Here is a 115469-nt window from a genome sequence, read left to right on the forward strand (position 1 = left end):
TACCTGTAAAGTGCTGGACTAGAAATCAGGAGATCTTGAATTCTAATCTCCTGTCAGGGAGGAAAGGAGGCTTTGGGTGGCACACACTCTTAGCCCAACCTACCTTATAGTGTGGTTCTTGTGAAAGAAACGGGAAGTGAGAGCATTATCTATGCTTCCTTGAGTTGCACAAGATAGGCAGGGTATAAATACGTTCAGGTTTTGGAATGGTTCTGGGGAGCCTGGTGCCTTAGGCTAAGCACTCCTGGCCAACATAATGTAACATGGCTGGGCAAAAAGAAATATTTCTTTCATTAGAAGTTTTGCCTGGAATATGGCTGGGCCAACTAGACTCCAATGAACTTGGGTATGGTTGTTTTTGGCAAACCTTACCTCATCTCAGCCCAGTTCAAGGACTGCCACAGAGAAGAGGGAATCAAGCTATTCTCCAAAGCACCTGAGGGCAGGACAAGAAGCAATGGGTGGAAATTAATCAAGGAGAGAAGCAACCTAGAACTAAGGAGAAACTTCCTGACAGATTAATCAGCGGAACAAGTTGCCTCCAGAAATTGTGAATGCTCCAATACTGGAAGTCTTTAAGAAGAGATTGGATAACCATTTGTCTGAAATGCTATAGGGTTTCCTGCCTAAGCAGGGGGTTGGACTAGAAGACCTCCAAGGTCCCTTCCAACTCTGTTATTCTAATCTAGTCTAGTCGTCCAGCCCAGCCCAGCCCAGCCCAGCCCAGCCCAGCCCAGTCTATATTCTATATTCCATCCACTCTGTCATTGTGGCCTAAACATTTTTTCCTGAGAGATGCCAGATTCCAGCTGCATCGTTCCCTCTCCACTTTGGGCACAGCACTTGGGAATTTCTGGGACCTGGAGCAGACCACGATGGGGTAAATGAGTATGTCTGGCAGGGCTCCTGTTTCAGCAGAAATTATTATGAATTTCTCCTCCAAATCATGCAATGAAAAGGAAGTCCAAGTCTGAAGACAGTTTTGATCTCATTTCACTTTTATTATAGTTTGGACAATCATAAGGTGGGGGATGGCAGAGAACAACAACAAGCAGTTCAGCAAAAAAGCCACGTCCACTACTTGATTACAGCAAGGAGGAGAGATGCAAAACCTGATCCCACACCTGATCTCCAATACTGACCAAATCTAAAGACACAGATTGTTCCCTCAACAAAAGGGACTCCAGTGACAGATGAGACCCCTTTACTGCGCAAAGGGCTACATCAGGGGCTCCCGGTCTTGCAGAAGAAGCACATTGCTCTCCCCAGTCCCTCCCTTTGGACCAACACCATTAATGTGATAACAACCCTACCCAAATCCAGAACAACCTTCCAGGTATAATCAGGGAATCATGTCCCATCAGCCCAAAATTCAAGGTTCCCCAAGTTCTTGTTCCCTAGAAAGTCAGTCTCTTCCGTGCACAAGGAACCCAAAGGAGGACTCTAACCATTGGCCGTCCTCTCCCAATGGGGCAAGGATGAGGTTCAGTTCTGTGTAACCCCCCTGCCCCCTCAACATCCCTCACCCCTCCTGTTTCACAGGGGCTAGAGGACGTCTTTCTGGAAGAGAGGATCTTCCACAGCCGAGGACGGGGCCTCCTCTCCTTCTGTGTTCATCAAGGCCACCTGAATGGCCTTTGGGACATTTTCAAAGAGGGCAGCCCGGTTTTGTTGCTCGCCCTTCTTGACCCAGTGGCCGTAGATTCGGAAGGCACAAGCGTCAATCAGCTTGCGCACCCCCTTGAGGGCATAGGGGTCACACAGCAGCTGCTCCTTCGTGACTGGGCGCACCCGACGGTAGCTGGAGTAGATGCGGATAGAAGCCCGCACTGCCCACACGATGACCTGCCATGGAGCAAAAGAGGAAGAAGTCACAACAGGCCACAAGGCAGCAAGGAGGTTCATAAGCAAGCATTATCTTGGAAAAGGCATCTCCTCCCATAAGATCACAAAAGATCACAGACAGAGAGGCCAAGGATCCACCAAGGGCAGCAGTGTCAGTGCTGACTTGCAGTACAGAAAGTCCTCAGCTTAAAACAGTTCATTTAGCGCCCCTCTGAAATTACATCATCACTGGGAAAAAAGTGACTTAGGATAGTTTTTCACACTTAATGACCATTGCAACTTCCCCAAGGTCATGTGATCAAAATTCGGACTCTTGGCAACTGGTTCATATTTATGACCGTTGCAGTGTCCTGGGATCACGTGATCCGCTTTTGTGACCTTCTGGCAAGCAAAGTCTACACGGAAGCCCGATTCACTTAACAACCGGGTTACTGATTGAACAACTGCAGTGATTTGCTGAACAAGACACCTGGCTTTTAAAAGGTTTTAAAATGGGGCAAAATTCACTTAACAACTATGTCAGCAACAGATGTTTTGGGCTCAATTGTGGTCGTAGGATTACTTGTAGTGCTTCAGGGTATTCGTAGAGGCTTCGCTCTTCTGTAGAGATTCTCAGCAAGCTGGAGACGTGTGGACTTCAAGTCCCATAATTCCCCAGCCAGCATACATACACCTTCAACTTTGCTGAGGTTGAGAAACATTGCTTTAGAGAGTTGCCAAGCACTGGATCTGGAACTTTCTGCATCCAAAGCATGTACTTTTAACATTTTTTAAAAAAGGGAGGGGGGTCTAGATTGAACATAGTTCCCCAACCTTTCCAGGTTGGCAGGCTGGAGCAGGGGATGCTGATTTTGTGGGAGGGACTGGCGCATGTGCGCAGGCATGTGACCTTTTAAGAGGTGTGGACTTCCAACTCCCAGAATTCCCCCAGCCACCCAACTTTAAAAAAAAATCCTCATGAAGTAAGCCATTTTGAAATGTCTCCTACACCCAGAAGTGTTAAAAGCAGGCATCCTCAAAAGAAGTCATGTTTGGCTTTAACTTTGACCCAAAACCATTTTATTGTGCTTTTGGAACGCTCAAAAATATCTGTTTTGTAATCAATACAAAATACCCTTTTAGGAATGAAGAATGACTTAAATGAATACATATTTTATTTTTATTTTATTTGTAATTAAATGAAATAATAATATGCCACTTACCCTGAATTTATGGAAGGGACTGAAATGTCGCTGCTCCCTTCCGTAGCGCTGGAAAAAAGGGTGCTGCAGTGCCTCCTCAGCGCTCAACCTTTCGATGGGATCTACTTTCAACAGTCGGCAAATCTGCCAAAGGAAAAAAAAGGGGAGGGGGTTCCTAAGAAGCATTCTGGGAAGAGAAGCCTGCTGATGCATAATGACATGGAAAGGGAGGAACTGAGAAGCAACGTGATGATTTAAACAAGTATTGATATGATTTTCCCACCCCCCCAACCCCGCCCCCATTCTGTCTATCAGGCTAGGCAGGCCAGCATGAGCTACAAAAAATATATAGTCCTCAATTTATGACCAAAATAAAGCCAGCCCATTACAGTCATTAGTCGTGACAGTCATAAAGTGGGTCACTGCATGACTAAGCTCCTTTTTATGACATTTTTGCAGTTCTACAGCAACCACGATAGTTGTAAAGCAAACCCATGTCCATTTTTGACAAAAACTAGAAGTAAATGCTGGGTTTTGGCAAAAACGTCATAAAAGTGTGGTCAGGTGACCTTGGGCCAATGCAAATGGCCATTAATGCAGCTGGTTGCCAAGTGCCTTGGTACTTCTGAATCGGAATCTAAATACCTTTGGGGGTCCATCGTAACTTCAAAACGTCACTAAGTGACCAGTTACAAGTCGAGGATTACCCTATAAAGAAGAGTTCTCCAACCTTTCTGGGTTGGTGGCCCAGGGGCAAGGCAGCGCAAGACCATATGAATGGGGCTGCAAGATCACGCAAACAGAAGCATGAATGTGTGCATGCATGTGCGAGGCTCACCACGACACTATCGCCAGTGTGACGCTCACTGCAGCGCGAGTGGGAGGGGTTTGGTTAACTGGTTATCCACTCACGCAGCCCAGTCGCCAACAGGCCACGGCCTGGTAGTGGGCCACGGCCCACAGATTGGGGATCCCTCCTGTAGAGTTTGGGATGGTAAAGTCTCCTCAAGTTTAACAAGCACCCACTTGGAAGAACTGCAGCCTTTTCATTTCTCTCCGTTACCGCATGAGACCAGGACGCTGCTGCCTTCTTACCAAATCCTTGACTGTGTCCGATCGGTCGTCCCACTCTGGAGAACCAAAGTGATATCTGCCTTCCATGATCATCCGAAGCATCAACATCTGCTTGCGGTGCCAGAAAGGGGGAGAGCCAGCCAGGAGGGTGAAAAAGATGACGCCACAGGCCCAGCTGCAAGGAAGGAGATTAATAGTAGAGAATATTTGTATCTCAGGGTTGAACTGTGGAGTCCTTGGTGCTCTCTGAGCTTGGTTGTTTCCTTGCAGATGTTTCTATTATCCAACTAATCACCAGTACAATCGAACAGTAAACAACAGCCTAATCAAGGAACCATCAAAAACATTCCCAACAACCCTGACAGGGCAAGTCACTGGTAAACAAACATAGAGCAAATTCCACTCCCTTCTAGCACTGATGATGTCACTTTGTTGGGTAATAAGATGTCTGCAAGAAAATAACCAAGCTCAGAGAGCACCAAGGACCTCAAAGGTAGGAGATTATTTTCGAATGCCTCACTCCACTTTGGCTGGCAGGTGAGAACAATCATAATCCAGGATGTCTGAGGAAGGTTCCCTGACCCCATCCCATTCCCTAAGTATAACTTACAGGTCCACCTCCTTCCCATAACCAGGGTGAGTCTCGTCCATGGAACATTTCAATATTTCAGGTGCCAGATAGCCCGGGGTACCACATAACTCTGTAGGGAAACAGTCACAGATTCAGAGAACTTCAGAGAAATGCCAAATGGGAGATCTTTTCAGAACAAGAAAGGTGGATTGAATAGCCTATGAAAAGACGCCCACAGAAGCTGAGCTTTCCTGCCTGCCCTGTGGCTTAACAGAAAACTGCTCCATGGGGCAGTTGGAAAGGCCTCCTTCCACTGTCTCCACCTCCCCAAAAATACGCCACTGGATGGGACCCCCCCCCCGCCTCACCTCGCAGTTTCTCTCCTGGCTCCAAATGGCAGGAGAAGCCGAAATCAGACAGTTTGATGCTGAGATCATCGTTCATGAGGATGTTCTCCGGTTTGAGGTCTCGATGGACGATGTGGTTCTCATGAAGGTAGCTCACGGCCTCCAGGAGGGCTCGCATGATGCATCTGAAAGAAGGCAACATGGAGGTCAGGACCTTGTTGTTAAGGACCAGGTCTTGGAGCCCTCCACAAAATAGCAAGGAGGAGGGCTCATTAAGTTATGTGTTAAGAACTTTCCACTTATCCTAGGCCCAAAAGTAGACCTTCAGTTTACCTGGTCTCCTTTTCACTGATGGTTACTTTCTCTGTAAGGTAGTCAAAAAGCTCGCCACGTCTCATTCTGCAAGGAAAATTAGAGCCTGAAAGCAGAATGCTCCCTTTCTTGTATTTATTTGTTTATTTTATTTAGTGTATGGCTCTCTCTCTCATAATTCGGGGGCCGAAAGCCCTACTAAGCAGGTATATACAAAAGTGTGAAGGCTATTGCTTAACACATTGTAAGCCGCCCTGAGTCTCCGGAGAAGGGCGGCATATAAATCGAACCAATAAATGAATGAATGAATGAATGAATGAATGAATGAATGAATGAATGAATGAATAAATAAATAAATAAATAAATAAAATTTAATGTAGGGTTATACTGGCAGCTTTAAGATGTGTGGACTTCAACTCCCAGAATTCCTCAGCCAGCATATCATTTTATTTCCCACCCATTTTCAAACGTTTGTTACTTACAAATCAAAGACTAGGAACATGAAGGTGGATGTCTCATAGGAATCTATAAGAGTTACTGAAGAAAAAGAAGAATTGTCACTTACGTCATAATTGCTTCAGTGTTTATAAAATGGCACTTGTATCTAATGGCAGAATATAAAGACAGCTCATGCAATTGAGCCCAGAATTTTGGTTGCAAGCCATTGCGGTCATTAAGCAGGTAACCATGTGACCTGATTTGATTTTATGACTGCTTACATGATCTCTTTACAAGCCTGTTGGGTTATTTTGGGCCAATCACCAGAAGACTGAGCTCTAGTCCTCTCTTCGGCACGAATGCTGGTTGGGTGACTTTGGGCCAGCCATTCTCTCTCAGCCCTACCCACCTCACAGGATTGTTGTTGGGAAAATAGAAGGTGTAAGGAGTACAGACAGTCCTCGACTTACAACTGCTACCGAGTCCAAAATCTATTTTTATAAGTGAGATATTTCTTAAGTGAATTTTGCCCCATTTTACCACCTTTCTTGTCACGGTTGTTAAGCGAATCATTGCAGTTGTTAAGTCAGTAACCCGGTTGTTAAGTGAACCTGGCTTTCTCATTGACCCTTGCTTGTCGGAAGATTGCAAAAGGTGATTACGTGACCCCAGGACACTGCAACCGTCATAAATATGAATCAGTTGTCAAACATCTGAATTTTGATCACATGACCGTGGGGAGGTTACAGCAGTCATAAATGCGAAAAATTGTCATAAGTCACTTGTTTCAGGGCCCTTTGTAACTTTGAACAGTCACTAAATGAACTGTTGTAAGTCGAGGACTACCTGTATTATGCACCTTATCACTTTTCATTACCTATAAAGTAATAAAAGGCAGGATTAAAAAGCAAATAAATCAAATAAATTTGCAATAGAGAGAGAGGTGCTGAGAGAATGCAGATGGGACAGCCATACTCACTAATAAAAGGGTGACCGGAGACCTGGTGCAGGATGGCAATCTCTTTGCTGGTCGACAAACGGACTTCTTCCAGCTGCTGGGGAGTCATGCGCTCCGGGGTTACCTCAATAATCTTCACTGCAAACTCCTGTCCCGTCTGCTTGTGTATACATCGCCGGACCACACTGCTTACTCCTCTGTGAGTGGAATGAGCAAATGATGTGCAGAAAAATCAATTTTTCAGAAACGCTAATGTCTCCCAGCGAGGAAAAATAAACTGAGGTATTTCGACCCCTCCAAGCCGTTCTGTTGCATCAGGTCCTTTTTCCCTTCTAGCCTCACCTGCCAATAACATCCTTGGGGTCGTATTTCTGGTAGAATTCCTTGGCTCCAGCCCAGTCTGGAAGCTCATCATCCAAGCCCACGTCTCGTGTCATTTTATCGCAGGGCTGTGAAACTGCACGTACCAATTCAGCTTCTGAAATGCACAAAGAGGCAAAGGGAAATCTGTCAAAAGCACTTTCTGGACTCAGCTGCTCCCTGATCTGCATGCACAAGTCTAAGTGGGGAAATCAACCTACGTGATGGCAGCCTCAGGCCCAGACATTCCAATGCACACATGGCTTTCGTGGTGGACATCATGGAAGAGACAAAGGAAAAGGACTTAATTGGACCAAGGGACTAATCCCCTTTCTAAAAATTTCATTCAGTGGCAGGGTGGATTTTAAGACATACGGTAACCCCCAAGGTGCGAGAGCAGTCAAATGGAGCTGCGATTCCTGCTTTGGGTTTATGAACAAATAAACAATCAATCAATCATTCAATCAACATTTTGCATCCTTGTGCTGCAATGGGATAGATTCCTCGTTCCTGTGAGCAAATCAGGGCAAAATAAAAAGCCTCGTCCATTTTTTTCCCTCCTAGGGAGCAAAAATGGCACAAAGATTTGACACACACGCCATATACAATATAGGAAATAATGGGATTAGAGGCATGACCAAGCAAAGATATCCCTTTGGAATACCCCATATATGTATCAACCTCTACAATTCCACATTGTGCCCACAGAGTCACACCTTCTTCCTAATGTCTACTTTTCCATCCCCCTGGAATTCTTTACTTCTAAACCTCTAAAAAATCATTTCAGAGCCTCGTTTAAGCCTCATCACAATCTTAGAACTGGAATCTAGATCTCCCTTCCATAAGGATGTAAATCTTGCAGATGTTTCCTTGGGAGTATAAATGTCATTGAACCGAAATGGGATGGTTTTTTTTTCCCCAAGAAAAGATGCATAAACCTGACAATATTGTCCAATGAGAGATCCTTGGTGCTATCTGAACTTGATTGTTTTGTTGCAGACATTAAATTACCCAAACTAGATAACACTACAGTAGCACTGATGATATTATGTAGTTTCAGTAATGAAACAGCTGCGAGAAAACAAGCAAGTTCAGAGACCACCAAGGACCTCTCATTTCAACCCTTACAAATATTCTCCTTTATTAGTTACTTCTAATAGTATAGTAAATCAAATTGGCTCCGAGAGCATTCTACTTACTAGGATAGATTTCTCAATTTCACGCCCTCTGGAACTGTTAGACAATAACTGTCGAATATAAATATCCGTTTGTCACATTGGCTAAGAAATCTGTGAGTTGTAATCCAAGATTTCCAAATAATACCAGGAAAAAGGGGAAGACATCCCAAGGCATTCGTTGGTTGTGTTGCTGAATCTACAGGCTGAAATTCTCCACAATTTAGTATTAAAGGGTATTAGAAGGGCATCTCCCATCTCTAAGCACTACTGATGTGTTTGATTTAAAAAATAAATGATAGCAAGAAACCTGCTTTATGCATCTGGATTCGGTACATGAAAGTATATAAAATCTACAGGATTTTATCTAGACTATGGCATCATTTCTATTTTATCTATGCTTTATCACAGAGAGAGAGGGAGGGAGGGAGAGAGACATCCAAAGGCATTCGTTGGTTGTGTTGCTGAATCTACAGGCTGGAATTCTCCACAGTTTAGTATTAAAGGGTATTAGAAGGGCATCTCCCATCTCTAAGCACTATTGATGTGTTTGATTTAAAAATAAATGATAGCAAGAAACCTGCTTTATGGATCTGGATTCGGTACATGAAAGTATATAAAATCTACAGGATTTTATCTAGACTATGGCATCATTTCTATTTTATCTATGCTTTATCACAGAGGGAGGAAGGGAGGGAGGGAGAGAGAGAGAGGGGGGAAGGGAGGGAGAGAGAGAAAGTGGGAGGGAGGGAGAGGGAGGGAGGGAGAGAAAGTGGGAGGGAGAGTGTGGGAAAGGGAGGGGGAGGGAGAGAGAGGGAGGGAGGGAGGGAGAGAGAGAGAGAGAGGGAGGGAAGGAGGGAGAGAGAAAGTGGGAGGGAGAGACTGTGGGAGAGGGAGGGACAGAGTGGGGGTAAGGGAGGAGGGAAGGAGGGAAGGAAAAAGGGGGAGAGAAGGAGGGGGAGGGAGAGATGGATATCTGCCGCTTTTCCCTGCACTTGGTCCTTGCTTTCTAAGCATACGGCCTACCTTCCAAGGTTGCTGGCAAAACTTACTCAGAAATCAAGGAATCACTCGCGAAGCCATCGGCCGGAGCACCTAAAGACATAACAGCACAGAAGGCGAGGGGGTTTACGTTACAAAACGGGCAGAGGCTGCTCTGCGGCGAAAGCTCCATCCCTTCCCCCCACTCCCCAACCCAAGATTCGCTAAGCCACGATTAGAAATGCACTCTGCGCGTTCTCAGAAAACCCTCGTTTTGCCTTTCAGCTCCGTGGCCTATCAGCGACAGACAAGGGATCCCGGGGTTTCTCCTGGGTCCCATTATGCCACCGACCATTATCCGCCTCTCTTGGCCCGTAAACCCGGTCCGCTCACCTCTCCTCTTTGCCTTCTCCTTCTGCAGGTGGGGGGTGGTGGTTGGGGGGGGTGGTGTCTCGCGTTATGCAATGGATTCCCGCACGAAGAGACGCCCCCGGACGCTCACCTGGCGGCCCTCCGCTTTAATTGAGTTAATGCCCCCCCTCCCCCCACGACGGCACCCGGCGACTCCCGGGCCCCGCCCCTTCGACCGGATTGGTCCGCGCTCCTTCAATGCCGCGGGGTGGCGACCAAAGGGATCCCGTCGGGACTGGCGTGAGCGGCGCCCAATGGCCAGACGAACAGAGAGCGAAGGGAGGGGAGGGGCTTTTCTACAAGCAGAAGCCAATCTGAGGAAGAAGAAATGGAAGGATTGAAAGGGAGGAAGCGCTGTTTCCCTACCCGCACGCAGCCACCGACGGGAGAAAGCTCAGCCAATCAAAAAGGAAGGTTGTTTTTAAAGTGTCAGGAGGGTGAACCAATCGACTGCTCGATTTGGATAAAGGAGCGAGAGGCGGTGCGGCTCGATAAACAAACTTCGGGTGAAAGCTTAGCCAATGGGAAAAGGGAAGGGGCGGGTGCTGGGCGAAAGGGTTATTCTAGGTTTCACGGTCGCCAAAGGAAAGGTCAAGAGGCGGGGGGGGGGCGGCGGCGATATGCATTCTCCCACGCCTTTCTTCAAGGCTTGGTCATGTGATCACCCAGGACAGTGTTATTACACACACACACATAGGCACACAACCAGTAGTGGGATTCAAATAATTTAACCGGTTTTCTGCCCTAATGACAGACTGAGTGGGCATGGCCAACTTGATTTGTCTCACCTTTAGGAAATTTCTCCGTAGTCCAACTCACAATAAACTAGCACTGTTCCAATATTGAGAATAGAATAGAATAACAGAGTTGGAAGGGACCTTGGAGGTCTTCTAGTCCAACCCCCTGCTTAGGCAGGAAACCCTCTATCATTTCAGACAAATGGTTATCCAATCTCTTCTTTAAAAACTTCCAGTGTTGGAGCATTCGCAACTTCTGGAGGCAAGTGGTTCCATTGATTAATTGTTCTAACTTTCAGGAAATTTGAGCGGCTCCTACAAAAATGAAGGAGTCAAATCTATTTTCCAAAGCACCAAAAGGCACAGCAAGAAACAATGGATGGAAACTAACCAAAGAGAGAAGCAACCTAGGACTAAGGAGAAATTTTCTAAGGGTGAGACCAATCAACCAATGGAATAGCTTACCTTCAGAAGTTGTGGGTGCTCCATCACTAGAGGCTTTCGAAAAGAGTAAGGGAAGTACACCCCAAAAGAACAGGGCCAGGAACCACTAAACCAATGTAGAAAACTTAAAACAGCCATTCCCCCTTTAAAAAACAAAGTCAAAACCCCAAAGCAAACTCACCAGCTGAGAGGGAAACTAAGACCAGCTGCTCATGCTAATTGAAAGCCTAGGCATGCTGCCAATAGCCATTAACTTTTCCAACTCTATTATTCTATGTTCTCAATGTTCTAAATTGGGTGCTTTACAGTAGAAGCAATACAGCTGGCTGGACCACAGGTGCATTAAATTCACGGCCTGTATCATCAAGCTGCATCATTGTCCCCTCTTGTATCTTTTTCTCCAGGAAGAAACAAGAAGTAGCCAACACTACAGCAGCTATAAAAGGTCTTGGGGAACTCCAGGGAGTATCAGCTGATCACAGAAGTGTTACTTAATACCTTTTATAATGAAAATGTTTATAATCTTGTCCTTCCTGAAGGGAAAAGGTTATCCCATCCCTAGATGGGTGATTGATAGGTTTCCTCTTCTCTGCCCTAATCCTGTCAGTTTCGGTTATTTATTGACTTTATTCAAGGTGTGTGTCAGCTGCATTCCAGCTACAACTGTTAAATGGTTCTTGGCTGTCTGCCTGGAGCTATTAACTGAAGGGAGAGAAGAAGAAAAACCTCTCTTGCACTTTATTTTCAGCTGGTTCTCCGAACTGCACAAGCAATTAACAGTTCGGACGAACTGGTACAAACCGGCTGAATCCCACCACTGCACACAACCCACCCTAGCTGGACCCTCCGCCCACAATGCACGAACCTCATGACTTTCTGAAGTAGATTAAGATGGGCAGCTCAAGGTCACCCACGTTCACCTCGGATCTGCAGCAATCTAAATCTGGCCTTCCTATTGATTGGGCCAATTTTCCTCCACCTTATGCTATGCAAATGTGTGGGAGCGGTTCTGCATGGGAATTATGGGAATTGGAATCCTGAGAGGGCATCAGGGTGAGAAGAGTGCTCTAACCACTACGCCATGATGCAGCCTGACTCCCTAAGAAAGCTATGTTGCTATTTTTAATTGCTTTTCATCCAAAAGGGACTTCCGCTTTCCGGTTTTATCTGTACAACAACCCTCCAAGGTGGACCAGGACTAAGATTGAAGGACTGGTCTGAGGTCACCCGAGGGATCTTTAGATGGGGCAGGATTTCAATCCAACTCTCCCCCCCACCCATTCTGTGCTTTAATTCCACCTTGATGTTCATACTGCTTTCTGTGCCCATCCATGTTATCTGCATTTCCTGCGTCGGATGAGGAGAGTACATCTTTCTCCTGGTCTTGGCTACTTTTTACAGAGGCACAATTGAGAGCGTTTTAACAAACTGCATCACTGTTTGGTTTGCTGGCAGCAGTGCCTTAGATAGAAAGTCCATAGAGAGAGTAGTAAGGACAACCAAGATGATTATAGGAAGCTCGCTTCAGGATACTGCTTATAAGCACTATGTATTTAGAGCTCAAAGCATTGTTAGAGACCCCACACACCCACTTCATGGTCTGTTTTTGTTGTTCCCCTCCCCTCTGGGAGGAGGTTTTGAAGTATTTCTAGCAGGACTAGAACAGCTTCGTTCCCTATGCCATGCGTCTGGTAAACTCGCAAGATTCGTTTTTCTCGCCTTGTACATGTATATATCCAAACTAGACTGTGTTGTTTCGCCGTGTCATATAATACATGTAGGTATATGCATACTTTTGTACTTATTTATTTTGTCGTGTTTATGTAGTGTATATTGGAGGTGGTGACCCTTTGAGAGCTGTATGCAATGAAATTTCATTTGAATGTATACCGATTAGTGTATATTCAAAGTGACAATAAAGTTATTCTAAGTTATTTGTGCCACCCACAAGAATTCAAAAGGAGATTGCTGAAATAACCCCTCACTGGGTTATTTCAGCAATAAAATAGGCGTCTTACATCAAGCAGAACAGATTCTTCTACATTGTCTGCAGGAGGAAAAAAAAAAAGATGTCCGCCGTTTTTCCCGTCCATGGAGCCAACTCAACGAAGAAAGTGCCACCACAAGAAATACTTCAGTGCTCGCTTAGCTTAATCCAACTGAAGAAACCGCAATAGTCAACATGGATTCTGGAAGCCCAAAATCACCAAATGATGTGGCTCATCATTCTGCTTTAGATATGAGGTAAGACAGGAGGACCAGTAACATGGGGATCAGAATAAGAAGGGAAACCCAAACAATGATACTCAGGCAAGACATAAGCCGAGATTTCCGAGCCCAATGAAGTGCTGCTTTCTGGCAATGGGTCTTTTGCTTTTCATTAGCCTAAAGGAGCAAAAAACAGCTTTGTTATTCACTCTGGATGTAGATTAAAGACACCAGAAATCATTCATTTTAAGGAAAAAATTCTTAGCCTGATTTTTCATATATTATATACATTACCTGCTGAAATGCTTGATATAGGTCTCAGAATTCTTGTCTCTTCCCTAGGGAATTGTTAGTACAATACACTGAATCACAAATAATTCATTCACATGTCAACTGAGCATGCTGGGTTAGAGCCTATGCTTAGTTTAAGACTCATTGTATCATTAAAATCAAAACACTGGATTCGGTCAGGGAATTTTAACTCAGCTAACCATAGGTAACATGTTATGCAAATGTCCTTGGCCTGTATTTCTGCATATTGATCCTAAATCTAGAGTCCAGATGGGCAGACAAACCTAGATAGGGCAAGGAAGGAGTTGGGCCTCCTTTTTTCCTCAGGTAAGACATCGAAATATGTTCCTATCTTGTTAGTAGCTTGGAAATGTTTACAAGACCAGTTCTAAAGATTTGCATTCTACCCACACCGTATCTTTAAAGTCAATGCCTCCAATGCTTTCCACCTGGCAAAGAGGCTGGTGGGGAGTTTCCAACCACCTGAGCTCAACCAGAACAGTCCTTTCCTGCAGGTGTTGCAGAAGAGCAGTGTTGGTCTAAGGTGGGGGAAAAAACCAGAAAGATCCAGGTAGCACCTTCTTACATTCACAAAGTTGATTAAAAGACCTAAGTTTTTGCAAGCTGCTCAAATAAAATGTGTAGGTCATACATTTTAAGTCAAGTTGAATTTTGATTGGGTAGTGTGTTCCAATGAAAATTCAAAAAATTCAGTTTTACCCAGTTTGGGGTCATTTATTCAGCTTGAGGCTAAAGTAATGCAGGATTTAAATAGGGTTGGGCAAAGTGGGGCAAATAGGTTGGTTACCCAGATGCAAGTTAAATGTGAGATAGATTTCATGCAAAAAAACAAACAACCTTTTAATTAAAAGTTAAAATTATTTTTAAATAAAATAACACTATAGAGCAAATAGAAACATAGAATCATAGAGCTGGAAGGGACTAGAGGTCTTCTAGTCCAATCCCCTGCCAAAAGCAGAAGACCTTATGCCATCCTGGATAAATGCATGCCCACTTTTTTCAACTGATTAATGGTTCTCACTGTCAGAAAAATTCTCCTTACTTCTAGATTGGATCTCTCTTTGATAAATTTCACTTTGAGAAACACTGGTTTATAACTTCCCACATTCTGAATTAATAAATAAATCAACTTGACCATCCAACAAAACATAATTTTCTCTCTTATCATGGATGAGCATAAAAATTAGCAAAATTGGAACTCCAGGGAGGTGTTAACAGATTGAACGGCCACTGAATATTTGCAGAGAGGGTGGGGGGGGGAACAATATTAAAAACCCAAAGATGCTGGGAAAGGAAGGATGAGTCTTATTTGGGCGGACCAAATTCTGATTGACTGTTGAAGAACATAATGGGCAACTGGGTGGAAAGAGAATTGCTTTGAAGGAAATACCCAGAGTCACTTAGGCCAGATGGGTGGTATAGGAATTTAATAAATACTTAAATAAACTTCAAAGAGGAAGCAGCCAGACTAAGTAACATTTTGTCATGGGTTCCACTACAAGGTTGGTTTTTGCTTTCCTCCTGCCCTGGAGGAATATTTTGGCCATTGTCTTCCAGCCATAAAAAAAAATAAAAATGAAGCTGTTTGGTTCCATTGTCAATTCTTGTGAAACTACAATCTGATTGAACGTTCTCCCTTAAAAACATTCCTGAGGCTGCACATTGTTGGGGTAGAATCAGTGGTGGCCCAAATCTTTTACCAAGATTATAAACTTCCCTCTAGTTTTATAGGAAATCTTGTCCCCCTCAATTAGTTCTGCTTGTCCATTGATTAATCCTGGATAAGCCTTTAAGCGATCTTAAGATAAAAACAAGAGCCTTAAAAATTAATTTGTTTCTTCTAGCTTTAGCTTTTTATAGCCCACTTCATGAGAGGCCTCAAGTACCTTCTTTAAAGGAATGTGGATCCATGCTTTTTAAAACCTTACAGCCCATGGAATGCAACAGCTTTCCTCAGTTCTGGAATTTGACACTTTTGCAAAATATTGATCAGGCTTTGCCGCCTGAAGGTAGCCTGGGAATTTTAATGAACATCAGCTCCGGGATAGTTATTTTCCACATCTGCTTGAGGAATACCTTCTCCCACCATTCAAATCCCACTCTATTATCCTCAGTTGTCGAGAATTCTATAAGTCATACTACCATATTTTTTGGACTATAAGACATAGGGGTGAAATGCTCCCGGTTCAGACCGGGTCGCCCGATCCGGTAGCAATGGAGGCAGGTGGTTCGGAGAACCGGTAGCAAAAATCTATGCCCCCCCCACAAGCCAGCTGAGCCGCACGATAATCAGAGCCTTTTTTTTTTACTTTTAAAAGCATTTTTTCTACAACCTCTTTGGGCAAAAAATGCTTTTAAAAGTTAAAAAAAAAAGCCTCTGATGATTGCACGGTTCAGCTGGGATCGTTAAAGGCTTTTAAAGGAAAAAAGCTGATCAGGGGTGGATGACCTCCTGGAATACCCCCAATCAGCTGTTCCCAGAGGTGAACTTTGGCAACAGGTTTGTTGGTTGTGAGCCCTGAGCCTTGCTTTTTTTTCAGCCTCTAAAAGGGAGGTTTCGAAGGCTTTTTTCAGGATTCAAGATTTTATTGGCGTGGGTTCTAAATACTGTATTTTTCAGAGTATAAGATGCACTGGAGTATAAGACACAGCTTAGTTTTTGGGGAGGAAAATAGGAAAAAAAAATCTGTCTACCAGGTATTCATCTGGCTAGCGTCCTTAGTCTGGTCAGCTTCAGCACATTAGTTTGCTAGTTTTGAGCACATGCATGCTCTTTTTATCCACTGCTAGGGAATAAAAAAATAACTTCTAAAGAACAGATGAGAGTCAAGAGGGAGCAGGCAAAGCGCAGAAGATCGCTTCACTCGCTAGTACCTCTTTAGGGCTGAAAAGAAGCTTCGAAAAAGCTACATTCAGAGTATTAGACGCACCCAAATTTTCAGCCTCTTTTGGGTGGGGGGAAGTGTGTCTTATACTCTGAAAAATACAGTACATCTTTTTTGGATCAGTACATATATTTGGGAAGGAAAAAAGATCATACCCTTATTAAATAAGAGAGGTATATATTACTTTTCTTAAATCTCCAGGAATTATTTTCCCAAAGAAAACTGGACTTGATATTGTTCTCTTTCTCGTTCAGGGAACACCGAACAGAGATATTAATTTTATCACCACCTTCCCAGCCAGCTTTTCCCATATGGGAAATCACTCACCTTGACTGCATAGATCAGAGCCAGGACCCCAATGCACGAACAGCCACAGATGATGCTAGCTATGGCCAGGTTACGCAATCTGTGCACATTCAAAGCAGGGGGCTTGCCAGGATTGCCACTCTCCAAGGTGTCCGGTCCTACCATCCCTCTACTCTCCCCTTCATTGAGGACCCCCATTTCTTCATCCATGACTAAAGGACACCAGCAAGTTGCTGAAATAAAAACAAAAAGGCTAGACAGAAGTTCTCTGAAGATGGGCTCCAGCACAAGTCCAAAAGCTCAGAAGACTAAATCTCTGGTCCCGGTGACTGATCCAGATTGGATTCTGCAACATTATCCTGGGATGCGTATATTCGCCTTCATTAATAAAAAGTCAAAAAGCTAGACTCTTTTGCTGCTTCAGTGATTCACATTAATTCTCCGAGGCATCAAGGTATTACGGTAGTCCGAGGTTGTGAGTCTAATTACAGAGGCCAGAAGTGTGAATGTCTTCATTTCATTTGGGAGACCCGATTTCCAACTCTGGGACTTGGTGTGGCGTGGAGACGAATCACATCATCTTGGCGTCAGTCTTCTTTGATCCAAGCTCTTGTGTCTTGAGTTGAGCCTGGCCAAATTGTCACAAAACCAGACAAAGCAGAACACCGCCAGACAGACAACTTTTCCACAAACAGAATGTACGAGATCAAGATTAAGAGAGTTTTTTGACTGGATCCTTCATTCTGCTCTTTTGGTGAAGATAGGGAGGAGAGGAACAGAAGAAAGCAAGCCTTAAGAAAAGACTCACATCCGGCAGGGCTCGCACCTCTCTTGATGTTTACTGTTCTTCTGAACACCTTTTTCCTGGTTTTCTCTGACTGTTATGTACTCACACACCCACCAGTTTCGCCTATCTTGGGTTGGGTTCCCGCTGCTTTCTCCATGAAGTCATGTTTGAATCATTCCAGGTGAGCTTGTGGCCCCCGTCTTCTGGGTGCTGCCGTTTTGATAGGAAATGGTCCAACTGGAAATCTCTGCTAAGGTAGGCAGAAAGCTGCGTGAGAAAGACTTCTAGGCTGCCTCCAACTGATGAAGATGATTGATGGAGCCTGGCAGATAAGATAGGGAATATTCTGAGAAATACCTCCTAGGCAGGGTGGGTCAATGAAGAGGAAATCAGGTGACTTAAGGAACAGCAGCTGGCTTGCCTAGCCAAGTAAGGTTAGCAAGAGCAATAGGGCTTATATACTGCTTCATTGTACTTTACGGCCCTCTTTAAGTGGTTTAGTCAGCATCAGGGGTGAAATGCTCTGAAGTCTGCTACCTGTTTGTGTGCGCATGCATGGTGCGCACCATTTTGCAAAGGTAAGTCTGCAAAGGTAAATAGAACAGCGAGGGGGGAACAGCTATGCCACGCAATTTAGATTTGCTAGAAAGCAGGATTTCCTGCTTTCTAGCAAATATAAATTGCGCGGCACAGCTGATCGTCGGAAATACCGGTTTGCCCAAACCGGTAGCATTTTTTTTACTACCGGTTCCCCTGAACTGGTTGCATTTTTTACTACCAGTTCAGGCGAACTGGTCCGAACAGACCGGTTTCTCATCTTTCAGTGTTTATCAATGGAGTGTTCAATTTGCTTCATGAAGTACTTACCCTACTGCAGATATGCTCAAATTCAAGTTCAGGTTGAAGAACAGAGAAAACTGAGGCAGGATACTTTTTTTTCCTGGCTCTTTTCTTCTTAGCCTGGGACTTCCTCCTCTTTGGACAGTGCCACAAACATACTCAATTCCGTTCAACAATCCCTCGTTAGACCCTTCTTTTCAGACTAGTAGCAAGGTCAATGAGATGAAGAGGAAAACTAAACTGCAGCTTAGAAAGAGCTCCATCAAGGACACTCCTCAACTGCAACCCTGAAGAATCACACCAGGTTCTGTCAAGTAATGCCTGCAGACTGAGGAACAAGTTTGCCTACATTCCTAAACTAGCTACTACAAAGCTTGCAACAAAGCTATGTGCCGAATAATTTATTGCTTCCTTTTAGAGGATATTACAAGTTTGGTAGTTTGATTTTATTTGTTCGTGGCAGACTTGGTTGCTAACATAACACAAAGTATTCCCCCCACCCATTCCTTCCAATGTAGTCCAGCTTTTTCCAATGTGCTGCCCTCATGTGGGCTGGAACTATCAGCCCCTACAATCACTATTTTCTTGACCGATACCTAAATATTTCCTGTTTTGGTTTATAGTAATGGGAACCTGCAGTGTTCAAATAATGGACAACTCCTATGATCACCACACATGATCCTGCTAGCATCACAGAATCACAAGGATGAAGGCAGGCTCCTGCTCTCAGGTTAAGACTCACCAGAGCATCTCTGAGAAACAACCATCCAGGCTGTTTAAAGACCTCATTAAAGAATTCACTTTTCATTGCAGCTTGTTCCACTGGGTCACAATTGTGAGGTCAGGAAATTCTTCCCAACATCTTATCTTGAAAGGACTTCACATGATTTTAACTCAACTGAGTTCTGGTCTCGACTTGTGGGACATGAGAGGAAATCTGTTCTTTCTCTTACATGCCAAACCTTGGGAGGTCAAGACTGCAACCATCTCCCCCCCACGGTTGTCTCTTCTGCAGGTGAGACATAGGCTTCCTGCCCGATTTAGAATTGATACCCTTTTACCTAAAAGACGAATGTGCCCCATTTGTGTCATGCTTGCCAGCAGAGGGAAGTCAGCTATAGTGTAGAGGGGTAATGTAGTCAGTTAAGGGCAGATGGTCAGAATTTTTCTTCTCTGAAGTTTCCTGCCTCCCTACATAAACTAATCCAGTGCAAGGAAGAATGTTTTACTAAAAAAAAAACAGTTTCCCCCAAAATAAGACATCCCCTGATAATAATAATCAGGATTTTGAGCACATGGCAATAAGGCTTATTTCAGGGTTCAAAAAAATGTAAGACAGGGTAGCATCTTCCTGAGGAGAAGATTTCTAAATGAATTGTGTGGACAAAGGATGTGAATGTAAAATTACAACAGGCAGATCGGTTGGTCTTGCATCTGGCTTTTCTGTCTCCCAATTATTTATTTAGTACATTTATATTCCATTATGATCTTTTACATAATCTTGGTAGCAGGATATAAAGGCAGTAAATAAATCAGATTACAAGGAAAGTACTGTCATACAAAATGTTGTATCTGAATGTGACACATCGTCCACTTCTATTCTCAAATGATATCGGTAGTCCTCAACAACTGAGCCCAAAATTTATGTTGCTATGTGAGAAATTAGTTAAGTGAGTTTTGCCCTATTTTACGACATTTCTTGCCACATCTTAACTTACTAACACAATTCTTAAGTGAATGTGGCTTCCCCGTTGACTTTGCTTGTCAGGTCGTAAAAGGGGAATCACACTGCAACTGTCATAAATATGAACCTCTTGGCAAGCATCTGAGTATAAATCATGTGGCCACAGGGATGCTGCAACTTCATAAGTGTGAAAAATGGTCACAAGTCTCTTTTTTCAGTGCTGTTGTAACTTCTTGTAACTTTAATGGTCACTAAAACAAACTATTGTTAAGTTGAGGATTACCTGTTTGGCTGTTTCCTAATAAACTCCTGATATAATTTGCTACCATTCTAAGCACAACCTTTACTTTTAAACTGCAGGTATGCTAAAATAATAGGCTTGGCCACCAAAGCAAACTGCCTATTTTGCTTAAGCTAGTTCAAAACATTCAGATCCATCTCATCCTGGGCACCCTTTTTTGAACTATTACCATCTGGTAGATGGCACAGAACAATAAAAACAAGGACAAATAGGCTGAAAAACAGCTTCTATCCCAGAGCAGTAACTATATTGAATTCTACTGTATAGTGTAATACTAATGCAGTATCAGGGATTTTCAATTCAATTGTATAGAATGTGAAGGATGTGTTTTTGTTTTATTTTTATTGTTTTCTTATGTATGATGTACACTGAAGATGGCATTTAATTTCATTGTACAAGGTGCAAGGACAATAAAGTAAACTAAATTAGGTCTTTGGTTTGAAATGGGCAAATGGGAACAAGGGCAAATATAGATTCCAGTTTGTCCAACTGAGTATGACAGCAAATGACACCTTGTGCTACAGACCAAGTAAATTTGCTGAATTTGAGCGCAATGTGTGGAGAAACACCAACACCCAGCTCCCTTATACAACCTACCCACTGTGCCTAAGCAACCTGTTTTCCAAAGAGATGGAGACATAGAAAGTAAAACCACCTTTAAAAAAAATCCACAAATCCATGTGGTGTGCGTTTTTCCCCCTTTTAACACTTTATTCATAGCATTATTCTGAAGAAAGATTACATCGGTCTTCTGTACAAGTTCTGAACATGCTTCAGTAGGAAAGACAGCTCCATGGGAACACTTCCCCCTCCACCCCAACTGCAGCCCATCCCCAAATCCAGAGAACCGCTGCCGACCCCTAAAACCCACTGCAGTGAGGGAGGGGAGGGAAAATTGTGCTCCCCTATACAAAATAACCTTTGCATAGTTTATGTTCAAAAGAACCTATTTTACAATGAGAGCTGTACACAAGAGGAGTGGAGGGGGGGGGAGGAGTTGACCCAACTCATGAACCCACAAAAAAAGTCCTTGGAGCAGTGAGGCTGTGATTGACATCATTAAAAGAAGACATTTTTCTCTTGGTTGTGATGCAGAAAAGGAGCACATAATCTTACTGGGTTGGGTGGTGTGTCTCCTCTCCCTTGCCCTCCAGGTTGGTTGGGGAAATAACTGTCCCACCTCTTCATGCCTCAAAAGGGCCCGACATGGTGAACGGAATAAGCAGGGAGACAATCAAAAGGGATAGCCAAGAAAGGGAACCTAGCATTTGGTCTCTTGTCATTTAAAAACCAACCCAAAGCCAGTAAAAAAGTAAGAGCTAATCATGTTTATAAATCAGGAGGGCATCCTCTGCAGGATTCAGGGGCGGGTGAGAGGGAAGAGGTTAGAGGAACACCTGGGCCCAAAACGTGACACGTGCCTATCAAAAGCCTGGGCTGGACTTCCCAAAGCGCTGGGGGGCATTTAAGGATAGCAGGTGCCCTGTAGTGTTATTCTAGGGGCAACAACTCTGAAGCTACTCCCCCCACCACCACTCTCTGATCACGGTTAGGAAGTAGCAGAATTCATTTCAAAGTGCTGGCCCTGCCACTATAATCTGCAGCGGGGCAACTGAGCTCCCAAGGCCCAGCGAGCGACTTCAGCGGGAATGCCCCTTGCCTTCTCCCAGAAAAAGCACCTGGGAATCAAGAGCCACGCTCACCGTCCTCCTCCTCCTTCTCCTTTCAAGTAGTACTCCAACAGTCAAGACTGGAATGCAGGGAGCTCCAGTAGCCACCCCCCACATTAACGGGAGGAATAAGAGCAAAGGGAGGGGAGGGACTAGATCACCTTACTGTTATGTGCGGGAAAAGGTGGCGGTCGAGCCATCCCCGCAGAGAAAGACCGTCGGGACCTCTCGCGCTGTGGTCACGTCTTGGGCTTGCGGCCTCTGTTACTTTGCGAAGAGGTAACCGGGGCAGTGGAGGAAGGGGTTATTGGGGAAGAGAGGGCTCCAGTGACCCCCACAGCCGGAGAAGCAAAAACAGGGCCCGTTTTCTTGGGAGGAATCGGGGAGGACCCTGATCTGGTACTGTCGACAGGCTTCGCTGCGCTACGGAGGATGCGGTCAGCCGTCCCACTCTGGTGACCCTGGCCCCTTTTTCGACTGCGCCGCCTGGCTGAGTCATAACACTTGCGCTTCGGCTGCTGGATACACTTATAGCTGTTGGATTCCGAGGAGGATTTCAGAGAAGACTCCGACTCTCCGCCCTCCTGTTCAGAGATGCCTTGGGAAGCAGGTGACTTACTGCTGTTCCTCACCCGCTTGCCCTCCATGGAGCAGCGCCGTTTCCTTCGCTGGGTTTCCCGCTCCAGGGGTGGAACAAGGTAGCCAGGCCGCAGGCGAGTTGAGCGGGCAGGGGTGTCACCAGAAGGCTGTTCCCAAGTACTACTCTCTGCAGATGAAGCCCTCTCAGTGCCTGTGTGCTTTGGAGAGGGTGGAACTAATGCCCCACTGCAAGATTCTGGCTTTTCTTCCCTCTTCAGCAGGGCGAGTCTGGTGAGCGGTCGGGTCTCCTCACCATCCGAAGAGCTCTGGTTGGCGCTGGGCAACGATGGACCAAGGTTATATTTTCTCCTACGCCTTCGTCGTTTGCGGCCAGGAGGAGCTGGGGTGTGCTTCTCCAAAGATGTCTCCTGGTCAGAGTTGGAGGCGGGAGGTTGTGCCATCTCCACCCGAGGCGAAGATGGGTTCTTTGGGGGACGACCCCTTTTCCGCTTAGGTGGAGAATTTGCTGCTGGGGAGCTGGGGGCACCTTTGGGTAGTGAGTGTGACACAGGGGATAGATAAGGCGGATCTTGCATCTCTGGTGAAGTTTCTGTGGCAGAGGCCCCTCGAGGGGAAGATGCTTGGGGTTCACACACTTCAGTGGATGGTTTGGAAAGCGCTTTAGGGAAAGCAGTCAACAATTCTCGTGCCTTCAAGGTGGATTTAGAATCCGACCCGGGTTGAGAATGCAGTGAGGTTCGATTCCGTGCTTTAGCTGAGGTTTTTGAGATGGCCGTTTTGGGATGTAAGTCTAGAGGCTCAGAAAGCTTTGAGGTTGCCTCTGTTACAGAGACTGCCTCAGATTTCGGCAGCTTCTTTTGCACAGTCTGAGGTTTTGTGGATGGGGATAGCAGCGCTTCCGAAGCAGACTTGTTAGGCATGATGGGGGATTGCCGAGTCTTAGGGGGCCGGCCACGCCTTCGCTTTTCCACAGGGGAGTCACCATTCTCACTGCTGTCTGTCTTGCTCTTGGGAGAGGAGCTCTCAGGCCCCTTCTGCTCTGGGGACTGAGTCTGTGGATGGCCCTCGGGTGTTTTCCTCACTGGTGCTTTTCTTTGGGGGCTGATCTCCAGAGCTGGCTCAGGGAAGGGCTGGAGCAACCCTGGACTCTGCTGATCCGGTGACTTGTTCTTGGGGGGACGTCCTCTTTTGCGCTTGACGGGCTCAGAGGACATATTACCTAGCAGCTCCCCTTTCAAACCATCGTCCTTTTCTTTGGCTGCTGCCCGGCTCTCCAATTCGATTCTTCGCCGGGCAGGCAAATCCCGCAGCAGAGGCAAGGCTTTCATAGAAGGCAGAATTTCTGGCTCCGACAGGCTTTGCGTCACGCTGCTGCCCAGATTCATCACAGCCCTGGGGGCCGAATCCAGCTTGCATAGGCGATTGCGACGTCGACGAACGAGCTCTTTTTCCTCCACCACCGTGACCAGGCGCCCTGGCAACTTGCGTAACACTTTGGCGGCAGGGCCATCTGGCGTTTGACAGCTTTGCTGGATTTGCACATCAGCGCTGGTTCGGCGACGGGGAGGTTTGTTCGGTGAAAGGCTGTCATCTGAAGACAAATTTCCTGGAAGCGATGAACTTTCCTGCGAAGAGGCAGAGCTAGGGCAGACTGCTGTAAGCTTAGCCTCCTGGGGCCCCTCCCCGTGATTGTTTTTCCCTACAGTTCCTTGATTTTGAGCTGTTGCTTCACCAAGACTACTGACTTTGTTGTCAGCTGTCTCTGATTTTGGCGATGTACCCTCCAAGGGCACGATTTCAAGCTGGGGCCCAGTTAGCAAACTTGAAAGAGGAGAAGGGAGGTCTCCACTTCTCAGAGATTCCTTCAAGCCATTTTGTTCCTTGATACAGGCCAAAGTTTCCAGTTGAAGGAGAGAGCTTGTAGCTGGAGAGTGATCCAAGGAAGGAAACACAGGAGGGTCCATCTTGGGGGCTTCACTGTCCAACACAAACGATACTGCACTGTCTGCGGCTTCCCAAGTGGCGTCTTTTGTGCTTTTAGAAGAAAGAGACTCGGTTACTACCTTATCAGTGTCATCAAGAGGTGCTGTAGTCTCTTGAGTAGAGATCTGCTTGGTTGCCTCATCCGCAGAATTGACTGGTTCTCCTTCTGCAGCATTGCAGCTGGTGCTCACATCTGCTCCTTCCGTTGGCTTCTCTACACTCATTTTTTGCTCAATCACAGGTAAATTTATTTCACCTGTAACCTCAGGTTTGCTCTCAGAAGTTAGTTCCACAGTGCCAAGTGGCACTGGAGTCATTGCTTCTATTTTACTACCTGGGATATTCAGCTTCCCGGCATCAGGTAATGCCTGTGTACCCGATACTTTCCCAGTGAGCAAAGTGTCTTGTTCTTGGAATGCTGGAACTTCCTTATCTGTAGCAGACTCAGCAGGGTGGAAATCCAGGGTTGGTGGACTGAACTGGGAAATTTCTGTTTCTGTTTTCTGCTCTTCTACATCCGCTTTCAATTTAAATGCCTCTCCATCAAGTTCTTGCAAGTGAAATTCGGGAGCCTTTACCTCCGGCTTAGGTGACACCTCAGGCTTAGGTGGGCTACATGTAACTTTATCCGGGCTGGAAGGTTTTTCAGGCTTCTGCCTCAGCCCTTTATCCAAGTTGGTATCTGATGCCTGTGGGGCACTTTCATCAACAAGCAGGGTCTCAGTCTTTGATGTGGTACCTCTTAGAATTCTGTCCCCAGCAGCTCCAGGATCTGATTTCTGTGAAATAGCTTGTAGCAGCTTATCCCCAGCAGATGGGGTGTCTGTTCTATGGAGATTAGTTCTCAAAACCCTGTCACCAGAAGCTTCACTTCTGTGGAGGGGCATTTTCTGCATCTTCTCCCCACTAGTTGGGCCTTTATTCCATAGCTCTTCCCGACGGGTCAAAGTTCTTCGAGTATTCGGGACTATGTGAGCCTGCTTTTCTTCCCGCACCACCACCACTCTACGTATTGAAGCACTTCTGGTGTGCAGGGCTACTCGGGGCACGTTGTCATCTTCCTCATCTGTCACCATTCGGGAATGCCGGAGATTGGGCAACCTCGTCTGGATGGATTCCACGTGTCCGCTATCCCCATCCTTTGGTGGAAGACGAGTGCTACGGAGCCGTTCACTCATGCGGGTGCCAGTCCTTTCTGACAGTGTCCGGCTAGACATTTTGGCCTTCTTGCTTTTCTTGCTGGAACCTTCCTCATGGAGATAGTTCTCATCTTCATCCTCTGGCAGTTTAAAGACCACCTCATCCTTAGCCTGGTCAATATCTTTGCGGGCAGCTTCCACCTGTTCCTGGAACAACAGAGAAATCAGATAAGGAGAAATCACTACTAGGTTGGCAAGGATTTTAGCTACTCAAAGGCATCAGGAAAAGTAAGACCATAGAGACATAGCCCTTTTCCCCCTTCTCCATAGGACAAAATGCTAAACATCCTCATCATATTTCAAAATGGCAGAAGGTCCTTAATATACAGGATGTGCCAACTGTCCTCTCCATGAAAGGTTGAGAGACCAGAGAAATGGGATTCTCAACAGCCTGGAAGAGGTTTGCTTTGCGGCTATTTTAAAGAAGTTGAATCAGACTGAGGAGCTGACCAACATTTAACGTAAGATTTAGCCGGCTTTTTTTTTTTTTTTTTTTTAAAGAAAAGCTACATGATCCTTGATTCCCATTTTTCTGACCAGGTATTATCTAAAAGAATTTCACCAACCAGGGAGTGGAAATTTACCTCTGCTTGCTTCAACTCCTCCCGACTGATGTCCTCCAGGGATGCCTCCAAAAAGTTCATGGCATAGCGTTCAATAGGAGTGAGCTAGAAAATGGGGGAGGAAAAAATTCACAAGGGATCTTTGAAAAGAATTGATTACATGTTTTAAAATTATTTTGGACATGGGGGTTAGAATGCAGGGCAGTGCTTGTGAGATGTTTCTATTTGTGTTGAATTTTGAATGTTTGTTTACATTTTATTCCTACTGCCTCTTATGGATTTACTTGTTATGCTGCTGTTCGGTTGTATTTTTTTAGTTTTGGTTGGCCTCCCAGAGTCATGATGAGATGGGGAGCCATATACACTTAAACAAACAAGCTGATGAAAAAAATCCTCTGCCTGAATCTAAAGCAGGGGTGTCTGACCTTGGCAGCTATTAAGACCTGTGGACTTCAACTCCCAGAATTTTGGGACTTGAAGTCCGCAAATCCTGAGGTTGTCAAGATTGAATAATCCTGATCTAAAGGAAACAGTATTTTTGTATGACTGCAGCAGGTCTACATCATGGAACAAAGGGGCAGCCTTCCACTTCCATCTCAGGTTAAAAGGAAGGATTTTATATACCTGTTCTACAAGCGAAGCAATTTCCTGCTCTGCTTTAGAAAATTCTTCCTCTTCCTCTTTGGTGGACCGGTCTTCTGCATCCAAAGGAATGTTCTCATTGAATTCTGCCAGCTCAGCCACTTGCTCTGCCTTGGCCTGAGTAGCTGCCCGGATATCTTCAGGGTCCTCGGCCTTGCACAGTGCCTGTGAGGGAAGACATTTCCAGACAGAAATCACAACAGTCCTGGTCCAAGGGGGGGCAGCTCTCTTATGTTCAGCGTAATGAACAAAATAACGTACTTGTTCCAGAATCTGTGTCTGCTTGGTGGCCATGGGATCCTCTTCCTCCTCCTGCACTGGGACTGGGGTCTCTCCTTCCTTCTTAGTGGGTTCATCTAGTGGCATTTCAAACAGCTCACGGATCGTTTGCTGAGGGCAGAGAAATTAAGTTACAAAATAACCTCAAGATAGGAACTGCTGGCCTACACATCTGATTATTCTTTTGTTGCCTTTTTTGTAGCAGATTAACATAACTAAGGATATCTTAGAGTAACAGGGCAGAATTAAGAAGCTTCTTTACGATTGAAACTGTGGGTCCCATACGCTGTTACACCAACCACATCACAATTCAGCACCAAGATTCAGAATCAATTACAGATGTTTATAGTAACCTGCTTGAAGTAGGCTGTAGTGAAGTTGCCCCCCTCAATAGCCATATCTCCTAGCATCCTTTTTTGATTAGCTTTCTTCAGAATATTTTCCTCCACAGTCCTTTCGCTGATCAACCTAAAGAAGGCATCAGAGAGTTAATCTGTAAATTTCTGCTAGGAATTGTGTCTACATCAGGAAAAGCCTATGAAACTAATGAACAGGTTTTTTTTTAAAAAAAGGTTTGTGCTATAATACAATTATTAACCATCTAGATCAGTGGTCCCCAACCTTTTTATCGCCGCGGCCCGCTGAGCGCGCGCAGGGGTGGGGCCACGGCCCAGGAGCCTTTGCGCAGGCCCATTGCGCACGGCCCAGGAGCCTTTGCGCAGGCCCATTGCGCACGGCCCAGGAGCCTTTGCGCAGGCCCATTGCGCACGGCCCAGGAGCCTTTGCGCAGGCCCATTGCGCACGGCCCAGGAGCCTTTGCGCAGGCCCATTGCGCACGGCCCAGGAGCTTTTGCGCAGGCCCATTGTGCACGGCCCAGGAGCCTTTGCGCTGAAGCGTTCCTGTCCCCCGGCCGCTGCGCGGCCCGGTGCCAGGTACTCCACGGCCCGGCACCGGTCCGCGGACCGGGGGTTGGGGACCACTGATCTAGATAATTTTCTGCAGCTACCAGAGCTTCTTCTAATTGCTGGTGCTGAAAAATGGGAGTGTGGCTATCTGTTAAAATGACCCTATAGGAGATCAGGCTGAGCCCAAAGGAGGGGGTCAAATGCATTATAAATCATGAGTCCTTATGCAGCAAGAAATCTTAAGTCCATCCAACCCACCTTGAATACCTCTCTTATCTCCCGCTCATTTCCCTTAGCTGGCAGATGGTCAGATTCTTGTAAAGAGTTTAAGCTTGCAATAAAGCTTTATACAAGTAGTCCTTGACTTACAACCACAACTGAGCCCAAAATTTCTGTTGCTAAGCGAAACATTTGTTAAGTGACTTTTGCCCCGTTTTACGACCTTTCTTGCCACACTTGTTAAGTGAATCACTGCAGTTAAGTTAGAAACATGGCTGTTAAGTGAATCTGGTTTCCCCACTGACTTTGCTTGTCAGAAAATTGCAGAAGTGATACATGACCCCAAGGCACTGCAAAAGTCATAATTATGTGTCAGTTGCCAAGCATCTGAATTTTGATCACCTGGCCACGGAGATGCTGCAATGATTCCAAGTGTGAAAAATGGTCAGTCGCTTTTTTCAAGGCGGTGGTAACTTCAAACGGTCACCAAATGAATTGCTGTAAGTTGAGGGCTACTTGTTCTCATTTGAACTGCCTGAATCTTCTGATTTCCCCGCTGTTTGACAAGACACATAACCAATTAGATCCCATGCTTTGTACCTCTTCTCCAATCTCATTTGCCAAGTGTGCAGACTGAAATCCTGGAGAGTAACTGCCAGTCAGTGTAAACATGGCTAAATGAGATTAACCGATGCTCTGAAATAATAGAAAATACTTGTAGCTTGGGTTTTAGATTTTGGACGTGGTTTGCTCTTCAAGCTTGTTTCAATTTAGTTTCTGAGCGTTTCATTACCAGATTAGGTAACATCATCATCATAACCAATGTTTTGTTATACATGGAGTAGAAAGCTTATTTAACCTGTAGATGTGGACATCCCGTGTCTGCCCGATACGGTGGCAGCGATCTTGGGCCTGGGCATCCATGGTGGGGTTCCAGTCACTGTCATAGAACACTACAGTGTCAGCACCAGTCAGGTTTACTCCCACCCCACCGCTGCGCGTTGACAAGATGAAGCAGAAGATGCGCTTGTCTGCATTGAAACGCTCCATCAGTGCCTGCCAAAATCAAAGAAAGAAAGAAAATCCTGGACTGGGATTCTGCCTTTACCTCACCAGATATCAATTCTGAAGAGAACCTCACTAAAGTCATCTTTGAGGCTTCAGAGTTGCCACAAGGCAGAAAGGACAGGGAGGGAGGAAAATAGATAGCTGGGGTTTGTAGTCAAAACAAAAAGTTTTCCTGTGGGAGCAAGGACATTCCAACAGGTGCTGGGGAGAGGAATGGAGTAACCAAGCAACGAGCCAGCACCTCTATTAGGCAACGTGACTGATGACTTGAGGAAAAGGGGGAACTTTCACTTTTTAATTAGGTGAAAACCGAGGGAACTTTCAGAGTTGTTTTTCACCAGTCGTGCCAATATGATGTATCCAATAAATTGTTCTTTGAGGAATCTACCTGCCTCGTAGTTCTGCTTTCTATGGGTGCATTACTTGGAATGCTGACAACAGAGAGGACAGCTCCTGGTCCCTTCAATTAAACAACGTCACATTGTTAGATTCCAGAGTAATTCACTCTCTATGGCAATGTCTGCCCTATGAATCTGATCACTCCAGAGATTAGGATGGCCTCAATCCTTTGAGCCTCTCACTGTTCTCCCAGGTGTTTGGGCTGTGTGGTTAATCAAGCTGGGCTGGTTAATGTTACTCACTATGAATTGGACTCTGTTTATGGTTTTGGACATTTGTTTTTTGTTAAACTGTGCTTGTTCTTAATTTTTGCATGCAAGTCAGAAACACTTCTGTGAGACGGGTGGGGTTTATACATTGTTTATATGAATACATGAGGTAGGAAGAAAGCAGCATGAATCACTTCTGGGAAAAGGGCAGGGATTTGCTTAGCATTTCAAGAAGGGCACAAGCTGACTTCCGGTTTGCTCTCCGTTGAAGCCAGACGGTCCCTCGGGACCGCCAGCCCCATCGCCTGTAAAGAGCCGCCTTTACAACGGAAAGGCGGCTCGAAAAACTCCATTTCCATAAGGAAATATGAGATAGAGCAGGTGAGGGCAGGTAGAGCTCTCCGCGAAGCCCACAGAGGTTTTTTTTTACTCTTGGGAGTGAAGCAGATGAGGCTCCCTATTTCCCTCGCCGCTGCTCCGGGCTTTGGGAGACCTCTGCTTTTTTGCAGAGCCAGGCGACGACAACAAGCCTTTTAAAGAAAATTAACAGACTAAGTAAAGAGGATGAGATCTGGACCTGTGACCCTAAATCGCAAGTATTTTTATTTACTTTGTAAAAGATATTGAAGAAAGCAAAAAAGAATTTTTAAAATGGCGACTGCCGAGGCTTGAGCAGGGAAAGCTGAAAAGGGAAAGTCCTTCCGTTTCTTATTAAGCTACAAAGTAGCGGAATAAATACTCCTGGCTACAATTGAAGAAAAAGCTCCACTTTTGTGTTTTCTCTTTCCTGGAGATTTGATATTGATCTTGTTTGGAAAGAAGCTTTTTTTTTTCTTTGCTTTTCTTTTCTTTTCTAAAAGAGTTTGTCTGTGTGGAAATATGGCGTTTAGACTAACAAAGCCAGACAAACAAGCAGTGAGGGGGGATTCCCCCATCTACAAACTATATGAACAAGTTCTAAACCTACAGACTCAGAAAACTGATTTTAATATAATTGAATTTCTCTTGGAGGAGATTGTTAAGAAGGGATGAGATTATGAACCAGAACTTTGAAAAATTTAAACAGGAAATTAAAGAATTGGTGCAATTAAAGTTTGATACTTTGCAACGAAAGATTGCAAAAGTGACTAATGGTTTTTCAGAAATTGCTATGAAGTTGGATACAAATATTAATTTATTAGAGTCTAAAATGGAGGAAATTGAGGATAATTTGGACAATAAAATACAAAGAATTGAAAATGATTTGATAAACATTCAAGACAATAGCTTAGAAGAAAAACCTAAAATGGAAGCTGATCATGAGACTTGTAATGCTGAAAATATAAAACAACGGATTGAAAAAGAAGTTTTAATGATGCAACATAATCTCACAGAATATGCGATTAGACTGAGAGGATTACAGGAAAATAACAGAGATGACTTAAGGAAAATATCTTCTGAAATTTTGGCTGGGATTTTAAAGGTTCATCCTGAGGAAGTATTTTGTAGGATTGACAGAGTCTATAGAATAAATTCCTGGATTGCAAAGCAAAGGCAACTGCCTAGAGATGTGGTGATTTATTTTACAGATAAAGAAATAAGAAATAATATTGTGCAAAAATCTTTTAATTCTACTTTGCAATTGTTTGTAAGAAAGATTTGGATATATAAAGAATTACCGCCTAAGATGTTATTGGAAAGAAAGAAATTTGGATTTCTGGTGACTGAGCTTAAAAAACAAAATATTTTATTTAGATGGGATGTTCCAGTTGGTATAATATTGAGATATCAAGGAGAAAGATACCAATTAAATACTGTTGAAAAAGCGGAAGAATTTCACCAAATTTTTTTGAAAATGAGCTCAACATTTTTATGCACAACACAAGATAAGCAGAAGGAGTTGGAAATAAAGGAAAAATATCGAGCTACAGAGGCTTCTGTAGATGAATCGCCTTTGGATTCTTTAGATGCCTCAGTTGGATTATCTATAAATAAGAGAGACGTGGCATCGGATTCTAACGTGATGACTCATCAAGTCACAGACAAGCATGGAAATCAATTAGTTGATACACAACTTCTAGAAAAGAAATATGAGCCACAAAAGCAAAACCAACAAGATCAAGTCATAAATCAGAACGAAAACCGATCAGTTGATATACAACTCGTAGAAAGAAAATTAGGATGGAGATCAAACCCACAAAAATTCAAGAAAAAAAGAAACAGATCTCACAAAAACAAAAATTTCTAAATTAGGCAACAGTGAAGCCAGTTACTTAAAAGATGACTGAATACATGAAAAGATAGTTGAGGCGAAGTATTGGTTAATATTATCCTGAGGAGTGATAGACCTCTGCAACGCCGTAATTTTGGGATGTGAAAAGGGCCTTAAATTGTTGGATTGGAATTATCTATTTTGGATTTTTTTGATAAATGTATTATGTTTATGCTGAGCTATATGGCAAGAGAGCTATGCTGGGGCATGCAGAAGATCTGGCTGTTACCCCATTATGACAGTGGGAATTAATAATCCTGAAGAAAGCCACTACTACAGATATTATATGGAATACAATTACAATGTCACTCGGGTGGTTGTTTTCTTTTTTTATATACATGAAGATATTCATTACTGATGGGGGCAGATGATAACTGAGGATTTTGAACATTCTGTTGCAATCAGGATGTTATGTTACCCTAATATGGGTGATGGAGTTAACAATCCAGTGGAAAGACATCAAAGAAGACATTATATGGACTATAAGTTTAAAGTCATTGATTTTATCTATATAAGGGAATATGTTTTTTAGCAGGGTGGGCAGAAGAATAAAGATATTAAGAATTGTTATGTATGGTAATTTTGTAGGAAAGTGGGTGGAGACAGACTAGTTTATTGATTGTTTAGTTTAAGAAAAGGGATGTTTAAGAGATATATTGGAGTGGAGGAAATGGATAGAGTTGAATAAATGTTAAATTAGGATTTATTATATAGTTTTATAGGGGAAGGCTGCTTTGAAATGTTATATTAATATACACAAAAGATTAAATGTTAAATTAGGATTTATTATATAGTCTTAAAGTGGAAGGTTGTTTTGAAATGTTATATTAATATACAGATATATGTATGGAGGAGGAGAAAAAGGGCAGATTATTGCTAAATTGGGAGTCATAATAATATTACTATGCTAAATCAGAAGTTATTATACAATGTTATAGTAGAATGTTATTTTGAAATGTATGGTAAAAGGGGGATGTAATAATATTATTAGAAAGAAAGGGTCAGTATTTGGGGGATGGAGTAAGGGGATGGTAAAATATTATATAATCTGTTATGAATTTGGATCTTACTTTGAAGAAGTCACAGGGGGACGGGTGGTGAGGGGGGGTTAGGGAGGAGGGGGGGAGAAAAAAGGGGGAAAAATCTGTATTTGAAAAACTTTTTCAATAAAAAAAAAAAAAAAGAAGGGCACAAGCTGCTATCACTTACCTGCCGCTGCTCTACCCGAGTGCTACCATCCAATCGCAGATAGATGTGCCCGTGATAATTGAGGAATTGTTCCAACACATCCAACATGCGGGTCATCTGGGTGAAAATCAGGACCCGGTGGGCTCCAGCCTTGAGTTGCCGTAGTAGAACATCCAAAGTCTGCAATTTCCCTGAAGACAAACAAAAAAAGAGAGTAATTGGACAATGGGTAATTTATATATCTGCCAACCCAGAAATAATTTGCTTGACCTTACAAGCAGACCGATGCATGGCCCTTATTTTCTGACTGGCATCAAATGGACCCTAAACTCTTCATCACCTACCACAGTCGTACTGGATGAGGCGAAGGTCTGGGAACTGAGTCCTCATGTTGCAAATGATACGATGCAGGCAACTTGCATGGGGCGAGAGCTCTTGCCGCAAGGTCTCCTTGAAGACCGACTGCTGGAGCAGGAGTGTTGGGGGAGGATGAGAGGTGTGCATGGTGATAGCCGGAGCCTCCACAGGAGGCATAACGAAAATGAACCTGCAAAGATGAACAGACAGTAAAGGAGACGTAAGAACACATATTCAATAGCCAGTTCGGTGTAGTGGTTAAAGTGCTGGCCTAGAAAGCAGGAGACCATGAGTTCTACTCCCACTTTAGGCATGAAAACTGGCTGGGTGACCTTGAGCCACTTCCTCTCTCTCAGCCCAACTCACTTCACAGAGTTGCTGTTGTAGGGAAAATAGGAAGAGGAAGGAGACTCTAGGTATGCCACCTTGAATTACTTATAAAGTACTCAATGTGGGTTAAAACTCTAATAGACACATAAATACTTCAAGAAAATAGAGAGGAAGATTTGACTAAACCTGGAACTCACAGGAATACTTTGAAAAAACTCAAGGATTTCTTCATGCTTCTCCCCTTTAGGACCATCATTTCAAAACAGCCAAATGTCTGCAGGAAAATGTTACCTCTCTATAATGTCCATCAGCTCCTCAATCCGTTGCTGGGGTGTCAGGACTGCTTGGGCCAAATTTTCTGACCGCTGCCAATAGGCCTCAAGATGCTGAGCGCCCCTTTGGACTTGTGCTGCGTAGCAATGGGTGTATCCAGATCCTCTCGAGCCCTTCGGTTCCACTTCCTGGGTTACCATGGCTCGTTCTTCACTCGCCTCCACAACCACCTCCTCTTCCTTTTCCTGCACAGGTGGCGGAGCAGGGGGAAAGAGGGTGCAAAAGCGGAGCACTTCGGTACCGTAGATTGGTGCAAGGTTGCAATGCTGTTCATTGAGACGGAAAAGCCGGTCAAGGCGCTCCTCCTTCTGCTTCTTCCTCTTCTCCTCAAGTACTTCCTGGAGGCCAGAGCAAGCAGATAGAATTGTATTCAACTTACCACCTCCCTGCCGCAACCTGTCAACTATCCTGTTCCAGCCCTACCCCTCCCCGCCACCAAAAACCATGCCCCTGTGCCAAGGAACTCACCAGAAAGAAAGGGGAGCGGGGTGGGGGAGGAGGTTGCCGTCTCGGCCTTGGGGCCAGGATGGAAAGGGGTGGTGGTGGTGTAGGTGTAGTAGAACGCAGAGTTAACATCTCCGGTTCCTCCTTGGGCATGGGGCTTGAGGCAATTTGGGACACCATTGTAGGAGAAGTGTTGGCAGAAACAGTAACAGTGGCAGCTGGGCTGATAGCAAATGAAGCAACTGTGGGAGGCGGGGAAGGAGGAACTGTGAAGGAAACAGAAGAGCAATCATGAGGATTGCCAATAAATCTACAATCTCTTTCATGTTTTCTAGAGTATGGCAACGTGTCACTTGGCTCCCTCTTTGGACTGGAGTTACTGTACATGTTAAATTTTGTTTAGAAGATTCGTTGGCTTCTGTAGGTGCTTGTTTTCTTTGGAAATACATTTTAAAAGGATGAGAACAAAAATGAATACCACACACCTTTAATGACTTCAAAACATGTTGTATCACAGCTGGAAAGTTACCAGTTCTCCATCAACTGCAAAATGTTGTAAAGAATGCATGTTTTTGCTATGTTTGAACTATCAGTGGTATCATTTACCACTGTTTAGAGGGGTATGAGGGCTCTAAACAGGGCTAGAGGGCTGAATCTATGTCAGCATTTGGAGAATATATTTTTGGTCAATTCACAACAGAATTTAGCAATTATTATTCTGGATGCTGAGAATGCTTTTGATAAGATTTCCTGGAAGTTTCTGAAACATGCACAGATTTATTCTAGATTCCCTACAGCTTATAGCCTACACTGATGTTTAGAGTTAAGAGTTTAAATTAATTAATTTGGGGTATTTTCAGAGGGTAGTATTATGTTATGCAACTCATCAAGGATGCCCTCTTTCATTATTTCTGATAAAAGTGTATGTTTTGGCTATATTATCTGGTTATTTTTTTTTAATTACATGAGCTACTATCAGCCATTTACCTGCATAAAATTAGAAGAATATTTTAGCAGATAAATATGTTCCTTAATTTTTATTTTTGATATAACATCATTTTAAAAAAAAATCAATTTGAAGCTGGCACCAGGATCCAACTCCCAAATTTTCTTAGATACCTGCAATCCCACCTGGTGATTTTAAGACATGCTTACCCAGTTGTTGTTCCAGGTTGGGGTTTGAGGTTTGTATCATTCGCAGCATGGGTCTCACCAGGGTCTGGAGGGGAGCTGGTGCAGGTGGCCTCACTGGGCCCAGTGGCTGGTTAGGCAGCCTAACTGATGAGGCTGGGTTCATAGGAAGTGGGGCTCGCTGGGCCAAGAGGGCTGTTGGAAGGCCAGGTAAAGTACTGGCAGTTGTTGGTGTCACAGGACGCATGGGTGGATGCTGTGGCCCAGGTGATGGGGACACCAAGCCATCTCGAGGAGCCTGTCGTACGACAATCTTCACTACACCAGAACTATTCACTGCTGAGGATGGCACTGTAAGAAACAAAGGCAGAGGAGAGAGGGTGGATTGTGGCTCGATTGTGAAACACAATTATTTCTGGTTATTACTGTTTACTACAGGTAGTCCTTGATTTACAACAGTTCGTTTAGTGACCGTTCAAAGTTACGACACTGAAAAGAAGTGACTGACGACCATTGCAGCATCCCCATGGTCACATGATCAAAATTCAGATGCTTGGCAACTGATTCACATTTACAACGTGTGCAGTGTCCCAGGGTCATGTGATCCCCTTTTACGACCTTCTGACAAGCAAAGTCAATGGGGAAGCCTTGATTCACTTAACCACTATGTTACTAACTTAACAACTGTAGGGATTCACTTAACAAACATGACAAGAAAAGTCGTGAAATGGGGCAAAACTCAATATGTTTCTCACTTAGTAACATAAATTATAAGCTCAATTGTGGTCGCAAGTCGAGGACTATTTTATTCATTGGAATAGGGAGAAAACTGGAACATAAAGAAGATATAGAAAGAAAAAGGCTGCCAAATGACAAAGAAGACAACTGGTGATGTAATTCAAGACAAAGCATGCCTCAAACACAGTCACAGGAAAGGAAAGCTGGTGGAGGACAACCAGTTGCAGAAAGAGGCTTAAAGTCCCCAAATCCATTTCCTAAATGACTTTTCCCTCACAAGCCAGAAAGAAAACTCTAGGATGCAGAGCTGTACTGACCTTGAGTAACAGCAATAGGGACGCTGATTGTTGCTGTGGAAGCAACAGGTGGAACAGTTGTGCTGGTAGCTGGAACCGGCAGGATGGTGGGAGGCTGCTGGCCCGGAACAGTCTGCATACCAACTGGGTTCTGCCCTGCCTGCTGGGCCATAGCCTGGATCAAAGCCACTTGAGCTGGCTGGCTGATTATGTGGTGCTGCCCCCCAGCGGACACCAAGTGAACCACATTCCCTGGAGAGAAAGAAGGGAAGGAGAATTCTTGCCCGTTTTGTTGTCTTTTCTATCTGCAATGCGTAGTAGTAGTAATGTTTTAAATAAATCTGTAAGCCCTCCTCGAGAGAGCGAGCCCTCTTGAGTCAAGGCTCTAGTTTTGTTCTATCCCTCTGGTCACCGGATGACTCACAAAGAGACACCAGGAGCTAAGAGGGACTGCTCCAATAAAAAAAGCTATCTACCCCTTCATTTCCCTTTCAACATTTTCTTCACGACTGCCTGCCGCTATTATTTTCCCTTAACAGGAGGTATTTCATCTTGTAAGCATTTTATCTTGTCTGTGGATCTATTAATTCAGATGATTCCATTCTCTTCCACAAATGACGTTAAATAATAGGAAGAAAGTACAGGTAGTCCTCAACCTACGACCACAATTGAGCCCAAAATTTATATTGCTAAATGAGAAATTTGTTAAATGAGTTTTGCCTCATTTTACGACTTTTCTTGCCACATTTGTTAAGTGAACCACCACAGTTGTTAATTTGGTAACACGGTTGTTAAATTAACCTGGCTTCCCCATTGATTTCGCTTGTCAGAAGGTTGCAAAAGGGGATTGCATGATGCCGGGACACTGCAACGGTCATAAATATGAACCAATTGTCAAGCTTCCAAATGTAAATCACATGATCATGATATTGCAACAGTAATAAGCATGAAAAACAGTCATAAGTACTATTTTCAGTGCTGTTTTAACTTTGGTCACTAAATGAACTTTTGTAAGTCAAGGACTACCTGTATTCCTATGTAGAGCAATTCATTTTAAATGGCAAGTGCAAAGTTTAATGCTGCTCATGGGATGTATAAGACACACATTATGCAGGACTGTTTCTAACGCTGAAAAGATCCTAAGCCGAGAATGACTAGGAAGTACATGAAGACCCAATATCTTCTTCCTAATTTTGAACAAAATAAGCCTTCGGTTTCCAAGGGACAACAAATAACCCTCCTCCCCCTAGCAAAAATTCTGATATGTATGGCAGATGTATTAAAGCACAAACAAATCCCTGAACTCAATGCTCAGAAGTACCTGGTTCCCAAGCCACTATTTTGTATTAGGGCTCAGGTTGCTGGATCTGTCTAATAAAAAATTATGTTTAGCTTAATAAGAAAATATTGGAAAGAGGATAGTATTACTACTATCCTTCTCATGTTAATAATATTTAGCTTAATAAGATGAGGATAGTATTACTATTATCCTTCTCATCTTTCCTATTACTCATTTCCCTAGCTCAGGGGTCTGCAACCTTAAACACTCGAAGAGCCATTTGGACCTGTTTCCCACAGAAAAGAAAACACCGGGAGCCACAAAACCCTTCCTATGCCTGACTATTTCTTGAGCGGCCACAAAACTAGAATATGTAGTTGAACTAAACATTCTGTTTTCTTCTAAAACTTTTCTTTTCTTGGATTTATCTATGGTTGGCCTACCGGGGGTTGAAAAACTTAATAAATCGTGTGTTGGCGGGTATCACACATTGGCAGTTACGATGCATATTTTGAGGGACAAGGAGCCACAGCAGAGGGGTGAAAGAGCCACATATGACTCCAGAGCCGCAGGTTGCTGACCCCTGACCTAGCTTATAATTTTGTTGTTTGTATCCTATGGTTTATGTTGATTGTTTTTATTCAGTATCCCATGAGTTATGTTGATTGCATGTTTAGTATTCTATGACTATCACTGAGTGTTGTATCTTATAATTTATGATGACTGTATTTTATGATTATCATTATGGTTAATCACTTATTGCTTGTATGTACACTGAGAACTTCTGCACCTGAGACAAATTCCTTCTGTGTTCAATAAAACTTGGCCAATAAAGAATTCTATTCCCATTCCCTATTACTGTACTCTATCCTGCTCTGCTCCACCATAAACAAAAGTTACCCAAATCTGTCTTATTCAAGACAGAGGACAAGGGAGTCATTGGCGTTGCTAAGGACTGGGGTTTACCTACTTGGCAGCTGTCGGGCTGGCTGAGGCATAGTGACCTGGCGAACCTGGGTACCCGTCAAGGTAAGCTTGTTGCCTTGGATCTGGAATGTGAGAGGTTTACTGCCTGGGGCACCTTGAAGAGGCCGATTAGCCAACGAGGCAAGCTGCCCAATGCTGACTACTTCACCTGCTGCAGTGGGGGAAAAAATGAGGGTTAGATTTTCAAACCATCATGGTATGGTGGCTGCCTGTGTTTTGCTGGTTCCTTAATACTTACAAGGCAATCGTGCCTGCATATCCGGGGACAACAAAAGCCTTTGCTGCACACCTCCGGCTGCTGCTGCAAAGTTGTATCCAGGCAAGGTAGGTACAGTAGAATGGATGTTCATGGGCTTCACCATGCCCCCAATGGAGCTGGTGGATTGTTGAGCGGTAGCTCCTGCAGTTCCTGGGCCCAAAGTGTTAGTTGCTGGAGGCTGCTGCCCCCCTACAGGAGACATCCCCAGAGTGTTAATGGGGGATATGCTAACTGTATTAATGGATTGGGTGTTGGTGGGTGGTTGCTGAGCCATAGGACTAATGCCCAGGGTGCTGATGGGGGGCTGCTGTTGGACAGAAGCGATACTCAATGTATTAATGGGTGGCTGCTGTCGCACTGGGGTGGCACTCAAGCTGCTAACTGGGGGCTGATGTCCCATTGGAACCGGGGCTGGTGCAGCCTTAAGGGAGGAGGCAGTGGTGATTGTAGAAGAAACAGGAGGTGGTGGGAGGAGAGGCCGGGGAGTATTTGGGACCAGCTGAGCTGCAGTCATTGCCATGGGCAGCACTGTGGGGGGGAAAAAGAGAACAAGATTAGAGACCTGTAGCAGTTCTATCCTTTTAAAATATTAAGATACTACCTTAAGCGATCAAAATAGTTTTGCAACCAAAAGGACTACTTGCTGTTTAAAAGTCAAACAAGAAATCTATTATTTCTACTTTAAAATAAGCTCAAGAGGTGAAGATACATTTCATGCAAACAACTTTAAAAGTAAATGTGAAGGTAAGAAGCAGCAGAGCTCAACCTCCCACCCCATCCCTATTCCTCATTACCCCAAAAATTCCAAACCTCACCCTGAGGAACAGAGGCCTGGCTCTGCAGCAGAGCAGCAGCTGGGTTATTCTGGCTCAAAGTAGGCACTAGAGTTGGGGTCTGTGGTCTGGCAGGAGGAGGCACTGGTACTGACATGGTCACAGGTGAAGGAGGCATCGGGATAGGCACAGGGAGAGACACTGAGGCAGGGAGCGTGGTGGGCTGCAAAGGCCCTGGCAATACTGGGCCTGTGTGTGGTACAGAAGCTAGAGCAGGTGTCAGTGGTTCCGGAAGCACAGGAGTTATCGGTCTCTGTAGAGGGGTTGTAGGTCGAGGGCTGTTCACCAGAACTACTGTTCTGTTTTCTGGCTTGGGCATTGGCTGCAACATCCTGAAAGAGATGACACAGAACCATGGATATTCCCTTGCTTCTGCTATGCAATTAAAAAAAAAAATCTTGGCTAAGAACTGTCTGATGGAGACAGTTCCAGAGATGGAGAGATGTAATAGTCCCCACCAGACAGTTCTCAGCCAAGATTATTGCATAACATTTATTCTAGCCAAGGTAATACTCAGAATTCAAAGTCAGGCTAATGAATGCACAGCACCTTAACTAATAGCACATATTCTGCTGCATAATTCCCATTAGAATAATCCCAATATTAACATTTCCTTTAGATCAGAAAACCCAAATCCTTCAGAGCTGGCAAGTTTATGTCTGAAGGGAAAAGTCTGGCTCTGATGCAATGAAGCCTCTTGAGAAGAGAGAATTACAAGTACCTGTTCACTTTCATTTTGACTGGCTTGGGTCTGGGAGGAGGGTCTGGGGACTCAGCAATCTCTTCAATCATTTTCCTTGTCACCTTCCACTTGGGCAGGAATGTGTCTGTTTCATAACGGGACACAGAACCCTCCAAGTTGATCAGATCAAAAATGCCCAAGTCCACATTCTGTAAGAGGTTAAGATTCATATGCAACAAAATCAGGATGCTTTATTCTAGTTTTGCATCCCTCCTTGTCTCAAAAGCAGCTGTCACCTGTCCACCCAGATTCCCCACCCCACCCCCAAGTGGAGCAATTCCGCCCTTCCAAAAGATCAGAAGAGGAGACACCTGCCTTGAAAGGGTCATAATCAAGTGTATGCAATACAAGGGAGGCGGTGTTGAAGCAGATGCCCTCCGTGATAAATGGTGAATGGATCGGCCGTGGGTCGAAAAGATTGGGGTGATTGCAGACCTTCCGGAGTTGCATCAGGATGTTGATGACACTCATGAAGTGCCCTGTGGCCAACGTCTCCTTGGTGCTGAAAGGGTGACAGCCGCATATAATCAGCTATACCCGCAGAGCCCAAGGAACAAAATAATCAATTTCAAAAGTCATAAACACTGCTGTGGCTTGGAATTGGAAAAACAAAAGCTAGAGAAACCATCATGGTCTATAGTCCTTCAACGACCAGCTATTGCTTTGTGAGGACCACACTTCCTCACAAAATCCAAGAAGCCAGTATAAAAAAGTATTTTCTCTATCATTTCTCAACTAGCTTTCTATACTTACGTAGCCTGGGCCATGAAGTCATCATAAAGATAACGCTGGCGCTTGGAAAGACGGCACTTGATAACATGCTCATATTTCTTTGGCATTTGCTTCTCTACATCCACTTTTACCCTTCGCAAGAGGAAGGGACGCAGCACCTGTTGGGACGATGACAAAGAACATGTCTGTTCTGGATCTTTTCCTATCCGGTTAAGTCAATCTCTGTCCACTTTCAACTGTCCCTTGCAAAGGGCCCTCCTCTCCTTCCACGATGCTCACCTTGTGCAGTCTTTTGACTAAATTCTCATTGTACTCCTGGCTGCCTTCGATCATGCCCGTCAGGGGGTTGGAAAACCACTCCTTGAACTCACGGTGTGACTGGAAAACGTGTGGCATCAGAAAGTGCATGAGAGACCACAACTCCATTAAGCTGTTCTGGAGAGGCGTCCCAGTCAGCAGTAGCCGCCTCTGGCTAGAACACAAGCAAGACACAAACTTGAAAACTTCTGAAACAAAAGGTGTTTCTATTTAATGCTGAGGAAAACACTGTATATCTCTTCACCTGTTGAAGTTGAGCAAAGACTGCCAGCGTTGGGATTTGAAGTTCTTGATGTTCTGAGCTTCATCCAAGATCAGGTATTTCCAATTCTTGCGTCGAAAGGCCTGATGATCCTGCAACACCAACTTGTAGGAGGTGATGCAGATATGGAAGGCATTGGGCTTGGTCCAACCCTAAATGGAGACAGTGAAGGAATTACAACAGGGCTAGTAAGAGAGATCCCTTATTAACTGCCTGCTACCCTTTTTCTAGTAGAAACATTTAAGCAAAATTGCTTCTCAAGTCAATGATCTATAAAGCAGGATCTGTGTTCCTAAATCTACCATCGTAATTCAACTTTCTCTGCATGCCTTACCCACAAGGTCAAGCCTGCTTGCTGTTTCTAGAACTGTGATACACAGTTCTGAGATGGCACAGAAGTCAATGTCCAATCCTTTGCAAGTAATTTTTTTTAGCTTTAACTACTAGGAAACAACTTTAATGTGAACATTTCCTATTTACCTTACATTTAGCATACCTACGAATACCAGATACAAGGCACACAAGATGACAAAGCAAAAGGTAATCTTCTTATGCATAACTGAAGAATAGGAAAGTCCAAAACCAGCTGCAAGTGCTTGAAAACTCTCACCTGTCGCTTCAGTTTACGCTCCTTCTGTGCCCCGTAATATGTTAAAATCTTGAAACTGGGGCACCAGCGCTTGATTTCCATCTCCCAGTTGAGCATCACACTGGTAGGAACGATGATCAAGTGAGGACCCCAACTGCCTGCAGGAGCAAACAAATATTACACCCAGCAATGTTTAGATCTCTAAAGACAAAGGTCACTTCTTCACCTTATTCCCCAGCCATACATGTCCCCTGGATACATTCAGTTCTACACAAAGATGGCAATACCATCACAAGCAGATCATATTGAGGGGAGGGGGATCAAATCTTCTTCCCAGCTGTATTTATCAAGGGTTGTCCAAGTGGGCTCTTTCAGGCTGCCGGATGAATAATCCTGCAGCTGATCAGTGCCAGGTTCCATTTCAGAACCTTATGAGCAATTTTATGGCATTTTAAGGTCACTTTGACTCCTGCTGTGCTCTGAATCAATTCAAAGCATACTATATAATACATGGGATGACCATAACACTACCTAGCAATGATCTTTGAAATTCATCCCATATATTGTCTCCTAAAAAAGCCAGTAAGGTTTTGGGAACTATTTCAACACAGGCTCATTTCCCACCCTGATTTTTAAGGACCACTAAAGACTCTGGCATGCTAAGTTATCACTGGGGTCATTAGTCCTTTTTTACAGAGGGAATTCCCCATCCACTAAAAAAGAGCCAGTGAGGAAGACCTACCTAAGAAAACACATTTGGGCTAGATCAATTGAACAATTTATTAATTAAAGTTATATGGCCATTCATCTCACAAGAAATGATCCTAGGTGGTATACAAAACACATACACAGAGTCCTCGACTTAACACCATTATTGAGCTTAAAATTTCTGTTGCTCAGTGAGATAATTGCATTTTGCCAGTTGTGAAGTTAGAATCACAGCAGATGTAAATTTAGTAACACAGCTGTTAAGTGAATCTGGCTTCCCAATTGACTTTGTTGTCAGGTCACAAAAGGTTATTAAATGATCCTGGGACACTGCAACCATCATAAATAAGAGTCAGTTGCCAAGTGTCTGAATTTTGATCATGGGAACATGATGCTGTAGCGGACATGTGAGAAATGGTCGTAAGTCACATTTTCAGTGCCATTGTAACTTTGAACAGTCATTAAACGAACTGTTGTAAAGTTGGGGACTATCTGTATACCATAAATATATCAAAACAAGTCATTTTTAAAAAGAATACCACACTCAAGAGATCAGCAAGAGCCATCTTAAGAGCTCACTGGACTACTGAGACCTGCAGGCCTCCCGATTACACATGCCTGGTTGCTCCAAGAGTTATTGGATTAAATTAAATGTCTTGACCTTTTCAATTTGGATTTGGCATGGAGAACCACTCACTCTGATCACCCTGATGGATGGATGGATGTATACTGAGAAAGATGGAGAGGGGGGCTATGGGCAACTGTTAGTATCCGGTATGTCAGGCCTGGAAGCTTAAAGTATTAGGTCTTCAGATCTGCCACGTTTACTACTGTGGGAAACTAAGAGGGGGGATTGTATGGAGCCAGGGTGATATATAGTCATAACAACATTCCTTTCTCAAGATGTCAAGGCCGACTAGCTCTGCACCTGGAAGGCTGGAACTGAGAGGCATCTCTAGTGAGTACGATGCTTGATTGAGCCATGTGATGGACTTGTGGGTGTTGGGCAGGGACTTGAACTTTGTGGGTGTTGGGCAGGGTGGGGAAATCCTGGAAACTCTCAGATTCAGGTTTTCCCAGATGTGCCAATATGACATCTCTAATAAAATGTAACTTTGAGGAAACTCAAGCCTCAGAGTTTTCTTTCGTTGTGGGTGTTACTTGGAACTCGTATCTCTTGGCAGTTTTTGGTACCATCAACCATAGTATTTTGTTATAGTAGCTGAGGGAGCTGTAGTCTGATTTCCTTTAGTGCTTTGCAGTAGTTTGCTTATATTTCACCAAGTACTACCACCAAGTGATACTGGGATTCTTTGACCTACAGGGATTGTCCCACTAGATTCTACATATCTGTCCTTGTAATGGTGTTATTTAATATATTATGAGCCACTGGAAAGGATCAATTGCAGGTACAGAGCAACTAGTTTAGCTATTCTACCGAGGGTGCCAGTAGACATTAGTATCCAATATGACTTAGCATAACAATAGTTGTGGCTTTTTTCTTATGTGGAATCCATCTCCACTCCCTGATCTCCTTCCTGCCCAAATAATCAGGGCTCTCTCTGAGCTATTTGCCTACCTTTTTCACAGGCCAGATGCGCCAGCAAGGAAATTGTCTGGATGGTTTTACCAAGACCCATCTCATCAGCCAGGATACCGTTGAGCTTCTTCTCATACATGGTAACCAGCCAATCGAGGCCAATGTGCTGGTATTCTCGCAGCGTTCCACGCAACAAATAGGGGATTGGTGTCTTAACCTGCAAGGGAGAATGGTAATATAATTTGTCTGCTTTATTTCGCTCCCTCCCTAATTGGCTGACCCCAGAAATGACTCACCTGCGTGGTTGCCAAGGTATAGCCTTTTGGCTGCAAGCTCTCGGCTGCTGCTGCGATGTCTGTGATCTCTTTTTTTGGCCCTGGGGCTGGAGCTGAATCATTATCTCCCTCGCCAACCTTATCATCATCCTGCTTCAACAGGTACTCAACGCCAAAATCTTCCTCCTGGGTTACTGAAGCTTCTCTCCTTTCCTCCTCAATGGCATCCTCTACTTCACTTTCCTCTTGCTCACTTTCTTCGTCCTCTTCTGTGGAATCTGGAGGCAAAATCAGTAACATCAGGACAAAGTTGTACTGCATAATCCTGTTAACTATTGGACCAAACGTGCTTTAGACCCCGGGCCAAGCAACTGGCTGCTTTCATTCAATTATTTACAATGGCTTAGAATTATATATTGCTTTTCTACGTAATAAATCACTCATTGCTGTCCCCGGTTCTCATTAAGACAAATCCAACACATTGTTTTTAGACAAGCAGTTTTGCAAGGTATCAATTTGGAGAGCTAGATGGAAATGTCCAAACAGTTCAAAAATCCATTCAGCTTTGATATCATGCAAAAACATTCATTTACAGCAGGATGGCAAAATATTCCCTCCCCCCAAAAACGTGGAACTTCAACTTTCAACAGTTTTAAGCAGCATTGATTATGTTTTTTACTTTGGCTGTACACCACCCTGAGTCCTTCGGGAGAAGGGCGGTATATAAATTTGATAATAAATAAAATAAATAAAATAGTAAGGTGCAATCCACATTTTCAATGGTTCAACCCCAAAATACAGGAATAACTATAGCCATGTATTTATAGGGGCCGCTCCCTCTTCCTTCCATACCTGAGTGACTAGTGCTGTTCTCCTCCTCTGATTCCTCCTCGTACTCTGAAGTAGTAGGCTCCAATGCCTCCGATGAAGTGTCTGAGGCTTCCACGTCAAAGTCTGAGGTATAAGCACCAGTGTATTTCTGCAGCAACTCTTCCATGGGCAGTTCACCTATGAAGTCCGAAAGAAAACTTGTGTTAGGGCCAATGGAATCTAAAAGAGTTTGATTTCTTCGACCTCGTCTGCTGCTTTACTTATGTTGAAGTCATCTTCCCTTTCTGAAGTGGGAAAGCTCTGAAATGACTTATCAACTGCAACTAGAGGCTATGTCTTAACCCTACCAAACTCTAACTCAGTAGATTCAGATGCTTCCTGTCCCTTTTGATACTCCACCATGTGTTAAAGTTAGCCAATTTCTAAACTTTAGTCAATGAAGTCATTTTCCCCTTGCTTCCTAAGAGATTAAAGCGCGGGGGGGGGGGGGGGGGAGAGCCAGCTCAATAAAGTTAATAAAAAGGTTTGTGACAACTCTTTTTTTGCGGAAAGAGTAGTACTCCAAGACATACAGTCAGTGGTGGGATTCAAGTAATTTAACAACCGGTTCTCTGCTCTAATGATTTCTTCCGACAACCAGTTTGCCAAACTGCTCAGAAAGTTAACAATCGGTTCTCCCGAAGTGGTGCGAACTGGCTGAATCCCACCACTGTACACAGTACTATATTTGTGTGTAATCTGGCCCTCGTTGCTTCAACAAATCTAGGAATTATGATTCATAGGTCCAGCAAACATTCAGAAATACAATTCAATAATTATTGTTCTGAAGGATCGTGGAATCCAACTCCTAATCCTCATTTGCTATCTCAAGCTACAATCTCAGTTCGAACCTTCCTTGGCCAGGTCATCCAGTTCTTTGCTGTGATCCACATTTCCTTCCAGCTTTTCTTCAGCATCTATCGTTTCCTCTTCATCTTCGGCTGGGAGAGAAAGGATTACCTATGTTACTGGATTACAACCCTAACCTCATCCCAATTCTCATTACATTCAGTCAAACCCATGACCTCAAATAGCATGCTTACCTTCTTCTTCATTGGCTGTAAACTCCTCATCTTCTTCATCAGGTTTCTTATTCCTCTGAGTGGCAGGTTTGGGTTTCTCCTGCTGAGTAGAGAGGGCGGGGGGGGGAAAGGCTTCAAGAGACAGACAGCAACAGCAGCTCTCCGTTTCACATAGGCATATGACAGTAGGACAGAATATTTAAATTTAAAAAGAGATCCCCTTGATTTTTTTAAAAAAAAACTTTTATTTTAAGTTGCATATGTAATTGAGGGAAGTTTCTTGGCAAATATCAACTGTGGATACCAGTTAAATAGCAGTAACACTTACTTACTGCTTTGCAACCCTCTCTAAAGGGCTTACAGAATCAGTATATTGCCCCCAACAATCTGGATCCTTATTTTACCAACCTCAGAAGGTAGAAGGCTGAGTCAACCTTGAGCTGGTAAGAATTGAACTGCTGGCAGTCAGCAGAATTAGCCGGCAATACTGCATTCTAACTACTGTGCGCCATGGTGCAGTATGATTTTAAAAACTGAGAGGTTGGATTCTTTTAATCCCAGTTTATAAATACAAAGTGCCCTACCTTCCCAGCTTCAATATTTGACTTGAAGGATACCTTTAATGTCTCAGAGATCTGACTTTCCACATGTTCAGCTTCCTCTTCACTCTCACCCTCTTCTTCATCATCGTCAGAGCTGGAGGCACAAGGAGATACACTGAAGGAATTTTCTAAGATTTGGGGTGGCAATGTCTGGAGTAGCTCCTCTAAGGGCAGCTCACTTTCCTGCTTTAGCAGCTCAATCTCCCGCAGCTGTGTTTCTGAATCATTCCCTTCCTGTTGTTCCTCAACTTCAATTGTCTCCTCATCATCTGACTCTTCATGGGGTTGGAAATCTCCGTCTGCCAGAGAAAAAGGATCAGCTGCAACGCCTTTCAAATCACAAAACCAACGCTAGATTTGGGGGTCGGGAATGGACATTGAAATCCCACATCCCAACCCTGGGAAGCGAATACCATTTCTAACAAAGCAAATGTCTTTAAGTGGGAAGGTGTGATTTGAGATAGAAGCCATATTAAATGGGTCAGGAATTGGCAAGCTCAAAGAACAGAGTTGAGGAAACTGACCATCTTCCATGAGCTGAGGAGGGGGAGGTGGACTAGAAGCAGTAGAGCCAGCATGGGAGCCACTGGTCTTGCTGGGAACTGGAAGAGTCTCATTGAGGCTTTGGGTTAGCAAGTCGGAATATTTCTCTGTCTGGCCCACTATGAAATCCAGCTGCAGATCCAGTGCTTTTTTCCGTTTTTCCTCCAGACGTGACTGCTGCTTGAATTGCACAACCTGAAGAAGTTTATTTATTAAGTTTATATGCTCCCCATCTCGTGGTTTGAAACCTCATGGCTTGAGTTAAGAAATATCAAACTGCATCTTCAGCAGAATATTATTAGGCATAATTGCATCCATCCTTTCCTCTGCAACCATGAGAATACAAAAACAGGTTTGATTTCTCACAGTTCAAAACATTTTGCTAATAAGAGATAGCCATTTGTCTGGAATGTTATAAGGTCCTGCTTGAGCAGGGGGTTGGACTAGAAGACCTCCAAGGTCCCTTTCAATTCTGTTATTCTGTTAATCAGATTTTAAAAAATAAAAATGAATCCAATTTCCTTAGGACAATAGCTCCAGTGCAAATTTTAAAAGCTACATCAGTTTGGATTTGAACTTGGACTGAGACTATAAACCTATTGGACAATGGGAACTTACTGAGTAGCTGTCCCCCAATTCAGCCTGTCTCATATGGAGTTGGTCAGGGGATAAAAATGAGGAGAAATTCCTACATGCACTGCATTGAGTTTTTGGAGGAATATAGCTATAGTAATAGGCAAAAAGAACACAATGGCATAAAGGACCAGGTATTTCATGCATATATTTTTAACACTTTTGATTAGACACATAAAATAAGAATAAATTTAATATGACACGGAAAATGGGCTGACATGTATTTGCCTATGTATTTAGGCTATCAAGATGTACACACACTTTTCCTGACTCTGGACAAGGGTTTCACACACCTTCTCAACGTTGCTCCAGAATTGCTTGACCTCTTTGGCAATGGAAGAAGCAATGCGGCGCAACTTGGCTTGCTCCTCGCGTTTGGCTCGTTCTTCTTTCTGCTTCTGTTCCTCGTGATGCCTGATCACCATGCGCACAACCTGTATGCCACAGAGGAGAAAGACGGCAGGCCCAAGTGACCAAAATCTACCACGTGGCCATGTTTTCCATCTTATCCTGGACCATATTTTAGGAAAGATTAGTTCGCTGGAGGTTTTGTGGAGGGAAATCTTATAGCCATACTGTGCACTAGGTGGTTGAAGTAGCACCAACTACGTCACTTAGCTGCTAGGTTATACAAATGCCAGAAATCCCACAGCAGCCATGAAACAGTTAAGAAGCATTCCATTACATGGTATTTGCTTCTAAAAAGTATAAAGATAGGGATGGATGGATGCAAACTGAAAAAGTCTGGAGAAGGGACAGTTTAAAGATGCCAGAACCCACCTTCCTGGCAACACCCCTCTTCCAGCGACGTTCTTGAGCGAAGTCAGCAGAGAGCCATTGCATTTCCTCACAAAGATAATCCCAGTGCACTTTGGGCCGAATTGGCTCAGGCACCTTTGAAAGCCTTTTCAAAGACCAGAATCCTTCCTTTTTCATTTCTGCAATGCGATTCTCAATTTCTGCTTCCTATAACAGAGTATCCAAGTCAGATAGTTCATTCACATGCTCAGGGCTACCCTACTATCTTAGATTTCAGGTGTTTATGCCCAACAGAAAGGTGGCTAAAATAGCCCAATGATTTAGACAAGAGCTTACATGCTTTGCCTGCTCAGCAATCTCTGCGTGTGTCTTGTCCCACATGCTCGCAGGATCAGGGGAGATGTACATCCCAGATGATACCAGGGCTCTGTTCTGCAACTTGGGACCATCAAAACTTAGGTGACTGTCCAAAGAGGAGTCGTGGGTGAGATGTGATGGTGAGATGCTCCTACTTGAGGCAGGTGAGCCTGAAGAGGCTGGTGACACTGGATTGCTGCCCGTCATTTTGTCTGATGTAGTCTGAAGCACACAATTTAATATGGAAGGAAGGAGAAATCAACAGCAAGGATTATCAGAGTGCCCTCAATCATTAAAATATAGTTAACTCCAGAAATAAGTCTAGGTGAAGTCCCAGAGAAGAACTTCCTTTGGTTTGCCACAAAGCTGCTCCCTACAATGTGTCTCACATTATTTTAACCATCACTGAAAATCCAGATAGACTTTGCTAATCCAGAGGGATTTGCACATGGGTGCTTCTCACCTCCAACTCTACCTGTGCGTGCAGCATGTGGTGTTGTCGGGGAGGACTGGTCTGCATTTTAATTCGCTCTTGGTCTTTGCCTCTCGCCCCAATAATTTCAGTTGCAGTTGTAGTGCTGGTATCCTGTTCCAGTGCATGCTGCAAACCGGCCTCATTCTGGTCAGCCAGCCACTGGGACGAGCCGTCCAGCTCCTGGGTTCCTTGGCAGCCCAGCCTGCGCTCGGGACTGCCTGACTCAGAATTAGCTGAAGAAATTCATGAACAGAAATCAGCAATTAACGACTGCAGCCAAACTGAAAATCTTTCAAAACTGATGCCCATACCAAAAAGCTTTTTTTGAAAAAAGTACAATTAACCAGTCAAGACAAAACAATTTGACTTCTGCCAATAGCATTTAATGTAATTGGAAAAAAGTGTAGGAAAAGGTCTTGAAAAGGGAATGCACTCTCTCTGTAAGGCCAACTTCATTGTTTGGGGATTATTCTAAAATTTGAGAAAGTTTCTCTTCCAAAATACATTGTTACTTCTCTTTTCAGTTTTTATAGATGCACCTTTAAGAAATCTGTATGTTTCTTTAATTAATTTGGATGTCTGCATAGCTCTCTGAACACATGACTGCTTTAAAAATCAATGCTTATTATTACTGTGCTGTTACATACCATGAAAATTGTAATAACAGTTTTGTTTCATAGCTCACCACTTTCTCATCTTTGTATCTTTGCAAAAAATAGCTAAATATATGTAGTCCTCGACTTGTGACAATTGGGACCAGAACTCCTGTTGCTAAGCAATATAATCATTAAGTGAACTTTTTTGATTTTACAACCTTTTTGGCCACAGTTGTTAAGCAAATCATCTAATTGTTAAGCAAATCCAGTTTTCCTCATTGACTTTGCTTGTTGGAAGCCCCCTGGGAAGATGGTTGTAAATGACAATCACATGACCTGGTTGTAAGTATGAGGACTGGTCATAAATCACTTTTTTCACCACTGCCATAACTTCGAATACTTGTTAAATGAATGGTCATCGGAACTACCTATATGTTATGATTTGAAATATAACTACAATGTAATGAAACACAAAAAGAATTTTCCCATCCTTTTCCAATAAATTTCCCAAGAAAATGTCTGTTTCCCCATTATGAGGAAATGTGAAGCTCCAAACTTGAGGGTGCTAACAATATGTCAATGTGTATGTTAGTTAAGATTTATCAAATATATTTCCTATCTTTTGACTGCAATAGTTCCTAGTATACTCTCCTGCATATCACAGCAAGCAAAATCTAATACACGTAGCCCTCAATTTACAACTGTAATGGAGTTCTGAATTTCTGTCGTATGTTGTACGACGGGCTTTCACGACAAACTATTTTGTATCAAATTTATATTTGCTGATAAAGAAATAAAGGGAGATTTTTATTTCTTTATCAGCAAATATAAATTTGATACTACACACACAAACATTCAGCTGTACCTGTTTCAGCCGAGAATTCCGCTTGCTTTTCAGACTGTACTTCCAGGGTTTCGCTTTCCAGGGGAAGACTACTCCTGAAAAGAAAAGGTCAATCCAGGGCAGAGAATGGCATGTTTTACAAACATTTATTCATTTTGCTTGAGCTTTGCTCTATTTTTTTTTTAAATTCTCTTCGAAGCACTAGTAAAAGGCTATCCTGTTTCTCCATGATTGTAATGCAGACAGCACAGGAAGAGCTTGACTACAGGTTACAATGGAGACTTTAATGTAAGCACCAGCTACCAAATCCAAGCCTATGAGAAAAGGCAAGAACCTGTTTGAGATGCTACTAAACGTTCCAGAGACAATTTTCTTCCTTTCTGAAAGATTTTAGCTACCTTCCACTCACAGTCACAAATCCCAGATGATCAAAATCACCAATTTTCTCAAGATCAATTCCTCATTTCATCCCCTTTGTTCCTGAAGTATCAATACTCTGTTACTTGTATCATTGTCTTGGCCTTTCACCTTTCTCTATTGCTTTGACAAATATATAAATCCTCTCAACCTGAAGCTTTGCTCTTAAACTGCACTATTCTCTATACATTCTCTGCTTTTCCACTAATTCTTAAACAACCCAATATCCCTAAACAAATGGCATAATTTCTTTCACCAATTACCTTGAAAATTTCTCACCTTTCTTTGACCTTGCTAACTCCATTTCCTGCTTCAGTATCTCAGCCAGACTTTGTCCACCCACTTCCAAACCTGGTACTCTCTCATTTCTTACCTGCTGTGCCATTGTTAACACTCTCCTCTCAACATGTCCCAAAATGGAACTCACCTTATGGGAGCGACTTGCAGGACCATATGAATCCTCAGCCAACTTCCTCCCCTTTATGTGCAAACCAATTGGGCCTTCGCCCCACATAGCAAGTCGCATTGCATTGTATCTCCTGATTGCTATTCCCATCACCCCATCCCTCCAATCTTTTAGTTCTTTTTTCCTTGTAAACAAACCAGGACTTTGCCTTTCAGTCATCAGGCTAGGACTTCCTTCCTCATGAATCTTCTGATCTGCAACACCAAGTCGAAAACCTGGTGGTCTTGGCCTCAATATCTCATTTAACCAATGCACATTAGCAGACTTGCTTGTAAGCTCAAACATCCTTCTTCTCATTCCAAAATTTAATGGCTCAAGCTTCTGTACTGCTGATTTTGTTACACTTTCACCCATGACCATCAAGTTAATTCTCTCTTTTATTCCTGCCCGAAGTGACCTTGAAATACGCCCATGTCCTGGCCCTATGCGTGCAGTCCACCCAGAACTTTCTTGTGCTGCCCTATAATCTCGCGTCAATGGTCTACCAAGCCATGCTGTTGGCAGTTCTTCTAACTGATGCCATTCTACTTCACTGGCATTAATTTCTTGTATCTTTTCCTTACTCACTTCCTGTTCTTGCCTGGGTACCTCTACCTGTTCTATTGCAGGCTTTTTCCCAGTCTCCTCAGGCAGCTGAATTTTCACCATCCTCTTCTCTGCCTCTGACAAACAAGACATTCTTTCCCGCCCAATTCGGTAACCCATGAAGACCATTGCTTCATTTGACCTCATGCTTACTCCAAAACGCCCCCGTTCAGCTGATCGCGTCTCCCTTTGTTCTAATGTCCTCTTGTCCAACTGCATATGATCTTGTTTTTTTAGTCTCTTTCCCTCAGGCTTCCTTAAACCAGTTACAATTAATCCTGGAGCTACATGTGCCAACACTCCATCATAGCCTCCTGCTGACCGAACGGTCCTATGCGGTGTTACTTGAATTGGTCCTTGTCTTAGCCCTGCCAAACCCACAATTATTTTACCTTTCACTCTGTGTTCTTCACTACCCAATTTATCTAATTCTTCAGTAAGCTTTATGCTTGTTTCTAATAATTCTATTTGACTTAAGCCCAAATCTCTTCTTTCCTGGCCAATTCTTATCAATTCTGCAATAAGTTCTCGGCTTAGTTTATCCTCTTGCTTATATGATCTGGATATCCCTGGATATTGTCTGGAGCCCACCCCTGCTATCTCTTGAGTTGGTCTTTCCAATTCTGGACTCCAGACTAAAATCTTTTCTTGGAATGGTAATTTTTCTCCCACAGCATCTATGACAGGAATCTCCACCTTTTCCTGAGATGGCCTTGGGCTTTTCATTATTTCATTCTGATTAATTGATAATGCCATCTCTAATTCCCCAGTTTCCACTTTATCAATCATGCCAGCTGGAGACAATTGTTCGCCTTCCCTCTCTTGTACTTGTTCTTCTGGCTTTTGTTCAGGTTGTGTCAAATCTTCAATTTTCTCTTCAATCATCTCTGATTCAGTCTTTTCTTTGCTTCCCTTAACCTGAATTTGCACAGGTATTTCTTCCATTACTGTCAGAGGGATTTCTTCTTGTATTATACTTATAGTTTCTGGTACTTCTGGTACTTCTCCTACATCTTTCTCTGCAATCAACTCTTCCATTGTCTCTCCCTTTGATTCTACATTTAGTGCCACATCCTCCTCTCCCATCTGTGTTTCACTAGTGTCCATCAAATTTTCAACTTTAACTTCAACTGCTGGTATAATCACAACTTCTTCTGTAGTCACTTTCCCAATTCTTGCCTCCTTTGCCTCTACAACTAGTGGGATATCCTCCCCTCCCATTACCATCTCACTTGATTCTTGCAAATATTCTGCTTCAGCTTCAACCACTGTTAATGTCACAGCACTTACTTTTTGCTCTCCCACTGGTTGCCCGCTTTCTCCCTGACTTCCCTCAAGTAACTTCTCTGCCTCTGATGCTTTCCCAGCCTCTTCAACATGTACTTGATTTGTTTCTAACAGCCTGGCTTTCTCGTCAGCTATTGTTGCATCTCTCTTTCCAGTTATCTCTCCAGATTCCCTGAGATTTTCCAATGCTTCCTTAGGTTTTTCCTGGGTTTCTACTGATGTCTCTGTTTCACGTGCAATTAAACTCTGCTCTACTCCAGCTGTTTCCTCATCCTCAGCTTTGATGTATACCTTATTTTGCTCCATTCCTAATTCTACAGATTTTTCAGTCTGTCTCTGATGTACTGATGTTGCATCTGCTACTACATCCTTTCCCTCTTCAGTTACCTCTAAATTGCCTTCCTGACCCAATCCTGACAAATCATTATCCTCTTTTTGAATCTCTGTGGTTTCAACAATCTCTTTTTCAGCCTTCTCCAATGCCCTGCCTTCCCTATCAGCTGTCTCTTTAATGCTCTTCGCATCCAAGTTGTGTGGATAATCAGCCTTTCCTTCAGTATCTGCATTAACTTCTTTCTCCCTCTGATCCTGATTTGCCAAATCAACTTTTTCATCCATTTCTAAAATTCTACTTTCTTCAACAATCCCTATCTTCCTCTCATCTATGTCCTTTGGAGTTTCTTCTTCTGCTTCTCCTGCAGACACATTAACTCCTCCTTGATTTAATTCACCCTCGTCCCCCAAAATTTCCCGATCCTGCCCCTCTAACACAGCTGCCTCTGGAAGTAATGGTTCTCCCCCCTTGTTCACTTCGTTATTTTTTTCCACCGTGGACTCTTGATTCAGCCCCTCATTTCCAGCACTATCAGCTTGATCTTCTTTAGGTCCCTTCTCGGGCTCCATGTTCATACGACTCTTCCCCCCCTTTAGTTACTCAGCTTCTCGCAAGCCTTTCCAACTCAAGTTGATGAGATGTAGTAAATGAGAGTGTCTCCACTCCAGCCCAAGCTTCATTCAACTGTTATCCCAGGCTACCTCACACTTCAGTGCCTTTTAACGCACACACCCAACGCCTTGAGACCTTTGCAATCACTCTGGCCTGGGAAAAAAACCCTAAAGCTCTCCAAACTTGCACCCACTTTCCTCTCTGACCAGATTCCCCGAACACCCAAGACCGTAATCGCGTTTTCTGAACATGCCCCGAGGATACTTTTCCCTTTCTTTTTCTTTTCTTTCTCTTTCTTTCTTTCTTCAGCCTAAGTTCGCCGCCGTTCGCTCCCTCCCCCTCCCTTTAACCCTTTGTTCCCCCTTATCCCCGCCCTCTTCCCCCCCCGCCCCCTCCCGACGCCTCAAACCCCTCCCTCCCACGCGCCCCCGACCCTCCCGAGCCCCTTCCCCACAAGATTCCCCACCTGCCCCTCCCCCCTACCACGCACAGAGGAAGCTGCAGCCGTTGGTTGGTTGGTTGGTCGGCCGTCCGGATCCGCGGCGCGCGCAAAGACGACGAGCTGCCGGGGGAGGGAGGGGAGGGGCGGGGGGAGCGACAGAGAGAACGGCGACGGCTTAAGTAATAATAGGCCGGCATCGGCATCGGCCGCGGCCGTTGGCTGAAGCGCGTGCGCTCTCTAATTGGTCTCACGCTCCTTCCGCTAGCACGCCCTCTAGAGGTAGGGGGGAAATAGCCATCGAGGAATGCGGAGGGGGAAAAGGGGGCACGCGGACGTTCTTGTTAATTTCCTCACTTTTCCCTCCCGACTCAACGCAGAGTCTCGCACCGCTCCACAGAGGTGGGTGTGAGCAAGAGGAGTAGAGACCCGGCCGGTCCGCCATCTTACCTGGGTGGGAGGGGGGAGGAGTGAGGAGGGAGGGGAGGTGCCTCCTGCCCCGCCTCCTCCTGCCGCCACCTCAGCCCCAGCGCCGCCGCCTCGGTCGGATAGAATCTGCCGCCATCCGTGGCTCCTAAGCAGCTGCCGGTCGGCTTTTTCCTGTGCGTGGCCCCCGCCGGTATTCCTCGGCAGGTCTCTGACCCCTCCCACTCGGCTGTGAATCCCTAACCAGGCCCCGCCGATGCAGACCCGACCCGCCGTGGCAAAATGGCGGCCGCCACCACCAAGCGCCAGGGCCAACCCCCTCCCTCCTCCCACTGCTCCCTCCGCCCGCCGGCCTCGGCATGGAAGTCTCGCGAGAATTCGAGCTACGCGAGGGGGAGACGGAGCGTGAGGGGGTGAGAAAGGATTCAACCGGAAGGTGATTTTGTACAAAGCGTATGGATGACTAACGAAGACTCCGCCAAAGCCTGAGAAGCTTTCTGTAGCGATCATATACCAAGAACAGGGAGCGGGTCGCTCATCCCACGGGGAAAGGGCAAGGCCGTTGTGAGCGAAGGGCATGTTGGGAAATGAAGTCCCCAGGAATGCTGGGAATTGCAGTCGCTCCTTTCCGTCCGCCCCCCCCTCCCCTGGGAAGAATGAAAACAGGAACCAGGGCGCCTCTGTTGAGCGGGCTGGCGCGACCATTCAAATTTTTGTGTATATGAGGTTGTAGGTCCAAACGCCCCCGCACCCGTCCTTTACTGTACGATTGTCAATGGGAAATAAAATTCGATTTACTTTAAAATATATTTGACGGGCAACTGGCAAACATTTTCCAAGTAGCAAAAGTTTTAGAGTGCATCTGTTTTGACAGGAACTGTTGATTTAGGTTGTGAAAACGGTACAAAATGTTACAACCCCTCAATCTCCTATCAACAAGGAACATGTTTGATTAGAACAAAAAAAAATTCAGCAATAAAAAGTGGGGCTGGCTATCAGCATGAAGTCCTATAAAACTGCCAATAACTTGAAATATTTCCTGACAACAAATTCTCAGTGTTGACTTTATATACAGGTTGTCCTTGACTTATAACGGTTCATTCAGTAACTGGTTCAAAGTTACACCACCACTGAAAAAAGTGACATGACCATTTTTCAGAGTTACCTTTGTAGTAGCCTCATGATCATGTGATAAAAATTCAGATGCTTAGCAACTGATTAATACTTATTATCATTGCTATATCTCAAGGTCATGTGATCCCTTTTTGCCACCTAATGAGCAAAGTCTCGGTGATGCAGCGGACTAAAGGGCTGTTAAGTGCTAGCACTTAGCTGCCAGCTGCCTGCAATTAGTGCAAGTTCTAATCTCACCAGGCACAAGGTTGACTCAGCCTTCCATCCTTTCGAGGTAGGTAAATTGAGGACCCGGATTGTGGGGGCAATAAGCCGACTTTGTATACAACACCACCACTTAGGGCCCCCCGAAAGCCCTAATAAGCAGGTATATACAAAAAAGTATGCAGGCTATTGCTATAATGCATTGTAAGCCGCCCTGAGTCTATGGAGAAGGGCGGCATATAAATTGGACTAATAAATAAATAAATAAATAAAGTCAATGGGAAGCCACATTCACTTAATAACTGGGTTACTAACTTATCAACTGCAATGATTCATTTAACAACTGTGGCAAGAACGGTTATAAAATGGGGGCAAAACTCACTTAACAAATGTCTCACTTAACAAAAGGAATTGTTTGCTTAATGGTGGTCGTAAGTCAAGGACTACCTGTATTCTGCAAAAACAGATGTATGTTTTATCAAGAAAATGTTATTTCCACATTATAGATAGAGCATCATTTTAATATTTTAAGTTGCAACCAAAGGTACATGGTTCAAAAGGGCTTATGTCTAGGTAAAAAATAGTATCATGCAGTTAAGCTGTTTCTTTCCATGGTGTTATGTAGTTATAATAAAAAAATTATACTATGCATTGTTATACTGTATTTTGCTGATTTTGAAAGACATTTCCAATTTATTAGAATATTATTTTATAAAATAGGTTATACATGGGAAATATGATAGTTTTAGTCATTCAGTTTTGGGTAGATAATTTCTTGTACATGTCCAACTCACAATGACTATTTTTGCTCCATTTTTCAAGCCTGTATCTGTGGCTGTTTTCTGAATTAGAAAGGTGGCATTGTATCTAGCACTGCCTCATAGGTTTCTTGGGGATGACTGCATATGATTCCATTCTTTGGTAACCTAACTTTTTATCCAAAGGATATTTAAGTTACTTAATTCAGCTCCCCTAAATACATTCCAAGAAGAAAAAATATTTAATGCAATGTTATTCCAACAGAATGTGTGAGTTTGTGTAAGGTCCTGACTCTCCAATCTTCTCAAGAAAGCAGATGTCTTGAAATTAAACTTTTATTGGAAGATTATGATAGCAATAGATCTACGCAGGAATTAACTTTTCCTGCTCGAAATGTTAGATTATTTAAACCATTGCAGACAGAGCCCCTTCTAAAGTCCAAATACATTATTGAGCCAATCCCAATTTGTGAAGATGTTATGGGAAACTCAGGCCGAGAAGGTGATAAATGCCGGTCTCCAAGGCAACGCTGCTGCCCTTCTCCAGAGACGAGATAAGGCAGCTGGCTCGAACACATTCCTTTTCCCTCCCAAAGCCCCGAAAGTTACAGCAAAGAAAAGCAAGGAATAGAAACACAAACTCCATACAGAAACCCCCCCAAGCCTCCCCTCTCCCATCAGAATGACAGTATCCCTATAGGAATCTATGGGACCTGACCTTTTGGTAGTCCTCAACCTACAACCATTCATTTAGCAACCGTTCAGAGTTATAGTGGCGCTGAAAAAAAGTGACTCACGACCAGTTCTCACACTTATAGCCATTGCAGCATTCCCCGGGGTTATATGATTAAAAGTCAGGTGCTTGGCAATAGGCATGTATTTACAACAGTTGCAGGGTCCCAAGATCATGCGATCTTCCCACTCAGCTTCCCACATGCAAAGAAAACTGGGAGGGGGGGAAGGTGGTAAAATCAGGCGTGACTCACTTAACAACAGAAATTCTGGTCCCAGTTATGGTCATAAATCAAGGGCTACTGAATTTTTGTTGTGAACTTAATGCTTGTGAAAACTTTTTCTACAGATATACAATAACTATAGCAGCTAAATCCGCTTTGAGTTTCTTCAAAGTTCCAGGTTTTCCCCCACCCAAAGGAAAGTTCAAGTCCCTGCCCAACTCCCAACTGGAGATGCCTCCCAGTTCCAGCCTTGCAGGGCAAGATGTCCTTGACTTTCTGAGAAAGGTATGTTATTATGACTATATATCACCTGTGCTCCATACAATCCCCCCTCCCAGTTTTCCACTGTAGTAAATGTGGCAGGCCTGAAGATCCAATGAAAAAGATGGCTTCCAGCCCTGACAAAATATTGATGTGACAGAAAAGGACAGCCTAACTGTTTTGCTTTGTACTTAACAGATTAACAGAGTTGGAAGGGACCTTATAGGTCATCTAGTCCAACCCCCCGCTCAAGCAGAAGACCCTACACCATTTCTGACAAGTGGCAGTCCAGTCTTTTCTTGAAAGTCTCAAGTGATGAAGCTCCCACGACTTCCGAAGGCAATTTCTGTTCCATTGGTGCAAAAACAAATTCCTTCGATTTTGAAGTACCTAATTTTCTTTGATAAATATTTTAGCATGATTCTGAATATTATCTAAAAAGTCTGTTAGTTTGAATGAGTCAGTTTGAAACCACTGGATGTAATTGTGGCTCCTAATGGGACTACCTTATCCATGTACATATTTATTTGAAAATGGATAGCCATCTATCAAATAAAGCTACATTTTCTCTTGCTGAAGCATGTTTTTCTCTACTAAACCCTACTGTTCGATTCACTTTCTGAATATACTCTTGACAATGTAGTGGTTAAATCACCAGGCTGGAAAGTGGGGGACTGTGAGTTCTGGTCCTGCCTCAGCCATGAAAGATGGCTGGGTGACCTCACACTTAGTCCAAGTGAATTGTGGGGGAAAAGAGGAAGAAAGTGTATTGGATATTTTCGCTACCTTGAGTCATTTGTAAAAATAATACAGGCGGCATATAAGTAAATGAAATAAATCCTTAATCCTATGTTTACTATTTAAATTCAAAGTGACTGGGTTTTTTAAGGACATTTTAATGTATTTTTATTCTGATCTCAAAAAAGTACAACTATTTTTTGTGTAGTATTTTGGACCTGTAAGAAGCTACACCAAATGGATCATTTTTTTATTTAATGAGAATTCTGTGTAGAGGTTCTTTGTATTAAGTATTTCTGCTTTTTTAAAAAAATATAGTTAAATCCACTGATCCCAATGGCACTTTTAAATCGAAATGCATAGGGCTATCCTTGATATTTTGGATGTTTTGATTCAGAAAGATGCAAAATATAGTATTGATACTTTTGATGATTGTGATCCGATCTTCTAGAAGCTTTTCAATACGAAATTTATTAGAGCTTTCATTTTTATTACCCACTTCAGATTGATTACATTTGGTAAAGATGCATAAGAATTATGAAGATTATAGGAAAATAAGAATTAATTTGTATGTTAAGAGAGTACTTTTTATGTCTACTACTGGAAGTTGGCACAGAATATTAAATGTTGCAGTTTATTTTAATGTGTTAATCCAAGTAATTTTGTACCATAGTAGAAGTGCTTGCATTTGTTTTCCATTTCATTATTTAAAATAAATTTATAAATTGCATGTGTGTATTCTTAAAAATTGAGATTTAGAAAAATAGCAAAAATGGATGCTGATGTCCCAGACATTTCAGGATTTAAAGATGTGTAGAAGCTTTTGCCACCATTAGTTAGGCCTATTCTAAATATTTAAGACCTTTTAATTTCTGGATTGGCAGAGGTAGAAAGGGAAAATTAGTGCTTTTATTTCCCCTTGTGCTTTATACCTCTATTTTTTCCTGCTCTTGTGAGTTAGATTAGATTGCATCTAATACATGGGATATTGTACAAAAAGATGCTTTGAATTAATTCCAGTGAGGCTGATTTCTGGATTGTTGCTGTGCTGATCTGAGATGAGACTATACTATTAAATTGACAACAGAGGATTTGGAGGGATATGGCATATATCACCGTGCACATAGATACCAAATGTATTTGGGGCTAAAGGAGGTTGAAAGATATGCCTGATTAATAGTTCCACACTGTCTGCTTTGCTTTGGGGAGTGATTCGCCTTTATCAACGTTAGGAGTGTTTGTGCTAAGTTTGAAAGCTCAGGCGCAGCATCTAATTGACCTTGGCTCACCACAGAAAAACTAAGGAGGGTTGGAGAGCCTTAGAACATCAGGAAGCTGAAGCTAAACTGAAAAGATTAAAAAATATGGAAGGCAGCAGTAAGGGAAAAAAAGACAATATTATTACTGATGAAATTACAGAGGTGTGCTGACTGAGTGTGAACTGAACTGAAAAATTGTTTAACTACCAGCAAGGTTCCCTGTGGATAAGCGAACTGGATCAAAAGGCATTCTGGGCATAGCTCTGTCCGATTCATAATTCAAACAAAATGACAAATGATTTAATAAAAGTGTTAAGTGCTGGAACCCTGGAATACTGCACTCCATAATATTCAAGGAAGGCTCACAGATACCCACGGTACTTCTTGTATTCCAATAAAGACCCCAAATTTTGGCAAAGTATCTAAACATTTTTATCTAACTCACTTAGGGTCTCGCCTAGCAAATATTTATTCTGGATGATAATATTTCACTCCAAGGCATTTGCCTTTTTGAATTTAGTGATGTGTTATGGCAGGAAACACTCCACTTTGCAGCCAAGATTTTATTAGGTGAAACTTGTGGGCTTATTCTATGGTTTAGTACAAAAAAAGATGAGGGTGGAGGAAACAAAATGCAAACCCCCATTTTTAACTGCAATTATATGCAGGACCATATGCAGAACTTGATTTATTCTTCAAGATGTCAGAAAAGTTTATAGATTAAGGGCCAAATCTGTGCAGATGGGGAGCACTCTTCAAACTGGGCTAAGCAAGCCAAAACAAAGTACCGTATTTTCCGGCGTATAAGACGACTTTTTAACACATGAAAATCTTCTCAAAAGTCGGGGGTCGTCTTATACGCCGGGTGTAGTTCTCCTGTAACCAGGCAGACCAGCCCGAAAGGCTCTGACGAGCCTTAAATGGCTCTGGCGATCCCAGCTCTGGCGATCCCAGCTCTGACAATCCCAGCTGAGTTCCCTGCAACTCAGCTGGGATCGCCAGAAACCACGTAAAAGGGAAAAAGTTTTTTCCCTTTTACTCTGAGGATCCCAGCTCTGATGATCCCAGCTGAGTTCCCTGCAACTCAGCTGGGATGGCCAGAAACCACGTAAAAGGGAAAAAGTTTTTCCCCTTTTACTCTGAGGATCCCAGCTCTGATGATCCCAGCTGAGTTCCCTGCAACTCAGCTGGGATGGCCAGAGCCATGTAAAAGGGAAAAAGTTTTCCCCCTCCACTTGCTTACCTCAGCTGCTAATCGCAACGCTTGCCTTGCTTTGCTTGCTTGAATCTATTCAGGCAAACAAGCAACTCCCTGCCTGCAATCAAGCAAGGAGTTAGTTGTGGACTTCAACTCCCAGAATTCCTCAGCCAGCAAAGCAAAGCTGGCTGAGGAATTCTGGGAGTTGAAGTCTACAAGTCTTAAAGTTGCCAAGGTTGGAGACCCCTGTTCTATTGGGTAAGATTTTTCCCCTTTGGGAGCTTTAAAAAAAATAGTCAATGGGGGTTTTTTTAGTTGTTCTTTTTTAGACCTAGCCATTTAGGAAGCCGTTTAGGAAGTTTTAAATTTAGCTTTCATATAAAAATTAAAATAAAATAATATTTGTGCAGCTTTCTGAGATTTAGTGTGTTTCTGTAGTGTTTCACTCCAGCTACACAAACACACAAAATCTCACAAAGCTGTATGTGGAATTTTGTGTGTGTAAAGTGTGAAAGTTAGTTTTTTGGACTTTTTGTGGCTGTGTGAGGTTCCTGCTTGTTGCAGGGGCCATTTTGGGTCTAGCACAGCTGCTTTTACATTGTGGGTGAGCCAGTTGTGTTGTGTTGTGTGTGTTTAGAGTGTGAAAGTTTTTTGGGGGGGCTTTTTGTGGCTGTGTGAGGTTCCTGCTTGTTACAGGGGCCATTTTGGGTCTAGCATAGCTGCTTTTACATTGTAGGTGAGCCAGTTGATGTTTTTTAATTTTTATTTGGTGTGCATTGGAAGAGGGGCAGTCTTATATGGCAAGTATAGCCCAAACCCTATATTTTAACAGGAAAAGTTGGGGGTCGTCTTATATGCCCAGTCGTCTTATACGCCGGAAAATACGGTAGGTATTGCAAGAAAAACTATTTTTTGAAAAACAAACAAATGAGCAGTGTATACGATTATTTCCCATGTATTTAATAATTCTGCCCCTTTTCCATATTAACAAGTATAATCCAGGGCATCTTTTAGTGATACTTGGGGACTGCAGACAGTACCTGAAGGAACTGCTTGTTGAGCAGCTCTACTTTAAAACAGTGGAAAGGAAAGCAGGCTCCAATTCTTTCACCAAAGCACTGCTGATTCTGCCGAGTTTCTGCCTCCCACAAACAGCAGCTCTAAATTTACATGATAGCTGTGCTCTGTGAATATGTTCAGGGCCACAAGGGCGTTTCCATTAAAGCACTATATAGATTCTGTATTCAGCGCCATTTATGCTTTTCAGAGACTTCAAAAATTGAAACTATCCAAGAGAGCAGTTTCCCATCCAAGAATTTCACCTTGTACCACTCCGCACTCTCTCATTTGCTCTCTACTGTCCTGGAAGAAGGTGAGAACCTGTATCTCCCCCCCTCCCTTTTCCTCAACTAACACACACACAGCAAGGAATCGAGAAGCACCAGTTTGGAGTTTAATTAACCAGCCTGGGGAAGAAAAGGGCACCGGACACGTGTGTTGCACCATCCCATTAATTACAGGAAAAGGAAAGGGATCAGGAGTGAATGAATACAGGTATAGAAAAGAGCAGTACAGTAAAAACAAGGGGGAACAAAAGAGGGCAGGAGGGGGGAGGAAGAAGAGAAGTCACTTTTTAAATCACAATCTCAAACCTTTTATAAATGTACAAAAACCTTTTCCCCATCTGCCTAGGGAAGAATATATAAATATTTACACTGCCTCATGAGGGAGGTGCCCCGAGATTCAAGCCCTCCCCCTTCTCCTGAAAGCAGCCTTCCCTTCAGTCCACAGAGGATAAAGAACACACCGAGCCTGTTTTTAGCCCAGCAGGAATGCTGGAAGGAGTACAGAAATCCCGACATCTTCAAAGGCTGGAAGAGGAGGCCTTTGCAGAAATCAGGAACAAGAACAGGCACCTGCCTTCCTGACCTCTTCCCCCAAATGCACCCCGTTATTCAACTCCAATGTCAAAGTCCTTCCGGGTGAGGAGCAGCATATCCCTAACTCAGGCTCTGGTGACCAGAAAGCCACCTTCCTCTCCCCACTAATTTGGACGGGCCTCCTAGACTCCCCTGATCCTGTCCCATCAGTTCCTGGAGATCAGGGAGGCTGCTTGATAGAGGTGTTCACATTCCAGAGCGCCACCAGAGCACCATTATCTGGAGTCCCGGTCCTTGTAGGAGGCTGCCAGTTCTCGTATATCGGGGGCTCGTCGAGGGGAGCAGGGCCGAGTGTTGGAAGCTGGGATGAGAGGTGGTGGGGCGCTCAGCAGTCCCACAGCTGCCGAGGGTGTGGCTTTGGCCAGCAGTCCGTTTTGATGGCGGGGATAAGCCATGAGGCTGGGGTGCGGTGGGGGAGCCAAACCATACAACCGGGCTCTTTCGTAGTCCTCGGCAGCGGCGGCAGCAGCAGCAGGCGATGGGGTCTCCAGGTAGCGGGGCAGGCGCTGTAGCGGGTGCAACTCCAGTCCCCGGTGGTAGGGCTCTCGCCATGCCTCGAGCGCAGCATAGGAGGCAGCTGAGGGCGGAGTGGCCACCAAGTAGGGAGAGACGCTTCCTCCAGTCCCAGCTTGGGGTCTCTCAAACACGGCCAGGGTCCCGAGGGGGTGGGAGACATGCAGGGTACTGTGATAGGAAGCACCTGTGCGTAGAGCTCCCTCAAAGCCAGGCAACTCTGGCTCTTCCTTGATCTTCACTTCTTTCTTGAGAGATAACTCTGGGTAAGGGGAGCGGGAGGCATGCCCTGAAGTTGCTGGGCTGCCATAGCGGTGTTCTCGTTCTGCTTGTACATGGGGTCGGCTTGGAGGCTCCTCGTGGATCAGTGATGGGTTCTTTGAGGTGGGAGTAGCTGGAGAGGAGCGCAGCGAATGGCGGGAGAAGAAGCTAGAATCTCTGAATCATACACAGAGACATAAAATGGGAGGGTCAAGATTCCCTGTGCAACTTGGCACTGAATCCCTGACTAGCAGTCACCCTATTGTACCTGTGTACTTAAATAACCAAAAGACCACTTTCTCCTCCACCCTATCAGAAAAGTTATCTATCTTTTCTTTTTCTTGCCACTTATCCCTGAAAAAAGCGTTCAGCGATCTTCAACCCAACAGCAGTAGGCAGCTATCTGGGGCTGGTGGACACATGGAAGTGAAGAGACCATAGCGTGACAGCCCTTACAAAATGGCTGCAGGGGAGAGGTTTGCCAGTTTACAAAATGGCTGCTGGGGTGGATGTGACCATCGCAAAGTGTTTTGTTTTAAAGATAAATCGATGAGGTTGCTCCTGGTCATCCATCTCTAATCCTTCAGGATGCTTCCTGCTGGTTCAGTTCGTTTCTTTCTTTTGGAATACTCTTCATATAATTTTTTTATATATATATCGTACTTATGTAGGCACCTGTAGGCACCTACCTCTGTAATGGTGGATGGGACTCTGCTGCATATCAAGCCTCTGCCATTAATACATGTCCCTTCTCTCCTTTGCCTCTTACCTGTCCTTCTCATCCTTGATCACTGGCCCTTCAGACTTCTCACTCTCCTTGTCAAGCTGGCTGCTTCCACGCTCCATTCCATCACTGCCACCACCTTTGGGCCAGGCTGGAGCAGTAGGGAAGGAAGGAGGTGTACGGTGTAAGCGATTCCATGCCTCATGTGGACTAGGGAAGGCAGGAGCTCCAGGACTGTCTTTCTGCCCAAAGACTGCACTTGAGTCTGGGAAGGAGAGAAGATCAGTTGGCCACGCTAAATGCAATGTTGCCCCTACAGCCCAAAGATCAATGACAAGTACATATGGAAGGAACTGAATTATCTCATTAAAAGAGTGATAGCAGTTATCACACTAATGCGTAAAGCAATCCATGCTCAGAAAGGCACATGGTACAGACTTAAATCGTTCTACTTCTAAATGCTGGTGGAAGGAGGAATGGGGAGAATGCTCACTCACATAAGAATTGTCAACACACTGGGAGCTATTACAGGTAGTGCTCGACTTATGACAATTGAGCCCAAAATTTATTTTGCTAAGTGAAAAATTTGTTTAATGAGTTTTGCCCCATTTTACAGCTTTTCTTACCACATTTGTTAAGTGAATCACTGCAGTTGTTATGTCATAAATATGAACCAGTTGTCAAGCATCTGAATGTAAATCACATGACCATGGGGATGCTGCAACGGTCATAAGTGTGAAAAACAGTTATATCACTTTTTCAGTGCCGTTGTAACTTTGGTCACTAAATGAACTGTTGTTAAGTCGAGACGGCTTGTACGTGACAGAGGAAACCTCTAGCCACATGCTTGATAAAAGCAGAGAGCTATCTGACTTTCCTGCCCGTATCTACCTTTTCTAAAGGGTAGAGATTTGAGTGGAGTTTACCGTATGCTGTTTGCAACAGAAAAAAATCAAAGCCTTACATAAACCTTGCAAAAATTAGCAGGAGAAATCATGGAATTCTATGAATTGAGCAAGCAAATCCAAATCCTATGGTGAAGGAAAACAGTAAAAAGCTAAAATGTCTGAAATTTTTCCTCTTGCTAATGTGCTGTCAAGGAGACAGTCATCAGTTCTGGGTTACTTGTCAGCTGTTAACAGAAAGGTGTTTAGCATCTGATGCTTCATTATGCGCTCGCTTGACTAGTAAAAAAGAATTGTTCAACTTGTGGCATTCTCAGTCTTTCACGTGGCCTCAGAAATCAATGGCCAAATTCCAAGATTCAGCAATAGCCGACTAGGAAATCTAAAAGCTACAATTTCCTAGTGCTTCAGAGAAAGGAAGGAAAATGAAGGATACTCTAATCTCAAAAGAGATTTAACCTAAACGTTCATGGACACTGAGGCCCTGGAGGTATTCATACAACATGAGTTGACCAAGATAACCCTACAGCTTGCAAGAAGCCTTTGCTAGAATTTTAATTTTTTAACTACAGCTGAAACAATCATAAAAATATGATATGGGTCAGTGTTACTGCAGATGCAGTCAAGGGATCTTATTTCTGTCCGATTTTCACACATACCCACTGCAGAATAGGGGAAAGATGACAACAGAAATGGCAATAGAGCCTATAGTTCTCTAAGACTTCACACAAGAACCTCAGCAGTTAGAACGAATAATTAACATTCAAGTAAGTAATGGAGGAGTTTATAGTCCTTGGCTGCTTCGTCCTCCCCCACCTTTTAAAATCCTGGTATGCAAACAAGGCCATTTTTGCTTAGCCGTTTTGATAACCCACAGAAAGCTGCCTTGTGCTCTTTTGCTTAAAAATACTCACTGAAGGATGGATTTCCAAGGCCGCCAAATGCCCCGTTGGAGAGGGCGCCCAGAGAGGCAAAGCTAGGAGGCCTGCCAAAGGGATCTGGAAAAGAAATCAGTGGAGGAGTGAGCAATTGTACAGGAGAGCTTCTGGATCCTGTTCTCTTGGCTATGTTACTCTGGGGCATCGGGTCTTACCAATGTGGGGGCTAGGGTTGAGGAAAGAGCCATGAGGAGTAGCAGCAGGGCCAAAGGAGGGGGCATTGCCTGGATGGACGACACCTGCAAGGGAGAGGAAGTGAGGACAGGGTAATAGATTAAAATAAAAAGAGGGGGGGAAGAGAACAATGAGTATACTTCACATCAAAAAAATGACTTCCAAAACAGAAAAAAATATTTCCAAGGTAAAATGTAAGTTAAGTACAATATATTTTAAGTGCCTCTATTAGTTTTTTCTCATAACCCCTGTATTAAAGTAAGGGCTGCCTGTTCAGATTTCTAGACAGAAAACTGAGGAGAGAATAAAGGGTAGCATTACGGGTCTTATTATCAAAACATCAAGTGCCACAGCAGCTAGATGGCACAATTAGTAGTAGTAGTGGCAAAAAATGGGCAGGGTGAGCTTTAGGAAATCTCAGTTATTTAACCGTCAAGGAAAAGCCTTCCAGTATTTGCAAAAAGCACACTGACCAGCGGCTGTGAAAAGGGTGGCAGGGCGTGACAGCTCCTGGCCATGGGGCAGACTGCCAAAGGCTCCGGTCTCAGGCAAGCCAGTGAGGAGGTCATTCCGGAAATCCAATTTATGGGGATCACCCTGCATCAGCTGTGAGGAAACAGAAGAGCAAGAAGTCCTGGTAAGTAACCAATCAGGCACAAGTCAATCCAACTGGCCTCACTCTATATACTTCAGCAGAGATGTCTCCTATTCTGCCTCACAACAGTCTCGTGATTCTGCTCTCCAACCTCTAACCCAGCACCACAAAGCCCAACTTGGATCCAGCAAGGTTTCCTCTCCATTTGGCTGCAGGGACCTCCTGTGTGCCACACCCCGACACCATACACAGCAGGTGGAGGGAAAGGTGGCCCAGGCTCACCCTACCTTTATTTTCTCCTGGTGCCGCAGGATCATATATGCCACACGGACGTGCATGGCGCACCACTTCCCCGGCTTCTGCGAGAGAAGGGGGAACCATCAGCTCTGCACATTATGTCCCTGAGGGCCAGGCACATGTTGCCCTATACCCTGACTCCTTCACTCTCCCCACTCCAGGGTATATCTCCCCCTCCCGCCACTACTAGTCCTTTCACCTCACGTATCCACTCTTTTGCAGTGGGATCAAAGGGTCTCCCCAATGTTACTCACTCTCAAGGTCTGCCTGAAAGGATCGGTGATCTACAAGGAGACAGAAAAACCACATGGGGGTGAGTAATCCTCTCCCCGCTGTCCCTGCCATTCTCCCGAATAAAAGGTAAACTCACCTGGGTGCCTTTCTGGGACATGCTGGGCGGGACAGCACCCAGCCGGGAAGGCAGGTCAGGATTAGTGCTCTGAGGAAGAAAGAAAGCAAAACAAACCATTAAATGTAAGTACGATCAGTTGATTAACATTCCCTAGCATAGACCGTCTTGAAATCGTCTCCCTCCAACTGCAGAGTTCACGAAGCTTTCAGCTCTTCTTCCACTGAAATATTCTAGTTTCACACCCAGTTGCCAAGGAACTGCAATTCCTTTTCTTACCTACCAAATTATTGGCAGACATGAAATGGCACCACTCTATGGAACCATATGCAACCCCACAGCTTTTTTCAAAACATGAGTTCTTTCTCAAAGCTCATTGGCACATCAAAGCTTATTGGCACATCTCATGTTCAGAACCATTGATTTGCATTCTTTTTGGATCACCACGATTCTCCACAGCCCTAATCTATCCCACCAGACTCACTGCATGCAGAAAACTCAAGCGTCACAATCCTCAAACCCACCCACTTCCACTATAACATGCGAAAAGACCTCCATTACCAGAAAGTAAGCAGAAAAGCCAGAAGCTGTCCATTTTAAAGCTTTCCCTCTGCTCAAACTTCCACAAAACCCCACTGGTCTACTGTGTCTAGAGGGTTCACCTTAGGTTGGAATGCCCCCTGCAGGGAGCCAAAATTCACAGCAGGAGGCAGGACTGGGGAAATCCCCGACACGGTTGGGGGGTAGGCAGGATAAAACTGGAAGAAGAAGAGAAAGCAATGGAAGCACCACCCGGAGAACTGAGGCAGGAGAGGGTTCTGCTCCTTTCTCAGTATGCAGTTTGATAAATTTCATTGGGGCCCCTTTAAAAGGCCAGCCCCCTCCTCCAAAATGAATGCACTTACATTATGTATCCGAAGCCCATCCATTTTCCCAGGGTACTTCTCATACTGCAGAAAGAGAAAAGTAATCAGAAAAGACCCTTGTTTAAATGGGTCAGGTAGGTCGCAGGAGAAGGGAGGGAAAGAAAGAAAATTGTCAGGTCCCCAAACCAGGAAAGAGACATGGTGATTCTCCCAAGCAAAGTTCTTTATAGTTCCCTACCTATAGACAGAATCTTGCCGAACGAAAGCCCTCTTTTCTCTACATCAAGCACACACTCTGAGACTATTAGGGAGAGCCTGTATTCACCTCCTTTCTCTCACACAAAATATCTGGATTGAGCCACTTCTTATTGCTCTGGGATCCGCACCTTCCTCCTGGCGATCCACTTTTCTACAGTGCATCACAAGAATCCTTTTAAACTAACTTCTAAATTCTGATAGACCAAGTTGATCCTTCAAGATGCTGCAAGACGCACAAACTGTGAAGTCTTGCCTGCCACCTCACTAAGTCTATGCTGCACTTACCATGGCTGGGCTGGGTGTGGGCACCATGCTTGACGGGAAAGGAGTGAAGTGCTGGTGGGTGTGCTGGTGAGTGTGCTGGTGCTGGTGGTTGTGTTGGTGGAACTGGAAAGCCAGAGGGCGAATGGCAGCAGCTCCCATGTCGGCCCCGCCTTGCGTCGTGAGGAATCGAGAACTCAAGTCCTGGCGGATTAATTCTTGTTCTGAGGAGGCAGAAGAAGAACCCGTAATTGCCAACTGTCAGGAGAAAAAGGAACCAATGCTGAAAAAGAGAGAAAAGATTTGACTCATACCCCCACACACATAACTCTCCACGTACAGGAAATTCTCGACTTGTGACCGGTCGCTTAATGATCAAGTTAGGACAGACCACCCTAAAGCTACTTAGGAACCATTTTCAGAATTATACGGCTGCACTTGTCTACCCCAGGGTCATATGACCACATTTTTGGCATGTTTGTTTGTTTGTTTGTTTTAGAACATTTATATAGCCACCTACTCGCTCATAGCTACTTTACTGGTAGGCAGCTTACAAATAGTAAAAACACAAAATAGAAAAAAAAAGAGATAAAAAGATAAAACAAATTCACCCACCCGCCCCCAGCAACAGTGCACAATTAAATAAGCCCGTTTGATGGGCTCAATTACACTCTGGGTTCTCCAGGCCTGGTGGTAAAACTACATCTTCAGGGCCTTCCGAAAGATTGTCAAAGTCTAATTTCTGCAGGGATGATGTTCCAAAGGCAGAGAAGGCCCTTTTTCTCGTTCCCGCAACATTTCTTACTTTCCTTCTCTTTCATCTTTACAGTTGTCTGCAATGTTCCGTGGTGACATGACCATGATTTGCATTTTCCCCCTCCCCCCAATTTTCTGGCATTTACTTCTGGTTTGTGGCGGAAATGGTCACAGGGCCAGCGGGGGAGGATTCACTTAACAACTCTTGTAAAAAAAGACATAATTTCAATCCAGTCACCCGATACCTAGACTTACAACCGCAATGACTTGCAACAGTAATTCCAGGTTCAATTACAATTGTTAGTTGAGGACTACTGATAACTCTGCAGTAGCTCCTAATTTTTCTACAACTATTCAACTACTGGTAGTCCAGATTTTGTATTTTGTCAGGGTCTTTCTCTCATAATTCATTATCATACTTTCCAAGGCAGTAACAGTCCTCCTAGTTTATAGCCTCCACATATCCTCTAATAACATTATTCTTTTTTTAGTTTCCCTTTGAAAGTAGATTTCCCCCCCCTTCTTCTTGTTTCCTGTTGCCAGTTTGTATTCAAACTCTTTTTTCAAAATTGGGGGTAGAAATTCCTCTAAGTTTCCTTAAAATAATCTTATGAAACCCACTGCAGTCTTAAAGCCAGGTGATACAACTAGGTTAGTTCCTAGAACAAATCTCAAAGTTGCCACTAAATTGTAATATTTAATGTAGTAAAAGAGTGCAATTATTAAATCAAAATGAAAGGTTATCTTAACTGTCTTTAAAGAACCCAAATTGACTGACATTAAAGTTAAGTTTTTGTCTCAGTCCTCTCATGCTTATTTCATGAACTCAATCTCCAGCATGCAATTCAAAAACCAAATGTAGCTTTGTGTCCCCAAACTGCTTATACCTCTCTGCTGAAAACTATATGTACAATTTAGCCAAGAATAGTTATGAAATTAAACATTCCACATCTGTTCATGTAGTCCTCAACTTACGACCACAACTGAGCCCAAAATTTCCATTGCTAGGGAAGACAGTTGTTAAGCGAGTTTTACCCCATTTTGCGACCCTTCTTGCCTTCTGTTAAGTGAATCAACTGCAGTTATTAAGTTAGTAACATAGTAGTTAAATGAATCTGGCTTCCCCATTGACTTTGCTTCTCAGACAGTTGCAAAAGTTAATCACATGACCCCGGGACATTGCCAAGCACCCAAATTTCAATCACATGACCATGGGGATGCTGCAATGGCCACGTAAAAAACCAGTCATAAATTGCTTTTTTCAATGCTGTTCTAACTTTGAACAGTCACTAAACGAACGGTTGTAAGTTGAGGACTACCTGTACAGTGTACATTTTTATGTTGATTTTTTTGACAAACACACTTCTCACCGAAATGCCTGTCCTGTATCCTGAATATATACACAACATAGGCTAAACTAGGCATGTCCAACCAGCGGACTGCAGGCCACATGCAGCCCTGGATAGCTAGTAATGCAGCCCCACAAGAGAGTAAACATTTAACCTTATTATGTTATTTATATACATTAACTATATTATATACTCTATATGTGTGCCAAGACAATTCCTCTTCACTCAATACGGCCGAGGCAAGCCAAAAGGTTGGACAACCACGGGCCATAAACAGTTCAATCTGTTTTATTCAATCTCCCTTCTTCTTTTCAATTTAGCCCCTGCCAATCTTCCCAAAGTACTTGTCACACCCTATCGTTCCCCTCCATTGAATTCTCTCTTACCAGATATGGCAGCGGCTGCAGCTGGGTGCCCAGCAACTTGAAGCAACGGGGGTGGCGGTGGGAGGCCAGGCGAGGGGGTGAACATGCCTGGGTGGTGGTGGGAAGGGGGGCGAAGGGTGGAGGGAAAGGCGTGGGGAGGCAGGGCCAGCGAGGGGGTGGAAGGCCGGTGAGGGAGTTGAGAAGAAGAGGGGGAGCAGGGTGGGAGGATGGGCTTGGGGTGAGCTGCACCGCGGCTGCACCTGAAAAAGGGAGAAAAAATAAATATATGCCTAGGTCAGGAGGAGACAATAATGATGGAAATACAGAGACATTCAAGAAAGCCGTTCATTAGGCTTTGAAAGGCTTCAGTTTCCATCTCAGTTCAGTGATGGACTCAACTAGGATGTTTTGGATTAGAAGCTTCATCCAGCAGCATGTCCTTAGGTACAGCATACAGGGAACAATGAGGGCAGGTCTCATGGAATTGTTATCAGCACAAACCAGGGCACTATCTACTCTGAATAAACTTTTTTTTTTAAACCTCTTTCTAAAGAAAGAGTTGAGAAAAACATTGAGAAAGAGAAAATGTAGTCCAAATACATGATAGCAATAACTATTGCTAGACTTATATACCGCTTCACAGTGCTTTACAGCCTTCTGTAAGCGGTTTACAGAGTCAGCCTATTGCCCCCAACAATCTGGGTCCTCATTTTACCCACCTTGGAAGGATGGAAGGCTGAGTCAACCTTGATCCTGGTGAGATTTGAACTCATGTACTCACTTCAACTGTGGTCAGAAAGCCCCAGTCCAATCTCACCCTTCTCATAACCTCACTATAAGGAGCAAGTCAGGCCATTTTCTCCCTTTTAAGTAGTTAACTCATCTTCAATGTAGCTACAACAATATACAACTATCTAGGGGGTTGCAGTAGGGATATACAAAGAGCTCTCAAAATTTTCAAATTATTAATAAGACATAAAGAAGGGGAGGGAAATGTCTCAAAGGGGACAGAAGCAGCAGCGGTTAGAGGAAATAAAAACTATGAAAGCGTAGAGGAAACAAAAAACAAAAGGACAGAAGACAAGCTTGAAAGAGATGGATAGATAAAGAAAGTGGAGGGTGGGAAAAAAACAATAACCAGAGAATGCTCCGTAGCAAGAGGGCATTCAGGACTCACCCTCCAGTGCTGAGGTCGAGCCCTACAGAATACGGGGCCTGTGTCTGGCTGGCAAAGGGTGGCACCTTCATGTGCAGTTGGCTCTGGGCAAGGCTGTGGGTAACTGCTCCACCCTGAGGCGTGGGAGGCAGCTGGCCTTTGGGCTGGGGCGTCCCACGAACAGTGTTAGGTGTCTGAGCCCGAGTCTTGACAGGAGGTGGGGCAGGAGGACTTGGAGGCAAGGCCTGAGCCAGAATAGGGGCAGTAGCTGCCTGAGAAGGGGGTTCCTTAGGCAGGAAAGGCACTAGCAGGGAGTCCCGGTCAGCCTCATAGTTACGCTCCTGGCTCCGTTCCAGGCCAGAGACTTTAGGAATCACAGAGAGTTTGGCTTCACAGCTCCCATTTAATGCACCAATGGGTCCCGAGGCTGCCAGAAAAAATGCAAACAGAGAAAACAGGGATCAGGCTATTAGAAAAGGCCCAACAGATTGTGTTGGATTTTAAAACTTTTGGGGTGGTGCCCCATTTCACCGGCGGGACAAATCTGTCAGCTACAAATGCTGATGTACACAACAAGAGCCTCAATAACAAGGGAGGGGGGGTGTAGGTTTCCATTGACATTGCATGTTTTTAAAAATTCCATGGAAACAGCAGAGGCACAATGAATCAAAACGCTTCCAGCAACACAGGTGGCAACTCTCGTCATAGAATCCAGTAAGAATATCATTATTTGATACTTTGCACCCCCAGTTAGAAGCAGGACACTGTGGCAGCTCCGTAAAGTGATCTGAGGGACATTTTTGTGGTAGCTTTCAAGCAAAGAATTCCTTTAGCTATCAGATGGCCACACTATTGAGTCTGTCATCTGCACCTCTAAAACTGTCTGGTTTGGTTCTGCAACCCAACAAGACAGACACAGACTTCAGAGGATAATTAGAACTGCAGACAAAACAATTACTATCAACATGCCTTCCATTGAGGACCTGTATACTGCACAAGTCAAAAAGAGGGCTGTGAAAATATCTACAGACCCCCTCACATCCTGGACATAAACTGTTTCAACTCCTACCCTCAAAACGACATTGTAGAGCACTGCACACCAAGACAACTAGGTACAAGCACAGTTTTTTCCCGAATGCCATCACTGCTAAACAAGTAATTCCCTCAACACTGTCAAACTATTTACTAAGTCTGCACTACTATTAATCTTCTCATCATTCCCACCATCCATCTCCTTCTACTTATGACTGTATGACTGTAACTGTTGTAACCCCGACTCCCAAGCCTGTCCTAACAGAGGAGGAGACTCAGGTGGTGATGGGGAGGAACTGACAAGGCTTCCCTCTCCAGGACCCTCCTTTCTGGCAATGCCTCAGGTTCCATCCAAAGACCAGGAGGAACAGCCTGGGATGTGCCAGGAGGAAGGCATATCGGAGCACCAATTGATAGGGAGCGAGGATGATGAATTCTGGCTTGATCCCAGGCAGCGTCGGAGGGAGAAGCGTGCGCAGCAACGGAAGAGGCGTGGGAGGGCCAGAGATTGAGCTGAGTCATGGAGCCACGCCCACCAGGAATAAAAGTGGGTGGGATTGATCTTCAGGCTTTGTGACGGACAAAGTTAAACCCTGAAAGTCACATCGTGATCTCTGAAATTCGACTTGGATATATTTTGGACTGAACATTGACTAAACTCTTGTCTCATGGATAATTTGTTACTCCTGGAACGGACTGAAGATAAGTCCTCTTCTGCTTTATGGGAGTGAAAATGGTCTTGGCAGGCATTCGGCAGTTTGCTGCCAAAACCTTTTGTCTGTCAGGAATTCTAATCTGTTTACCTAATAAAATATTGGCAGGCGTGCTTGGTATTACGTTTGCCTGTGTGAGGAAGGGGGACAGAACAGTAACTTTGTTGCTGGTATCCTTACGATTTATATTGATAGTTTTTTCCTGATTGCTTATTTGTACCTTATGACTATCTTAAGTGTTGTACCTTATGATTCTTAATGAACGTATCTTTTCTTTTATGTACACTGAGAGCATATGCACCAAGACAAATTCCTTGTGTCCAATCACACTTGGCCAGTAAAAAAAATCTATTCTATTCTGTTCTGTTTTATTCTATGAAGTACTTTGCTTTGAAGTTCGTGCAAAGGCTCCGTCACAGTGCTTTATGGAAGTTCCACAGAGCCCTGCGTGGGGAGGGCAATTGGGGAATGTGAACACCTGGGTTAGCAAAAGTCATATTGTCTATGCATGCAGAGAAGCAATTTCTGCAATCAAAGTTACCAAACAAAGCACATCAGCCTCCCCGATCCTGGCCAAATTTTTTGTAGTGACACAGTGGTTTCACCTACAAGGTTCTCTGCTGTGTTGAAACAGTGGTGATCTGCACAGGGCTATTTAATGCTACTTTTATGAAATGAAATTCTTCTCAAACTCAGAATTGCTTACTTCCCTCTTTTTGACAGAATCCCATATAAGTATATTCTGTCTTCTATTCAGTTGTTCCTCCTAATCCAAAGATCCCGTTGGCTCCCAGCCTGATGATGTTTAGGAACCTATTAAAGCCCTAGTTTCCTCTTAAGCTTTGGGGCAGAGTGCAGGATGAGGCCCTGCTAGATGGATTTGGGCGGAACTATTCAGGGGGTTTTTTTTGGTCTTTTTTTAACTGTAGGCTGTCCAAAGACGTTAGGAGTTGGACAACAGATGAATTGTATAAATAAATAATTACAAGCATCAGGAGACAGAGGACCTAGTATAGGTCTGAAATGAGTCTGTTTTGTCCTAATCTTTGTTGATGAAAAGATAATGTTATTATAAATCTGGTTAGAATTATGTTCTAAACTGAGAAGAGAAAACTCAATTTTTTTTAAAAGCATACAAGCCCAGTTTCTCCAAGCTGCCTTGGAAATTACAACAAAGGACATTCGGCTGGCATGATAAATAACCAGGTAGGTTGGGAATTCTGGAAGCTGCCATACCCACATAGATGGAAGGGGCTACTTTTGCCAGCTGTACCTCTCTCACACAACAGTTCTCTACCATCTAAGGCAGAGGAAGCTTTTCTACCTGCTTGCTAACCGATTCTTTAAATCAGATGGAACAAGTACTTGGTATAGATAAAACAGAACCACAGTGCACCAATTTCCCCACAGAACCAAAAATCGGGCTCATTCAAGTCACACTGAGAAATGCTGCAATGTTTTCTTTAGTGCACAGAAAAACAAGCAGACCCCCCCCCCCGCCCCGCTATTTGTCCACACCCAACCTTTGCTGGTTGAGACAGTGAATGACTGTTCGAGGTCATCAATGGAGGCCTGCAGAAAGACAAGAAACACAAGGGGTTCATTATACTCCACAAATAAATAAAAAAATAAAAAATAAAAAATAAAAAATAAATAATAAATAATAAATAAGTAAGTAAGTAAGTAAGTAAGTAAGTAAGTAAGTAAATAAATAAATAAATAAGAAAGCTACCCAGGAGCTTTTAAAGGACCCAGGTATTTTTCCTTTGGAAGTAGAAGCATGGTAAGGTTTTTTTTCTACAAGGAAGTACAAGGAGTATCTTTAATGTAGGATTGGCTGCTTTCCATGATAGGTAATTGGGCTAGGAATGGTTGCTAACTAAGTCAAACTATTCTTAATTCATCACGATTCTCGTTTTAGCATTTCAAAACAAAAACTCTAGTGTTTTTGACCCAAGACACCAGGGACATCTCTTGGTAACTAGAACTGGAATATAATATGGCAATATTTCTTCCAGAATAATACCCATTGGAAAACAGTTACAAGTAGCCCTTGACTTACAATCATTCATTTAGTGATCACTCAAAGTTACAACCTCACTGAAAGAAGCGACTTATGACCGTTGCAGAATCCCTGTGGACACGTAATCAAAATTTAGATACTTGGCAACTGGCATGTATTTATGACAGTTACAACTATGGCAAGAAAGGTCGTAAAATGGGGCAAAACCCACTTAACCATTGTCTCACTTAGCAAGGGAAATTTGGGGCTCAATTGGAGTCATAAGTTGAGGACTAACTGCACTGTACACTACTACTGATCTGCATTAACTTGCTATTAACTTTCAGATGCTGATTAAATCCCTTGTTTTTAATCTTCTACAATTTTCTCAATGACTTATGTTGTACGATTGGGATTAGGTGAGAAAGGCCAAATGGTTTTTTTTACTACTGTTGTATAGGAGTGTGTGTCCATATGCATGCATAAATAATTGTTTCCAGATTCTTGCTCTCTTGTTATTCATCCTAAGACCACTAAAACACATGGGGTGCACTTCATACTTGGTATTATTTACCATCCAATTTACAGAAAAATCAGCCACAAACCTTTTTTGATAACATTTGCAATAGGCTGGGAAAAGGGTATACTCACCTACACTTTCAAAAAAAAACAAACCCAAAAAACCCCAAAAAACCCTGGCCAATTTAGTCAATTGATCTACCATCCAATTATTTGTTTGAAATTAGGAGCAAACACTTGTTATCGCTTTCTCTTCTCCACACTGTAAAACAATGAAAATAAAGTCCTACATTTTGTCCTCAGCTCAGTACAAAACTTCAAAGTATGGGGTGTTTTGTTTGGAGCTGTGAACACTAATAAAAGCCATTTCAAGTTTTGACAATTTTGTGCACGCCTGGAATTTTGGTGTAATTCTGTAAAAAGATATAAAAAATGTATTCACACACTAAATGTTTGTGCAAAATGAAACTATGAAAAGCAGTTTACCTACATAGAAACAACTTTAATATCTTTTTGTAATATAGAATTTCTAGCAACATTGCCCCTAAGTCATTTCTAGAAAAGCAGGCAACAAGGATTGGGGACATGTCATAAATTAGGCCCAGAAAATTATGGTTGCCTACCTGCTCCTCTGGGTCGCTTTCTGCATCACACTGTCAAAAGTACAATGAAGAAAAAGAAACAGATGTCAAAAAGAGCAATATAATGGAAACTATCCCTCTTTGGAGCTTTGCTATTTTTATTTATATATTTATATTTATATATATATGATACATATATATATATATATACACACACATACACTATACTATACACACACAAACACACACACACACACACACATATGTAAGTAGTGGAGATAGATAGATAGATAGATAGATGGATAGATAGATAGATGGATAGATAGATAGATAGATAGGTAGGTAGACAGATAGATAGGTAGACAGATAGATAGGTAGATATAGATATAGATATATCCACTACAAACTATACTGTAGAGATTTTTACATTGTGACAGAAAAGCTAGGTCTTACTGTATCCAATACAAAATATATTTTGAAGAGTATTAAGAGCACAAGAACGTTCTTAAAAATTGTGGAACACAGGAAAAATGATATGCTATTATTGTACACAGAATCCAGGAAATTAGTCAGGATACCCCAAGATACCCTAAAATGCACTGGAATCTATCATTTAAAAAATTGAAGTATGCACATTGGCATCATTGCAAGAATTAACCATAACTAAGGGAGTGAATGAGCATTTTAGCACCTTCTAGCTGTCCTATACACAATCCATCACTTGCTGTAGTATATTCATTAAGAGGAGCTGATTTCTCTGCTCTTCTCAGGAATCCATTTGTAACTCAATTAAAGTCTGCTTTAGTCTGAAGAAAAGAATTCCACTGACGGAATGCTTAGGCAATTAAAATTCAGCCTTGCAAGAATCATGCTTTGAAAGAGTCGAGGAAAGAATATTCATACACTACCCACTTACTATATATCCAGTTTCCAGGTAAGATTGGAGGGAAGGCTGAATTTGATTTTAAAAAGAAAGAAAAGAGAAAAAGAAATTGATTAGACTCACAATAATGAGGCTTGCAATTAAAGAGCAAACAGGCCAGAACTTTAGATACCAAGTTTTGTTTTGCTGAGCGGCAAATGAAATGAGAACTAAACTGAAAATAAGGCCATGCCTACTTTCAAAACGTGTGATCCGAATTTCCAAAATAGGTCAGCCAACAGGTCAATAGAGCATATTTGAAAAGTAATTGCTCCACTCTTTGATCTATTTTGCTGGGCATATGATGGCATATGACAACATACTGATGATTGTACTAAGATTATTCCTGTATAAACAATTTAGCAGATTCAGATACAAAGTCAAAAACATTGCAATTGTGACTCTCTCAATAGTCATAAAAACAACAACAAATTTCCCTTCATGGGAGATTTGTTGTTGTTATTATGACTATTGAGAGTTATGAGTTATGACTTAAGGAACATAGTCTGAGGGCCCATCAAACTCCTTCAAAAATGGCCCACAAAACTGCAATTGCCAACAAGGAAATAGTTATTAAATACATGGAGAATAATTATTAATAATTTAAATTAAAATATTTAAAACTAAATATGAATTAAAGTTAATTTTCTTTCTACCCACATTTAAAGAATGTATCTGGCATGCCATTCCAACAGCTAATGCAGCCTCTGGCTGAAAAATATATCCATCCTAATATAGATACAGTGGACCTTTGTGTCTTTTATTATATAGGTTTCAGAAAGCTGTCTTTTAGATTTATTTAATTATGTCTTTTCTTGGTTTTGCTCTTCAATTTTCCTTTGTAAAGCAAAGTTCTAAAAGCATTTTTTTAATTCTTACATACGTCTGATTTGTCCTTTATTTTTTCAAGAAAATATATAAGCACTCCTAAATATAGGTGAGCTTTGTTCCCACTCTACTGCTGTTGGTTTTATTTCAACTACATAATCAAAAAATCTGAGATTTCAATTCATCTTAGCCTGATAGTTTCAACTAGCTAGCTGTTTTGGACATGTTAATAAACAAAAAAATATGCAAAGGAACAGAAAATTAAAGAATACAGGCGGAGTTGTCACAAACTGCTTTTTTGTTTTATTTCCAATAAAAGCTTAGCAAATTTTATGTATGTATATTAAGATAGAGGGGGAAGGTGAAATGCTACCAGTTTGCTCTGGTTCAGGCAAATTGTAGTAAAAAAAAAGCTACCGGTTCAATCGAACTGGTAGTTTAAAAAAGCGACAATCAGCTGTGCCATGCGGAACAGGAAATCCTGCTTTCTAGCAAAGCTAAACCGCACGGCACAGCTGATCCCCCCCAATCCCCCCCTCGATGTTCTACTTACCTTCCCAAGCCTCCTTTTGGTGCGCACTGTGCATGCAGCGTGCATTTGGCATGCAGCGTGCATGCGTGGCCAGTGAACCGGTAGCAAACCAGTTCAGATTTCACCACTGAGAGGGGGTTTATGGCCCAGTTATGTAAATATTGCAACTGTATAATATTCCCTTCACTGAGTCTACATGTCAACCCTGGAGCTGTCTCTGAGCGTCTTCAAGGTTGCCACAGCGAGGCTGGCTGGAGGTGTGGGAAAGGGAGGGGGAAGTAGAGATAGCTGGGGGTATATGTAGCCAAAATAACATTCTTTCTTCTGGACATCTGGGTTGGAGAGAAAGACCTGATTGGGGTGGGATATGTGATTGTTGTCTGTGATGGGGGGAAGAACTTTGGATTTTGAACCGGGTGGGGAAAACCTGGGGGACTTTAGATTTGGGTTTTCACCTGCTTTGATGGAGAAGGAGGTGTGGATAATTGATGTGGCAATACCAGGAGATAGCAAAATACAAAGAATTGGAGAAAGTCACTATCAAGATCTGGAAAAGCGAAATGGAAAGATTGTGGCATAAACCAGCCGTGGTGGTCCCAGTAGTTATCAGCACACTGTGTCCCATACCAAAAAAATCTGTGAATCGACAAGTTACCATCTGAGAATTGCAGGTGGCCACGCTGCTTGGATCCACAATTATACTACTTTGATATGACATCCTAGGAAAAACTTGATGCATGTGTAGGCCAATATTAACTAAAGAATTGGCAGCTGTAACTTAACATTGTTGTGAATAGAAAATAATATTACAAACTTGTGTGTTTTAACACATTTAATACTTTGGAAATTGACCTGCTAGACGGCTCAGAAAATTATAGTGGTTATTACAGCCTGATTTGTGATAGGCTATAATAACCACAATGGCAATGTTATGAACAGGCAAAGCTTCATTCCATGACGACTGCTGTACCTACTGGCTCAGAAGACTACAGGCCTTCTGTTGCCTCTGTCTATTTGCTCTTCAGGATCTTCCAAACACCCTGAAGTAGCGTTTCCCAAAGCTTTTCCTTCCCACTCATCTAGCCCAGTAAAAATGGCAAAGTGGAGCCTTTAAGAAACATCCTTTCAATGCAGCGAGTCATACTAGCCCGTTGTCCATCCTGCAATTTTCCACATGACAGTATTGAGAAACTGAGGTGCTCCCCAGAAGCAGATTTCTAGGAGAAGTCTCTGTAAACTTCAAGTTTCCCCAGTTCAAATGAGCTGCTTTCAAATTTTATCGCACACACATCCCTGCCTACTTCAGTTTCCTCCTCTTCGCACCACTCCCTGAGTCTAAGACCTCACCTGTTTGTGCCGTCTCTTGCTTCGTTTCCTCAGTGCTCTCTCCCCTCTACAGCCCTGGCTACGATCCTTTTCTGAGCCTTCGTCTTCATCTTCAGGCTCAGAATTGTTTCCCTCACCCCGTTTCCTCTTTCCCGAATGTTTCAGCCGAAGCTCCAATCGTTCTGGAGTCTTCAAGGTTGCATCCTTCTGCAGGAGTGACAAGGTGGGCATTATAATGGCTGCAGACATTCTACCCTCTGAATAAAAGCTGTGATATCGCAGCTGCTGCTGTGGGATATAGAAATGTGTGTTTAAATATAAAAACTGGAAAGCACCTTACAAATTGTGATACAAAACTCTGGGAATATTGAAATATCTAGCCTGGATACTTAACTATAAATACTAACAATTATTTATCTTGGATCCAGAAATAACACTTACATTTTTTTGCACTGCATTGCAGATATTGAACAAATGAATTATCCAAACATCTTAAAAAAAATTGGAATCCCAATTATTTGTATAATAATATCCTAAATATTATAAAAACACTTTCACATTGAAATCCAGTAAGAAGTAGTTGTTAAAAAGCAAGACCTAGGACACCTGGTTTAAATACATATGTAGCTTTTAGGTCCACAGACTAAACTGGGGGTTGTTTTTCTTTCAAGTGTAACATTCTAGGAGGGTAAAACAGAAGCAAAAAGAAGGGAAAGAAGCTATGTACACTGCCCTAAAGTCCTTTAAAAAAAGGACAGATACATGCAAAAAATTTAATCTGGTCAATTATGTCCCAAATTCCACAATTAGACAATGTATATCAAGGAGCTAGCTTGGCAATAACTATTTAACAGACTCGTAAGGCAACACTGCAACAAATGCTGACCTAAACCATAATGATGAACACTGCTCTGGGAGAGGTAGTCATTTTTGTGAAAGGCCTCTTTGGTTCAAGGAAGAGACCGGCTGTTTGAAGGATGCCAGAGAAGGACAAGAGCTCTAGAAAAGTTCAATCATAGAAGCAATGGTATATTTCTGAATGGCAAGATATTGCATTAAAGGTTATTGCATACTTTTTGAATGCTTGACTGTGTGTGGTGCAGTAATGTTTCTTGGCAGTGTACTGCACTGCTTCAGAGTTTCGTAAAGACACCTGGATTCACACCCTACTCCTCACCGAATCCTGCCTAGCCAGAAAGACTGGCGAATCCAGTCTGAAACTGGTCTACATGCTCAGCCTTGAACATTCCTGAGTAAAGCAGGAATGCTTTCTCTCTGCTTCAGCAGGTAAACAGCTGGGCCTTACATATCATCCAATAACTACACTGCTTATTGAAATCCTCTGATTAATCCCTCCCAAGAAATATGCAGTTTACAGAGACAGGTCCCAGCCCTAGAAAAATGCCTTGGAGGGGTAAACTGGAACTCGCACCTAAAAATACATCTTCTCCACCAAGTATATTAATAGGCATAATCAATCAAGGAGGAAACAAGCTCATCTCAAAAAAATTTCAGGCTTTATGTTCATAATACACTTTTGTGTCCTGTGGCACAGATTATGCCCACTATACAAATTCAGAAAGAACATTAAGATACATCCTTACTGTGAGCTGGACCTTGTCAAGAATATTAACAAGGATCTTGCAAACAAGTAAGTGATTCTGATACTGTGCTAAGTGTACACAGTCAGTCAACACCATCTTACAACTTTTATTATGGAAACTTGCCTGAACTGCTATTTTAGCCAAGAAAATATATGCTCATTCCATCTCATCTCAAGAATCTTGTTTCTCTGCTTAAGCAGAAACATAGTAAATAAAAAGCATTAACCTTTAGTCACATAACTAAGGATATAGAAACCACAGACAATAAATGTCCATGTTTTCTTTTTATATCTTCCCTTCGTCTTCTGGGTATATAAAAACAATTTCAGATTTCTGAACTTCACCAATCACAGCTGGAAATGTCCTTTTGCCTTGCTATTACAGAGTTTTCACTGACAATCTTTTTAAGGAGTATAAGTATACCCCTACTTAGCAACAATTCAGTTTCATCTGGTAACAATTGAGGTCATCTTGTTTCCTTTAATTAGAAGATCCAAGGTAACAACATAATTAAAAATTACTTGCTATTAAGAAAAAAGAAACCTTAATTTCCATAATGACCCACCCTTGCAAACATCATTCTGGACATCATTCTGCAAAATCTTTTATGATTATTAGTTATCTGCACCACTCCACATAAACAGGTGGGATCCCAATTTACTCTCTTTTCTATATATCTCAGGGGAGGCCCAAAGACAAGGGCAAGAACCAATCTATTGTTTTAGCCTTATATGCATGAAAGGACATGACCCTCTGTTGGATCAGGCTGTGGACCACCTCACCTCAAGTGCCTCTAAACTGACAAAGCTCGCAATGGCAAAGCCATCAATGAGGTCCTCCTCCTCCTCCTCCTCCTCTTCCTCCTCACGACTGCAAGATGATCCAGAAACTCTCTTCCGCCGTCGGAGGGGCCGCCGTCGCCGCCGCTGTAGGGGGCGTCCTTTGCTAGGAGCCACAGGGGCAAGTGGAGAGGGGCCTTCACTGTCTGATGCTGAAGATGAGGAAGAGGACAAGCCCCGATGGGGAGGGTCTCCAAGACGGCTTCCTCTACGTCGTGCACAGCGACTCTCACGGTCCCGCCGTGAGCAACGTCGCTGTCTCCGTGCTCGGCTACTGCTGCCTCCTCCCCCACTCCAACATGGGGTAGGAGCTGCTGTTGTTCCTTCCATTATGCTTCCCTCCGAGGTACAGAAAATAAATGTATTGTGTCCAATGGCTGTTGCAGGCACGTGAAAAAGAAGGAAGACACCCTTCACCCCTCACCAGCCAGAAGCATTGCAGCTGTCCCTGCTGGCTTTCTGCTCTTCCATGGAAGCCAAGGAGAAAAGCACCACACTTGTGAAAAAGAGGTTCTCCTTTATATTGCTTTAGAGAGAGAGAGAGAGAGAAAAATTTTGTATTCCTTTACAAGATGTCCTTGGCTGAACTGTTAGCAACTTTTCTTGATTTACATGTAAAAAACAACCATTCAAAATCCAAAAAAGTTCCTTTTTGCTCTGGAAAGTCAAGGAAGTAACTCTTTTGCTCAGGTTTAATTCTCTCTTAAGGAAAATACAAATGGCAACTTCTGCTTTTTTGACTTCCTCCTCAAGGCCAGACTAGTCAGTCAAAAAATAATTAAATACTTTTGAAATAAAATTCTAAGATCAAACCGAACTAATAAGGAAATTAGCCTGTGCCAGCAAACAGAGCTCTCTTTTAAGGTACAGCTTCACCTTTGGGTCAAGAAGAAAAAAAAATCAAACATCAAAAAAAAAAGCCTTTATTCGGAATTTTTACATCTCTCCGATCTTGAATCAGTCATAGAGAGATGGGATCCTTTGAACCAACTTGTGGTACTTGCCAGTTCGCTGCTTCTCCCTTGGAAGCTTCTGATTTAAGTGCCTGTATTTATTTAAAGAGATATAGTGTTTATGTTTACGTGTTTCTAAAGAGCATCATCTAGCCTTAGGGCTTCTGCCTGGAAGGAGGCTTTTTACATTTACCCAGAGAGGGCTAATAAGCGCTTCAAGAGCCTCCCCTTTAAGACTGCAGATGCGGCTTTTCTGCCAACAATGGCAAATGGCTTCCTTCTCAGAGAGCATTGGCTTCCCCCTCGCTTTGAGGACTCCCAGGATTACTCCCCTGGCGGCATTTCCTTCCGAAGCCACGTTGTCTTTTGAAAATCAAACGGGATCTTTTTAAAACAATTTTTTTTTAATAATTATTTAAGTTCTCTCGGATTCCTCCTAAAAGGTATGACCTTGCCCTTTAAAAGTCCAGGCTTGAGAATCTGCTTCCTTTCATTCCATCCCCTTTAAGAGCGTCCGATTAAAAGTCCGCCACACGTTTCCTGTCGAAGCACGGCCTCGCCTTTAAGCACCTTGATTATTATTATTATTTTTGTATTATTATTGTTATTATTTTTAAAGTCCTCCTCGTCGGACAGCCGCTTTTTTTTTTGTTTTCCACCACCGGCATTTAAAGGGCCTCCAAGCGCTTCCTCGGCCCAGCTCGCGCTCCCCTTTGGGCATCCAGCGTCCAAAGTCCTCCGGCGGCCCCTTTAAGAGCCGGCCCTCCCTCTTAAGTCACAATGAGGCCCGAAGACAAACTTCCCCTTTAAGAAGGCCGAGTTCCCTTTAAATCCATTGACAGGAGCTGGAGGCTTGAGGGGTTTCTTGTCCGCCGGCGGAAAAGTGTCCCCTCTTCTCGATGTCCCCCTCACCACACCCCCGGGCTGTACCTTTAAGAGCGCCGGCTGTTGAGGGTAGTTTCGAGTCGCCGCAGCCAGTCTCGCCCCGTCTCGGGGAGCGTCCCGCGAGCCTCTACGCCTGACGGGCAGCGAGGCCGGCTTCCTCCGCTCGTCTGGCGATCCCCCCCAGCTGACTGGCCGGAGCGGTAAGGATGGGGGAGGGGCGGCGGCGGCCTGTAGGCGCGGAAGGAGAGCAGCTGCCTTGGTCGCGTTGCATCCCCTTCCCCCCGCGGGTGGGGAGCTGAGGGAGGTAAGGTCCCTTTTTTCCTCGCTTCGCCTCAGCTGCTGCCCCCCAGACTCCCTCTCTCCCTAGCTGTCTCTGCCGGATCTCCTTCCTCTCTGCGCACGACACGCAACTCCGCCCACAGCGTCATATCCTTCCGCCACAGAGCGGATGGATGGAAGCGACGGAATCCCTCCGCCGGAAGAGAGGGGGGATAGTTCCTCCTATTAGACTTCCATGTCACAGCGGACGGAGGAGAGACGTCGCTCCCTCAACGTCTTTCAACCCCCGCCGGAGTCACTTCCGTCCTGTGGGGTGGTGACGTCACAGTCCTGACGGCGGGGAAGTGAATGGCTTCCTCTCCGCAATTGCGCGCAATGACGTCATAGAGGCCTCAAAGTGGAATCACGCCTCGTTTGACGGGGAAGGCCCGTTGACGCCTTGCGTGGTGGCAACCCAGTTGACGTCATCAAACGATCATGTGATCCCCATCTTCCAACAATGAAATGATTCCATGCGATTCTTCTTAATAGGAGAACAATCAGCTGACCCATTTCACTGATTCAGGATTCACCCTCAGGGGCTTTTTTCCCCCAAACTTGGCATCTTGAAGGTGGGTGGACTGCAATTCCCAGAATTCCCCAGCTAGCTGGAGACTTCTGGGAGTTGTAGTCCACCCTTTTTAAAATGGAGCTGAGGTTGCATCAGACAGCTAAAAGAGGGACTTGCAAAGCAAGCTTATTCAGGCTTACTGAATCAGACACAATATTTTAGTGTTAGTTTTTCACAGCAGTATACAGGTGTGAAAGGAAATTACTTCCAGCTCATGTGTGCCAGGCTGTATATGCTGAGATTTCTCTAGCTGTGCTGTTAGCATCTTCAGAAAAGATCTTAAACGGAACTTAGCAACAAATGTCCTGTCCTTAGATAGTCCCAAAAGTTTAAACACCTTTAATCCCTAAGTGAAAGAAACTGACATAACCTCTGTGATGTACAAAGTTTAGCTCAACAGTTCTGCCATCACACTCATCTGTTTACAGATGCTAAATAAGAAAACAGGGAAATCTAGTAGGGTAGAAATGTGGACATCCTTCCAGTTAATTTTCCAGTTATTTTTTTTTCCTTTTCTCTTGTTTGTTAATAAAGCTCCGAAAGTGCTCGACCTACAGTTAGTCGTGTGAGGACAATTTTCACAAATACTACAGTTCTTTTCACCTCTCAGATTGTGCTAGTTCAAGTTATTTTCAACAAACAGCTAAGAAGTTGTTAAGATTAAAAAGCTTCTGTAATTTAAACTTGGAAGGCAGGGGAAGGCTATGAAACTCAGTAATTTCTGCCAGCAATTTTAACTGTGAGTAACATTGTTAACAAATGGAAGTTATATGGAATAGTTGAAGTCAAGACAAGGTTTAGAATATATAAACCAACTTATACCCCCATCTCCTCTGCTAGAAATGATCAGATCTGAACAATAGAACTCACAGGTTACTTGAGCCCCTGTAGCTGACACTGGAAGAATATCCACCAGTTTGTTATTCAGTGTTGCTTGTTCTAGTATTTCTCAGCCTTCACAATTTTTCTCCAAGTTTTTTAATTTTTATAAAAATATCATATCAATGTGTGAATAATGTGGCACTGGGTGTCATACATTCTAATACAAATAAAACTAATCAGGTTAATCATAATCATTCAATCCGCTTATGTATTTCTTATATATTAATATAGTCTTATTGTTCAATTATTCCACTTTTCTCATTATTACTTTCATTTTATGATATAAAAATGTATACATTAATATTCCCCCTTCTCTTATTTCTATAACCTATTCTATCTTTTAATCATATCACCCTTAAGAAACTTTTTCTTTCTTTCCTATCTAACTTCTAATCATGCCACTATCTAAAAAAAGGAAGAAAAAAAGGAAGAGAGAGAGAAAAGGAAAAGCAACTCAGAACAACAAAAAAGAAATCATCCATCTATCATCTCTTGCCCACTTCAATATTTTAATTGCTATGCTTTAAAAGAAAAATAGGAAAAAGGAAAAGCAAATCAAAACAACAACAAAAACAGAAATCATCTATCCATCATCTCTTGTCTGCTTCAATATTTAATTGCTATGGGTTTTTTTTTTACTTGCTTCCCAAATTCCTCACTTAAATCTTTGTTTCTGTCTCTGTCTGCTTCTTGAATCTTCTATCTAGATATTCCTTCCATCTCTACCCTCTCTCACTGCCTAATTTCTAAAATTTCTACCCAGGCCCATCTTCCTTTCAAACATATCTTCCCATTCTCTTAATATATTTTCCCCCTGGTTTAATTCATCAATCACTATTTTCATTATTGTTTCCTCTTTCTCTTCTTCCTTCATTTCTTCTGTTGATGCCTCCCTTTCCTGAGTGTCTTGGTCTTTACTTATCATCCCTCATATGGTATTTTCCATTTTTTCCATAATCTCCTTAAGTTAAGGAGATTATGGATTATAAGAGATTATAAGAGCCTTGGTGGTGCAGCGGACTAAGTGCTGTTATGTAGCACTTAGCTGCCAACTGCCTACAATTAGTACGAGTTCAAATCTCACCAGGCTCAAGGTTGACTCAGCCTTCCATCCTTCCAAGGTAGGTAAATTGAGGACCCAGACTGTTGGGGGCAATAAGATGACTTTGTAGAAACACCGCTAATGGGGGCCCAAAAGCCCTAATAAGCAGGTATATACAAAAGAATGAAGGCTATTGCTATAGTGCATTGTAAGCCGCCCTGAGTCTTCGGAGAAGGGCGGCATATAAATTGAAATAATAATAAATAAATAAATAAATAAATAAATTCTTTCTCCATAGTGTCTTTTGTATTTTGAAAAAGTAAGCCCATCTCCTTCACAATTCCATTCATTTCTTCCTTCTTAAGTATCTTGTTTTGTTTTTAAAAATTCATTTTTTATCCAGCAGTCCAAGAACTATTTATTCAGTCTTTAAGTTACCCTTCAAGGAGTGCACTATTCCCAGTTCTTTGTGTCCCATAGGTTAACAATCAGTTCCATTTAAGTAGTCCAAGAGGTTATCAAAAGCTCCTTTAAGTCCCCTTTACAGATTCAGTCTTCTAGTATAACACTCAAGTGTCTCTTTAATTGAATAGCTTCATTTTCATATTTGGATCTCAGTAGTCATAGAGTAGCTAAAAGAAATCCAATGGGTTTTCACTGTTCTTCATATAGGTATTCCCAGATTTGTAATTTTTCCTTTCGTCAGCAGGTGGCATTCTCCACTTAAATTTCCATTTACTAGACAATCATCCATCGTCCTTTTGGTTATAAAACAGTTATAAAAGTAGAATAAGTTTTGTAAGTAAATAATTCCAGCATTTAAAATGCCTTCTCAGCACCACATCTTCCAAATTTAGGAGTCCAATTTCTATTTATTTCAAAATATATGATTTTACTCTCTTGTGCCTTCATTTTTGCTCAGGTATTTCCTCTGAATGCCCCAAAATGTTTAGATGCCATTTTAACACATAGTTCTGAGCTCTAGATTGTTTCTTGGGGTTAATTTAGAGCAAAAAAAAAAATCCTCTCCCCCAGTTCCAGCACCATTCACCTACTTCTCTCCAGCACCAGTCTTAGTTGTTCTTTGGTTGTCCCAACTTTGTGGCAGCCATCTTTAGCTGCTTCTTCTTCTTGCCATGGCTGAGAGGGAAAAAGAACCCCGGGCCAGAGAGGAGACCTGCAACTCTCCTTGACCTCACAGGGTACCCCTTTTTTGCTTTACCGCCCCTACAGGGCATCTTTGGCTCCCTCCGGAGCCCACAAACAGGAAGAACTCGGCACGGGAGCATGGAGACCCACCCCGCATGTCCCATCTCACCACAATATCAACTGGAAGTCCAGCCTTCACAATTTTAATATGTAGCCTTCAACTCCCAGAATTTTGGAAGCGGAAGTCTACAATTCTTAAGATTGTTAAAATTGAAAGACACTTTTATTCAACAATCTGTGTAGAACAATTGTCAGAAGAAAACCATCTCTGTGACCTCCTAACAATTGCCATCAGAAACAGAAATTTTCAAACTTACATTTTCCAAAAAATAAATTCCTGATCAAGAAAGCATCTGCATTTGAATAACATTTTAATGACCTTAATCACTCATGGAACATCATGTTCTTACGTAACCCTAAAGTTTCACAGAATACAGTTTTATAAACCCCGACCATACCCCGGACTATAAGACACACTGGAATATAAGACACATCCTAGTTTTTGGGGAGGAAAATAAGAAAAAAAACTGATTGGAGGTAGATTGGCCTCCTGGAATACCTCCAATCACCTGTTCCCAGAGGTGAACTTTAGTAACATTTGGTTGTGAGATCTGCACCTTGCTTTTTTTCAGCCTCTGAAACCTTTGTTTCAGAGGCTGGGTACGGCTGCATTCGGACTATAAGACGCACCCAGATTTTCACCCTCCTTTTTGGGGTAAAAAGGTATGTCTTATACTCCGAAAAATACAGTATGTAAAAGAAAAACGTAATACACCTGAAATACTTTGGAACATTGTACTTTGAACTGATGAAACAAGAATCAGTTTCATCAATGTTCAGCCACAGCCACATAAAATGCATTTTGAATAACAAAGAATGAAAAATATGAAGAAAATATCATTTTGTACTAACTGTTAGGCAGGTGAGTTGCTCTGTTATGCTTTTGGAGCTTGTGGCTTCTTGTGTAGATACAAGGAAAAATAGATTCCCCAAATGCCAACATATCCCAGTGATAAAATTGAAAGTGAAATTGAAACCACACATCTTGAAGTTGTTGATGTTCAGAAACACTAACGTAAAGAGCAACACAAGTACCTGGGGAAGATTAACTCCTGCAAATAAAGTAGGCCAGAATTATGGAGAGAATGGAGAAGCCATTTCTACCTCTTAACAGACTGACTTCCTTCCATAGGAATGGAGGGAACATAGCTTGAAGCTGGATCCAGGCACGTGCAATGAAATCAGACATGCATCCCTTCAGACTGGTGGCATCCAAAATGAACCATTCTTAATTTTGGGGAAATATGATCACTTGACAATATGTTCCCTGTTTTCCTATTGTTGAAAGTGTCATAGAGCATAGGGCACTATTTATCGCATAATTTGTTCTAGGAATATATTTTGATAATACTGGTAAATAGAAGCACAGAGCAACAGGGAAGGCAACCAAACGTGTTTAGAGGAAGATTTTTTTTTCCAACAGAAAAAAAAAGACGTCTCTTGCTACTAGTTGAAAGCTGTGGCACCAAGCATGAAACAAGAGATTAAGAATACTAGTTAGTTTTCACTATTTGTGTCTTGAAACCAATGTTTCAGGGAAAGTCAATCACAAGGACTTGTGGCATCAAATGAAGTAGATCCATCATGGTATTTTCAGTTTGCTAGCCCTGGAGGGAACACTGGCCTCGAAATGTACCTATGAGCTGTCTCAAAGGTGCTTTTTTGAAAGGCAACTGGACTATGTTTTTTCCCTTGAGGAAGAATAAGTTTTGCTTCTCATCCCAGAAGCTTCATCAGTTCTGGCTGGATGGTAGAGTGGGGGACAAGGGAAATGGAAGTGCGGAGTGGGGGACGGGAAATTCTGACAGGATGTTTGGGGGCGATGGAAGGATTATATTACATTGTACCCCCCGTCTACAACACAGTCTTTTCAGCAGTTCCAAGAAGATTCCACATCCATTCACATTCAGGTAACCCTGAGGGCACAGATTAAGCCCCCAAGTGGCCTCAACAGCTCTGAGAGAGAGTACTAACAACCAGATGACTGCAAAAAAGTATAATCCTTCCATCCATCAATTCACCCTCCACATCCTGTCAGAAATAATCTTTCCATTCCCACCACCACCACCACCAGCAGCCAGCCAGAACCAATGAAGCGTCGTGGATGAGAAGTGAAACTACTACTCCTTCTTCCTCAAGGGAAAAACATTTTCCAGTTCCCTTTTGGAAAAGCACCTTTGAGGGCAACCATGACCTGGATGACTGAGAATCTCCATAGACATTTACCTATGAGTTGTTTTCGGCACCCTCTTAAACAAGATCAGAAGAGAAATAACTGAAAAACAAAAACTAATGTTTTTCCACCCAAGCAGAAAAGTTTATTAAAAATATAGATTAATACAAAAATGCAAACAACTCCCCCATCCCACCCCGCTATACCTCAATAAAACCCCAGTAAGTCTATCCAAACTTGGAATACTGAAACAGGATTCACAGCCATTTATGTTTTAACAATCCTTTCTGAGTTTCTTGACACGTCTTCCCTTCCATTTTTCCCCTGCTCCGTTACAAGCCTGGTTTTGCTCTTTCTCTTCTATCATCCCTTTGCAGTCAATGGGTTTTCTGGTTTAGTCAAGATGGCAGCCATAGAAAATGAGTAACCTCATGTCCACATAGTTGGATGCATCCCTTGCTGTGCTAGATCAGATGATTCACATCCTCTCCCTAACTCAGGCACTGAGAGTCTGATTGTGCGTTGGAAGCAGAATGCGAGGAACGGACACCACCAATTTTTTGGACCTCACCCAGTTCTTCAGACTGGTGAGCCAAGAAAAAGGGGACTGGCAAAATAAAGCATCAGGCAAGGAGGAAAGTTAGCTGAGGGAGGCTGCAGGGTGACATCCAGACCCACGTTCGTAAGAACAATGTCTGTGGTTTGGAGGACAACCTAGGATCCCTGGATGATGAAACATCTGTCACTGGAGATCAAGAGGTCGGGATGACATGGAGAAAAAAGAGGGTCAAGGAGTGCTCAGGGTGACTTGGTGCTTGGGGGAAAAATATTAGACAATTCATGAGTAGTTTGAGGAATAGGTGCTTTGGGGAAAGGGAAAAGATGAGAAGGAAAGGGCTCCTGTAGATATTTTACTGTAGACTCGGGTCAACACTCTTCCTCCTCAGACAGGGCATCCAGTTCAGCCAGTTTTTGCTGTAGCATCTCATCCAGTTTAGCAGACTGGGGCTGGGCCTGTTTTCCCTTTGCCCTACGTCCCTTCCGGAGGCGGGTTTTGCGTTGCTTGTGGGGAAGGCCCACCTCCCGGAACTCTATTGCCCTCTTCAGCTTGCGTTGGCTGGTGAAGACAAGGGCTCCCTTGCGTTCCAGTGGTACCTCAAATATGGTCTCAAATAATCTGCAAGGAGAAAGAGGAGCAGACAGGATACCAAATTTAAAAAGGAGAAGCTGTCTCTGAAGTTCCTTAACAGGGAGACCAGCTTTAGGCTGGTAGCTATCAAACAGGCTAAAAGGAGGACAGATCTAACTGTAAAACTCCCAATATTTAGCAGCAGGGGGGAAGTGATGTCAGCGTTCAGGCCATCATTAAGTGCAGAACATGTTCTGGATGTAGGCAAGGCATGTAATTGCGATGTCATCAAACAATTTTGGCAATCTTCTTAGTGGGTGCCCAAAAGGTCAAGAGTGAAAGAAAAGAGGAAAGGGTATAAAATGCGAACCCAAGGAAAAATGTAAAACACCTCCATAGCAAAATATCTACTGTATCTTTTTGAATGTAGAGCATTTTGTATTCACTGCTTGCTTGTTAAAGAACTGCTTGACCCCACCCAAGAATGAGAAAATTCTAAAAGGGGCAACAGGTGATTTATTATAGTGCAGTAGTTCTCCACATTCTCTTCACCACCAGGACTCCCTTTAAATACCTTTTAGGCCACGGACCACCAAGACTTAACTCAGGATAACTTTTATTGTTATTTTTTTACTACAAGCACACCGGCCCACATTAAAAATGAAATGAAAAATGAATTCTATTGCCTGTTCTCAAGAGTGTATATCTACCCAAACACATAAATAACACACATATACACATGCTATATACATACATACATATTTACCTGCACCATCAGATTTAAATAACATTTCTTCATGCCTTCGCAGACCCTCATGACAACATCGCAGTCTCCCGGGAGTCTGCCGTCCCCCAGACGTCCGCAGTGCCCCAGGGGTCTGGGGACCACAGGTGTTATAGAGAACAGCACAGAAATTCTGCATGACTGCAGTAAATGGGAAGCATGAAATGAACCTAGGCTGGAATAGTTGCTCCATGATGAATTCCGTAAGCCCTCCGTGGTCCATCAGTTAGATGGGTGTGGTTCACTGGTGCATTTGAGTCCAACACAATCAATGTTAACTTGCATGTTGCTTCCACAACAGGGAGCAAATGCTAAGGCAGTGTTTCTCAAACTCAGCAACCTTTTAAGATGTGTGGATTTCAACTCCCAGAATTTCCACAGCCAGCATTCTGGAATGAAAGAAATATGGGCTTCAATCACGCTGGCTGGGAGATTTCTGGGAATTCAAAGTCCACGCATCTTAAAATGGCTTAGGGTGAGAAACACTGTGTTAAAGTAACACATAGTTGATACTGCATTTATGCTCTTTCAACACTACAGTTGCAAAGCAATTGTCTTCTACCAGTCTAGTACAGTGGTTCTCATCCTGTGGTCCGTGGATCCCTGGGGGGGCTGGAGGGGGGGCAGCGATGTCATTGCAGGAGGTGCAGGAAGGCTTGAAGAAATGTTATGATTTGAATCTTGAGTTAAGTCTTGGGGATCTGTGGCCACAAAAGTTATTTTAAGGGGGTTCATGGTGAAGAAAAGGTGGAGAACCACTAGTCTAGTATTTTTATATGCATTAGCTTTCTTCCACTGTGTACCCTCCAAATCATGTCTCAACCATCCCAGCCAATATAGCCAGAAGATCTTTGGTTAGAAACTGTCAAAGCATTTCTTTTTCAAGCATGTTGACTCTACTTGGCTATTGTGAGTCCTAGATTGAACACAGACTTTGTATTGTGGTTTGTTTAACTATGGTTTGCAGAACTCATAATTGATTTCACAAAGCTGCTGAGCCATAAACCAGTGTGTAGAGATGGTCAGGTCCCACCACCTTATGAGTCCACCATGTATCAGCCTGGCCAATCTGGACCAAGGACCAAACAATCCATTAGCAGGGCCTTCTCACCTCTTCTCCTTAGGTGAATGATAGTTCTTGTTCGTGTAGATCTCCTCCAGACTGAACACCTCCTTCTTCAGCCTGAGAAAGGAGAAAAGGGGAACATATTACCTTGAAATAAATTGGCCAAGTAGGGGAAAATATCTGTGAGATGGGAGAATTGTTCTGCAGAATAATAAAGCATGTTCTAACAGTGTATAGGGTAACATTTTGCTCAATTTTTCAGACAAGTTTCTTAGCCTGCCATTCCATTAGATCTTGACAGAACTGCCCATTGGTTCATATTGTCCACAGCATCTTTGGAAAATGTTCCAGATGCAAGGTTCCAGAATTCCCTTCTCTTTAACCCCTGTTCTTCAGAATTCCAAAAACGTTGATCTCTGACCCACTACCAGAAGGTGCAAATCCTAGATTTGTTCCAATGCAATTGAAAAGAAGATGACCCACAGCAGAACTTTAACCCTGGAAAAGGCCCAGCCTTTTCTGCTGACCCACTGCCCCCTTCCAGCTTGGGTTCGTGGAGAATCTGGATCCTAGGTTTTCTGACCACTATTGGGAAATTTAGAAGCCAATTCCCGTCTTCCTGCAGAAGCATTTTCATTTTGGGCCCATTCTCCCAATTTGTTTAAGGCATGCTCTCACCTGACTGGACGGGGAAGCCCCATGGGGGTGAGATTGACTTGGTGCCTGGCTGGCCTCTTGCGGATTCTTATGCAGGACACCTTCCCTTCTGTGTTCTCTTGAGATCCCTGCAGGTTTTAGGGGAATTAAGTGGGGATAAGCATGGACAGGATGGGAAAGCCAAGCTCTGTAGAGAGGGAAGGTGTTGTCTTAATCCATCCTCACCCCTCACCGCACAGCACTTCCTCTGTTGGGCCCTACATCAAACAGTGACTGACCTTCATCTCATCTTCTGAAAGCATCAACTGCTCTGATGCAACCATGCCCAGGCCAACCGCAGGTACCTTTTGCCCACCGTCTGGGGAGAGGGAGGCGTTCCTGAAAGGACAAAGGAAACAAATCACGTACAGGTCGAAGAGAGTTGAGATGTTCTCCATGTTGTAGAAGTCTGGTCATCGGTTCAGAGAGGACAGAACAAGAAAAGAACTTCAATCTCCACCCAGTTCTTTTCCTCCTAAACTTCCAGATGTGTCACAATTACAAAAGTCCGCATTCTCTGCGTGTACAACAGGAGGTCTGTAATCCAACACTTCTTGTAGGAAAAAGAAAGTGAGCTGACTGAACAGGAGGACCTATTAAATATGCAGCTCACCACGGGAGTTGGAGGAAAGGTGGAGCGAGGAAAAAAGCAAAGAACTGATGACTCTCCCTCTGCAGATTCCAGAACTAGTTAAGAACTGGAAACGCAACTGTGCCTTATGGAGAGAAACGGACCTTAGGGGAACATAGCCTGGTGTAATCTTGATCTTAAAAAACTGCTTTCCAATACTCTTGCTCAAAGTCTTAAACAGAAGACAACAGCCTCCAACATATTCTTGGATTACAGGTAGTCCTCGACGAATGACCAAAATTGAGAGCAAAATTTCTGTAGCTAGGCGAGACAGTTGTTAAAGCGAGTTTTGCCCCATTTTATGACCTTTCTTTGCCAAATTTGTTAATGCAATTGTTAAGTTAGTAATACAGCTGTTAAGTGAATCTGGCTTCCCCGTTGACTTTGCTTTTCGGAAGGTTGCAGGAGGAGACCACATGACCCTGGAACACTGCAACCATCATAAATGGGAACGATCTGAATTTTGATCACGTGACCACAGGGATGGTACAATGGCTGTAACTGTGAAAAACAGTCAGAAGTCACTTTTTTCAATGCCATTGTAACTTCGCTCAGTATATGAACTGTTGTAAATCGAAGACTACAACAACCCCTGAACAACTCCTTTATTCCAGGTCATGCTGGCTGGGAATGGAGTCCAAGAACATGTGACCCAAAATCTCCTAACATAAAAAAGATGCTATAAAACAGGGGTACCCAACCCCGGGCCTCAGCCCACTACCGGGCCATGGCCCGTTCAGAACTGGGCCACAGAAGCAGTGGACGAGAAGCTCCATTTGTGCAACCAGGGGGGCATGTGCCCACCACTCTTACAAATGGACCCTTGTGGGCTCCCCTGCCACTTTCGCGTAACCATTCTCTCATCAACAATCCCCAAGGCTGGAAAGGTTGGGGATCGCTGCTGTAATAGATCCAGACTTTCGACAGGGAGGGATAAAAAATCCTGTTCCTTTCTTGCCCTTCCTTTCCTATCAAGGAGCAGCCGGGAAATGAAGCATATGCCTGTGCCTTCAGGATCACCCTTAACTTGTTGGGGGCGGACCTGAGGTTCTTTGAGGGGATAACATACATCTCTGGGGAAGAGGGAGGGAAAAGTTTTTACCTGGAATGAACTGGGTCAGGTTCATGACAGCAGGATGGTGTCAGGGAAGAGTAGGAGGATGGATCACAGTGGGCAGTGTGAACCAAGGGTCGTGGCAAGAGGCGAGCAGGGGGACTGCTGAAGGGGTACACTTCCTTACGCAGGCAGGGCAGCGTGGGACGGTCCAGTTCTCGAGATACTTCCAGACTGCAAACCGTGTGTCGGCGTTGCCGCAGCTGCGGCAAAGGAGAAAGCACTGAAGAGATGTTTTGCCAAGAACAGGCTCTAGGAAAATCAGGGCAGGAGTAGCTACGTCCAAGGTGGGGCTGTGGAGCCGGCTCTCCTTGGCTCAAGCGCCACTGGCGGATGGGGGGCCTCCCGCTCACCACCAGGTGGTCAGCTTCTTCTTTCTCTTCTTCATGGCAAGAGCTCCTCTTGCGGGGGCGTGGTTCAGAAATGGCGATTTTCACTTCAATTTTGACTCCCGGACGAGGGGTGGCTGGTGGAGTTGTTGCCACTTCGTCCGCATTTGCTGGAGGACGTGGTGATGGGGGTGGAGATCTTTCAGCAGGTGGCGGGGATGGTTTGGATGGGCTGAGGAAGATGTCAGCAAAGGCTTCCAGTTTCGAACGCATGCTTTGGAAGACTGGGGCCAAGCCCCAGGGCCTGAAACGCGGGACAATGGACGGACGCAAGAGAGTCGAAGCCGAGGTAGGTCTGGATGTTTCAGAGGATGGACCTGATGGAAGGGGAAAGATATGGCTGTTATACAGGAAGTATTTTGAGGGCCATTTACACGAGATGTTCAAACACAGCCATGCGATGATTTATTTATTTATATTTCTTACATGTAGTCCTTGACAATTGAGCCCAGAATTTATGTTGCTAAATGAGAAAGGTGTTAAGTGAGTTTTGCCCCATTTTACGACCTTTCTTGCCAGTTATTAAGTGAATCACTGCAACTGTTAAATTAGTAACACGGTTGTTAATTGAATGTAGATTCCCCATTGATTGTGCTTGTTGGATCGCAAAAGATGATCATGTGACCCGTCAGAAATACGAACCAGTTGTCAAGAATCCCAATATAAATCTCATAACCATGGGGGATGCTGCAATGGTCATAAGTGTGACAAATGGTCACTTTTTTCAGTGCCGCTGTAACTTTGAATGGTCACTAAGCAAACTGTTGTAAGTAGAGGGCTACATGTACTTCTTAACCGCCCATCTACCTCAGAGAGGGGCACTGATGATCTCAAAGCAACAAAGGGAGAGTTTGGAATATTTCTCTGGCTGGCACCTTTCAAAGAATGTTGTTGGTCAGGAAATCTTACTTCCAATTAATTAAGAGGGAAGTCCTGTCTTAGCAGGGGGCAGCACTTGGCTGATTTCAGAAGTTAACCAAGATCAAACCTGGTTAGTACTCAGAGGAGGGACTCCTGTCCCCCAGAACATGCCAGAGAAGTTACTAGATTTGGAAGTTGAAGAAAATCCTGCCAGGAGGTAGTGGTAAGCTTTTTTCATACTATTTACTTGCTAAATTTGTTTATTGATTAAATCTATATGCATCTCGCCACCATGTGATACTGGGCAGCTTCCAATGTCATAAAATAACATAAAAAACTATTAGTTCATTACAAATATTAATAATTAAATTTAAAACATTAAAGTTAACAAAAACACTAGGCCCATGATGGCGAACCTGTGGCACGCATAGCCATATCAGTGGGCTCAGCTCTGGCGCGCATGCACGCACTGGCCAGTTGATTTTCAGGCCTTCTGGGCCCACCAGAAATAGGGAAACAGGCTGTTTCCTGGGTCCGGAGGGCCTGGGGATGGGTGGGGAAGGCCTGTTTTTCTTTCTTACCTGGCCCCTGATCCTTTCTATGAGTCTAGGGAGGGTGAAAACAGCCCTTCCCACTCCCTCGGAGGCACTCTGGAGGCCTGAAAGGGCCCATTTCCCAACTCCTGGTGGGACACGAAGTGACGTTTTTTGCTGTCCCCAGCCTCCAGAGACTCCTAGAGAGGCTAGACAGAGGGTCAATTCACAGTCCCTCAGACTGTTGGGGGGCCAGACCAGCTGGGTGGGCATGGGTAGGTGGTCATGTGACTGGGTGGGGGTGGCCAATTTAGCAGTCCATTAAGCAATGCACACAAATTAAACTTTAATTAATTTTGCTCTTGGGGTGTTTTATTTGTTTCTGATTGCATGTTGTGCTATTTTGGTTGACTTTTCTTTTTTACTAGATCATTTTTTCAGTTGTTTAGGAGTCTAGTGGTTCGCTTCAGGAAACTCAGTTTTGCAGCAATTCTTCTCAGCCCCAAGAAGCTTGAAAAGTCTCTCTCTGTCTCTTCTCTTCTCTTCTCTTCTCTTTCTTTCTGTCTATCTCTTTCTCTTTCCCTATCTATCTTCTGGAGGCGGGGGAGGTGAAAAATGGGACCGTTTTGGGCCTCCTGGGACATCCGTATGCCCTGTTTTTCTCCTCTCCCACTTCCAGAAGCATTCTGCAGGCCAAAAACGGGTGAAAATCAAATGGGCCATTTTTTGGCCTCCTGGAAAGCCCCCTTTTTCATCTCCCTCGCCTCCAGAAAGTCTCTGCAGGCCAAAATTGTTGGCCTTACGTTTCAGTTCCAGCTCGTGGGGCTCACGAAGGTAAGTCCTGCACTCGGCTGAAGGGTGGGTGGGGTGATGTGAGCAGGGTAGCCTTGTGGTCCCGCGAGGCCGGATTAATGGCTTCGATGGGCTGCATGCAGCCCATGGGCTGTAGCTTGAGGATCCCTGTTCCAAAGGGTGGAAGCCACAGCAGGAAAGGCTCTTCTCCTGAATCCCCCACCGACCAAAATTCATCAGCCAATGGGATCAACAATATGCCCCTTCTGCACATGAGGCAGGCCAAACCCATTGGGATGAGATGGCTCCTCAGGTAGCCTGGGTCCATGACCAGGCCATAATGTTTTTGCCAAGAAAACTGTCTAGATCATCAACACAAAGTGTCTGACTTTCACCAAATTGTCAATTTGCCTTGAAAAGAGCAGTGTTTTTCTGTACAGGTAATCCTTGATTTACAATAGTTCACTTAGTGGCTATTGGAAGTTATATTGGCACTGGAAAAGTGTGACTTATGACTGTTGTTCACACTTACAACTGTTGCAGCATTCCCATGGCCATGTGAGCAAAATTCAGATGCTTGGCAATTGAGTTCTATTTATGATGGTTGCAGTGTCTGGAGCGATCCCCTTTTGTGACCTTCTAACGAGCAAAGTCAATAGAGGAATCCAGATTCACTTAACAACCATGTTACGAACTTAACAACTACAGTAATTCATTTGACAACTATGACAAGAAAGGTTGTAAAATGGGGCAAAGTTCACTTAACAAATGTCTCGCTTAGCAAAAGAAATTTTGGGTTCAATTGTGGTCGCAAGTTGAGGACTACCTGTACACGACATCCTTTCCTAGGATGTTCCTAGTGCTGCAAACGATGAAAAAGCCCAAAGTCAAAAGTGCTCTAGAGCAGGGGTCTCCAACCTTGGCAACTTTTAAGCTTGGAGGACTTCAACTCCCAGAATTCCCCAGCCAGCAAAGCTAGTTGGGGAATTCTGGGAGTTGAAGTCCGTCAGGCTTAAAGTTGCCAAGGTTGGAGACCCCTGCTCTAGAGCATCATCTTATTCTCTTCCTCATCTTTCGCCTCTCTTTTCCTTCCTTTTTTCACTGTTCCTCTTTTCTTGCTCTTTTTCTCACTCACAACAATATTGCTAAATATTTGCAAGGGTATAGTAATTCGCATTCATTTTTGTCCTCAACAGTGGTGTCCGTAATGCTAGCACATGTCAAGATTAATAAATAAAGGGAAGAGGAGGCATTCTCATCACAGATTGAGATAGAAAAAAATTCCTTTCCCTTTTCATTAGTGTTTCTTAACCATGGCGGGCTGGGGAATTCTGGGAATTGGAATCCACAAATTTTAAGTCACCAAGGTTAAGAAATACTGCCTAATCCAGAATAGCTTGGCGACATAAATCCCCATCTTTTCTAAATAAGTTCAAGAACAGTGTTACATGACATGAATTCCTCCTGCCTTTGCCATTCATTCAAACAGCTTATTTTAGTATTATTTCTTTGAGGATCCTTTCCCAAAAACACAACCCATGGCCACAGAAAGGTTGATCACTTTTGCTATCAGTGTTTAGGTATAAACATATTTTTTGCATACTACCAGACCCCTTTATTTAATTCAGAGCACCACCAAACCTGTGTGATGCTCCTGGTCGTGTAGATCTGAAGGCACTGGTGTTTCCATGCTTGATGACTGATGAGGCAATTCCTGCTGATCACTCCTGAGCAAGAACAGAAACAATGGGAAGTGATGGGCAATCGTTTTAGCTCTTCGGTCTGATGATGTTCTGGAACAGCCTTCTCCAATTAGAAATTTACCCAGCTACTAGCATTAAAGAATAAAAAGTGTTAATTCCTCCCCAATCCAGAGATTCCAAATAAAGTGGACTTCCATTCTGGCAATTGTCCTACCAGCATGGCATTTGGCAATCACAGTACCTGGAAGGCTAACACACCTGGGGAGTGGCCTGTTAAGGAAGACTACTCTCAAGATCTATTTGGCAGCACAACCATAATCCTGGTGAAGAGAAAAGATGGCTTAGTAATTCCTCCACCCTAAAGTGGAAACACTCACCTGCAAGGAGATGGAAAGTTCTCCAGACGTTCCTGGCCAACGCCAGCATCCTGCTGGTGAGAAAAGAGGTCTGAATCAAAATGGGACCACCTTCCTTCTGACCCCAACCTGCTAAAGGTTTGCCCATGTGCCCTTTCCCCAGGATGATTTCCCGCAGCAAAACTCACCTGGGCTTCGGTCAACTGACAATCCTCCAAAGCGGGGATTGACTGATGAGCCTCCTCTTCTGGGGTGGCCCGTATCCCCTCTCTCCCATTTATTAGAGGGACTCCATTCTGCAGGCGCTGCCTCTTGGTTTGCAGGCGCTCTGACTCACGGCAGTGAGGGGGGTAGAGTCTTTGGTCCCCCAACTTCCGGCATGTGTGAGCCTGAGGTTCCTGGCAGAGCCGAGAACCTACCTTAGGCAGAAGGGATCTGAAGGAGCAAGACAGACAGGTAGCTGCTGACATTCACAAGCCAAACTATCAACCTTTGTCTCCTGGATCCTTGCTCACCTGCACACAGTGCTATTCTGTCTGTTTCTTGGCCAGGAAACTTTGGTCTCATTCCCAGATGAGACCTGGAGGGGTTTTTGGGAAGGAAACAAGGCAGGCCTTTGTAAAAGGGAGCGTCTTTGTGGAATCTCCTAGACAGAGGGGGAGAGAATCCAACTTTCAAACATCTCTAAACATTAGATAAGAAGCATCTTTTCCTCATCCCGCCAGCCAGCCATGCATTTGCTTTAAAACAGACATTCTTCCTTGGGTAGAAAAGATGAACTAATCTCCCACCTGCTGTGCCAGAATGTCATGCCCCCTCGGAGCCTGAATCTGCGGGGGAAGATGAGCGGACAGAGATTGAGGGGGCAGCTCTGTTGGCTTGGGAGGAAACGGAGGAAGGGCAGAACCAGTCCAGCCAGAGCTGTTGAGGAGTAGAACAGCTCGTAAGTAGAGAGAGACAGGAACAGGAGAGACAGTGCTCAGGACAGGAACAAGGACCACCACCCCCTGACCTGAAAGCACGAAGGCGAGAACATAGATTGAGCCTGTTACGAGGGAGGAGAGTGCCCCGCCCCCCTTCAGAAGGCACACCTGGGGAATGAGACTTAAGGAGACACTGTGGGGAGGGGCATTTGTTAGAAACAAACATTGAATTCTTGAAGCGGTGAGTGCCAACATTTGAACCTTCTTGGATTCCTTGCATTCCTTCAGGCTTTCTGGACTAATTACCTGGATTCTTTGCTTCCTGAACTCCTTATTTTGCCCTGCTGGATTTATTGCTGTGCAGCTGTAAAATATACAGTGCTGGACTGGATTTCTTATTTTGGCTACTGTGTGCTAACCTTGCTTACTGGACTACTCACAGCCAGAGGCTGTTGAAGGTGCTTGTGAGAGCTTTGCTCCAGGACTTATAGTAAGCATGGGGAAGTTTGAGAGCTTAGGTGGAACAATAAAGGGAAGTTAGACCTACTCTCTGGCTGTGTTGCTTTCGTGCCAAGCCCTGGATCATCACATAGAGAGCGCTACAGATCATATGATTAACTCTCCTGATTCAGTTATACAAAACAGAGCACTTAAATGATTTCCTGAACTCAGAGAAACTCTCGGCTGTGACGGGCATAGGCCATCAAATCTACCCATTTGTTCTGTGCAAGTCTAATTGTCAGAACACAAGTTTTGTGAAAAGTTTTAGAGAGACAAGAATTATAACAAATTTATTTTTTCCTATCTCATTCTGACCTACCATCATAGATCAGCCCTGAAAAATGTTAGTAATTCAATCCAAAAATGCATGTCATAGTATAATATCATCATCCCACAAATGGTTAGAAACAGGAAAAATAACTTGCAAGTTTGAAAAGAATTCTATACATAAAAAAGCTTGGATAAATCAAACGGTCTCTGCTTAGTAACAAACAAATAAAAAATCAGGCATCAGCCTGAAACAATCCTAGATAGTGTTTTTGGGGCATCTGGTATGGAAGAGAGATCTGTAAAAGGACATCTATTTTTTTTTTTAATTCTTTATTAAGCAAATTCATATAGCCGCCTAAGTCACGCCTAAGTGATGTCAGGTGGCTATATCATGTTTTGTATCATGCATCTCATTTGTATTCAAGACTTACAAGTGGATTTTCTATGTACCCAGTGGGTACATTTGGGGAAAGGAATTGTTTCAGCCAGAGGGCCCAGAAAAAGACTCAGCGCTGATTTAGCTGGCACAGCACCAGCTTATTACTTCAGAATGCCCAGTCTCAACTAGTAATGAGGGAAGTGCCATCTGCCTACGCAAAGCCTGGGAGATACATTATCCATTCAGTTTAGTAGCCTATCCCACAAATCCCTTTAACATTCATTCCAGGTTTTACAGCATCCTTACAGGCACTTGGGTTGTGGAAAAGTCTTCTACATCAATAGCCAACACCTTTCGCTGTTTCTTCTCCATGGGAGATGCCACATGCCACAGGGTCTCTCCCATCTCACCACAAGCATCCCTGCCTTCTTCCACCATTGACAGGGAGCATTGTTGGAGCCGCTGCCTCTTCATGGGTGACCACTTTTCATCCTCACGTAAGGAGGGTGAGGTTCTGCCTCTATCCAGGGGCTCCAGAAGATGTACAGGGGTTCCCTCCTCCTTAGCTTCAGGTCTGCAAAAGGATAGAGAGAGAGAGAGATGCTCAAAACAACAGCCTGATTCCTCCTCCCCTTCTCCCCACTTTGAATTCCCAGCACAAAAAACATGGCAATCTCTCACCTAGCTTTTCGCCACCTGGCTATCCTCTCAAAAGTGGACAATGGCAAACGACCCCTACTAGAGGTTCCTTCTGGAAAGTTGCATTCCATGGCTAGACTCAGACCCAACACCTTTTGGGGTTCAGGAATTGGGAAGCTGCCCCATTTTTCTACTAGAACCTCATTTCTCACCTCTCTGTGGTGAGACACAAATCAAGTGAATAAATTTTACTTATTTCATTAAAAAACACAGGCATATTTACATAAGGATTCTCCTATGTGTCTGGAAATAATTGGCAATGAGAAAAACTATTAGCTAATTTAATTTAAAAATATCCCCAGATCGAGGTAAGAACAATGGGACAGTTAATGGCTGGAAAATATAACATTTTTAAAAAGATGGATTTTGTATGGTTAAAAAATAGTAAATTTGAGGGTTGGTGTGCCCCAAAGGGATTCTGCTCAGTTTATTGTAGTGAACTGAGTATTTCTGAAGGAAATATAAAACAATTTACAGAAGTCTAAAAAGAAAGGAAAACACTGGCAAAAAGTGATCACATTACAAAACTAAATAAGTTTAGTAGTGTCAAAACACTGAGGAACTTGAAATAGTCCCAAAGTGACTATTTTTTGCTACAAAGTGACAATTAGTGCTACTAATTGAAGACATGTTCATAAGGCACCCAAACCACCATAATAGAACCTCTTTAGGAAGGATTTAATTAAGGAAATAATTAAAACTGTTTTCCAATCTTGGCAGATTTTAAGACTTGTGGACTTCAATTCCCAGAATTCTGCAAGTTAAAGTTCACACATCACAAATTTGCCAATGTTGAGAAACATTGAATTAAACTCTTATGCCTCTTAGGTCTGTTATTCCCCACCTTCTTCAGTTTGGAATTTTAATCATGTTTAATTTTTTAAAAAAATCATTTTTAATAATTTCATCTTGGAATCAAAATGCATTTATTTAAAATATATTCCACCATCCACCAGTTTCTATTCTCATAAACTATTAACAGAGCTGAGCATCCTAAAAAGAAGAGGAATTCATTTTTATTGACAAAATAAAAATGAGACAGCCTATTTCTACACAAAGCTGCCCTTCAGTGGAAGTTACTTACTTCCTGTTTTTTTAACAGATCAGTGTGTGGTGGGGTGTGCTTTTCTAAGAAGAATGGCAAACCCTGCTCTCACCTTTGAAAGGTTTGGTATTTTAAATATTCTTCTAAACCAGTGTTCTCTACCTTGATAACTTTTAGATGTGTGGTCTTCAACTCTCAGAATTCCTCAATTAGTATGACTGGCTACGGAATTCTAGAAATTGGAACCTACACATTTTAGGAGTTGCCAAGGTTGAAGAAAAAAAAATGTTTTAAATGGTGGTGCACAATACACAGAGGTAAGCGAGGAGGTGGGATTACGCCTCAAAGAAGCTAATTATGAATCATTAGCAATCATCTAAATCATACGCTACTAAGACCTATTATTCCTCCCACAGCAGTTTTCCAGGATAAAGAAAAGTTAAACTGAGTTAAAATATCAGAAAATTTCTCTAGTTTAGTTTAGTTTAGTGTCATTGCAACTCGTACAATGAAATTAAATGCCATTTTATATTTATATAAATATAAATTTATATACAGCATGTGTGTATGTGTATGTATGTACTTTCAAGTCAGTATTGGACTCTTGGTGACTTCCTGAACTTGTCCCAGCAGTGTTTTGGACAAGATTTTTGGAAATGGTTTGGCACTGCCACTTTCCAGGGCTGAGAGAGAGTGACTAGCCCAAAATTATCCAGCTGGTTTTGTGCCTGAATGGGACTAGAACTCACAATCACCTGGTTTCTAGCCTGATGGCTTGTAGTCTGTTGCCTTAGCTACTACATAAAACTGATTGCCCTATATAGTGGGATACTGGCATTGTACTATATTAAAGGAATCAAACCAAGACAGAAACCATACCCCACCCCCAATCACTCTACATCTTTTAACAACAGCTGTACATAATTAACCTTTGCAGGACAATTTGAGTGACATGACAAAATCCAAAACTGGATGTCAATTTTATCACCAAGATTCAAAAAAATACAGAATAGTACAGCAGCTTTCAGGTTCTTTAACCTGAGGCAAGATGCCAGAAAAAGCAACTGTTCTTTTACCTCAGCTTTTTCTCACCAAGCTGGCAGATGACAAATTCCTGTGAAGTGAAAAGCTTTCCCACACTTTCCTAGTTTGGCCTTAATAATAAAAAAAAAACCTTAAAAAAATAGTTGGCCTTCATTAAAAGAATTTAGGAACAACAGATTTTTTTTTCTTACATGTAGCAACCCCAACCTTGATTTTTCCCGCTCTTTTTCTTAAGATAGCTGAAAACTTTCACCTCTCCACATATTCCCCATTATAGATAAAAGAGGGTTTTGCAAAAATCACAAGTGTTAAAAAATTGTGTGCTTGTAGAAGAAACAGCAAAAGCCAAATCATGGGACAGGATAGAAATCAAGATAATTCACTGAGTCCCACCAGGCTGAAATTCGAGGCCGACAAGAATACCAATCTTGCTAAAATGATAATTTAAGGAAATGTCCATCCTGGTGTTTTTTTGCTAGAGAGTTTCTACTTAGCAAGGAAGCAGCCAGTCCAACATCTCTCCCATCCCATTCTTCCTCTAACACAGTGGTTCTCAACCTTCCTAATGCTGCGACCCTTTAATACAGTTCCTCATGTTGTGGTGACCCCCAACCATAAAATTATTCCCAAAACCATTGAAAATATGTATTTTCTGAGGGTCTTAGGCGACCCCTGTGAAAGGATCGTTTGACCCCCAAAAGGGTTGCGACCCACAGGTTGAGAACCACTTCTCTAACAGGTGCTTTTTTTCCCCCCCTCCCCCCTCCCAACTCTTTCTGCATCACTTGGCTGGGAGAAACACACCCAGAATCCCTTAGTTGTTGTGTTTGTGTGACTCTTGGCACCAGTTTTTACCAATCTTCCTTATTAAGCAAAGTGGTGGTGGTGGTGGTGGGAAAGGACACAGCAGAAGGCATAATTAATCCCAGGGCTAGGGTTGAAGCAGCTTCCACCTCGGGCTATCGGAACAGACTCCCTTAAGCGCAGCGGAAACCACCCCACAGAAAAAGTCGTGGCTTGTTTTTAAACTTTTAAACACGGGTGGATTTCGATTCCCAGAATTCCCCAGCCTGCGTGGCTGTAAGGTGAGTTGAAATCTATCCACGTTTGAAAAAAAGACCGGCAAAGCCGAACATCGTTTTTTGCAGCCTTTGGGCACCCCCCCCACCTCCTACCCAAAATGTCAGAGGGCACACACACACACACACACACACACACTTGCAGGTCCCTCCGCCCGGGCGACCCCCACCCCTCCCTCCTTCGCCCGGCATAGAGGAAGCCGTGCAACCGCTCCCACGCTTGACGGTCACCAACGGAGAGAGCCGAGGATCCCCGGCTGCCAGCGAAACAACAGGAGCCTTTGCTTCCCACCAAGGACTCCTCCCGGGTCATCCGCCAGGCAGACCCGACCGGCAATCCCCACCCCCCCCTATGCCCCCCGGGGGCTCTCACCTCCAACCCCCACAGAGAAGTGGCAGCAGTCGCGTCGCGAAATAGAGACCGGGGGTCGGGGAGGGAGGAGGAGGAGGAGGAGGAGAAACACGACCACCCCCTCCCTCCGGTTACCAGTTTTTCCTCCTCCCCCTCAGCCCTTTTCTCATCAGCCCTTAAGACGGTCCGGCCGAATCCTGCTTCCAGATCCGGCCAATAGCGGCCCGCTTTGTTTCCTGCCGCAGCCAATGGCTTCCTGTTTCTTTACTCAAGTGGCGGCTCAAGAATCGCCATCATTACTTCGGGCAAGAAGGGTGATCAATCTGTCGTCAAGGCCTTTAGGTGTGGAGACCGAGAGCGCGGTCGGGAAGGGCGGGTCCGTTTTGGTGCCGGGGATTCAGGAGGCGTGTCTTTAGAGATAGAATAGAACGGATGGTTTTTAAACCTAATAAAGTCTTAAAGAACCCATTTCAATGTTGTTCCAGCCCCACCACCGAAACTGATTTCCCGGCTGCCAGTGAAAATCTCTCTCTCTCGTCCTGGTTTTCCCCCATTTTTTTTAAAGGGCACAGCTTCGGTGACGTCACTGCGTCACCGGTAGCGCCTCGTTCGGTTCCAAAGGCCTCTGTTTTTATTATTCTTCACAAGATAAACCTTGTTAGTTCCGGGCCAATGGCCAAAATATTTTTTTTAAAAAATGAAACTAGACGTTATGTTGTAAGAAAAGCGTTGTAATCGTCGTCTCGGTTCGGGTCAACGTGGTGTTGAAGTCAATAGGCCCACCATTTTGAGTGTGGGCAAGAAAACAGTCTATCAAAATAAAGGCACCCCATCAAAAGTCGGTAGCCATTTTGGAATAAGGCAGATTCCAGATGGCGCCGTTGAGGGCGCCGCCATTTGAGGGGAGGCCAGAAAGTGAAGATTTAAAGGGCCAGTGCTTTCGAAATCTCTTTACTCTTTGGAAAGGCGTTTTCGTTTCCGTTGCTATTTATGAACCAGATGACTCTGTTCGGAAGTGAAAGCTTGCTTTCAAAGCAGATTTTAAACGTCGGAGCCGATGAGAGAAAACTAAGGGGGAGGAATTGGATCTTAATCATATATGATTATAAATACTTTTTTTTTAAAATTTGATTTATATGCCGCCCTTCTCCGAAGACTCAGGGCGGCTTACAATGTGCTCAGCAATAGCCTTCATCCTTTTGTATATTTATACAAAGTCAGCTTATTGCCCCCACAAACTGGGTCCTCATTTCACCTACCTTAGAAAGGATGGAAGGCTGAGTCAACCTTGAGCCTTGGCGACATTCGAACCCTGCAGTAATTGCAGGCAGCTGGTCTTAATAAGCTTAATAACAGGGTGCCTTAAACCCCTGTACTACCATCAAGAAGAGGCTTGGAAAAAAATAATAGCTTTTATTTGTATAAAGAAGAGCTGGATAGACCATTCTACAACATACAGACAAAGAGCATGCAGTCAGTGAAAGGCCACACCTTGGGAAAAGTATGGCGTCCTTTTAAACCTTCAGAGACATCTGCTTAATACCCAGTTCTGGGCCCCCTGGTTCAGGCCTTCCTTTGACAGTGCTGCAAGGAAGAGGGGGGCTGAGTGCTTAGCAACACAGGTATTTGTCTGATGTAACCCTGCCAGGCCATGACATACCCTGCACCAGGCACTGAGTTGTACACAAAAACAAGATAACAGGAATTAGATCACTGATAAAAGCAAATGACAGAGGCAATTATAATTCAAAGCAATTCTTACAGAAGCGAAATAGCAAGTTGTTATTATGTCCCAGTAATTCTACCTATTTCTACTATTATGTCCTTTCAACATGATAGCAGTATTCCAGTATTTGAGGGGCTGTCACAAAGAAGAGGGGGTCAAATTATTCTACAAAGCATCAAGAGGGCAGGACAAGAAACAATGGTTGGAAACTAATCAAAGAGACAACAACCTGGAATTAAGGAGAAACTTCCTAACAGGACAATTAACCAGTGGAATATCAGCTTGCCTTCAGAAATTGTGGGTGCTCCATCACTGGAGGTTTTTAAGAAGAAACACTTATCTGAAATAGTATAGGTTCTCCTGCTTGAGCAAGGTCCCTTCCAGCTCTATTCTATTCAAATCTATTCAAGTCTCTGTAGTTCTTGACTTACAATTGAGACCAGAATTTCTGTTGCTAAGCCCTAGCTGTTGAGTTTTGCTCTAGTTAGTAACACAGTTAAGTGAATCTGGCTTCCTCACTGACTGTCAGAAGATCACAAAAAGTGATCACATGATCCTGGACAGTGCAATTGTTATAAATATATGCCAGTTGACAAGCATCCGAATTTTGATCATGCGAGAATGGGGATGCTTGCAACAGTTGTAACTGAGAAGAAATGGTCATAAGTGACTTTTTTCAATGCTGTTGCAACTTTGAACAGTCAGTAAACGAAGCGTTATAAGTTGAGGACTACCAGTAATTTCAGCTACAGACTTAGATATGCAATTTGTGATGAACACCCTTCGAATGGTGTAGTAGTATGAATGGATTTCCAGAAAAATTGCAGACTACAGGAACCAGGAGCATTACTCAGTGACCCTGCGGACACAGATAAACATCCAAATGCTTCAACCACCCTTTAAAAAGATGCAAATAACCAGCAAGGAATATAAATCCTTCCATTCTCCACCAATAAGAGCTGAAGAAGCTTCTTGGATGAGAAGCGAAACATCTTCAAAGAAAAAACAAGTCCACTTGCTTCCTGAAAAAGCATCTTTGGGATAACCACGACTTGGATGACTGAGAATCGCTACAGACTCTCAGGAAGAGAGTACATGTTTCTGAACGACACTTTGCCCTGGGATTTGAGGCTCCTGGAATGTAAGATTCTGTTGTTGGCTGGGGAATTCTGGGAGTTGAAGTCCACACATCTTAAAGTGGCCCAGATTGAAAAACACTGAGTTATGGAATTGAGTTTCTGGAGAACCAGGTTTAAATTCACCCCTTTCCACGGATGATCACCCTGAGTGACTTGGGCCTCTCTTCGTTGCTCTCCCTTGTAGAGTTGTTACAGTGGAGGAAAATTGGAGGATGGGGCTCTGTGCAGGTCAGTGGCATCCACAGCATATGACAGTGACATCAAAATGGCGACGCACTTGGGAGGACATAATGAAGCATATCCCAAATTGCATACTAGTCTTGGGATATCTGCTACAAGGACAGAAATTATGGTATTTGCACAAAGAACATTGTTTCACAAGGGTCCTTATTCCCCCCCCTCCTTTCTCACCCCAGAATTGCCCATCTGCTGCCCTCTCTGTCAAAAGTTCATATACCTTCAGCAGCATTAGATTTCCAATATTCTTACCACTGGTTCACTCTGCGTGTGTGCTTTCTGCGCATGCGCTCAACCTTATGCACATGCGCTTTGCTCGCACGCCTTACGCGCATGTGCCCGGCCTCATAAACATGCCTAAATAGGACAGGATGGAGGCAGGACGGGAAGGCAGTCCCGTGATCTCTGCTACTAGTTTGCCCGAATTGGTACAAACCGGCTGAATACCACCTCTGACCTTCAGGCAAGTCTCACTGACAGGATGACACCCCAGTGGCAGTTTTAGGAATAGCATTTAGACTTATATACCACTTCACAGTGCTTTACAGCCCTCTCTAAGCGGTTTAGAGTCAGCCTATTGCCCTCAACAATCTGGATCCTCATTTTACCCACCTCGGAAAGATGGAAGGTTGAATCAACCTTGAACTGTTCAGAATCGAATTCCTGGAGTGAGCAGTGAGTTAGCCTGGAATGCTGCATTCTAACCAATCCTCCCCCACAGCTCTTATTTCCAGCAACTTCCACTTTCACCAGGGCTCTTAACTCTTAACTTTTCACTTTGATCTTGTGACAAAGAAAACTGGCAAATTCTGCCATTCATACAGCTCCTTCCTAAAGACACACGGAAACCTATGCCAGGAAAGAAAATGATTGTATCTCTTCCCTCTCTTCAAATAAGGTTGGAACAAATGGGCAAGAAAGTTTTTTTAAAAAACGCTTCTTAAAAATAAACAATAGGATTGCAGTAGGAGTTAATCCATAAAAGACACAGTGTTGAGGAAGGCCGTCTCATCCTCAATCTCTATCAAACTTAATTTAATATAGAAATCCTTTTGTTTAAATGCCAGTTGCCTGAAGGAAAAAAAAATCCGTTACAAGAGAACAAGAATGAGAGAAGGACAGCCCAAAGCTTTCTATCAATGGCAACATGCAAAAACTTAAGTGAATTTCCTTCTCCTTTCAAAACAGAGGATACATTTGGATGGGACCATCTGCAGAGCAGGGGTGAAATTTACTTACCTTCCCCACTGGTTCGCCAATGTGGGCACGCTGTACGCATGCTCACTCCGCTCACATGCGCCGTCATCTGCACCAGGGGTGGGTTCTACTTACCTTTACTACCGGTTCGCAACAGGGCCGCGCGCTTCTGCGCAGAAGCTTCCTGATGACGTTGGGATTGGTGGGCGGAGCCTCCCGACGGTTTTACTACCAGTTCTATAGAACCGGTCGGAACCGGGGGCAACCCACCACTGATCTGCACATGCGCAAAGCCTTCTGTGCATGTGCAGAGGCTTAAAATGTTGCAAAAAAGCGATGTCATGACGTCTGCGTGAGTGGGCGGAGTCTCCCGCAGCTGCTGCTGCTGATTCACCCGAGCCGGATAGAACCGGCTGGATTTCATCCCTGCTGCAGAGTCTGGTTAATGTCCTGAAGCCCTGTCTGATCAAACTGCCATGGCCATCTTAACTTTTTTGACCATGCTCTGTGAACACCTCTGCATTGAGAGCACACTTCGACTGATCTGAAAAGACACCAGTTGCAGAGAGGCAAAGTTGCTTTTCTTTGTTTATTGAAATTATGAGATTCCGTAAATTAGCTGGAAGCTAATTTTCCACCAGTGCAAGCATTGCTCCTGTTATTGAGTCCATGGGCCTTTTCTCTTATCCCCACCCCCCACCCCAGTAAATTGATGGTAGAAGGACATATATCACAATCCAAAGCTGGGTTGTGCTTCCTGATGTACAACAGGAGTGATGGACACTGAAGTCACAAGTCCTTCAATGAGGTCCTCCAAATTGTGCTGACAAAGCATCCAAATCTGCAGTGAACCACACAGTGTTTG

At 43.5% G+C, this 115469-nt stretch overlaps 5 protein-coding genes and 2 long non-coding RNA genes across 30 annotated transcripts; 2 read left to right on the plus strand and 5 right to left on the minus strand.

The window, feature by feature from the left end:
* Positions 1 to 980: 980 nt before the first annotated feature.
* Positions 981 to 10049, minus strand: PHKG2 (phosphorylase kinase catalytic subunit gamma 2). 7 transcript variants are annotated; one of them, XM_087891796.1, is made up of 12 exons: positions 9636 to 9925; positions 9314 to 9356; positions 7308 to 7349; positions 7069 to 7204; positions 6748 to 6923; positions 5813 to 5867; positions 5352 to 5417; positions 5040 to 5203; positions 4711 to 4801; positions 4122 to 4275; positions 3048 to 3170; positions 981 to 1845 (listed from the first exon to the last, which is right to left on the minus strand). In XM_087891796.1, the coding sequence occupies exons 3-12, from the start codon at positions 7345 to 7347 to the stop codon at positions 1546 to 1548; spliced, it is 1305 nt and encodes a 434-aa protein (XP_087747922.1). In that variant the 5' UTR covers positions 7348 to 7349; positions 9314 to 9356; positions 9636 to 9925; the 3' UTR covers positions 981 to 1545. The 7 variants fall into 7 exon arrangements, with proteins under 7 accessions (XP_087747922.1, XP_087747923.1, XP_034275667.1 ...); XM_087891797.1 differs by having other exon boundaries at positions 9288 to 9356; positions 9636 to 9822; XM_034419776.3 differs by lacking the exon at positions 7308 to 7349 and having other exon boundaries at positions 9636 to 10049.
* On the plus strand, positions 9958 to 16946 carry LOC148113929 (uncharacterized). The gene is made up of 2 exons (XR_015733684.1): positions 9958 to 13078; positions 16494 to 16946. It is a non-coding gene; the product is annotated as an uncharacterized LOC148113929 (long non-coding RNA).
* Positions 13058 to 16755, minus strand: TMEM265 (transmembrane protein 265). The gene is made up of 2 exons (XM_034419780.3): positions 16567 to 16755; positions 13058 to 13219 (listed from the first exon to the last, which is right to left on the minus strand). The coding sequence occupies exons 1-2, from the start codon at positions 16753 to 16755 to the stop codon at positions 13058 to 13060; spliced, it is 351 nt and encodes a 116-aa protein (XP_034275671.1).
* Positions 16947 to 20843: 3897 nt separating the features above from the next.
* SRCAP (Snf2 related CREBBP activator protein) lies at positions 20844 to 50950 on the minus strand. Of its 5 annotated transcripts, none has more exons than XM_087891794.1 (32): positions 50748 to 50950; positions 50252 to 50494; positions 49937 to 50122; positions 49450 to 49590; positions 48505 to 48718; positions 47996 to 48279; positions 47400 to 47478; positions 47208 to 47297; positions 46339 to 46494; positions 45508 to 45764; positions 45251 to 45428; positions 42985 to 43121; positions 42357 to 42526; positions 42074 to 42266; positions 41816 to 41952; positions 41378 to 41564; positions 41042 to 41211; positions 40303 to 40652; positions 39467 to 40015; positions 39212 to 39379; positions 36984 to 37214; positions 35953 to 36279; positions 34822 to 35063; positions 34312 to 34691; positions 33678 to 33880; positions 33355 to 33524; positions 29078 to 29274; positions 27447 to 27561; positions 27076 to 27204; positions 26797 to 26979; positions 26194 to 26277; positions 20844 to 25756 (listed from the first exon to the last, which is right to left on the minus strand). In XM_087891794.1, exons 1-32 carry the CDS (start codon positions 50790 to 50792, stop codon positions 22067 to 22069), a joined length of 9885 nt encoding a protein of 3294 aa, XP_087747920.1. In that variant the 5' UTR covers positions 50793 to 50950; the 3' UTR covers positions 20844 to 22066. The 5 variants fall into 5 exon arrangements, with proteins under 5 accessions (XP_087747920.1, XP_060548814.2, XP_087747919.1 ...); XM_060692831.2 differs by having other exon boundaries at positions 47400 to 47481; XM_087891793.1 differs by having other exon boundaries at positions 50736 to 50950.
* Positions 50951 to 59930: 8980 nt separating this feature from the next.
* Positions 59931 to 60644, plus strand: LOC132712198 (uncharacterized). The gene is made up of 2 exons (XR_015733683.1): positions 59931 to 60090; positions 60265 to 60644. It is a non-coding gene; the product is annotated as an uncharacterized LOC132712198 (long non-coding RNA).
* Positions 60645 to 64694: 4050 nt separating this feature from the next.
* FBRS (fibrosin) lies at positions 64695 to 88399 on the minus strand. Of its 11 annotated transcripts, none has more exons than XM_034419770.3 (18): positions 85810 to 88399; positions 83445 to 83630; positions 80732 to 80767; positions 79858 to 79887; positions 78237 to 78285; positions 74990 to 75395; positions 73834 to 74072; positions 71367 to 71566; positions 70863 to 70907; positions 70620 to 70715; positions 69979 to 70047; positions 69863 to 69892; positions 69599 to 69670; positions 69190 to 69322; positions 68698 to 68781; positions 68519 to 68602; positions 66745 to 66964; positions 64695 to 66152 (listed from the first exon to the last, which is right to left on the minus strand). In XM_034419770.3, exons 1-18 carry the CDS (start codon positions 86194 to 86196, stop codon positions 65417 to 65419), a joined length of 3102 nt encoding a protein of 1033 aa, XP_034275661.2. In that variant the 5' UTR covers positions 86197 to 88399; the 3' UTR covers positions 64695 to 65416. The 11 variants fall into 11 exon arrangements, with proteins under 11 accessions (XP_034275661.2, XP_034275659.2, XP_034275658.2 ...); XM_034419768.3 differs by having other exon boundaries at positions 83445 to 83708; positions 85810 to 88226; XM_034419767.3 differs by having other exon boundaries at positions 83445 to 83711; positions 85810 to 88226.
* Positions 88400 to 94079: 5680 nt separating this feature from the next.
* Positions 94080 to 110542, minus strand: PRR14 (proline rich 14). Of its 4 annotated transcripts, none has more exons than XM_034419765.3 (12): positions 110327 to 110526; positions 106768 to 106941; positions 106393 to 106660; positions 104529 to 104659; positions 104202 to 104448; positions 104035 to 104087; positions 103596 to 103681; positions 99368 to 100085; positions 97874 to 97973; positions 97617 to 97723; positions 96984 to 97055; positions 94080 to 95136 (listed from the first exon to the last, which is right to left on the minus strand). In XM_034419765.3, exons 2-12 carry the CDS (start codon positions 106854 to 106856, stop codon positions 94887 to 94889), a joined length of 2121 nt encoding a protein of 706 aa, XP_034275656.1. In that variant the 5' UTR covers positions 106857 to 106941; positions 110327 to 110526; the 3' UTR covers positions 94080 to 94886. The 4 variants fall into 4 exon arrangements, with proteins under 4 accessions (XP_034275656.1, XP_034275657.1, XP_087747931.1 ...); XM_034419766.3 differs by having other exon boundaries at positions 104035 to 104084; positions 110327 to 110523; XM_087891805.1 differs by lacking the exon at positions 106768 to 106941 and having other exon boundaries at positions 110327 to 110542.
* Positions 110543 to 115469: the final 4927 nt, after the last annotated feature.

The sequence above is a fragment of the Pantherophis guttatus genome, chromosome 4 (assembly GCF_059756535.1).
Source record: "Pantherophis guttatus breed Tessera chromosome 4, ASM5975653v1, whole genome shotgun sequence".
NCBI lineage: Eukaryota > Metazoa > Chordata > Lepidosauria > Squamata > Colubridae > Pantherophis > Pantherophis guttatus.

Bases quoted from the DNA above. Each gene is read 5' to 3' on its own strand.
- PRR14 (XM_034419765.3), bottom strand. From the start codon at position 106,856: ATGGAATGCAACTTTCCAGAAGGAACCTCTAGTAGGGGTCGTTTGCCA. The intron at 97,724-97,873 runs GTCAGTCACTGT...TAAAACCTGCAG, and splicing joins TTTCAGAAGATGAGATGAAG to GGATCTCAAGAGAACACAGA. The intron at 95,137-96,983 runs GTGAGAAGGCCC...TTCTCCTTGCAG, and splicing joins CATTCACCTAAGGAGAAGAG to ATTATTTGAGACCATATTTG.
- PHKG2 (XM_087891796.1), bottom strand. From the start codon at position 7,347: ATGTGTGCATTGGAATGTCTGGGCCTGAGGCTGCCATCAC. The intron at 5,868-6,747 runs GTGAGTATGGCT...CTTTTTCTTCAG, and splicing joins CTCCGGTCACCCTTTTATTA to TAACTCTTATAGATTCCTAT. The intron at 4,276-4,710 runs GTAAGTTATACT...CCTTCCTTGCAG, and splicing joins TATGGGAAGGAGGTGGACCT to CTGGGCCTGTGGCGTCATCT.
- FBRS (XM_034419767.3), bottom strand. From the start codon at position 86,196: ATGGAAGGAACAACAGCAGCTCCTACCCCATGTTGGAGTGGGGGAGGA. The intron at 80,768-83,444 runs GTGAGGTCTTAG...AATCAAATTCAG, and splicing joins GCAAGAGACGGCACAAACAG to CCTTCCCTCCAATCTTACCT. The intron at 70,716-70,862 runs GTAAGTGCATTC...TTCTTCTTCCAG, and splicing joins ATGGGCTTCGGATACATAAT to TTTTATCCTGCCTACCCCCC.
- SRCAP (XM_087891792.1), bottom strand. From the start codon at position 50,792: ATGCAGACCAGTCCTCCCCGACAACACCACATGCTGCACGCACAGGTA. The intron at 42,267-42,356 runs GTGAAGAGATAT...CTTGTGTTCTAG, and splicing joins TCTTTGCTCAACTTCAACAG to CCAGAGGCGGCTACTGCTGA. The intron at 39,380-39,466 runs GTAAGTATTAAG...CCCCCACTGCAG, and splicing joins TATGCAGGCACGATTGCCTT to CAGGTGAAGTAGTCAGCATT.
- TMEM265 (XM_034419780.3), bottom strand. From the start codon at position 16,755: ATGGATGAAGAAATGGGGGTCCTCAATGAAGGGGAGAGTAGAGGGATG. The intron at 13,220-16,566 runs GTGAGTGATTTC...TTGCTCCTTTAG, and splicing joins CTCTGATCTATGCAGTCAAG to GCTAATGAAAAGCAAAAGAC.